Source organism: Haliotis rufescens, unplaced genomic scaffold (genome assembly GCF_023055435.1).
Source record: "Haliotis rufescens isolate VD_foot unplaced genomic scaffold, xgHalRufe1.0.p SCAF_3, whole genome shotgun sequence".
Lineage (NCBI taxonomy): Eukaryota > Metazoa > Mollusca > Gastropoda > Lepetellida > Haliotidae > Haliotis > Haliotis rufescens.
In genome coordinates, this window is record NW_025964001.1 from 44,602,245 (window position 1) to 44,743,193 (window position 140,949).

General features: G+C 38.8%; 5 protein-coding genes and 3 long non-coding RNA genes across 9 annotated transcripts; 2 read left to right on the top strand and 6 right to left on the bottom strand.

Moving 5' to 3' along the window:
* The first annotated feature begins 5,506 nt into the window (after nt 1–5,506).
* On the top strand, nt 5,507–15,021 carry LOC124124252 (gamma-butyrobetaine dioxygenase-like). 2 transcript variants are annotated; one of them, XM_046487388.2, is made up of 15 exons: nt 5,507–5,720; nt 8,812–8,876; nt 9,202–9,296; nt 9,781–9,905; nt 10,317–10,459; nt 10,957–11,015; nt 11,129–11,204; nt 11,408–11,452; nt 11,930–12,054; nt 12,636–12,776; nt 13,537–13,597; nt 13,695–13,748; nt 14,115–14,183; nt 14,299–14,403; nt 14,635–15,021. In XM_046487388.2, the coding sequence occupies exons 1-15, from the start codon at nt 5,558–5,560 to the stop codon at nt 14,740–14,742; spliced, it is 1,434 nt and encodes a 477-aa protein (XP_046343344.2). In that variant the 5' UTR covers nt 5,507–5,557; the 3' UTR covers nt 14,743–15,021. The 2 variants fall into 2 exon arrangements, with proteins under 2 accessions (XP_046343344.2, XP_048258957.1); XM_048403000.1 differs by lacking the exon at nt 5,507–5,720 and adding an exon at nt 8,544–8,611.
* A 6,304-nt stretch (nt 15,022–21,325) lies between these two features.
* Nucleotides 21,326–34,532, top strand: LOC124124259 (gamma-butyrobetaine dioxygenase-like). The gene is made up of 15 exons (XM_046487403.2): nt 21,326–21,483; nt 23,127–23,215; nt 23,598–23,692; nt 27,178–27,302; nt 27,767–27,909; nt 28,335–28,393; nt 28,507–28,582; nt 29,539–29,583; nt 30,330–30,454; nt 30,581–30,721; nt 31,296–31,356; nt 32,572–32,625; nt 33,134–33,202; nt 33,385–33,489; nt 34,120–34,532. Exons 1-15 carry the CDS (start codon nt 21,354–21,356, stop codon nt 34,225–34,227), a joined length of 1,425 nt encoding a protein of 474 aa, XP_046343359.2. The 5' UTR covers nt 21,326–21,353; the 3' UTR covers nt 34,228–34,532.
* On the bottom strand, nt 31,886–86,303 carry LOC124124245 (kynurenine 3-monooxygenase-like). Its single transcript, XM_046487376.2, has 16 exons — nt 86,125–86,303; nt 80,550–80,619; nt 79,698–79,885; nt 68,350–68,398; nt 60,099–60,186; nt 58,982–59,153; nt 57,538–57,731; nt 54,639–54,696; nt 51,769–51,858; nt 50,378–50,435; nt 49,388–49,470; nt 48,767–48,868; nt 43,289–43,348; nt 42,451–42,579; nt 42,229–42,253; nt 31,886–32,116 (listed from the first exon to the last, which is right to left on the bottom strand). The coding sequence occupies exons 1-16, from the start codon at nt 86,167–86,169 to the stop codon at nt 32,076–32,078; spliced, it is 1,452 nt and encodes a 483-aa protein (XP_046343332.2). The 5' UTR covers nt 86,170–86,303; the 3' UTR covers nt 31,886–32,075.
* Nucleotides 86,304–94,678: 8,375 nt separating this feature from the next.
* On the bottom strand, nt 94,679–95,945 carry LOC124125027 (gamma-butyrobetaine dioxygenase-like). Its single transcript, XM_046488347.2, has 3 exons — nt 95,820–95,945; nt 95,560–95,664; nt 94,679–94,809 (listed from the first exon to the last, which is right to left on the bottom strand). The coding sequence occupies exons 1-3, from the start codon at nt 95,943–95,945 to the stop codon at nt 94,702–94,704; spliced, it is 339 nt and encodes a 112-aa protein (XP_046344303.2). The 3' UTR covers nt 94,679–94,701.
* Nucleotides 95,946–96,123: 178 nt separating this feature from the next.
* On the bottom strand, nt 96,124–97,359 carry LOC125384458. Its single transcript, XR_007223273.1, has 3 exons — nt 97,234–97,359; nt 96,815–96,955; nt 96,124–96,238 (listed from the first exon to the last, which is right to left on the bottom strand). It is a non-coding gene; the product is annotated as an uncharacterized LOC125384458 (long non-coding RNA).
* Nucleotides 97,360–97,835: 476 nt separating this feature from the next.
* LOC125384352 lies at nt 97,836–98,741 on the bottom strand. The gene is made up of 3 exons (XR_007223239.1): nt 98,630–98,741; nt 98,350–98,408; nt 97,836–97,913 (listed from the first exon to the last, which is right to left on the bottom strand). It is a non-coding gene; the product is annotated as an uncharacterized LOC125384352 (long non-coding RNA).
* Nucleotides 98,742–103,714: 4,973 nt separating this feature from the next.
* Nucleotides 103,715–105,092, bottom strand: LOC125384424. Its single transcript, XR_007223242.1, has 3 exons — nt 104,968–105,092; nt 104,478–104,542; nt 103,715–103,808 (listed from the first exon to the last, which is right to left on the bottom strand). It is a non-coding gene; the product is annotated as an uncharacterized LOC125384424 (long non-coding RNA).
* A 23,034-nt stretch (nt 105,093–128,126) lies between these two features.
* Nucleotides 128,127–132,388, bottom strand: LOC124125399 (trichohyalin-like). Its single transcript, XM_046488713.2, has 3 exons — nt 132,253–132,388; nt 130,418–130,571; nt 128,127–128,706 (listed from the first exon to the last, which is right to left on the bottom strand). The coding sequence occupies exons 2-3, from the start codon at nt 130,566–130,568 to the stop codon at nt 128,258–128,260; spliced, it is 600 nt and encodes a 199-aa protein (XP_046344669.1). The 5' UTR covers nt 130,569–130,571; nt 132,253–132,388; the 3' UTR covers nt 128,127–128,257.
* Nucleotides 132,389–140,949: the final 8,561 nt, after the last annotated feature.

Sequence of the window (140,949 nt, forward strand, 5' to 3'; positions counted from 1 at the left end):
TAACATGTCATGAGAGTGAGAGAGAAATAGTCCCGCTGGGTACGAAAATACAATACCATTGAGACACTGCGCCATGCATTTATATAGAACATACATCAGAACTAAACTAATATTACTGCAGAGTGAACATGTGCGTTCATATTTATTTTTATTTGGATAATTTACTTACTATAGTAATCAGGTACAATCCCTTTGTTATTTTCCACCTGTTGTTATCTTATTAATTTTGCTGTCCTTACATGTACACATATATGCTCTCTGCCTCATGACATTCATTCACTTGATGAAGGAGTAAGCATATACTCCGAATCGTTGTGTTCCTCATAATAAAAAGTTGACATCCATATATTCTCTTCCTTATAAGATAATATGACAGAGCCATGTGATATTTGTTTAATACAGATAAAAAACTCTCAAAATACTCAAGCAATGTCGCTTACCTCAATATTGTGAAATTTTTCGGCCAGCCCTCCTTGTCATTATTCAACAAGCGAACGTCATCTTCAAACAAGACAACGCCAGACCTCACACGGCAAGACTGACAACGACCTTTTTCAGGAATCACAACATCAAGGTCCTATCTTGACCCCCTAGGTCTCCAGATTTAAACCTAATCAAACATTCAGTTGATACACTTGATGAAAGACTGCGAGGATGTCAGCATCAACCTAAGAAAATCCGACAGTTGGGACAAGTAGTGTCGGCAAGTGGGTAAGTGACTTAACATTCCCCAGGACACAATTCGGGCATGATTGCTTCCATGGGACGAAGATGCCAATCAGTGTTTGGCGCTAATGTTGTCGAAACAAGATATTGAGAACAGATAACCTTCAACTTAACAATCCTCTGTTCCATGTGTGCTATATGGAACCTGGGACAATGGAAATCATGTGTGCCAATTTTAACAATCGATTACCATCTGTTGATTATTTATATGATATGTAAAATATACATCTAAAATTACTTTTGATTTTCTTTTTTTTGCGGAGTATATATTTGACATATTTGACTAGGTATAAATACACTCAGTCTGTCTTTTCAATGTCGAAGTAGGATACCTGCCAAATTAACAGCGCCCAATGTCATATTTGAAACCTTACACTGCACGTTCGACTCCAAATCCACTCACACAAACACGCACACAGACATTCGCGATCGTTACTGTTGCCATATGTAAGGTCACTGTATATCAATCCTCGGTTCAATTTTTCATGACTCTAACCATAAAACGTTTGTTTGTTGTTACTGAGGGAGCGACAAAACCAGCATGTTAAATGGCTTGTCTCAGCCGACGTACATGCACGCCTATGTAAGTACTGGAATAAACAAGTGGTAGTTTTATTAACATTCATATGCCGATCCTGTACGCCGGATGACATAACGCTTTTGGTTCAATAAATGTGTCTCTCACTAGAATAACATGTCATGAGAGTGAGAGAGAAATAGTCCCGCTGGGTACGAAAATACAATACCATTGAGACACTGCGCCATGCATTTATATAGAACATACATCAGAACTAAACTAATATTACTGCAGAGTGAACATGTGCGTTCATATTTATTTTTATTTGGATAATTTACTTACTATAGTAATCAGGTACAATCCCTTTGTTATTTTCCACCTGTTGTTATCTTATTAATTTTGCTGTCCTTACATGTACACATATATGCTCTCTGCCTCATGACATTCATTCACTTGATGAAGGAGTAAGCATATACTCCGAATCGTTGTGTTCCTCATAATAAAAAGTTGACATCCATATATTCTCTTCCTTATAAGATAATATGACAGAGCCATGTGATATTTGTTTAATACAGATAAAAAACTCTCAAAATACTCAAGCAATGTCGCTTACCTCAATATTGTGAAATTTTTCGGCCAGCCCTCCTTGTCATTATTCAACAAGCGAACGTCATCTTCAAACAAGACAACGCCAGACCTCACACGGCAAGACTGACAACGACCTTTTTCAGGAATCACAACATCAAGGTCCTATCTTGACCCCCTAGGTCTCCAGATTTAAACCTAATCAAACATTCAGTTGATACACTTGATGAAAGACTGCGAGGATGTCAGCATCAACCTAAGAAAATCCGACAGTTGGGACAAGTAGTGTCGGCAAGTGGGTGAGTGACTTAACATTCCCCAGGACACAATTCGGGCATGATTGCTTCCATGGGACGAAGATGCCAATCAGTGTTTGGCGCTAATGTTGTCGAAACAAGATATTGAGAACAGATAACCTTCAACTTAACAATCCTCTGTTCCATGTGTGCTATATGGAACCTGGGACAATGAAAATCATGTGTGCCAATTTTAACAATCGATTACCATCTGTTGATTATTTATATGATATGTAAAATATACATCTAAAATTACTTTTGATTTTCTTTTTTTTGCGGAGTATATATTTGACATATTTGACTAGGTATAAATACACTCAGTCTGTCTTTTCAATGTCGAAGTAGGATACCTGCCAAATTAACAGCGCCCAATGTCATATTTGAAACCTTACACTGCACGTTCGACTCCAAATCCACTCACACAAACACGCACACAGACATCCGCGATCGTTACTGTTGCCATATGTAAGGTCACTGTATACCAATCCTCGGTTCAATTTTTCATGACTCTAACCATAAAACGTTTGTTTGTTGTTACTGAGGGAGCGACAAAACCAGCATGTTAAATGGCTTGTCTCAGCCGACGTACATGCACGCCTATGTAAGTACTGGAATAAACAAGTGGTAGTTTTATTAACATTCATATGCCGATCCTGTACGCCGGAGGACATAACGCTTTTGGTTCAATAAATGTGTCTCTCACTAGAATAACATGTCATGAGAGTGAGAGAGAAATAGTCCCGCTGGGTGCGAAAATACAATACCATTGAGACACTGCGCCATGCATTTATATAGAACATACATCAGAACTAAACTAATATTACTGCAGAGTGAACATGTGCGTTCATATTTATTTTTATTTGGATAATTTACTTACTATAGTAATCAGGTACAATCCCTTTGTTATTTTCCACCTGTTGTTATCTTATTAATTTTGCTGTCCTTACATGTACACATATATGTTCTCTGCCTCATGACATTCATTCACTTGATGAAGGAGTAAGCATATACTCCGAAACGTTGTGTTCCTCATAATAAAAAGTTGACATCCATATATTCTCTTCCTTATAAGATAATATGACAGAGCCATGTGATATTTGTTTAATACAAATAAAAAACTCTCAAAATACTCAAGCAATGTCGCTTACCTCAATATTGTGAAATTTTTCGGCCAGCCCTCCTTGTCATTATTCAACAAGCGAACGTCATCTTCAATCAAGACAACGCCAGACCTCACACGGCAAGACTGACAACGACCTTTTTCAGGAATCACAACATCAAGGTCCTATCTTGACCCCCTAGGTCTCTAGATTTAAACCTAATCAAACATTCAGTTGATACACTTGATGAAAGACTGCGAGGATGTCAGCATCAACCTAAGAAAATCCGACAGTTGGGACAAGTAGTGTCGGCAAGTGGGTGAGTGACTTAACATTCCCCAGGACACAATTCGGGCATGATTGCTTCCATGGGACGAAGATGCCAATCAGTGTTTGGCGCTAATGTTGTCGAAACAAGATATTGAGAACAGATAACCTTCAACTTAGCAATCCTCTGTTCCATGTGTGCTATATGGAACCTGGGACAATGAAAATCATGTGTGCCAATTTTAACAATCGATTACCATCTGTTGATTATTTATATGATATGTAAAATATACATCTAAAATTACTTTTGATTTTCTTTTTTTTTGCGGTGTATATATTTGACATATTTGACTAGGTATAAATACACTCAGTCTGTCTTTTCAATGTCAAAGTAGGATACCTGCCAAATTAACAGCGCCCAATGTCATATTTGAAACCTTACACTGCACGTTCGACTCCAAATCCACTCACACAAACACGCACACAGACATCCGCGATCGTTACTGTTGCCATATGTAAGGTCGCTGTATACCAATCCTCGGTTCAATTTTTCATGACTCTAACCATAAAACGTTTGTTTGTTGTTACTGAGGGAGCGACAAAACCAGCATGTTAAATGGTTTAACTCAGCCGACGTACATGCACGCCTATGTAAGTACTGGAATAAACAAGTGGTAGTTTTATTAACATTCATATGCCGATCCTGTACGCCGGATGACATAACGCTTTTGGTTCAATAAATGTGTCTCTCACAAGAATAACATGTCATGAGAGTGAGAGAGAAATAGTCCCGCTGGGTGCGAAAATACAATACCATTGAGACACTGCGCCATGCATTTATATAGAACATACATCAGAACTAAACTAATATTACTGCAGAGTGAACATGTGCGTTCATATTTATTTTTATTTGGATAATTTACTTACTATAGTAATCAGGTACAATCCCTTTGTTATTTTCCACCTGTTGTTATCTTATTAATTTTGCTGTCCTTACATGTACACATATATGCTCTGCCGCATGGCATTCATTCACTTGATGAAGGAGTAAGCATATACTCCGGAACGTTGTGTTCCTCATAATAAAAAAGTTGACATCCATATATTCTCTTCCTTACGTATCACTTCTAAATGCCGTTCAAAGACCAGGTATACTCCCGATATAAAGATGTAGAGTTGTCTACATCCATTGCGGTTGTTTCAATGGATCCGCAAGTGGTCACTAAAAGTGGATCTGCAAGTGATCACTAGAAGTGGATCTGCAAGTGGTCACAAGGAGTGGATCTGCAAGTGGTCACTAGGGGGACGTATGAGGGCTGCAGTACCCATGGAATAGCAAAAGCAGACCGGCCTGGATGTTTTATTTGTGGGTTTTTGCCATGAGGACAAATGACAGCTGATCAGAAGACAACAACCTTTGCATATATATTTTGGAAATAAGGTCAGTTTGTATAAGTGAAACAGTAAGGATATGTGCATACATCCACTCCCGAAGCCTCTGTTGTACAATGCTCAAGGACAAGGTTCGGAGAGAATCTAGCATTCAACGTCATAATACTGCCAAATGCCATGAAAGACAATATTCACTTACATTTGAGGATAGATTTTATTTCTTGTTTCTGGTTTCCCCCATCTCTGTGTGCGTGCGTGCGTGCGTGCGTGCGTGCGTTCGTGCGTGCGTGCGTGTATTACAATATCATTTTGCTATTTTCATGCAATGACCTGTCTGGTATAAATCTGATTGTCATGTTCGTATCCACTATATAACATATAATGCGACAGTTTCCAGATAAAAGCAATGGACGTCAGAGACTTATGTCCTTTTTCATCTCAGCCCATGGTGAAATAAATCTTCTGTTACCCTGTTTTACACCGTTCCCTCATTTACGATCGAATGTAATTTAGTGCTGACCAGACAAATACGCGACCCATTTTTGAAAAAAGCATCTGTTCAGTATAGCGGTTTACTCATGACCTCTATGTCAGAAAAAAGCCCGCCACTGGATTGAGGTCAGTGTACGGAGGGAATCAGCCATACTCGGTGTACACACGTCCTTCGTGCATATATGTCTTACTGTAGAACTCAGCACTGCAGTACCATGTATCGCGCTGTGCTCCGGCTCTGTAGGAAGCAGGTATTGCCAAATTCAATTCAAAGGTGGAATCAGGAATGTCGTCTTCTTGGATTGTCCGTCGATTCCAGTTCAAAAAGACTTGCGAGCAACACAGGTATTGTAAATTTATTTGAAATTCTGTTACTGTCACTCAGCATGGTGTACATCAGCTGGTCGTGATCATGGCTATTGATGACCCAGTAGCAGGTTCTGTCTGAGTCATGAACAAGTGAAGTTTACTGAGCAAATCACACATATGATTCCTTTTTGTAATATCAATATGAAACTATGTCCCCAATATAGGCATGTGTCATTTAATGTGCAATCTATCATGTCAGGCTTTTGTAACAAACCAGACTATAAGGTTATAAACTTTAAAACATGTCATATCTTGTTCTGGTACTAATATATATATCATCATTCACACATAACCGATTCTCACCCCTCATATACCCACCCCACATTTACCCCGACCCTTGGTATATATTCACAATTTATGAATACTAAAGAACCCATTTCATTTATCAAAATAAACCATTCTTTGTTATGGCAATATTTAACCCCCAAAAGTCAATTTAACACAATGTGACACTAAACCAGAAATGCACAGAAGTGTTGCAGTGAATGTATAATAATAGATCTACATACATATCGTCATTGGAACTATATGGGCCATTTAATTACTGTAACTCGTATAACAACAGCTGTCGTGTTCGTGTATTTGTAACTGCCGTGTGTGGGTGTAAGCAAGGATAAGGGCCACGCATATAACTTCAGCTCATTTGAAATATAACCCCGCAACATGAGCAGCACCTTCACATTGTATTCCTTTTTATTTAATCCGGGGTGAGAAGTAGACGGTATATGTGTTGTACTCAACTCACCAAGACGAGAGAACAGAAGCCCACTTTCAGTGACACAATTAAGTAGATTATCTATAGATGACACCATAAGTCCTTTGATGGAAACAAACACCTGTGGACAGTTCCATTACACAGTTATCTTGCATGACTACACATTCATTGGTTCACCGCTCTAGCCAGGTGATGTTCCTTTGTGCGCATCATTAATTCATTACAAATACCTTCACATGAAACATCACGACCTTAATAATCATTATCAGCAGCATTTTCTATTAAAGCATACCTGGTAGAGTTCATAAAATGTGTGACTGAATTATGCAAAACATCTTCTTGCTCTGCTATGTTGGTATCATGAACAGAAAATGTAGAATGATTATAAGTGAATCGAGACCAAAATAATGTATTGTCCTTGCACGAAATATTTGAAATGCATATGTTCATTTCTGTTTATATTTCATTCCTCTTAATACTTCCCAGCACCAATGTATTTACGCATGTTGATGTCATTATTGAATGCCCCAAGAAAATAGCTTTGTCACAGCACGTGTCGAGACATTCCTTGCAATACCAAGTATTCCCCTTGCTAAGACCACTCTTACCTTGTGTTCAAGACATTTTATAAATATCAGAACACCATTTAAGAATCCTATGAAACATGTTAATGCACCTTTAGCATTTCCATCAGAAGTTTGAAAGTCTGGTTTCACAGAAGCGGCTGAGGCATCCCGTCTACACTGATACTGCTCGTACTATTCCAGACATACACAGGTCTTGGAGGTATAGCACCGTTCCTTAAGTCAACTTAACCTCCATTCAGAAAGTAGGTCTAAGGCATATGCGCACTTCTCAGCTTATCGAGATTTAAACACGTCAACCACTTAGTGTGCAGACACACATTTATACATTGAACATGCAGAACAGGCGGAGGATAAATAATACAAACGAATCCTGTGTAGTAGCGTGATATAGATTCATCGCCAAGGTCCAATGTGTTACTTTCAGATAGATGACATACCAAAAGATACAATTGCTGTTTTGGAGTACTAATGTACATTTTTCCTGTACGAATTCAAAATATATTTGACAGCACACTTAATATACAGTCGAACCCCGTTGTCTCGCGCTCGGATGTATTGAATCTCCAGTTGTGTCGAACCCCTAGTTTTATCGCTGCACAGTCTTACTATGTTCAGCTTTATTTACCATCGACTTTGGTGTTAAAAGTCTTTAATTATTGAATGGGAAATACATGTAACTCACTCTCCCTCTCTCTCATTTGTCATTGCATGTCATCGAATCACTTAATTAAGTTTCTGGGCCATTTGTGATGTATCAACCTGTGTTCCTCAATATTGCAAAGCGTGTCATTGTACATATGCTTACATAGTGAGTGAGTTTGGTTATCGGGGCTGTGAACATTATTGAAGTGTTATGTAATAACAAATATGCACTTTGATGCAAAAGATCCAATGCGGAAACATAAGTTATAAAAGCTGTTTTCAGCACAAAATCGATTTCAGAACTTGCAAACAAACCGCTTTACACCAGTCGCAAATAATCAGTTGTCTTATTGTGATGTGCATGAGTTTAGACGTCATATCCCACACCGCACATGCCTTCACGCACGTGTCATCATAGGAAGAGCATGTGTAGTGTAAATTCATTCAGTGTTCTTTCATTGGTATTTCCGACTGCTTGCCCGATTTAAGGACTACCTTCACCGAAGGTTCACATCTGTACTTAGTCATGCCTGTGATGTTATCAACCTTAAATGTCCACATATTAAACTAGAGATTACCATTTCTTGGGGTTTAGAGACATTTCCATCACATTAGTACCCATTGGCCGTCATGGAATAATATGATCTTTACTTTTCGCAAGTGTCTGTCAATATTTTCTACTTCGCCCATATACTCACAGTTAGATTCCCAAAGTCATAAGTATATAAATATACTCGTAAGTAAGCAGGTGACGCAAAATTGCTATCTGTGTTAGATAACAGTTAAAAAGAAGTAATAACACAAGGCTATAAATAATACAAAAAAAGCCCGGATGAACACATGTTATGTCAGGCCAGTTGGAATCGGATCAACCCAGCAAACTCTGGTGTGTGTGTGTTTTAAAATGTCTGCCTCGAGTGACGGTATGTTCCCCTCGTTCAAAGAGTTGAACTTATGTTAAATCATTTTTTATTTTAAATTATGAAGTGCATTAACTTTAAGATAACCTACTCATCTATATATGTGTGTGTGCATGTGTGTGCGTGCGTGTGCGTGCGTGTGTGTATGTACATATTGCTGTTTTATAATGAGGTCTTTTCAGGCAATACCTTTCAATTTCCAGCAACATCGCCATCAAAGTCCAGTTATGAGAGTCTGGTAGAAAGGAAACTATTTCTGAAGACAGCGGTACGTCCATTAAATCGAGAAACAACCAAAGCAGCATTCGACGTTTGCTAAGCGCGTACATTCGTTTACATAACTATTACAGAAATAATTGAATATATAACCAAATCAAATAACCTATTGCATTGATATATATTGTCTTTTTTCAATAGTCTTTTGAATAAAAAATACACGTTTTATAGTCTTTCGAATATAAAATACAATTGCATTACCATTGCAATAGATAGGGATTATATTCTGAAAGGGTAATTGTGATTTTCATTTTACGAACCAAACGAAAATCAGCACTGCGAGAACATGTCGTATATACCATCGTATCACATGACAGTTTGCAAGGTCAGCAACTGCCAAGGTTGCTGCTGTGACGACAGTTGACGGCGGCAAAAATGTTGAAATCAAATGGGACGACGGTAGCATATCAAAGTAAGTGATTAAGATCTAAGCCATGTTAAGATAACGTAACTTATTAAAAATGTCTGTGTTTTACATATATTAGCAAATAACGAGATGATTGTAACAAACATTTTTTTTTTAAAGTATTATCCGATACCCATACAATAGTATGTATTTGGATCGGTGTAAGAAACATGCTCCTGTGGTATTGAGAAGCAATCCTGTAATAGGTATCTCGGGCATATAACGGAGATGTATCACACCGTCCCAAGCACTTATCACATATTAGGTCCCCGATATACCTATGCCGCATCTGTATTCATCTCTAATAGCTCTCAGGTACAGGCGGAATTTTTACTTCGAAAAGGTTGTGAATAACATATGCTAATACAGATGTACATAAATCCAGCTTTTACTCTCTTACCATTTGTCATCTCTTTGTTTTGATATTTCATATAGTTCATTATTTCTTTTAGACCCAGCTGCAATGATATGTACAGAGCTTTCTTTGCAGATATCACAGTATGTGGCTGCGTCAATCTTGTCACTGTCCATCCTGCCGCCTATCCACCAACCAACCCATAGTGAACTTTATGGACGTTAACATAGACGCCACTGTGTCAGATGCCCGGCTTGACGGTATGCACAAACATGTTCTCGTTGACCATAGCCATTTAGTTCATTCATCCCTTAATCTCTTATAAAGCAGCACTATTGGTATCAGTTATTTTCCTCTTACTTTCCTTTACGTATATTGCATGCCGAATCAATTAGTTTTCCATAATCAAATATACTTAACGTTATTATTACTATATAAACACGTTGTCCCTCGGATATCCAAGTTATGTGCTAGAAAGATGCTGCCTCAATTAAGTATCATCGATAAATCATGGATTTAACGGCTAAGGGAGCAGTACGATTAAGGTGACCAGAAGAACCAACAGGTGGTTATGGATAATTTGTCAACATTTAACAATTTCATTTCTAAACATTGTTGGTTGTATTTTGTATTTGTAAGTGTTCGTTGACAGGCAAAGGTTAACTTCACAGGTGACAAGGTTCTCAAGGTAATCTGGAGTGATGACAAGAACCACATGGGGTTATTTCCCGTACCATTTCTGAAGCATTACAGCTACTCAGACAAATCACTGACTGAAATAAAAAATCAGCGCAAGATGGTCTTTAGCTCAGAGGTAAGTCATCAGTTTCGACTTGTCGTCGCTTAGAGACGTTGCGGGTGTGTTACCAATACATTAATTAGGAGAGGCTTCCGCAAGAATTCATTCGACCACGATGTTCACTGAAGCAACAGGATCGATCATGCTGGTCAGCGAAAACATCGTCACTTGTTTCAAAATTGTGAATTTTTTCAATGTCTTGAACATATTCATTTCAGGGTACAAATCGTCTGGGACAGACATACATATATGCCACGTGTTGTAGATAATTAATTTTGTGGTAGTTCTACTTCGAATATATTCACTTAGAAGGTTGTCGACTGTTTACATGACCTTACCCTACAATATGGATGTTACTGGTCGGGGAGGACATGAGCATCCATTCTCTGAACACCTGGTGTCATCTGAGTCATTCGTAACTATAGGAGTTTAAATTAATTGCTGCTATTTTGTTTGTCCCGATTGCTGATTACTTGATTACTTTAGCGAACTAATTTATTCTTCATCGCAAGGCTCAGATTCCTGAGGTAGCGTACAGTGACGTTATGGGCAGTGACACCGGCCTATTCCAGTAAGTTGAATTTTGATATTTAACTCGCAAATATTGTAATCAGTTCCACAGAAGGGATCGGTTGATTACAATACATCTACACATATTTGATTATGCATCATTTGTATTACCAGATGGCTAAACCATCTCAATAAGTATGGAATATGTCTGGTGAAAAACGTACCAACGCAGGAGATGACAATTAAAAAGGTGAGCAAATGTGTTTACATGAGGAAACCAAAAAATGTCACTGAATCTCAAATCAATGATTAATGATATTATCCCGAGCTTTAAGCATAATGTCGTAATGCTATGTGATGATAATTTAAGCTGAACATATGTTTGTGTAATGAGACAGACTTTTGGAGTTTGGATATTTCATTCTCATTAGGATATGTCTTCCTCTTTACCAGGTGGTAGAGAGAATAGCGCCCATCCAGTCATCTGTATACGGGGAGGTAGGGATATACTGTATATTGTGTCATGTTACAACCATTCATATACAAAAATCAAATGACTAGATGGTGCTAATAAGACGAAATAATTTAGAATCATCCATTGTCCATAAATTGTTGTTAAAAGCACACGACAAACGTGCTCATAATACGTGTCTGATGATAGCCCATTTTAATGTATTTGTTTTGATTGCAGTCTCAGCTCCCTGAGGCGTATATTTGCTCTGTGATTTGCTTATTCCCCGTCATCGTTTCACTATAATGCAATTCAGTAATTGATTTGCCTGATCCAAACACTAATAATTTCAGGTCAACCTGTTTTAGCTGAAACGTTGCGGCTAGTAACGTTAGATAACATTTAATTACTCACTCACACCAACAGACATCCAGAAGCATATAAAACATATTTCATATATTGGCCATTATTACCCTTTTCCTTCAGTACTACGTTACGAAATTTACCTTTTCAATTGTTCCAAGATATTCGACGTTAAGGATACGCCACAGCCTATCAATTTCGCCTACACGCCTGTGAGACTGGAGTTACACATGGACCAGCCAATGTACGAGTCTCCCCCAGGGCTGCAGTTCCTGCACTGCCTAAGGTGACCACACCTTATTCATTTCAAAGTTATTGCCATTTATTTAACAGTAGAAGACTTACTGACTGATTCACACATTTAGAAGACAATACTCACTAACACTAACATTTGGAAGACATTACTGACTGACTCACACATTTCGAAGACAGCACTGGCTGACTCACACATTTAAAAGACAATACTGAATGACTCACACATTTAAAAGACATTACTGAATGACTCACACATTTCGGGGACAGCACTGAATGACTCACACATATAGAAGACATTACTGGCTGACTCACACATTTAGAAGACATCACTGAATGACTCGCACATTTCGAAGAGAGCACTGGCTGACTCACACATTTTGAAGGGAGCACTGGCTAACTCACATTTCGAAGACACTTCTGACTGACTCACACATTTCGAGGACACTACTGACTGACTCACAACTTTAAAAGATAGTACTAACTGACTCAAACATTTAGAAGAGAGCACTGACTGACTCAAAGATTTTGAAGACAGCATTGTCAAAATCACACATTTAAGTTAAGTTGTATTTTAAACAACTTTCACATACAAGGTTGTCACGTTTTTTCCAGATTTGACAAACAAGTGACTGGAGGTAAGAACTTCTTCGTGGACTTGTTCCATGTGGCTCACAGGCTTAGAGAGGAGTACCCAAAAGAGTTCCAGGACCTTGTACGGATACCTGTCAACTGGGAAACTGTCCACTATGACAGGTAAACATGTTTCCAAAGTGGCACGTATATTGGTGCAACTATTTTCAGTAATTCCTAATGCGCATATGGTTCTTGATAAATGATGATTGGCTAATGTCTTCCATTGTTTTCATTGTTTGTGTGGATGCACGTAGACACCCGACGTCATGAGAACTCACTGTCGTCATCCATCGTTCATGACGTCAAAAACCTTCATATTTTAAAATCTAGCCTAAAGTCTCCATATGAGATCAGGAAGCCCACTTTTAAATATAGATAGTGCGATGAATAACTAATCGCAACTCGGATCATGATGGAAGTTGCTCGCAAAGTAGATATCTGCCTGGTGAGCGGGAGGCCCGGGCTTCTATCCCCAGCTGCGTCAAAACAAAAGATGTAAAAAGATGGTAATTGTTGTTACTCTCTCTGGCGCTCGGCATTAAGGGGGTAAAACAAGCAGTCGTCGGCTTGGAGTCAGAGTACTGTGTCTGAGTGGGGTATTCATGTTAAAGTGCGGCATAGTATCGCAGTGGACTTGCACTTCCAACTCGGCACTTGTACAAGCAGCCACACACACACACACACACACACACACACACACACACACACACACACACACACACACACACACACACACACACACACACACACACACACACACGTCGCTTTTTAAATGGAATAATCCTGGACGCGACGATAAACTCCATTTCAGCTCACTTAACCTAAACTCAGATCAGACTCAATCGACTTTGTGTTTATTATACTTGGCTTGATGTTTCAGAGATTTTCCTGTTCACATGTCTTACCAAAGGCCGCATATATCCCTCAACAGTGACGGAGAGGTAATGTTCACCTACATTTCTGTGTTTTCGATGCATGTGTTCATGGTGTGTCGTGTTGCTGAATAATATTCCAGCCTGTATTGGTTTTCTGTTTCAGATTGTTGGCGTTACATGGCACCCAGGTCTTGGTGGTCCTCTGCTTGTTAAAGAGGTACTAAATAATACAAACTATCAATGTTATTTTACAACATACACAGATCGAACATAGTGGCCGAGCAGACAAAAGCAATTGCGTTCAATAACGCAAGTAACTCCACTTAATCATGCCTTAAACCGAATCTCGTCAATGCGTTAAATGTAATATGCAACGACATCACAATTCAATGCATGATTGTTGTTGATTCATGATTGAAGGTTCTTCATTTTTTGCTGCCTTAAGCTTTTTGTTACTTTGTTTCTTTCCTTTCAACTATTTTTGACAGCAATACGAAAAGAATACTCTTTAGAATAATATTCACAATGATGAGAGTGGTCTGTGAACCGTTTTGCTACTTTCTCTCTGTTTCTATTGCTTTAGGAGGACGTGGAACCATACTTCAGAGCTTACAAAGTCATGGCAACTTTGTTAAACAACTTCCCATCACAGGTAAACATAATTCACAGTCACATCAGTATCCAGTTATTTGCAGCTAATATAATTATAAGATAATTATCACATGTCGTTATTTCAATAATGTTTATATTGTTAATTCGTCCCTCAGTACCGACACCGTATGCAGGAAGGGGACATGATCTCATTCAACAACAGACGTGTCCTCCACGGCCGGGAGAGTTACAATCCTCATGATGGCATCAGGCATTACCAGGTAACTGTAGCAACAATCTACTAAGGATTGGCATTTATATATCTTTACTTTCTTAATTAAGTTCGTTCATTTCGCGAATACTTAAGAATTGACTTTCACTTTGGGTGAGTTTCTTTGGAGTATGAACCTTCTTTAAATGAGGGCCAAACTGTATGAACGTCGGGAGCTGGGCTACCCGTGTCCTCTGTCAATCACATTTTGTTAGTACCAAATGATATTTCGTTGTTACAGGGATGTTATGTGCAGATTGACGAGTTCAAGAGTCAGGTACAGGTGTTCTCTAACAAGATTGGTGATGGCAAACTGGCAACGAGAGTGGGCAACTTGGACTTGCAATAGCACATGTCAAGCTACAAAACCCTGTAGAAGGGGCTTGAAACGTGATTACCCACTCATGTGTATCTAAGATTGTGTTACATATCGTGATCATACATAATACGCCGCGCGCATCTGGCATTTATATTAATTCAATTTCCAGTTCATTTACTGTACCTATACTGAACAATGGACATCATCGGTTGCATCCATGTATAACGTTTCTGATCGTTGCTGTATCTGAACCAATGTTGATACATCACCAGAATTATGAACACCTGACCGAATAAAGCTAAAAACTCCCGTTGTTTTGTTTGCAATGACTCTGTCCTGCTGTTGCCAATCTTAAACAGTCGTATACATTATTTTAGTTTTAATTGTACGTTCTACTAAAAGACGTTAGAATTTTTCATTCTGATTGGTCCGCCAGAGTGTATGGAATCCGTGTTTGACCATGATTTTACTCTTTACCCCGCTTTCCTCATTACCCCGAAAGGAAATATTTCTATAAAAGCATTGAAAACACGCCCGTTTGGCAATTTCAAATACTGACTTCACTACATTAACCTTGTTTTGTTGACACGAGCTATTTGGAGAGTTTGTTGCCACGGGGCATCATTTGTATAACACAATCAGGGTAACGTGAGGCGATTGCCATGTGTCGTGTCAAATCTAGTAGTGAAGCAAAGAAAAACAATATATGCAGTTTCCAAAGCTGTGTTTAGATTAACAATGAGGTTGCTACCGAAAACGTGAGTGAGTGAATTTGATTTAATGCCACTTTCAGCACTATTTCAGTTATATCCTGGCTTGTCAACTTGATGTGGGAGAAATCTCGAAGAGATTACTTCGGAAAAATCCACGAGCGCGGGTATGGTGCTGTCAAACCTAGAAACATAATCTGGGATTTGAACCCCCAATCATAATTTGTTTGGACCTCTAAATTCCGAACTATAGATAGTGTACATAATGCACAGTATACAGTGTACACGTGTCACTGACAGCCAAGACGCCATAGAGCGCTGTTCTCAGTTGTGTCTCTGCTGTAATATCAGATTCAGCATCAGTTTGAAACATAATACTGACATGCTGCTATGTAACTCACTCACTCACTCACTCAATCAATGACATTTTTTTACGTTTTATTCATATGAAAAAAAGGCTGTTTCAAACGTTAAGGTTCTGCAACACCCGCTATCAGTTGTCATCCTAAATGTGTACCATGCCCATGCAAATATTAAACCGATAACAGGCATGTGTATATGAATATCCCTCGCTCCATCGTGTCAGGGCAATGCATCTTTTTCTTGTCCTTCTTTAATATACACATAAACATAAACGGGTATCAATATTAAAATGTATCGCATCGGATCAATTTCAAAAGCTGACCGCCAAATGATGTTCAAAATGTTTCAGTGTCACTGTGTAACAACGAACTTGCAGTCAGATCACATGATAAGGTCCATGTAGGTCAACCCTGAGTTCAATTGATTTTCATTGGCCCTAAAACGCTTGTTTGTTTTTCACAGTGAAACGGTCATGTGATGTTTCGGGGGAAAAAACATTGAAAAAATCATTTTGACTCGAGTTTTACAAAACCAGATAATTCACTTTTCACTGGACATGCTGAGAGCCTCGGGAAAACATCTGTCGGGAAATAAACACATTGGTCGGAGCATGTGAAAGCCCCCACCCCCATACACAAATGATACCTTCAGTCAATCAGTTTAACCGGACAGCGGGAACGTTGCCGTTCGACTTAACAGGATTGGGCTGGATCTGCGTGGGATATTGCGTCACACGTGTCGTCACTGTTTTAAGCACACGTTGAAACTAGACACATGCTTAACAATATTTGGTCTACCAGGGTTTGACCACAGCAGTCTGATCACCCTTAATCATCAACATTTTGCCTCACCTTGAATTCGTCCTCAAAGACGACATACATTTTTATTCGCTCCGTTTTCCAAGATTAAAAAGAGGTCAAGGAATACGCGAATCATGCATCGACATTAATGCCCAGTCATCATTAACTACCGGGCACGAAGACACTCTTCGGTATAATTGCACAGTCAAGTTTACGGTACCGTTTATCATCTGTTTTAAGTCCTTCTCTTTTGTATGACACAGAACGGTGTTTATCGTCTTGGTTGGCACCAACAGATGCATCCATCTTCAGATACGATATCATCCACTTTACATATATTCTTAAAATCGCAATGTATCCTTAAACTAGAGCTCGATTAGCTATATATTGATTACAATGTTAGAACACGTTCATTATGTAATCTAGAAAGATTATATTTACATCTCAAACTGAAGTGAGCAGAACGTGTATCTTCCTCTAATCACACACCAGGACGAGCATTCATCGCGTCATATCGCCATATTTAAGAAATAAACGAGTGGTTTAATCACCCTGCAGTGTTGTATTGTACGATACACGTCGACCATGAGTAGTTCATTTCTTATATGAGATATAAACGTTTTGCACAGCCTCTTTAATGGTGCTAATAAAATGTGGAAGCTTTATCAATATTTACCCTATTTTCATAATGATGACTCCCTGAATAGAATCCCACCTCTGCATTGTCGGACAAGTCCATTTTATGAACAGGGGGGTTACGTTTGGAATTTACAAGATATTCTCACAATTATCACGACGATTACCTGTACCTTTTCTCCCAATACCAAATGTCACTTGTGGATACAATCGTTCGGCCAGGACGTTTATCGGAGTAGCCAAGCTACATCGGAGTTGAACAACTCACTACCCTCCAAAAATATACGTCCATCGAATACAGCCTAAATAATTGTTGATTGTATCGTAAAGCGTAATTCACTCGTCCGGTCCTGAAATAAAACTTTGCCCAAAGTTTTCAATCAGTTGTGTATCACCCCGCGTGTTGCTGTAGGTGAGGTGTCTACCCGGACTCAACCGGTGTGTGCAATCAGGAGTTGACCGTCCTCAAGATGAGCCAGTATCGTAGGTTCACCCACTTCAGGACGGAGGAGAAAGATAACAAGGAATTACGTCGTGCAGACTTGTACCCCAGATATGTGTCAGATTACGGTATCTGTTAATAATACATATGTTTTGAATAACAATTTACCAGTCTATATCTTCCTCGGGCAAAGCAACCGTACATAGCGAGATAGCCAATACCTCCAGGCGGATTTGAGGTTTCGACGTTTTGCTCTGTTTCAAAATAACGTCGTTTAATAATGTCACACGATCACAAGACCTTATTAGAATCTGCCGATCTTATTGATACCATCCATCACAGTTAGTGAGTGAGTGAGTATTGTTTTTTACCGCTTGTAGCAATATTCCAGCAATATCACGGCGGATGAATCACAGACAGAATGCCCATGTAGACGGGATGGTGACAATAGGTACTGGCCGGTCCCAAAATGGCATCATGGCATCGGGAAGATACCAAACTCATATATGGACGTAAGATCCGAACATGTGCTCAAACACATTTGTGGTTCTCAATGCGGACAGCGGGCTACAACAATGATAACTGTTTTACTGAAGACGCCAAATTACACGTCTTAGACGTTTGCCACTTTTTGTACAACCATGGTGCTGACACGGTGAAGTGAGGTGAAATGGGGTTTAACGTTTATTAAAGATTATTGCACTTATATAGCGACGTGCATGCACGTGTGTGGCTGCTTGTACTAGTCCGGACTGATGCCGATTCATAGTGCCAGCTCACTGAGATACCACGCCGCAGTTTAACATGAATACCACACTCAGACACAGTATACTGACTCCGAGCCGACCAGTCCTTGTTTTAGCCCCTTAATGCCGAGCGCCAGACAGGGTAACAACAAGTACCATCTTTTAACGTCTTTTGGTATGACGCGGCCGGGGATCGAACCCCAGACCTTCCGCTCTCCGGGCGGACGCTCTACCTCTTGACCACGGAGATGGTACTGGTGCTGACAAACCGAGAAACATAATAAGGGCAAATCTACGAAGCCACAATCGTAGGTTCTAGCATGCCTGAGGGTCTGCACAGATACTTGGGATCGTCGTAAACGGCTAGATAACCCGTGGTCCAGCATTACGAGGGCACAAGTGTAAATGATGTATAGGTGATTTAGGATGACCTTTGGTTTGCACTCAAGTTTTGACGTTTCTCCTTCTATAACGATACAGGGTTCTTGGTGCTGCTCGAATGTTTTTCGTGAATTTGACTCAGTGCTGTTTTGTACAATGTCTTTTTGATTATTAACCGTCGAGACAATAAAGCATATTGATATTGAGTCCTTAAGATCAATCGTGACAACTTTGGTGTTTTAGTACCATATATAAGATAGATACAGGATAAATTCGCAAAAAGCAATGATGAACGAAGCGTGGTTTCACGATTAAACATTGTACTCTCATGACGTAATTTCTGAAGATTCGAACATGTACTCGCAAGTTGATAACGTCGTATATTGGACGACGTTTGTGAGAGGGTAGTGAGTTGTTCACCTTAGATGTAGCTAGGCAACGCAGATAAACGTCCACAAGCGGGAGAGACATGACAATTGGTGTTGGGAGAAAAGATACATATTATCAACATGAGGATTGTGAGAATATCCGGGAAATAACCAAACGTAACCCGCCTGTTCATAAAATATACTTGTCCGACATTGCCGATGTCGGTCAGGCAGTCATCATTACTAATATACGGGTAAATATTTTGGAATAGCTTGTACATTTTATTAGTATCCTTACGTCTGTACAAAATGTTGATATCTCATCTAAGAAATAAACGACGTGTGGTCTTTGTTTATCGTAAAACAAAACAACGCAGGGAGAATGGTATATTCTCCCTGCAGTGTTTTATTTTACGATAAACAAACTCCCACTCGTCGTGTATTTCTTTGATAATATTTTGCTTATTGACGAGCAAATGGACAAACTCATCGCATATACGCGTGTCCTTCAACTGTAAAGTGTAGTGACGCTTCAGTGATGGTCTCATATACTGATATGACGTCACGCAATGAGATGGCAAAGCAGTTTTGCAAGAGAAAGTCACTTGCCTGAGAAGTACCTTATTATAATATACTACCGACAAAACATGAAAGGGAACTGATGAAATGATAGTGAATGTGTAATGGTGATACATGTCTTTTAAGTTATTTTGCGGGTGTAGATCAATATGTGGCATGTCCACTATGTTGGGCAATCCATGCACATCTTGATGGCACACTGTTGGTTCAATTGCATATGGTACCCCTTCGGTATTGTCCTCCATTCCGCCCAATGCTGGGCCATGTTGGCGGGTGCTGGATCCCTGGCCTACTTTCTCCGCCCGGGAACATCCCATAGATGCTCTTTTGGGTACATGTAAGGGAACTTTGTGTGCAAGTCCAATGTCCTTTTCTCTCGTCGGAGATAATCAAGACGACCTAGGCACGAATATTCTAGCGAACACTTGTCGACATATCGCACTAAAATGTCCATTCACAATAACCAAATATCATCCCACACCATGACACTACCGCGCCCATGCCGACCATGCACGATTGGTTGCCCTGGCATACTGCACGCCGCTACGTCGCCAAGAACGTTTTCTGCCATCTGTGAACCGGAGGGAAAACCATGATTCGCCTGTAGGGATGACGTAACACCATTGGCGCACAGCCCGTTCTTTGTCGCCTTTGGTGGGCAGATAGGGGCACACCCACGGGACGACTTGCTTTCGGGCTGCAAAGGGCAAGTTTTTAACGGCAGGGGTTGAAATTGGCCTTCCTGTTATTGTACGGAATTCTCTCTATTGATAATAGGAGCAGATTTGAATCTATTGCGTGGTGTAATTAAAGTCATGAGGCGATCGGTTTGTCGTTTGTTTATCATTGTCATTGCAACACCGCCAGTTTGATGGCACTTGTCCCCCAGTCGAGAATAAATCATTTTGATTTGCGAAGCATTCGGGTAAAGGAATCTGGGGATGTTGACGCTTTATTCATAACGTGAAATTTCATTGTGATTAAATACTGCGTTCCGATGCAACGCCATGGTTTTGTAAATGGACACCTCAACGATAGGTATAGCAAAGGGCCCACATAAATCCGATCCCTGGAATGACAGCCATATTGAAGTTGTCTACTTCGTCCATCTTTGGGCGATTTTATCATGTGTCAATATGCAACTGTTATATTCGGTAAATATAGAAAGTGTGGAATAAACAGTTTTCGCGTATTCTGATTGTTACCCTGGTATGGCCTATCAATATGAAACATCCGTGTTGTGTTGTTATTCTTAACATGAACTAAATAACCTGTAGTATTTCCAGTGTAACATAATGCTGCAAACATTTCAGAAAAACAAGCAGATGAGCTACTGATCCTTTTTTATCTCATCTCACGGACTGATTACACCTCTAGCTGCCCCTTTGTTACACATGTCATGTACGATTGAATTTAAGTCAGTGCCTATAACCTGCGAAATGGGATCGGTGAAAAAGACATCTGTCTAATAAAGACGTTTACCCATAACCTACATGTATGTCGGACAAAATAGTTTTCGCTGGAGGAAACTAGCTATATCCAGTGCACACACGTCCTTCGTGTGTGTATATATACATATATACATATGTTGAAGTAACAATCAACATTGCAGAACCATGTATCGTGCTGTGCTCCGACTCTGTAGGAAACAACTATTGGAAAAGTCCATCCAAGGCTGGCATAAAGAATGTCGTGTACTTGGGTTGTCCGTTGATTCTAATTTGAAAAGATGTACAAGCAGCACAGGTATTGTAAATTGATTTGAAACATCATTTCTGCCACTCGGTGTACAGTACATTAAATGTCTGAATCCTATCATTTTGCCCAGCCGCAAAAGTTGCAATATTGCTGCGACTGGAAGCAAAGTTTACTTTATTACCAAAATCTACGGGACGGAATAGGTCTCAACACCCCATATTTGCCGCAAAAAAACTAATTTGATGTCAATAAGTTACAATGTTTGACCGGCTTGATAACGTACCCCAATGGCGTTGATCTTCAGTCTTTGCTATCTGATCTTATCTTGGTTCGACTAGTCCACACGACATGCGACAGTTGAACAGATGGGATATTGTTGACTCACTCATTCGCAGTATTCACTCACTGCATGTATTTGTACATATCACAGCACTTTTGCCTAGAGCGACCGATATGTATTATAATGGAGGTTAGCTGTTGTACATTAAGTAAAAAGGTATTTGTAAAAATATACTAACGATAAATACATAGAGGTGGTGTTGCATTGAATGTAAGTTAATAAATCTATGCATACAGGTTTCTTTTTAATCGTTAATAAATTTTCAACGTGTTATTATTGTAGCTGTCATGTTGTTATGTTTGTAACTGTCAACACATGTGTTGCCGATGTAGGCAAGAGTTGGATGCTCTCACGCATGTAGCTACAGTTAGATTGTGTGTTAGATTGGGGTAATAAGCCAACCAGTACATTGTGGACCAGTGTGAACCTTCATAGAGTGTGGTACAAACGGTATTAACATCAGAGCTTACGACGACGCCCATGCAATGAATATTCATACTTCAATGAACTCACAAAAAGTGATTGTTAATTTTGATTACTTTTGTATCCCTATTTTATGCTAGAAGAGCGTAGACACAATTTCATGTTGTAGGGGTGACTTCCTGTGTGCAGTAAGAAAACACAAACATACAGTTGTATCGTTGACAAAAATGTATTTTCCAAACTAGAGATGATGTGAACGTAGGTATGCTCATATTACGCTACAGTAAACATAAGTTGTGTACAAACAGATTAATCATCATTTAAAGATACATGTACGTACATATACATGTACTTCAAGTACAGTGCGTCAAAATAGCCGATATGTCGCAGCTGCAATACAATTACAATTACTTTTACAAATCGTCATCACGGAGATGAACGTTTCTGGAATAAATGACTTTAGTTAATGAATGAAAGAAGATATTATTCCCTATTGAATTGATTATTTCACTAATACCGAATACTGGCGATACGCATTTAAGTACAACATAATGCATACTAGCCTTTGACACTAAGGTTAATAACTAAGGTTAAGTAAGAGTCAATCATTTATATCTTATCTATTCAGATACACCTTGCGTCTCTGTACTGATGCTTAAGATTGGAATAGACAATTACCATAATCTGAACAAAGAATGACTTCTTCACCGAACCGTGACCTATTGTGCCAGAAAACTGTCCCGATCTAAATTCCGACTTATTTGCCGATAGAAAAAGAGCAACACCATATTTGTTTGAGAGCACTGAAAGTAGTGCAAACTGACCTTTTACAATGCTGTTTTAAATCTTTCTTTTTTTAATCAATCCTATCCATATATATTTCTGTTTTGTGTGAAGGTTTCCTGAGTCCCAACTTTTACATTTCCAGCAACAGCAACAGCAACAGCACCATCACCGTCACCATCAATGTCCAGTTATGAGAGTCTGGTTGAAAGACGACTATTTCTGAAGGCAGCGGTAAGTCCATAAAATCTTGCAAAAACATATTTAAAGCAGAATTCCATACGGTGCAACTCAATATCCCACTCCCAAGGTTTGGTGGGAGTGAACATCCTCCTTCGTATTTATTAACAAAAGATGCAAAATAAATCTGTCAAATAACCGTTGACGTAACGGGTATTGGCAGACTTTTTAAAAGCAAAACATTGCATAAATTGCATTGATACAAAATGAGTGTTTTCAAATGATGTAGAGTATAATATTGTACTTCTTAAATGAGACATATCAAGATAGGCAGTGGTTGTATGTTAAAAGGTAACAGTGATTTCATTTTACAAATCAAAATGAAAATATGAAATGCGAGAACATATCATATGTATGTCATCGTATAACCTGACAGTACGCAAGATCGGCAGATGCCAAGGTCGCCGCTGTGACGACAGTTGACGGCGGCAGAAATGTTGAAATCAAATGGGACGACGGTAGCGTATCAAGGTGAGCCATCAATATCAATACCATGTAAAAATAACATTGCTATTTAATCATGTCTTTGTGTTTCGTATATCAACAGAAAACTCTGATGGTTGTAACAATGTATTGACGTTTTGAAGTATTACACAATGCACTCGCAAGAGTATAATACCTTACTACTGCGTTTTTATTCTTTACTCTATCAAAATGAGACCACATATATTCAATTTGCCTAATGACGCATCGATATTCTTAAAAAGGTCTGGTGGAATTCCTACTTCAAACAGGTAGTAAGTGGCATGTGTTTATCTGGATGTACGGCGATCCAGGTGTTACTGTCTTAATCTGTCATCTGTTTGTTCTCTTATCTCACCCTGGTAAGTCTTACCGACTACATGTAACTCAACCCAGAGACACGGTGTCAAGACAATTCTATCAATCAAATGTTAGGAGGAATAAGCCACACACGTGGATATATTAACACTGGTATATGTATTAGAGGTTGGCCGATTCACATACAATGCGCGATTTTACATGTCCGATTCAATTCGAATCGATCGATTCATGATTTAACTACTCAAGTTGGTATCACTTGTTTTACACTACGTTTTTTTCAAACATTTGAGTATTTATAAATTTAAGCTTAAAGAATGGTGCATCTTTTGTATTTCAGAATCATGTTGAATGTAAATAATAAAAAAATACACCCTTTGTTTTCTGTTTTATTTGGTGTTCAGTTTCAGCATAATGCAAGTGAATATTAACGACAACTAATGCCTAAAACACTCATTCAAAACTAGCTAATTCGTGCGACCAACCAGCAAGCTAAAAGTCCTCTTTTACACTCATAACACTTCAGGTATTACTAGGCGGACCAGCGCTCATGACATGACTTCAGGTACTACGTAAGTCTTTCAACACCAGTCAACCAGAAGCGTTTACTGCTGTGACGCCGACTTCCCAGAGACTCTTGTGTGATAGATGAAGCCAATATTTATCAAAGAATACATATGCTTGTGAAACATCTTTGCTCCCATAGATCTGTATGTTATACACTAGTTGAAAGGTTTGGTCATATTGTTTATAAATATAAAAGTTATGTTGATCACATTGTTTAAATAATGCATTTACAACTTAATTAAGTTCGTTGTAAATATAAACATATAAGCTAACACATTCATAACGTTCACATTAAGGGCCAAGGAAGTGAAAATCCCCTTACCTATTTCTTTTTTATTTTCTATGTTTACGTAATTGGAAAAGCATTGTAAAAAGAATTTTAAAAGTATCTGTCGTCAACAATTTCCCGATAACAACGGTTGTCCGCTCAGTAACATGAAGAAATACCCCCGTTTCCGAGGCTTCGTATGAAGAACATGTTCGTCGAAGACTGGCATATGACACATCGCTAGAAATCTAATTCTTTCATCTACACGCTCGTAACATCGCCTGGAGTCTTTTCGTAGTTATAAAAAAAATGATTTCATTGGATAAAAATTGGTTTCTAATGACGCTTTCTTGCCGAAATCTGCTACAAGGTTCGTGATTGGTCAAATATGTGCATGTGACCTAAGGCAGCCAATCCGTCCTCGTGTATGATGAATTTGACGAAAGATTTCTGTTAAATCGTGCTATTCTGAACGTTTTAAGCAGGAAATCGCGATCTATATTAAAGATATGGAGCTTCGTAGATGTATCGAGCTAGGTTACGAGCTGTGACAAAAAATGTTCATGCATATATTTTGGCATTAAACATCGTTCCCGAGCCGAGAATTCGAGGCGACCAAAGCCGAGATGTCATTTGATTTACATTACACGCGATCGCACGTAAAGATGGAAATAATAACTTAGCTGTAAGTTTGACAACTTTTAGATATATTTTTGTTGATATGATTTATTACTTTGTATACCATATTTAAAGTTTTGCTTGAAACGTCCTCATTTTGCTCTTTGACATGTTCGATGTTGACCCGCTGTCGAAGTGTGTATCCGAGAATTATATTTTCAATAACATTGCGGGGAACACCTTGAGAATACAGTACCACAACTTCTCGTGGGGACGGTGTGTGCCGTAGGTCACATGTCTCAAAGACATGCAACCAGGTTTTGTGATATCCGTTCGGGCGCGAACTCGCAACCGTCGTAATTGTTAGCCTGACAACTAACCGACTGAGCTACGTCCACAGTATAGGTGACGGACAGTTACGAAGGTTACGGGTAGGCATGGTGTCTCGTCCCATTCCGTAATACAAGATACCATGTGGCGAGGAATGTTCCGATATGGCGTAAAGGGACGATTGAAGGGATCCAAGGGCTAAGGATAGAGTTCGGGGTAACCTACCCTAACACTAGCGATATGTGGATGTGTTCAGCGCCAATATATTATCCCTAATAAACTGCATTCTTGTGCATAATTATGAAAATTAATGAACCGAAAAAATAATCTATGTATATTAGTTCCCATTTATAACCATTTTAGCCACTTGAATTACGAGAAAAAACGAAATATATATATATATATATAAAATAAAAGTGCTTTCGTAAACTAGCGCTTGCTATAAAATGCGCCGCCGTAGGCTATATTTAGTAAACAAATTTTCAAAACTCTCCACACCGTTTGGCGTATTCAATGACATTTCGTGTAGAGATGATAGATCACTGGGAGGAGCCTATGCACTGGTCGATCCCAATTGCGTGGCTCGATGCTCATGATATTTATCACTGGATTGTCTGGTCCAGACTCGATTATTTACAAACCGCCGTCAAATAGCTGGAATATTGCTGAGTGTGGCGTTAAACAACAAACCAACCAACCAACTATATAACTGAACAGGTTTGCTTGATATTGTGCATGCTCACAATGTCCAGTGAATTCCTGGTTCAGAATGAACCGTAACAACAAAAGTGGGTTTGGCTGGGGGGCTGGGTTGGGTTAAGAGAACTGGTGCTCTAATCGTCTAAGGCTCCGCGATTCGCTGTGTGGAGTTGCGTCCCTTAGGCACACCAGAAACCTGTGATTGGTGGTTCGAATCCCGGTTCACCCAGATTGTGTTCCTAGGTTTGTCAGCACCATACAAGTGCTCGTAGGTATCACCAAAGTGGTAAACATCTGAGACCTGCATCACTTCTTACTTCCCTCCCACATAAACTTAACGCGCAGTGATAAAACTGAAACACTAATAAAGCGTTAGAAATTGGCACTGGTCCTGTAGTCCTTGCCGAACTGCCCAATAGTTAAGGTATCATAAGGACTAGTAGAAATTTGCCATTTTTAAGGGCTTTGCTAAATGTTATCATTATAAGGACTAGTGGACTAAAACTGTTAGATTCTACCGCTGTGATAAAAGTGCCGTTAAATCACCTCACTCACTTAACCCTACATTGCATAACTTGTTTATTCATTAGTACTCCGTCACAAAATGTACCACTGGTATAAGAGAACGGGTCGTTAATAATTTCTTTTTGCATTGGCTACAATTACATGCAGAGATCGTTTTTGCATTTTGCAGATATCACAGTATGTGGCTGCGTCAATCTTGTCACTGTCCATCCTGCCGCCTATCCACCAACCAGCCCATAGTGAACTTCAAGGACGTTGATGTCGACGCCACTGTGTCAGATGCCCGGCTTGACGGTATGCACAAACATGTTCTCGTTGGTCACAGCCATTTGGTTTATTAATCCCTTAATCTCTAAAATACAGCACTATTACTATCACTAATTTTAAATTACTTTCTTTTTAAAGTATCGTACATTATAAATTAAGATTATGAACATGTATAATGGTCACGAGCTTCATAACAAGAAATGCTTAGCATTAAAATGACTATAGACGTGCCTTATCTCGGTGAGATCACGTAGAAAAGCAAAACATTTTCCTAAATATATTATCAGTGATATTTCATGGTTTGCCTGGCATGCGAAAACTACAACCATCAGGAACAGAACAACCTGCAATAGGCATCCATGGATAGTGCGTTTACATTTGATTTGTTTGGTACACGTATATGTACTTCTGTACGATTCTTAGCTGTGCATCCTACTGGTACCATTTTGTATGTGTAAGTGTACGTTGACAGCCAAAGGTTAACTTCACAGGTGACAAGGTTCTCAAGGTAATCTGGAGTGATGACAAGAACCACACGGGGTTATTTCCCGTTCCTTTTCTGAAGCACTACAGCTACAGTGACAAATCACTGGCAGAAATAAAACATCAGCGCAAGATGGTCTTCAATTCTGAGGTAGGCATCAGCTTCGCCTTGTCATTGCTCATCTACTTGATCGAGCGCAGTTATGTCAGTCACGGAAAACATTCCTACTGTCAAACGTTTTCAGCATATTCATTTTGATTTTCGAACCACGTAAGAAAGATATACATATATGTCATATGGTGTGGATTAATTCATTGTTGTTGCGTTACTTTAAATAATATTTAGAAGGTTGCAGACTGTTCCTAATGTAAACTGTATCGTGACCTTGACCTTCAATATGGATGTTACAAGTCGGGGAGGGCGTGGTCATCCTTTCGGTGAACACCTGGTGTCATCTATGTCCACATTACAGTTATTCAATGGATTTACAATGTATCGGCGTCATTCGTATGTTAATTTTCCCCATTGCTAATTATTTCGTTACTGTAGCAAACTAATTTATTCTTCATCGCAAGGCTCGGATTCCTGAGGTAGCGTACAGTGACGTTATGGGCAGTGACACCGGCCTATTCCAGTAAGTTTGTTTTGATATTTAACTAACAAATATTTTTTGTCAGTTCTACAGAAGGGATCGGTTGATTACAATACATGTACACAATTTTGATGATATCACGTTTCTGTCACCAGATGGCTAGACAAGCTCGATAAGTATGGAATAGTTCTGATGAAAGGTGTACCAACGCAATCCATGACAATTAGAAAGGTGAGCGGTTGTATTCTAATTTGAAAAACATAAACATGTCATTGAATCTCAAATCAATACGTAATCATACAAGCCATTTGTGATTATCCAATGTATCTTCATTCTATTAAGGTAAATACCCTGGACATATTCATTACAATAGCTTCATGTCAAGCCCGAGTCCAATGAAATGGCACGGAAAACAGCCATCCAATCAAATTACACCCATGAGCGACAGGCATTCAATGCTTAGGTTAAAATGACGACGCCAATTCCGTGTCTTCCCGAGGCAAGGGAGTTGAACTGAGTGTTAAATTTCCAGTTTCCACCCTTGCCGAATTAAAGACTGGAATTTCTGGGCTTGGTCAAAGCGCCACCAGTGGCTAGTTCGAGTAATATCCTTTCTATGTCCCTCCTTATGATCAGTCAGATTCCTCTCATATCATTTGCACTTGCGTCAAGGGGATCTGATCGATAATCAAAATCTAATGTGTAATAAAAAGAGTCTTCCTTCGCGTAGTGCATCCAAACATGAAAAGATTTGGAAAATATCTTTTGACGATGAGTTGGCAGTATACATGCTTTGCAAATCCTGCCACAGACTGAAATCTGCACGGCAGTGAGTTCACTAACCAGATGTCTATTACGTTACGCGAGTTTGATTGGACTATGAATAGACTACTCCAGCGAAAATACAATCCCATAAATCCAACCAAGTTCGGCAAGGGTAGAAACTGGGCTTTTATAGTCAATTAACTCCTTTGCCTCGGGAAGATGCCACTTCCAAAACGAAGCTTGGTGGCGAATGCGTGCCGGGTATTTATCGTACTAAGATTGAGATATCGTAACCTGGATAATAGAGTGTTAGTACAGGTCTGTCTTTAAGCATCCCCGTTGCATGTCATTATGCTGTATACCACAAGACAAGTTTCTCAGATTAAATTTTGTCATTTTGTTATTGTATTGTGTTACACCAGGTGGTAGAGAAAATTGCGCCTATCCAATCAACTGTGTACGGGGAGGTAGGTGATGTTTTCAGTTGTTTGTGAATTGTGTTTAGTTATAACGATTATAACAATTAGAATATGATTGTCCCCTTATATAACGCCTGATAAGCGTGCTCAAATACATTGCTTTAACCCTTTCAATGGAATGGTTTGTATTCTGATTGCATTCCCCTGCTCCCCAGGCAGTATATGATATGAGTGAGTGAGTATGGTTAAAGTCACTTTTAGCAATAGTCCAGCAATATCACGGCGGGGTCACCAGAAATGGGCTTCACACATTGTACCCATGTCGGGAATCGAAGCCGGGACTTCGGCGTGACGAGCAAACGCTTTAACCACTAGACTACCCCACCGCACCTATATGATATCAGACTTCATGTATTGATCAACTTCCAAAGACCTGCCTCAGAATAACTCCCTGGTATATCATGCTGGCGGTGAGAGCTTGGTGGTTGGCAGTGTGACCTGGCTGATTGCGTGTGATCGTTCCTCTGTAACGTAGGTTGTTACTGACGTGTCAGTCATGGTTTGTCTGATCCAGACTTATTATGCATATTATTTACAGGCCGTCGTGATGTACATGTAACTGAAATATAGCTCGCAGCGATGTGACAGCATTAATTACTTACTCACTCAAAAAGACTTTCTGTAACATGATCAAAAAACATATTGATTCTCATAAATCATATGGTTATTATTATCATTTGTTCGTCTGCATTATGTTTTGAATATTTTAACTTCACATTTGCCTTTTTCCAAAGTTATTTGAAGTGAAGGACACACCACAGCCTATCAATTTCGCCTACTCAACCGTGAGACTGGAGTTACACATGGACCAGCCAATGTACGAGTCTCCCCCAGGGCTGCAGTTCCTGCACTGCCTAAGGTGACCACACCTCATTCATTATAACGTTATTGCCATTTATTTAACATTTATAAGACTTACTGACTGACTCGCACATTTAAGGTTAGGTTGAATCTTACATATGTACATTGTTATAACTTTTTTCAGATTTGACAAAGAAGTGAAGGGAGGGGGTAACTTCTTCGTGGACGTGTTCCATGTGGCTCACATTCTTAGAGAGCAGTACCCAAAAGAGTTCCAGGACCTTGTACGGATACCTGTCAACTGGGAAACGGTCCACTATGACAGGTCAATGTTTATCCATGTGAAAAGTGTAAGGGAAGGGTCAGGTTATATGTGTTACTCCAACAGCTCTTCAAGCCATGCAAAAGTTTTACAACATCCAGCATGTCCTTTGAAAGCATTGTGTTAAAAGCACTAGGGGAACAGATCATATCAAACCCAGAATATCAGATGGTTATCCCCTGGTAAATAACATAGATGCGCACTCCCTCTTTCTATGTGGTTATATGATTGTGCGTGCAGGGCAACTCTCTGACCTCCTTGTAGCATGATACTGCTTGGATGTCAATACAATGTCAATACAGTATTTAGGATATTAACATATATGAGCATATTTTGGTCTCATGTCTACTTCACACATACACAAACGCACAAAAACATACTATATATATATTGGATACATGCATAGTAAAAGATGCTTAAGAAAATGTGAATGCATTAATCATGAGGTTAATTTAGGCATGGAAATTTCAGAAAATTACGGAAAGCCAGGTATGATCTGTGATTCTGTTTGGATTCCATGTCTTCGAGAGATAAGACGCCATTTCACTGTGTGTACATACTAGATTTGTGGTTTCAGGGACGTCCCTGTTCACATGTCTTACCAAAGACCGCACATAACCCTCAACAGTGACGGAGAGGTAATACAAACATACATATACGTGTTGGGGGCAAATGTATGCACGTGGGAAGTATTGTTGACGGGTTAGTTATATACCAACTGTAGCTTGTATATCGAATATGTTGTTGACAAGTTAGTTATATACCAACTGTGGCTTGTATATGGAATGTGTTGTTGACAAGTTTTAGTTATAAACCAACTGTGGCGTGTGTATCGGTTGTGTTGTTGACAAGTTAGTTATATACCAACTGTGGCTTGTATATGGAATGTGTTGTTGATAAGTTTTAGTTATAAACCAACTGTGGCGTGTGTATCGGTTGTGTTGTTGACAAGTTAGTTATATACCAACTGTGGCTTGTGTATTGGTTGTGCTGTTGACAAGTAAGTTATACACCAACTGTGGCTTTATATCGGTTGTGTTGTTGACAAGTTAGTTATACACCAACTGTGGCTTTTATATCGGGTGTGTTGTTGACAAGTTAGTTATATACAAACTGTTGTTCTCTTCCAAAACCTCGTCAAGCCAGATATAAACAACAAACACACAATGTGGCTTCCCCTGTGGCACACGCCGAGGCATTTACTCTGCAATGAAATTTCCTTTTACAAACACCAGTAGCGTCACTGGCCTTGATCCATATGATCTCAGAACCCACGCCACGACACTGTAACATCTTACTGTAAGATAGATGCATGTACCAGGTACCATCCATGCTTTGTGGTTCAGAACCATACTCGTCACTGTGACGACATTTGTCTTGCAGCAAGACTGCCAACACCTGACAACGGAAAATGTTCATGACCATAACGCACAGGACAACCATAAAATAAACAGACCGCACTGTAACGGCGACACCACAGGAGAGATTGAACTACCCGGGCTTTACAATTCCTATATATACCCCACACGGTTGCGCCCTCTACCGTGAATAACCTCCCTTTATATCTGGCTTTACCTTCAAGAGAAATCAATTTCAGTCTAATTCACTCTGTTCAACCGAATGAAATTTCATCTTGTGTAACAGTTGTGTTGTTGACAGGTAAGTTATATACAAACTGTGGCTTGTGTATTGGTTGTGTTGTTGACAGATTAGTTATATACCAACTGTTGCTTATGTATCGGTTGTGTTGTAGAGGGGTTAGTTATATACTAACTGTGGGTTGTGCATTGGTTCTATGGCTGACAGGTCAGTTAGATACCAACTGCGGCTTGTATATTGACTTTTTATTTCAGATTGTTGGCGTATCATGGCATCCAGGTCTTGTTGGACCTCTGCTAACAAAAGAGGTACTTAATATAAACAAGAACACCCTTTGAACAAACTATCAGTACATTGGTTGACCGCTGTGGTCGAGAACAGCATTTGTCATCATAATTGAAAAGAACTTAAAGTAACTCATTTAATCAGACATTTACGTGTACTCGCCGAAAGGGAATCCCATCAGTACGCCAAATGTATGACACATTTATGCAAGGATATCTCAAGTGTTTAAGTAAATGCATTGTAGCTGGCATTGGAAAACACTGCTTCCAGATGAGAATGGTATGCTGGCTCGTTCTGCGAACACCTGGTGTCGTCAACGTTATGTTTACAGATGTTCTTGATTGAAGGTTCTTGAACGTGGGCTTTTGGTTAGTTCCTTCGTTTGTTATTTTGTGTTCTTGTGAGAAGGCTACGAATATGAAACCTCCGAAAGAAAGTACTCAACATAATGATAGTAACCTAAAAGAGTGAAATCAAAACGATGAGTAATCTCGGGCTGTTTTTTTACTTCCCCTGTTTCTGTTGTTTTAGGAGGACGTGGAACCATACTACAGAGCTTACAAAGTCATGGCCACCATGGTAAACACCTTCCCATTGCAGGTAAACATAGTTCAAAATCACATGTTGACTGCTCAATTACTAGTTTGTTTGTTAAAACGATTTTAAGCATATAAGTCAAGGTTTTTACTATATAAATAAGACTCAAATAAGTTTTATTTTCGGAATATGTTTATTGCATGCAGGCCTTTCACCATTGTATTTATTGTTAATTCGTCCCTCAGTACCGACTCCGTATGCAGGAAGGGGACATGATCTCATTTAACAACAGACGTGTCCTCCACGGGCGGGAGAGTTTCAACCCAACTGAAGGCATCAGACATTATCAGGTACTTGTAGGCGCCTTAACAATATAGTAAGGATTGGATTTACCGCTTGATCATTACTTCACTTTGTTCATCAGAATTTAGATATACCAAAGGTCTTGAGGTTGTAAAGTTAGCTCCATGGATAAACCGTTTCCGTTGACGGGTTTCATATGAAAGGTATTTACAAATATTTTGTGTGACCCGACTTATATATACAGATTTTTATTCCCTTGGTCGTGGAAGGATCAGCTGATTGTCATCGTTTGACTAAGGAAGTACTCAGAGCGGCGTTTTGTGTCGCACGAGAACGCGGCAAAAAGGGTTTAGCGCCGCTTTGAACTGTTTCTGGATTAAATTAACACGCGTCAGCGGTGAAAACACCGGAAGCTTGGTTCGAATGGCACGTTCGCCCTGATTGTGTTTCTTGGTTTATAAGGAATATGTCTGTGCTCGTTCTTTCACCATAGCGGTAGAACCTACGACCCGGGTCACTGTTAGTCTGTGTAAAAGTCCCTGAATCATATTATCTTCCCTTTATCCCTGCCCTCTCTGTAATGCAAACGCCCTAAAATGAAGTAGGTTTAGATTTTCCTTTGTTGACGCATGATATATATGCGGTGTTTCTTACCAATAATCAATTGTTTGTTACAGGGATGTAATCTTCAGATTGACGAGTTCAAGAGTCAGGTACAGGTGTTTTCTAACAAGATTGGTGATGGCAAATTGGCAACGAGAGCGGGAAACTTGGACTTGCAATAGCACATGTCAAGTTACAAAACCCTGTAGAAGGTGCTTGAAACGTGATGACCCACGCATGACTGTGTAGCCAGGGTTGTGTTACATATAGTGATCATACATAATCCGTCGCACACATCTGGCATATATATTAATTCAATTTCCAGTACATTTACGGTACACCAATCCAATAAAGGAAAAGCATTATTGACTTTAAATACAAATATGTGCCAGATATGGGAGCCAAAGTGTGTTTATCAAGTAACATGTTCTACCATTGATACACCAGCATAATAATGAAATCCTGATGGAATAAAGCTAAAAGATCTCGTCGTTGTTTTGTCATCAATAATCACTTCCTCGTGTTAACAATCTCAAACATTAGTTGACGAATGTGCGCTGTACAATGTCAGCAGCAGCAACCATTATGATTGATGCTAACGTTAAACATTCTAGCGACAAAAAGAACTTGTGCACATAGGAAATCCAAATATATATTGGCACTACATACGTACACAAATACAGATGTAAACACGGTAATTAGTGAATTGAACTGAACACCTCCCTGTGTGCTACGTTTCATGACGTCTGTGGTTTCGGCATGGACAAGTTAAACACATTTGTGCAAGTGCATCTCGATAAAGTGTATGAAGCACATGCATGTCAAAACCGTGGTCGATTTGGGATGCCTTGTGACGTTTGATCGTTCAAAAAGTTAAACGGCTGATGAACTGGACATCATGCCACGACTCGTACTGTTGAGACGTTATCAGAACAATAATGAAGTTGCCGATCGCCTACGTGCAGGGCGGACGTCAATGTGTCTACACACGTCTTAGCGAGCGTGATGCTCAAGCCCGAGTCCTTGAGAGGAATCGCTTTGGGGGTGGTTCCGAGATGATTTGGGGTTGGATAAGTACACGTCAGAGAACCCCTTTATTTGTTGTTCAGGGCAATATGACAGGTGTAGGCTACAGAGTGCAGATTCACGGACCAGTGGCAATGACGTTTCTTCAACGTCATGGCCCAGGATTGACATTCCAACAGAATAATGCCCGTCCTCACACGGCTAGGGTTGCTATGGCTTTTCTTCAAATGAACAATGTTCAAGTACTGTCTTGGCCTGCAAATTCACCATATCTCTCCCCTATAGAGCATGTGTGGGATGTTATGGAGCGACGTCTACGCCGTGTACTGTATCCTCCAGATAACGTTCAGAAAATATGACGAGCCATATTCGGCGGCGATTCAGTTATCACTGCTCATGGTGGGCATACCCGTTACTGAGTTTGTGACATTTTGGACATTAACCATGCTGTTCTGACGTCTCCTGATGTCAATATCAAGCGATTGATGTTTACATGAAAACTTTTCATTGTTATATTTTTAAATTTAGAATAATTTTAACAATGCACAGTTTCTTTTTGTTGCTAGTATTGTTTCAAAATGGTCTGTCACCGGAAGTATGCTTTTAATGTTATGGTAGGGAAACGGAGCGAAACTGGATAGTCTCGTCACACGGATATCATTTGTAAACTGTCGACAAGAGATAGTATGTTGATGCGGGGTATCATTTGGATAGTCTGCTGACATGGATTATCATTTGGGGTTGTCTGTTGACATGGATCATCATTTCGATAGTCTGTTGACAAGGACCATCATTTGGATAGTCTGTTGACATGGATCATCATTTGGATAGTCTGTTGACACCGAGTCTCTTTTGTTTATAATGTATTGACGCGCAGAAGCATTTGAATAGAATGTTGAAACGGGGTAATACTGCTGTGTGTTTACACGGGGTAATACTGCTGTGTGTTTACAGGGGGTAATACTGCTGTGTGTTTACACGGGGTATCATAGATGGGGGGTTGGGGTAGGGAGCAGCATTCATTTTTGTAGCTCAGTGGGTTGGGGATGGCTTGAGGGGTGTGAGAGCATGTGCGTGAGTGTGTGTCCGGAGACAGGGGCGGTCTCTGGGCCCTGTTCCACAAAGCGATGTTAGCGCAACAACTAGCATAAGTCAATGGTAAAGTATGGGAGGTCATCTTAGTACAAATCTTTGTGGATCAGGGCTCAGGTTTACTGATCATCCCTTATTACCAGCCAGAGTGGTCAATGTGAAGTAGGTCACAGGTAGCATGACACTGGTGATGACTTGAGCAAATGTCAATGGATTATGATTAGGTGGTAAGTTAAACCACATGAGGCACGTTTGACCCACCGGCTAAAGATATCCTTGATAGCAAGGTCAGGGGTTACACAACAATGACAACTATGTCGATTGTGTTCCTTGTTCCTTGTACAGGGAGTATCCGAATTTCAGAACTGCAACATCCCCATGTCCACGGATGATGCCCAAAATGATACCCTTGTCAACAGACTATCCAGATGATATCCCGTGTCAACAGACTATCCAGATGATATCCCGTGTCAACAGACCATCCAGATGATCTCCCGTGTCAACAGACAATCCAGATGATATCCCGTGTCAACAGACAATCCAGATGATATCCGGGGTCAACAGACCATCCAGATGATCTCCCGTGTCAACAGACAATCCAGATGATATCCGGGGTCAACAAACAATCCAGATGATATCCGGGGTCAACAGACAATCCAGATGATATCCTGTGTCAACAGACAATCCAGATGATGATATCCCATGTCAACAGACCATCAAGACCCCCCCCCCCCCCCCCCCCCCCCCCCTCCAACACACACACACAGCTTTATCAGTCCATTAATCTTGGATGCAACATTAAACCCCTTTTCCCTTGACAGGGTCCAGATTTTGTCAAATTTCAGTCATATTTGTCCCATCATTGAGGAAGCATGATGTGATAAGCAAGCTGTCAACAGGTAATAATAGTTTTATTTCACAAGAAATCATCACATACAATTTGTGACTGTCTTGAGTAATGCTCAACATTTATTTTTATTATGACATGAAGAACCATCAGCTTTAGACACCTAAAGCTATATATTTTAAAAGTTGTATATATCGTTACACAAAATGGCCATTCATATTTGCAAAAAACAAAACAAATGAAAATGTCTGGTGGCAAGAGATTGTTCTCCTAGTGATGTATGATATAATCACCTTCCCGAGGCAAAGGACCAGTTTCCACCCTTGCCGAACAAGACTGAAATTTATGTTTTGGCTGGACTAAAGAATCCATGCCTAGTCGAATCAAAATCTCATAATGTTATTGACATCCGGTCCGTGAACTGCTGTGCAGAGTTAGGTCAATTGCAGGATTGGCCAAGCATTTGTATCGTCAACTTAACGTCTACAGATATTTTCCAAACAGCCTCATGTTTAATATCAAGGTACTCAAGTAATTTGATGCATTTCGCGAAAACCCGTTTTATAACAATACATAAGATAGCTATGCGAGAAATCACAAAGAATAATGAAGAACGTTTATTTCACGATAAAACATTGTTCTATCTTGACGTTATTTCTGGAGATGCCAACACGCGCTTGCAACTTGATGACGTATATTGCACAACGTTATTCTTGAGAGAGGGGTGTCTAGTGAGTTCTCCAAAGATGTAGCTGGGCAGGGGTATGTGAATCGGTATTGGGAGAAAAGGTATAGGTAATCGAAGCGAGGATTGTGAGAATATGTGGGAAATACCCACCTGTGCAAAAAATGGACTTGTCCGACAGTGCCGAGGTCATATTCTATTGAGGGAGTCATCATTATTAAGATACGGATACATATATGTGAAGCTTGTACATTTCATCATCCTTAAAGTGGCTGCACATAATGTTGATATCATATACAATAAACAAAAACTTATGGTCATTGTTTAACGTACAATAAACCATTGCAAGAAGAACATACCACTGGGGGATGCACCCCTCATGGTTTATTCTCCCTGCGGTGTTTTATTGTACGATAAACAACTCTGACTTTATTTTCAACCAGATGGCCTTGACAGTTGCCATTTTGTTTAAAGCAAATACTAGTAATATGATAGGTGAAATCTGAGAAGGAACATAATTAGTAATTGCCACTGGTGGCGCTACAATCAAGCCACGGAATTCCAGCCTTGTCTGGCAATGGTGGAAACTGGACTTTTAAAGTCAGTTAACTCCCTTGCCTTGGGAATATGGATATTATCAAGGGAATGTCAGGGAAATAAGTAAATATGCACAGTTTTTTATCAACTGGCAAACCAATATCACACAATCATATTAATGTGAAAACATTTTCTTAAAGATAAACAGTTTATCCATATGTGCTTAAAATATTAAAATAGATAAATACTATTGATTATAAAACTGTTAACAGAGCAATATTACTTGAATATTAAACAGGTATAAAACCATAATCACTCAACCATTTGATTTTAAGAATTCTTTACTCAGAAAATTTGAATATTTTGAATAGACAACCTGAAATCCGTAAAAAAAAAATGTTTAAATATCGTCAAACCTGATATCACCTTTCCACTACATGACCACTGATATGTCCTCGAAATATTAACATAATGAATATGTAAATATAACATCAAATATTTGCCATGTTCATACAAGAAACAAGTGAAGTACATTGTGACTAGTTACTCAGCTGGTGCTAATACTTGACAAGCAACCCTGTGTCCTTTTTATACAGTGGACTCCTCAATCCAGACACATGGTGGCTCAGATGATTACAACTAGATTTGTTTGTTTACAGCCACGCAGCTGTCTCACCTGTATGGCAGTGGCCTCTAAATAATACAAATCTGGACCAGACAAACCAGAGAGTGATAATATGAGCAGCTATCTACATCACCAAGCTTTACCACCAGATCCATTAGGTCAACTCTTATTACCAGCATAGGTAACTTGGGACATATAATTCAATCCTGGAACCCCCTTGGAGGTGAATACTTTTACCAAACCTTACATAACTGTGTACAAAGTGAGTACATTGAGATGAAAAACATCCCAGTCATAGAGCATCATGGCTGCCAAGGACCTGGCTCAAGCAGATATCTCACTCACCAAACTTCTAACCTCAAACTACCCATACTTTGCTACTCTGGAAATTTCTTAATCCGGACAATTTTAATTAGAGTGCCACCATCCATATTAATGGGGTTTCACTGCATGTAATATATTGCTAGTGATTTAATGAAATGTTTCATCAGTAAATAATGAATAGCAATTATTCAGCCACGTTGAGGTGTCCTGTAAATAATCACAGATCCATATGTCATCACAGATCCGGAGCACCTACTCCCCCATTTTAGTTGTTTTGTCTTATTCAAAATCCCCATATACAAATATTTCAAATTTACTGATGAACAGAATGTAGCTTCTTCAGGTTATTTTGGAAACTACCTGTCATGCTTTCTCCCACATTCAGGTATTATGACTGAAGTACTGTTCAAAGCTGCCTAAAGCCCAGTTCACTCACTATGTCCTTACATCAGCATACTTTTCAAGCATCTATATTTATCCATCAAGACAAATTATACAATATTGAAATAGCAATGCAAAGTGAGTGAGTATAGTTTTACGCTGCTTTTAGCCATATTCCAGCAATATCACAGAGGGGGACACCAGAAATGGGCTTCACACATTGTACCCATGTGGGGAATCGAGCCCGGGTTTTCGGCGTGACGAGCGAACGCTTCAACCACTAGGCTACCCCACCGCCCCTAACAATACAAAGACCAGCATAATTGAATATGGGTTATATGTGTGTGGCATGCGTAAGTGTGTTTATGGTCAGATGCAAGGATCCTTGAAGATTCCAGGTTAGAATTCGAAGCCACTGGATTGTCTGGTCCTGACTTATTTACAAACCCCCATCACTGCTGGAATATTGCTGAGTGCAGCATTAAACAACAAACAAACAGATGCAAGGATAACTAAATACTCTGATGATTCAAATTGTTTGTTTGTATATACCGACATAAACTGTTTAAACATACATTCAATGTGTATAAATGTCATGCATCAAACTAGCATCAGGATATTACACTCCATTTCACCTCAGACTAACGGAGAAAATAGGGAGTATGGAACAAGACAATAGATGCACAAATTAGAAGCAAACACAAGCAGGACCTCTCAAAGGAAACAGATCAGAGAAAACTGTTTACTAGCAGTAAACAGTATAAAAGCCTAATCGAACCTGAAAAGTACCTCACCCTTTTAATTGATAGAAAGCAATGTAATATTTTGATAAGACTGAGAACGGGGTTGTTAAGGTTGAAAGTTAACAAAGGGAGATGGTCGTGGAGTGACTTAAGTTATGTATATGTCCTTTGAAATCTATGGATTGAAGATGAATATCATTTTACCTTCTTATGTAATTCCTGTAAGAGTATAAAACACCTTTATCTGCTTAAAATGTATTGCCATAATCCGATATATGTATAAATTAAGACGTCTTCTGACTTCGAAATATGAAATGTTACTGAGAAACTTACATAAATATCTATGTCAAAGCCAAGAAATAGGACAGTGTTTTGCAAATACTGGAATACTATGATGTAAGTTACGTATCAATTGGTGTACCACTGCTGTACCTATTAATGCACTTTCTCTGCATAATGGCTAGTGGGCTTAATACAAATATAAGACTTGACTTGTAGTTGAATGTTGATCAGGCCACAATAAATTAATTATCACATTTCACTAATTAGACATTTCATTTTTATATTGAACCAACTGCTTAAGGCACATTAACTGAGAATGGATGTGACCTGCACAAGGCATGAATGTTTGCTAGGGCTACATCTACGGTATATTTCAAACAGTGAGGAAAGAAAGAAAGAAGGGGCCACACATAGCAACTTTCATTATCTGTAGGTACTTGGGGGAAAAGAATATTATGGGAAGTGGGTAATTTGTAGTGTATTTTTCTGTTTAGCACTGCACACAGCAATATTCCAGCTGTATGACAGTGGCCTGTATATAATCAAATCTGGACCAGACAATCCAGTGATTGACATCAGCATCGATCTACGCAATTGGGATATGATGACATGCATCAACCAAGTCAGTGAGCCTGTCCACCCGATACCATGAGACACCGCATACGAAAAGCTAAGTCGACTTTTACAGCTTGAAGACCTAGTCCAACCCAGATCTTCATGGGTCGGAATTTGTAGTGAGTTGGGCAGGGAGGTCAATCTAATAATTGATTTATTATGGCCTTAGTGGACTAGGAACATCGACAGAAAGTGACTGTATGATTAAGGATGTTATAAAGAGAGAAGAATATTGTGCTGCCATTCACACCCACAGAACAAGTATCTATTTAATAAAAGGTAATGCAAATGAAAAAGAAAGCATGAGTACAAAACAGATTATTGGAGGGACTATTCGTTTGAACTCTGACACTGGCTTTTCTACAGTAGTTTTTTCAATACACAAAGTATATAGTGTTGCTTTTACATATAAACATGTTGGAATATTGCCTCAACATTAACCACAATGACAAGCATGATTGCAGTCTAGCTTAGATTGACTATCATCAATCTATGTGACTATATTCCTCCATTTACAAAAAAAACATACTCACTTTACCATATTCATATATCAGATAATTTTGTGTCTACATAACTATCACTGATTCAAGAGGCCACCTGCAGTTATAAACACATGGCAGAATGACATTCATATAAATAAATAAATGACTGACATTTATTTTTATTTTGACCGACCTTGTGTGGAAAAGATTGAATAAATTCTTGAAAATATAATTTTAAAAAGTGTGGCCCAACAAAGATGTATAGGCAGAGTACATTTTATGATAAACTTTCAGTTTAATAATGACTCACAACATCGACATCTAGATTTTCAAAAAAAAAAGATACCCTGTAGGCACAAAGGAACTATGTTGGACATGTTATCAATACATATATTGGCCACTGGTACAAGCAATGTGTAAATAATACTGCCTGTAAGTAATGCTCTGAGGACCATATTAACGTTCACATATTTCTACCATCTACTTTGTAAAATGTTAGTAGAGGTGATAGACTAGTCAGTAATATAAAGATAGCATTTGATACCTTTCATTGTTGTCCATAAAGATGCCTGAAATAACAACACATTCATAGGTCAACACCTTACATGATGAAATAGAAATAGAAAAAATAAAACAACACAAATAATAGAACTTTAATAACAAAACTGGGATATTATTTTCAGACTATTCTTCCAAACTATGGTTAGTAGCGGCCTTTACTTTCATATTCAGTTCATGTTAGTGTTCAATCATCAAAGCTAAGCACCCTCTGAAACATGGTTGTGATCCGTTCACCGAGTGTCAGATTCTCATCCCCATCCAACAGACAGTAGGCTGTGAAGCACACTGATGCCACGCCCACTGCTGCCATTCCAATACAGAGCTTTCCTATCACCTGAAATGAACAATGTCATCTGAAATTAATTTTGCTTCTATTTATGGCACTATGTAATTGTACTGCTTGTACTGTCAGTTTGATAGAGATCTTAAAAGTAATTTGGCTTTGACATTATAGCTCTGTCAAGGCTGGACAAATGTCGTACTAGCAACAAATGATATTTTCTTTAACAAAGCAGACAATACTTTTTTTAACTTTGACAAGAGGCAGGAGGTCAAATTAAATAAATGTTGTAAAGGTTGATTTGAGGTGCAAGCCACAAAAAATGGAACAAAATAGAATAAGAATACAGAGAAAAGGATATTCACAATAAACACATTTTTTCTAGCAAACCCAGCATTGTTTTTAGTTTTTTTTTGTTTTTTATAATGTTTACAAATTTTGGAATAAACTGGCAAGAATGTCTGGCAAGAATGGTGAAGTCATGGTGCCTCATGGAAAGAAAATTAATTTTTTGTCATGAAGCAGACAAAAAATACTTTCAGTTTGGACGACATAGTGACATGAGCATCTGAGAACCAGATCTCATTTACCCTGATGTCAAGATTACTGCAGTCCAACATATTCATCTACTGTGTGATTGCCCAGTTTGTTTGGTATGAGAAGAGCATAACTGAAACAAGTGACTTTGAATTTAGCAAAGATAGCTGCAATAGTGCTGATGCATCATTTATCAGTATTCACCCACGCTTTGCTGGAAACTTACTTGATCTTGCCACTTGCGTCTGTTGATACATTCGTGATACCTTGTCCGTGTGAAGGACACCTGAAAATGGCATTACTGGCATATATACTCTACTGTATTCTCACATCATCAACCATTTTACAATACTGACACTCAAAGATGACAGGCTGTATCTGAGGACATTTGACTTGATGAACTGCACTCTCTAAAGTCATCTGAAATATCTAACGTCAGCTAGGACCATGTATAGTGTATTCATATATGTATATAAGTTACATGCTTCAATTGTTCCTTTAGAAGTAGCATTTAATAATGAATGCTATTTCTAGTTTAAGATATCTGTTGATTATGAAGAGTATATCATAAAGACCCCAAAGTATTCATCCAACAAGTGAGGGGAAATGGGGTTTAATGTCGCATTCAAGATGATTGCACTTATATAGCGACGTGCATGCATGTGTGTGTGTTTATAGTGCTAGCACTCTAAGATACCATGCCACAGAAGACATGAGCGTAACAACAACTACTATCTTTTAACATCTTTTGGTATGATGTGGCCGGGGATCCGAACCGCCGACCTTCCGCTCTCCGGGCACACAGGCGCTCTACCACTAGACCACTAGACCACAGAGGTGGCCTATTCATCCATCAGAGCTCCTGGAGGTTCTACTACACCAAATCAGTACCAGTTTGGAGAGTGCGGTTTTCGTAGGGAGCCTTCAGTGCAGATCGAGAGATATCTGCAGGCTGTGATTGGAGGATATTCTGTAAGATTTTTATGTCTTTCAAATGTACATCCATCCAGTTATTAAAACTGACCATGTTTTTCTATATTTAGTACTGTCTTTTTCAACATGATGACTTATGCTGAATGTGACCACAGCTATTTTCAAGTAGGTGACATTTGGTGCGAAACTGGGGGTGGTGTGTTTAGCTTCCGGTACTCGGAAAAGGAGCTGGCTAAGCTAGTCATTTTTATTTTTTTTATTGCTGCTCTAAGGCCAAACTGTGCACACACATACAGGTAATAGCTGTTGAATGCTTAGTTATTTAAAAAAAAATCATAACGTTACTATAGAAGTCTATGGGAAAACATTTGGTTGTGTGTAACCTGGAGCTCTATAAGAATAACCAAATTGTGAAAATGTTTCCATGAATCTGGGCAAGTGTATATTTGCTTTTCACAAGAATAATTTCTTATTCTGACATCAACAGTGATTCAAAATGACCAGTCTTATGCAGACCAAATTAGTACTTATCTATTATCAAACCCAACAAATTGACACATTTTCTAAAACCTTGGTATCAAGTGAATGACCATAGGATGTTTGCTTCAAGTGATATCAAGCAAAATTTAAAAAACAATGCAAATCTGTAAATAATTGAGTCTGTTTCAGTGTGTAAAGGCAATGATCCACACAAACAATGTCAGACAATGTAACCAAGCCACGAATCAGTCAGCTCCCCAGAGAAGCATGGAGTACTCACAGTGGATCGACCTGTCCTGGATCCCTCCAGGTTCCCAACAAGGGAATTTGTACAGTAATGATAAGTACAGTAAACTATGGTTATAACCAACTCAAAGGGATCACTAATTTTAGTTCATTATAACAATAGTTCGTAAAAACATATATGTAGCATATACTGTAAATCTTGAAATTAATGTGTCTCCAAATTAATACGACTGCTGACCCGTAACCAAAAATGTGATTCCCCCCACCCCATTCCCAGTGGAACGTTGGTTGGTTGGTTGGTTGGTTGGTTGGTTGGTTGGTTTGTTGTTTAACGCCTTACTCAGCAATATTACAGCTATATGACGGTGGTCTGTAAATAATCGAGTCTGGACCAGACAATCCAGTGATTAATATCATGAACATCGATCCACGCAATTGGGATCGATGACATGTTTCAACCAAGTCAGCGAGCCTGACCACCCGATCCCGTTAATCGCCTTTTGCGACAAGCATAGTCGCCTTTTACGTCAAGTATGGGTTGCTGAAGACCTATTCTACCCCGGAATCTTCACGGGTCCCCAGTGGAACGATGCATATCCTTACCATAATCCAATCAAACAGCTAATAGCACCGCTTATCAGCACTGAGTTGAGCACTTCCGTAATAACAATAAACAGTGTATTCCTAAAAAACAACACACAGTTTATATGTTTATTCTGTTGACTAGCATTAAGTTGAACCAACAACAGTTCACTGATTGGAGTGGTCAATGATTACCCGGTACTAGTTTGATACGAGTGGGTAGAACTCCAGCAGTGATAGCTCACCGGATGCCTATTGTGTAATTCCTATTCTTCAAATGACATTGTTATGGACTTGTGACAACTGTGAAGCTTCCTTGATGTGAACAAAGACCACTCGCATTTTTCGCATTTAATTCACGCTAGCATTGATTTAAAGATTTACAGTATACAGCAAATGGTTGGGACCAAAAAAACAATTTCTCACATGCGCCAGTTCGTTATATCCGCTAGTTCATTCTAAGCTGTTCATTATAAACATAGTTTACTGTACACTGTGCACATTCTGTTGACACCCAACACCTGACAATATACATCGTTGACAGGGCACATGGTGCCAGACAGCAGTGCAGTTAATGCCTCATTACCATGAGACCATTACACATACATTCACCATTTCCCATTCAACAGAGACAATTCAGTTATAACAAGGTCAGTGGAGATATCAGAATGTCAACAAGTGTTTGTAACATGGCTTCTCCCAAAAGACTTGTAACTTGGTAAATAGTCTATTTTCAGCTATGTTAAATTTTGTTATAGTGCAGAAGTCCCATTGGGGCCAACCATGTTTATACTTTAGTAAGCCCTTCAGGACACACTTCCAGGGGCGCCAAACAGCTTTTGGAGTTCTACAAGATTTTTTTTCATTTATATTCAGTAGTTTACTGTGTGATTTGAGTGTTAAGTAAAATGGGTACAATAGGTAACATATCTAGGCACTCACTACACATGGTAGTTTACAGGATGATCTTGGTGTAGGATAAAGTGGGTACAACATGTTTATGTATCTAGGATCTCACTATGCATGGTAGTTTACAGGATGATCTTGGTGTAGGGTAAAGTGGGTACAATTGGTAACATATCTAGGCTCTTACTATGCATGGTAGTTTACAGGATGATCTTGGTGTAGGGTAAAGTGGGTACAATTGGTAACATATCTAGGCTCTCACTATGCATGGTAGTTTACAGGATGATCTTGGTGTAGGGTAAAGTGGGTACAATTGGTAACATATCTAGGCTCTCACTATGCATGGTAGTTTACAGGATGATCTTGGTGTAGGGTAAAGTGGGTACAATTGGTAACATATCTAGGATCTCACTATGCATGGTAGTTTACAGGATGATCTTGGTGTAGGGTAAAGTGGGTACAATTGGTAACATATCTAGGCTCTCACTATGCATGGTAGTTTACAGGATGATCTTGGTGTAGGGTAAAGTGGGTACAATTGGTAACATATCTAGGCTCTCACTACACATGGTAGTTTACAGGATGATCTTGGTGTAGGATAAAGTGGGTACAACATGTTTATGTATCTAGGATCTCACTATGCATGGTAGTTTACAGGATGATCTTGGTGTAGGGTAAAGTGGGTACAATTGGTAACATATCTAGGCTCTCACTATGCATGGTAGTTTACAGGATGATCTTGGTGTAGGGTAAAGTGGGTACAACATGTTTATGTATCTAGGCTCTCACTACACATGGTAGTTTACAGGATTATCTTGGTGTAGGGTAAAGTGGGTACAACATGTTTATGTATCTAGGCTCTCACTATGCATGGTAGTTTACAGGATGATCTTAGTGTAGGGTAAAGTGGGTACAATAGGTAACATATCTAGGCTCTCACTATGCATGGTAGTTTACAGGATGATCTTAGTGTAGGGTAAAGTGGGTACAATTGGAAACATATCTAGGCTCTCACTATGCATGGTAGTTTACAGGATGATCTTAGTGTAGGATAAAGTGGGTACAATTGGAAACATATCTAGGCTCTCACTATACATGGTAGTTTACAGGATGATCTTAGTGTAGGATAAAGTGGGTACAATTGGTAACATATCTAGGCTCTCACTACACGTGGTAGTTTACAGGATGATCTTAGTGTAGGGTAAAGTGGGTACAATTGGTAACATATCTAGGCTCTCACTATGCATGGTAGTTTACAGGATGATCTTAGTGTAGGATAAAGTGGGTACAATTGGAAACATATCTAGGCTCTCACTATACATGGTTACTTAGTTTACAGGATGATCTTAGTGTAGGGTAAAGTGGGTACAATTAGAAACATATCTAGGCTCTCACTATGCATGGTAGTTTACAGGATGATCTTAGTGTAGGGTTAAGTGGGTACAATTGGAAACATATCTAGGCTCTCACTATACATGGTTACTTAGTTTACAGGATGATCTTAGTGTAGGATAAAGTGGGTACAATTGGTAACATATCTAGGCTCTCACTATGCATGGTAGTTTACAGGATGATCTTAGTGTAGGGTAAAGTGGGTACAATTGGTAACATATCTAGGCTCTCACTACACATGGTAGTTTACAGGATGATCTTGGTGTAGGGTAAAGTGGGTACAATTGGTAACATATCTAGGCTCTCACTATGCATGGTAGTTTACAGGATGATCTTAGTGTAGGGTAAAGTGGGTACAATTGGTAACATATCTAGGCTCTCACTATGCATGGTAGTTTACAGGATGATCTTGGTGTAGGGTAAAGTGGGTACAATTGGTAACATATCTAGGCTCTCACTATGCATGGTAGTTTACAGGATGATCTTAGTGTAGGATAAAGTGGGTACAATTGGTAACATATCTAGGCTCTCACTACACGTGGTAGTTTACAGGATGATCTTAGTGTAGGGTAAAGTGGGTACAATTGGTAACATATCTAGGCTCTCACTACACATGGTAGTTTACAGGATGATCTTGGTGTAGGGTAAAGTGGGTACAATTGGTAACATATCTAGGCTCTCACTATGCATGGTAGTTTACAGGATGATCTTAGTGTAGGATAAAGTGGGTACAATTGGTAACATATCTAGGCTCTCACTACACGTGGTAGTTTACAGGATGATCTTGGTGTAGGGTAAAGTGGGTACAATTGGTAACATATCTAGGCTCTCACTATGCATGGTAGTTTACAGGATGATCTTGGTGTCGGGTAAAGCGGGTACAACATGTTTATGTATATAGGCTCTCATTATGCTTAGTTTATATGTTGTGAAACGCGGCACTCAGCAATATTTCAGCTAATTGATGGGGTGTCTGCAAATTGTCTGGACCAGCCACTCAAGTGATCGACATCATGAGCATCGATCTACCGTTGCTGTAGTTTAGTAGGTATTTACATGAATAGTAGTCAGTAGCCATGAGAGTGTCTATCATAAATATAACATATGATCTCACCATGGTAACCAGAGTATGTAGAGAGTGTGAGTATGACACATATGGTCTTACCATGGTATACAGGGGGATCCAGGCTTTGGGGAAGAGTGTGTACAACAAATTATCAATCCGCTTCCTCAACAAGAATATTGGTGAGTTCACAGACTTCCTCATCTGAAACATTTACAATATATCTTCAGAAACTTCAGCCTAACGCAACGTCTACATGTCGGATGTCTTTGTCTAATTCAGTACCTCTCTCAAACGTTTCAACAAAGTCTCCATAGGATGTCACAACAGGCTAATGGCTCAATACTGTTTCGCTCAGGTTTTAAGGGATCTCGATGGAGAGAGATTTAGAGTAAAGGATCTGATTTTAATGAGTTCTGAATTAGTCCAAAGCTCAACCCAGGCTTTAGAGAAGGAGTGATAGCCTGTATGTAGACCACCCATTGATCAAAGAGGCTTCATGTTGTTTTTTCCCCCATGCAGTAACAGTAAGAGCTGACATGTAACAGGAAGCATACATGATGATATGATTGCATCGTAAGACAAATATTGCTTCAATTAGCACTGTTGACTGCAGCTTTGTAGTCATTGTAACATGTCTACTTTAAATATACATTTCACATACACAAAATAATTGGAGAATTGAGTTCCAGTGTACAAGGACCTGAACACAGCATTACTCACCTCTATGTAATTGTACATCGCCAGATCACAGATAGCTTGAGCATCTTTGTTTCTGAAGCTTGTGAACTGTTCAAGAGATGCAGCTGCAATACAGAATGTAAATACCCATGACACATTAACACATATACCACTGAGGTAACCACATTGTCAGTGACTCACAACATGGTGGTAGTGCTGACTCACGACATGGTGGTAGTACTGACTCACGACATGGTGGTAGTGCTGACTCAAGACATGGTGGTAGTGCTGACTCACAACATGGTGGTTGTGCTGACTCACAACATGGTGGTAGTGCTGACTCACAACATGGTGGTAGTACTGACTCACAACATGGTGGTAGTGCTGACTCACAACATGGAGGTTGTGCTGACTCATGACGTGGTGGTAGTGCTGACTCACAACATGGTGGTAGTACTGACTCACAACATGGTGGTAGTACTGACTCACAACATGGTGGTAGTACTGACTCACAACATGGTGGTAGTGCTGACTCACAACATGGTGGTTGTGCTGACTCACGACATGGTGGTAGTGCTGACTCACGACGTGGTGGTAGTGCTGACTCACTTGGTAGTAGTGCTGACTCACAACATGGTGGTAGTACTGACTCACAACATGGTGGTAGTGCTGACTCACAACATGGTGGTTGTGCTGACTCACAACGTGGTGGTAGTGCTGACTCACAACATGGTGGAAGTGCTGACTCACAACATGGTGGTTGTGCTGACTCACGACGTGGTGGTAGTGCTGACTCACGACATGGTGGTAGTGCTGACTCACAACATGGTGGAAGTGCTGACTCACAACATGGTGGTTGTGCTGACTCACGACGTGGTGGTAGTGCTGACTCACAACATGGTGGTAGTACTGACTCACAACATGGTGGTTGTACGAACTCACAACTTTGCCGCTGCTGTTCATGCATTGAATCATTGACTGGATTCACATCTGACAGCTTCTACTCCATCTCAGTGGTCACGCCATACTTACACAGGTCATTGTGACACTGGTCCAGTATTTCATCAAACACAAGGCAGTCTTCAAACCCCTGAAACAAGCAGATTGTAGTTTACAGTTTCTACTGTCATTAAGTATACTCCTAAAAGAAAAAACAAAAAACGCATAACCAGATGTTATGAGACAGTGTGGAAGTATCAACACCTCTGATAGGCCATTGGGATCAGAGATGGTTTATGAAGGTGATTCTGAAATGTCGGGTCAGATTATGTTCACAATCCGGGAATTGCTGTTGTTACAGAGGATGGTGGCGGGTACACCTTTGCAGCAAATGAACTTAGGGATTATGAAATGGTCCTGGGTTGTGTTGTAACAAGGGGGATGTCCTGACCAGCATCGGTCACGTGGTGACATAATGTTGTTGGTGCTCAGGGATACACTGAACATCCTGGGTAAAGCCATCTGCGATTCTCGTGTTTTCCAGTCATCTGAAGATATTGTTCCACTGTGTTCCAGTTAGTGGTCACCTGGCTTTGCAGTTGAACAGATGCTCCCAGACAAAGTTTTGGTAACTGAGAACCCACCATATGTATCGGCCTGTTGATCATTTTTATATGTGAGGTGCGGTTTATCGTCGCATCCAACATTATTGCACTTATATATACAGCGATTAGCATGCACTTGTGTGTGGTATGTGGTTTTCCTAGTCTGGACCAATGCCAAGTTTATAGTGCTAGCCCACTGAGACATGAATACCCCACTCAGACACAGTATACTGACTCCGAGCCGACCAGTCCTTGTTTTAGTCCCTTAATTCTGATCATCAGGCAGGGTAACAACAAGTACCATTTTTTAACATCTTTTGGTATGATGCAGCCAGGGATCGAACCCCTGACCTTCCAGGCAATGTCTACCACTAGACCATGGAGCCGGACCATTTAAACGTGAAGATGCATGTGCATTAACCTTAACCTTGTTGTTTTCATATAGTGTTTTCTTTCTGCTTTATTTCTTTTACCTAGTTAGGCCTATATGACACACATTACATCTATGTTCTCCTGTATAGAGAAGCTTGGTATAACATGTTCCTGACAAAGATTGCCTCTGCACACCTAGATGTTTTCTGTAAACTCAAACCTTTAGGGTCGGAATGTGATTATAAGGACTAGACTAGGGAGATACACTAGATTACAATAGAAACCTTACTATCCACTCAGTCAACACAGCAATACAACAACAATATTAGCAGTCAATGAAAATATTTGTCTGCCAAATGTTGACATGAACATATGTCACTTCAAAGAGTTCATGTAGCTTGGAGTAGTTTTGACATCATCACTACAAAATGTTCCCTAATGTTTTATTGTAAATTGTTGGATGGGCATCAAGTATTTGAGACATGATGTCCCAGAGCAAGATCTTACAGCATTCATTCCTTGTCCATAGAACGGTACCATGGCATGGGCTGCATCTCCCATCAGTACTGCCTTGTCTCCGACATGATAAGGTGAGCACTGGAAAAGTATACTTTCATTTATGTAAGAAATATATGACAAGGGGGCATTGTTTACAGTACAATAAAACACTTCAAGGAAAACAAACAACAGGCCTTGAGTGGTTTATTCTCAATGTAGTGTTTTATTGTACAATAAACAATGACCAAATTATCACAAAGTGAGTGAGTGAGTGAGTTGGGTTTAACGCCGCTTTTAACAGTATTCCAGTTATATCGCGGCGTGTCAGCTTAATGTAGGAGGAAAGCCCGAAGTGATGCAGGTCTCAGACGTTTACCACTTCGGTGAAACCCACGAGCACGGGTATGGTGCTGACAAACCTAGAAACATAATTGGGGCGAACCGGGGTTCGAACCCACAATCATAGGTTTCTGGCGTGCCCAAGGGACGCAACTCTGCACAGCGAATCGCGGCGCCTTAGACGACTGGGCCAACCGTGCCCCCAAATTATCACAAAGATATCTTATATATGAAAATAATATTTTTACACATTTATCTACATTTTCTCACACTCGATAAAAACCATGAGTAATATCAAATAACCCACTGACATGTACTGTACTACCCACAAATACTAACATTGAATGTACTACCCACAAATACTAACACTGAATGTACTTCCCACAAATACTAACATTGAATGTACTACCCACAAATACTAACATTGAATGTACTACCCACAAATACTAACATTGAATGTACTACCCACAAATACCAACACTGAATGTACTTCCCACAAATACTAACATTGAATGTACTACCCACAAATACTAACACTGAATGTACTACCCACAAATACTAACATTGAATGTACTTCCCACAAATACTAACATTGAATGTACTACCCACAAATACTAACACTGAATGTACTACCCACAAATACTAACATTGAATGTACTTCCCACAAATACTAACATTGAATGTACTTCCCACAAATACTAACACTGAATGTACTTCCCACAAATACTAACACTGAATGTACTTCCCACAAATACTAACATTGAATGTACTTCCCACAAATACTAACATTGAATGTACTTCCCACAATACTAACATTGAATGTACTTCCCACAAATACTAACACTAGTACTGAATGTACTTCCCACAAATACTAACATCGAATGTACTTCCCACAAATACTAACACTGAATGTACTTCCCACAAATACTAACATTGAATGTACTTCCCACAAATACTAACACTGAATGTACTTCCCACAAATACTAACACTGAATGTACTTCCCACAAATACTAACACTGAATGTACTTCCAACAAATACTAACACTGAATGTACTACCCACAATTACTAACACTAGTACTGAATGTACTTCCCACAAATACTAACACTGAATGTACTTCCCACAAATACTAACATTGAATGTACTACCCACAAATACTAACATTGAATGTACTTCCCACAAATACTAACACTAGTACTGCATGTACTTCCCACAAATACTAACACTGAATGTACTTCCAACAAATACTAACACTGCATGTACTTCCCACAAATACTAACACTGAATGTACTTCCAACAAATACTAACACTGAATGTACTTCCCACAAATACTAACACTGAATGTACTACCCACAAATACTAACACTGAATGTACTACCCACAAATACTAACACTGAATGTACTTCCCACAAATACTAACACTGAATGTACTTCCCACAAATACTAACACTGAATGTACTTCCAACAAATACTAACACTGAATGTACTTCCCACAAATACTAACACTGAATGTACTACCCACAAATACTAACACTGAATGTACTACCCACAAATACTAACATTGAATGTACTTCCCACAAATACTAACATCGAATGTACTTCCCACAAATACTAACATTGAATGTACTTCCCACAATACTAACATTGAATGTACTTCCCACAAATACTAACACTGAATGTACTTCCAACAAATACTAACACTGAATGTACTTCCCACAAATACTAACACTGAATGTACTACCCACAAATACTAACACTGAATGTACTACCCACAAATACTAACATTGAATGTACTTCCCACAAATACTAACATCGAATGTACTTCCCACAAATACCAACAATTACATCAAAGAGACTGTTCCAAGGTCCAGTGACAGTTTCCATCACTGAGGGTCAACACGTAACTGGTGTCATGTGTGAGTCACTGAGCCAGTGTTATTAGGTAATCAGGCTTAGTGTTATGAGTTAGATGGTTAGACATCATGAAATTTGATCAAATATATGTACTTCAAGTTGTAGCAGGATCACGAGGGGTACATGGGGTTCTATGCGTCCCGCGTAAGGTTTTATACCACGAGCCGGAGGTATAAAAGCCAATGTGTCCCTCGTTATCCCGCTACAACAAATTTATCTTACCGACATGTTTTAATGTGACATTGTAAAAGAATTAACACAAATTCAAAATTGATAGAAAACAGCCGTTCGATTGAGCTGAGGTTAACTTGTGGTATGTCTCATGACTTCCATTGCCTCGGAAAAAGCATGCGGCTGTTTGCTCTGAAGCGGGGTATAAGGGTATTCTGCCCCTAAGAAATCCACAAGCAGTTTATATAGCTTGTGGCAGGGTATAAGAGATTTGTTCCCTGGTGAAAAATTTATTACCCTCCAAGGCAGGTTACACAGTATTTTATCAAGATCATGCGGACCAATCAGATCTCATCATTCTGACATGGAGGTATGATAAATGTATTTGTAGATCCTCTTGAATGGACAGATGTGAGTGGATGTCAGGAATGTTACATAGGTAATGATAAACTTACCTTGATAGACACCATCGGCAAACCTTTACTACTCAAGTAGGTTTTCTTCAATGCAGCTCTGAAATACAGACAGACCGTGCTGTAACATCCCTATAGATTTGTGCTCAACTGACTATTTAAGGTTCAGACATCATAAAGTGATCTTTGATCTAATGTTTTTACCTATGTGAATCTCTACAAACTGAAATTTGTAAATGGTAATTATTTAAAAAGTAAAAGTTAATATACAGCGGTTTAAGGCTTAATCACATCAGTGTCCTTTGACTTTCTTAATAAGTCCCTGCCCAAAACATCTTTTACAGACGACCCTCTAGAAGTATCTATCTTTTTTTCATGAACCTCAACTTAGTTATGAAATATTTCTACATTTAATATTTATTACTACCCTCATCCAAATTTGGAATTCTTATCACAGCCTCGCCCTTGAACTTGTCAAGTTTCTCAATGCTACTCTGCTACTCTGATATTCTCCTCACAGCACATGCTCTTGACCTCTCTAACTGTCCATTCTAAAATGTTTCATAAAAACAAAAATGTTTTCTTGAATAAAGGTAACACGTAAACATTCCTCAGAACATCCAGTCTCTGTTTTTTATCTCATTTATATCAGGTAATTTACCATATAAGGAATTTCACAAGTTGTGAAAAAATTGAGAACAAATATTTTATTCTTGCTAAGAAGCAAAACAAAGTAGGTCAATAGGGAACTGATTCTTTTTACTTTTCATTAATAAACAAACAATATTTGTTTTCATATTTCACCTCACTGACATTTGTTTTAGGATTACACATAAAATAAGACATGATATTAAATTATATTTTTATCTCATTTCAACCCCTGACAAACAAAAAGGTGGCCAACTACAAAGGACAATTAAAATATGTTTGACTATTCAAAACATTACAGGAAGAATCATTTCACCAAAATAACTATCACACTTTATTTCATTTCATCAATAAATTATTTCTTTCCCAAAGAAAATAAGTCCCATAAGAAACACATATTTTAGCAAAGTATCCTTGAACATTGCATACTTTTCCAAGTTGTGATTAATCTGGAATCACAAATACAAACAAAATATAAAACTGTAAAAAGAAATATTAAAGAGAAGGTAAAAAATAATTCAAGACAAAGAGAATTCTGGATCCAGGGCCTTGCAGATCTTAGCATCAATTTTGACAGGACTGCATTAGGCACCAGTAGAGTTATCCTCCATAACTCTTGATCCAAACTCCATGCCAGTGCGTGCTACCATCATATACAGTGATAGAGTTGTGACTGTGAGGAGCTTGCCAAAGTTGCCTTCTGCTAGTAGTGGAAGACACAGTAGCAGCAAGATTTGAGGACATTTGGCAGCAGTATGTCTTATTCATTGGAGGAAACAGATGGATAAAGTTTCAAGAATTTGACTGTCAAGGTAAGTGATGAAATTAATATGCTTTGTGTTTTCTGTGATATGTGGCAAATGCAGGTAAGCCAGACTGTCCCCAAGATCTATTCATTCCATCAGTGTTGTCTCAAGTTTCTATATAGTATAATCAAAGAATTCTGTATGGTCCTTAATTTCCCAGACAATAGATCTCTAAATATTTCTGGGGTCTAAATATGGTTTAGTTTTAAATTATAAATCTATAATCTAGTTGGAACACGTCTTTTCCAGTTTTCATTTTGTCATTCTTCAAACTGTTCATTGTCAACAGGACACCATGGAGTTTTTCTTGCAGTTCATTTTAACATGGTACTGGTCATATGTTGTAGAAGATTTGATGTGAAACAGGAATAGGTCATCCACAAGTGTACTGCAAAAGATGACTCCTCTTATGCTACCCATGATGAAAAACATTACAAGAGAAATGTTTTGGGAGGAATATAATCCACTGATTACAAAGATTTTAACAAGTAAACTATCTGAGAATTCGCCTTTTGTCCCTGTCCCCCACAAATATGCAAAGAGGAGGGGGGTGCAGTGTTGGGGATCAGGAAATTAGAATCTTTAATATTGTACAGACTCCAAAGTTACCTATGCTTTGATATACCCTTGATAACCTGCAAAGTTTTTCGTGGGGCACCCACTATGTACTCTCACAGGTTGAATGTGTTAATCCCCAACTCTGTAGTACAATATTTGTTTACAAACTTTGGTAGGTAAGACCGCCACCAATAGTGTACGATCTTCAAAGAACAGATTCCATCTAGGATTTCTAACATGTTGTGAGACAATAGGTCTATTTCACAAGTTTATACCTCTCGTGTAAAGTTCTAGTTTGGTATAGATGGTGTGTATCCTGACAACAATATTAATTCACATTATTGCCCTGATTGAAAAATAATTAAAATAAGTTTTACAGTATTTCTATTTTGGACAGGATCAGGCTATTTTGCCATTTTGCTTGACACAGGCATCCTATTTTCAAATCCAAATTTCTTGGGCTGTTTTCAAAATCTGTTAAAGAGCATTTCAAGAAATGACAAAGGTTACACAGGATCTAAGAAATGTCCTGAATCATATTCATAACTTTTAAGACCAAGTTACTTTCATATTTTCTCTTTTGGCAGTAAGTTAGCAATAGTTATCTGGAAATTGTATAAGAGTGGATTAAATCAAGAAACCTTACTAAAACAGCTGAGTGAGTGAGTAACAGTATTCCTGTTGTATCACGGCATGTCAGCTTAAAGTTGGAGGAAAACCCGAAGTGATGCAGGTCTCAGAGGTTTACTACTTTGGTGAAACCCATGAGCACAGGTATGGTGCTCACAAACCAAGAAACATAATCTGGGTGAACAAGGATTCGAACCCACAATCATAGGTTTCTGGCGTGCCCAAGGGATGCAACTCTGCACAGTGAATCGCGACAACTGGGCCACCCATGCCCCCAAAACAGCTGAGAGATTACTCACTCTCCAATGATTGGTATGGAGTCAGGAAATTTAGCTGTGAAGAATTCCATCAGTTCCTTTTCCGTTGTGATTTCCTCGAACCTGTCAAACTTCATGAACAGGGTGGCAGTGAATGTCTTGTCTTGGTTGGGCAGACCAATCATCATGAACTCATTTCGTGGCCATATGTGAAGATAGTTGGTGGCCATAGCAAACTAGTAACAGAAACTTATTGCTTGTCATACAAGACATATAGTTATGAACACAATAATATCACAACTGTCATGAACACATTGCCATCAACACATGTATTATTTCACAACAGCCATCAACACATGTATTATTTCACAACAGCCATCAACACATGGTTTATTTAACAACAGCCATCAACACATGGATTATTTCACAACAGCCATCAACACATGTATTATTTCACAACAGCCATCAACACATGGATTATTTCACAACAGCCATCAACACATGGATTATTTCACAACAGCCATCAACACATGGATTATTTCACAACAGCCATCAACACATGGATTATTTCACAAGTCATCAACACATGGATTATTTCACAAGTCATCAACACATTCCTCATACAGTCATGCCCCGCTTATACGGACTTCAGATATCCGGAAACCTCGGTTCCCGGACGATTTTCATTCCAAACGAAATAATTTCTATATAAATTTACCCGTATATACGCAAATTCAGTTTCCAGAACCGGATGGTCATTTTCATACACAAAACACTGAAATGCACACAGAATTGTCTCACTTATACACTTATATTACCCGGACAATACACTTCCGCTGGTGGTAATCCTTTGATTCGTGAGAAGTCAATTAACCAAGTGACACTGAGTTACGTTTGAGACGAGCTTGTTTATTGTACATGTAATCCCATTCCATAAATATGGCGTCTGTGGAGGTCAGAGGTCAAAGTTGTGACTTCAAACTGTGAGTAAGGCCTGTCAACCAGCGAAATGTAAGTAACACGCAGTTACAGCACGCGCAAAAAGGGAAATTTGTCTGTTTAAGGAAAAACACCCGTCAGCAAGTTTGGAATTTGGAATTATTGTTTAAAATTCAAACCTCAAAATGTGGTAAAGTCCAAACTTCCATGACAGATTTTTTGAAACGTGTATGTCTTGAATAAAGATTGAGTGGATGTATCTGTTTGCTCTGTCATCTGTCATGAGTTGCATAATTGAAGGGAAGTAACTCTTCCAGTGAGAAGCTGGTTTCAGTTATACGGAAATTCGTTTATACGGACACGACTGTATCACACAACTGTCATTAACAAATGGATTATTTGATGATAGTCATCAACACAAATGTGAGGATAAGTACTAAGACACGTACACTCAGAGTCACATGAGTCAGGGTATTAAATGTTACACTTTGTACCAGAAAAGAATCCAGCCGTGTTCCAGCCACCTAAAGTGCTTCCTTCCACTCACCTCGCCTGATGGTGTAGGATTAATAACCAGCTCCATGTACCCATGTGGGATGTACTCCTGCGCATAGTTAAACCTACTGCTCTGTCGGATCATTTCTTTTCTCACGGATGAGAAAGCTCCATCATTGCCAAGGATTAGGTCAACGTGCTGTGTCACCTTGGTTTTATCTGGCCTGAAATGACATTGAGAATAAACTCATCTGAAAGCAAAAACATGATATTAAATTTTGGAACCAAAGGAAAGTTGAAATTCACATTTTTCCCCGACAGAAGTTACATAAACATATTCTTATTTTAGTTTAACTGTATGAAGGAAAACCACAACAAAATGATGGAAGTCAAACAAAACTATAGCAATGATCTAGACTCTGGAGATCACCTGTAAGATTTATTCTTTCGAGAAGACCATTTCACATTCAAAGTCAATTCAGCATTTTGGGGGTTTTGAGTTTTTGATAAACATTTTCATCTTTCATTAACCACTGTCAAGTTTCACATGAGCAAGTGACTGAAAATACTTATATTTTGGTCATTCAGCAATGACAAAGTTAAAGATTCTGTTTAATTGTTTAGAAATTCTAACTATTTACATCCAGGGTCATTTTTTCTTATAATATTTGTTCGTGCTGACATCTGAAAAGATCACCTGGAACCATGACTTTCTCTCTATCAGTAGAAGACAACACTCTTGACACATTTTACCTTTACCAATATGTACGTTGTTGTAATAAGGCTGTACAATAAAGTCGAAATCAGATTTTTCACGGCCACAGCTGATAACACAACAAGTTTGTGAAGATTTGCTCACTTCTTAAATTATGCAGATACAGTGATCCCAGAAGGCTTCATGTAATACCATTAAAAAAAAAAGCTACCTCCAGGCATGTGTCAACAGCTTTCAAAACTATCTTATCTTTGATGACTTTTGGGATTTTTAAAACTATTCCCTCTGAAGAAAACCATTCAAATGCGATTACAATTGTCAGCTAAGGGACGTACATAACTTCACACCTTCACACATAGCAGTTTTACTCTAACGAATATAGGACAACAGGATCGATTAAAGTATATAAAGTGTTCTTGACACATTGTATATCACTTCTAAATAATTTACTTACTTTTCAAAGATGATTTCCCCAGTTTGAAAGTCACAGCTGACAAGTTTGTGTTCAAAGTGGAGACTGACATTCTCTCTTTCATCTGCAGCTGGAACATGAAGACTCGTACACTAAACCACCTGGCTGGGATACTATTATATGGATAACATGTACTATTATTTCAAAAAAGTGGAACCACTTTTAACACAGAAGTTTTATCCTAATATTTTGTTTGTTAATTGTTTAATGCCACACTCAGCAATATTCCAACTATATGACCGCGGTCTGTAAATAATCGAGTCTGGACCAGACAATCTTGTGATTGACATCATGAGGATCAATCCACGCAATTGGGATCGATGACATGCATCAACCAAGTCTGCATCAACCAAGTCTGCACCCACCCAGATCTTCACGGGTCTGATCCTAATGTATGGGTATTGAATAAGTGGTGACAGTCGCTTCTAATCCTACTGTATATATGGCATACATGAGATATGTGTTTGTCATTCCACTACAGGTATGGTATAAGCCGAGTTATTTTATTGTCATCCTCCTGCATATATGCATAAAGTGAGATATTTGCTTGTTATCCTACTGCATGTGTAGTTCAAGTGGACATATTTGCTTGTTATCCTACTTTGTGTATGGTACAAGTTGAGATATTTGCTTGTTATCCCACTGCACCTTAGCTTTGGTATAAGTTGATATATTTTATTGTTAACCTACTGCATGTACAGTGTTTATTCTACATGTACATAAGCAGGGTTGGTCCATCAGTGACAAAATGTCAGGTAATTTCCAAAAAGAAGCCATGGACATAACACTTTTTTCTTGAAACAAACAGTCAGTACCAGACACAGCCACTTGCAGTTCAGCTCACTGACCTTCAAAAACATGCATGGAGATTAATGATTTGACTGTGATACTTGACATAATCTTGACACAATCTTGACACATGACAAAAACCTAAGGAAGCTGGTAAAACAAATGCCACCACCTTGCTATTCATGGCAGCCAGAAAGCTTATATCAGTCCCAGGTGAATTATGAGGTAAAATCATCAAAATTCTGTGGTAAAATTCCAAAACTCTGCCATAAACAGAATAAAACATTAAAACAAATACGTAAAAACATTTCCTACTAAAAAATTAATAAAACTCTTCTTTTTTTTCTTTACAAATCTTAATCTCTTGCATTTAGACATTTCAGGTGGGTTTCACATGTCAACTTTATTTAGTTAGAATACCACATGAACGTTACAAAAGGGAGAATTACTATTCAAATTTTGTTTTATTGTAGGATTCATATGTTGTGTGTTCGCAAGGTAAATGTTTGAGCATCAGTCAATTTCGAAATTTCATGGAAACACTTGAAAATAATGAAAATGAATAAAATCTAAATATGCTATACATTGGATACTTATCCTGCAAGCTTTTACTACTGGAATAAACGGAAACATCAAACCATCTAGTCTGGGGTAATTTCTACCCATGCCACATCTCAGAGATAATGACAGGGATAAAACAGCAAAGTCAGTAGCCGAGCACCCAAACCAACCCTCCATTATGGATTCAATGGAACAATTGCTGTGGAGAGCCATGGTCAAGCGACAGCTCGAATCTCATGAGGGTTGTTGGCTCTAGGCAGGTCCATACCAGCGAGGTCGTAAGTCTGCAAGATAATGAAGTACAGCCTCAATGAGTTAGTGTTACGACTAACTTCCATCTGGGATGCAGGCAGAACCAGAATGAACAATTGTTTCCGAGATCCACATAGTGTCTTGGATCGACGATAATGGAAGAACGTGGGAAGGATCTGTACAGCTGTGCTGGGAGTTGATTCTTAGCAATGAAATCTCAGCACAAGCCAAGAATGACAGCACCGTGCGCTCTGCGCTTGTACCATACTTGTGAGACATGAAGGGTGTGCAACTTGCTGACTAGAGCTGCTGTAGCTATAACCAAGAAAAATGCCTTCTTTTTGGCAGATTGAAGGAAGAAGATGAGTGGAGTGGTTCAAAGGAAGTGATACGGAGCGACTACAATACCACGTTCAAATCTCAGGCTGGTGGATGAAACTTGGCACCTTATATTAATCCTCAAAGATGCAACAACCGCAATAATGACTGAAGTTTCGGAATCTTGGTTATTCTGAGATCCATAGGAACAGCCAACACCAATTTAAGGGCAACCAGATAAGTTCATTGTTATGGTACTACCCTTGAAGTGAAAGTGAACTTGTCTGGAGCTGGTTATGGCAACTGATGGTAGGGGATGTACCAGTAGATGTGCCCCCCCGGGCTAATTTTGGTTGGTGGTGAATGGGTTGATGAGTTGCAGGCTGAACTGCTGACACACAAGGGTGAAGGAATCTGGGTTGAGCATCCACTCTATAGGAGCTACTTCGTCCGGTCTGGAGAGTGTGTCTGCCAGGATGTTGTGACAACCAGGGATGTGCTGGATGATGAACCTTGGAAAAGTCTGAGACAGTAGGAATGAAAAGTGGGGAGTCCCCTAGTTGCTAGGACACCAGACAATCGTGATGTTGCCTGTGGATATGGCATGCACTGTGCGCTTAAGATGGATCTGCCAGTGAGACACGTCCAGGATGATTGCTTCAAGTTCCAGATTGTTGATGTGCCACCAGTGCTGATCGTTTTACCAGAGACCAGAGGCAGTCTTGTCCTCCAGATGAGCCCCCTTAACCCTGTCATGAGGTGTCGATGAACAGGTGGAGTGTGGGCTTGAGCGCAGTCAAGGAGACACCGTCGCAGACATTCGATTCCACTGTACTTCAATGAAGATACAGGCTGGGGTCAATCGGGAGCGTTATGGAGGCAAGAGGGTTCTGCCCACGAATAAATGGAGCCAGAAACTGCTGTAGCAGGCGAGGTTGGAGTTGGCCTCTGGACGTCAGACCCATTAATACCTGCCATTGACGAAGTGTACAAACCTGGTAGGGTAGGAAGGAGATTGTGCCACCTGTCATTTGGTACTAGGAGGAGATCCTGGTCCATGTGAAACAGGCCACCTATGAGTAAGTTCTGACTTGAGCTCGTTGATGATCCTCCCCAGTTGAGCAAGTACACTACGAGTGATAACATTGTGAAGGAGGTCCTGATGATTCAGTAGACAATCATTGATGTAAGCCTTGAAATGAATGTTCCTCAAGTGCAGGTATGTGGCATTTGGCTTGGTAATCTGGGTAAATAACCACGGGGCCATGGAAATGCCAAATGGGAGGTTCAGCAACTGGTATTGGATAACCTGGAAAAAAAACCTGAGGAACTGCCGGCAACTGGGGAGGATTGGCACATGAATATCAGTGAGTCGTTGGCATTGATTCTGGTCCTGAGCAGTCTCAACATGGTCAGACGAAAATATGCAGGTTGTACCAGGTAACGCTTGTTGAATACGGCGAGATTGTGGATCATACAGTATTCAGAAGAATCATTCTTGGGCACCAGGAACACTGGGGAGTAGAAGCCTGGATGGCCACTGTATTAGGAACAATCTCAACCACCCACTTGAGCACCAGAAGCTGAATGGTCTTGAGCAAGAGCTGAGCCCGAGAGGGGTGGGTGTCAGGCAAAGGGCACGAGGTTCACGGTGGGTCTGCCATGAGAGAGAACCAGTACCACTGATGAAGGTTTGTTGGTTGTGTTTGTTGTTTAACGCCAAACGCAGCAATATTCCAGCTATATGACTGCGGTCTGTAAATAATGAAGTCTGTACCAGAAAATCCAGTGATTGGCATCATGAGCATTGATCCATGCAATTGGGATACGATGATAAGTATTAACTAAGTCAGCAAGCCTGAACACCCGATCCCATTTGTCGCCTCTTACAACAAGCAGTCACCCCTGATGAAGGATGTTGGTGACAGAATTGTCAGGACGTAAGCACCTGCCTCCACTAGCGAAGGTGATAATTGCCTTTGGCTTAGAACCGTCTTGACCATTGTCACAAAAAGGAAGAAGCGTTGGTGGGAATCTTAAAAGAGGCGCGTCTGGGCTGATAATTGCCTGTTTTAATTTGGATTGATTGGAGACATGCTCCAGGGCGTTTTGCACCGATTCAACAAGGCAAAGCTGGACATACGTGTGTTGGTTTCAGAGACGGCGCCATTGAAGAGCAGAGTGCACTCCAAGGCTGACAAAGGAGTTGCCTCTTGAACTCAGAATCCCAATCCGTTATGGTGAGATAACCATGGTGCCTGGTGGTGGTGATCTCAGCCAAGGCTGCCCGGAGATGATTATGAAGAAGGTCGAATTGATGTTGTTGAAAAGACAACATAGTACGAAAGTGATTGACCCAATTAGGATTGTCCTTGTTGAGATCCTGATCATTGGCTCTGGCAGAAGAGGATACAACGGGTAAGTGAGGAGGGGGCTTTGGTTGTTAGTTCGGCAGGGTCTATTTTCCTGTGAAATTATAGCCTGGTATTATAAATTATAGACACTTTTTGGAGATAAGCGGGTCCCTTGAAGTGCTGTGATGAGAGGTTCATTTTTGTTAAGGGTGATGAGTCCATTGCAGTTCCACTGTATTATCACCATTGTTATGAGATGGATCAAGAAGGTAGGCATAAATGACATGGTGATGGGGCTAATTTTGAGATGATTTTATTTTACATAATGTGATTTGAGTTTATTCTTAGTCTGTGAGTGGCAGTTTTTGTTTACAAGTAATGCTTTTCCGTTTTTTGCTAAAATAGTGTGGGTGGCGGCAAGGTTGTATGAGAGTTGTAGTGGTTGTGCGTGATATTGGGATTGAGGGTTGTGATGGGGGAGGGTTGTGATGGGGGATAGTTGGGTGCCAGTGGTATGGGGAGGGTGAATTTAAAGTGGGTTTGGACCTGTGTGTTGGTTTGAGTAGGGGCTGTAGTTGGGAGGAGGGCTGGTTTAGGGAGGAGGGCAGGCTGTGTTTGTGTATTGGGGTTGGTGGTGGGCCAGGATGTGTATGTCTGCTATGGTTACTGTGTGTGTGAAGGTTGGTTGAGAAGTTGGGGGTAGTTGTTTAGGTTTAGGTTTTTGTCTAAGGTTTTGGGAGGAGGGGTTAAAAGGACTGATGGAGAAGTTAATCTTTGCATATATGGCATTGAATGTACACTTTGTGGATTGGTTTATGTTGGAATAGTCCAGGAGTAGGGATTAGATGGAGAAGAACAAGCTGAGAAGGATGCTCTCATTTAACCAGAAGTGGGTTTGTTCAAAAAAGTATATTCACATAGACATAACAACTAAATATGATATTGTTTAGGGTACCTTTGAAAAAGAATACATGACCATGTATTTAATATATGAGGTTTAATGAGGTAGTAACCAATCAGAAGTAAGTAAAACAAACAAAAAAGATATTAAAGTAGCTATGGCATACATATGCAAGATTCCACTTGCCACTCTTAAAACTAGAAGTTTTGTGTCTTTATTACATAAAGAAGAAGAGTCCAGACCATTATATCATCAATTGGACGAAATCGTAATGGCGAAGGCGGTAAACCTCACTGGAATCGCAGTCCCGTAGTACTACTACAATCCTTTTGTTATACCTAGCTTAATTTTCTAGAATTACTTACATAGCTCAATCTTTCTAAAAAAAACTGTCCTATTTATCGAGTTAATAAATGATAATAAATGTGTATTTTGAATTTAAGGAGATTTCCGGTGATGTGATTTTTTATTTGCTTCTCACATGACCATTCTTGTTTCAACAAACTTCAAAAAGTGACATTTACAAAGTATAAACTTTACCTTTTGACATTTACATGATTTTGGACTGGAACTACTTTTCATGGATATTCCCCAAGTTCTCTCATTTCTCTGCTGTCACAATCCCCTGCATACCACAATCATGAGAATCAGCAATATTGGACACTATGTTAACATTCCTTTTTTACACAATGTTTCATTAAAACACTTATTTACATATTCCAATTAACCCATGGATGCCAGAGAGACATATGCCCTTTCTCTACAAGCCTCACATTGAAGTTGAATAAAATTCAAAACACATCACGCACACAAATACACCGCAAGTTTTCAATTCTCTGGGAAATTCCCTGTTCTGTGATATCATCCCCTGTCATTTTCAGCAAAGCAAAATTACTGAAAATGTCCTCTGAAAATTTGGAACTTCATAAATCTTGCCATTTTTGACACAATACAAAATCACCATTCTGGCATTTACTTAGTGCATGTTTTGAGATCAAAACATCGGATATTTGCTCAAAGAATTGTGTTTCAAACATAGGCCTAGCATATTTGTGATCAGAGTACTGATCACGGGTATCTGGATTTTTTTTATCAAATCACCAATAATTATTTTGAAACATCACTGATAACCCTAGAATCGATAAGAATGTTTTGGGAAAACACGAACGCCGAAGTTGACTTTCCGCCACATTGGACATTGTTTTCAAAATCCTGTTCACGTATGCCGGTAATGAGACACCTTTTACACCACATATATTTCAAACTCACCTGCAATACATATATCACTGAATTCGTCATACATTTGTCACCAATAGGCCTTTTAACTATCTAAATGAACTTGCGAAAAAAAATAGGTGTGAAAAATAAAATTCTGATTTTACACTATATAGCTTTCTTACCTATTTTTGAGAGATTCATTCATATGGTCGTTGCATACAATGGCATAATATTTTAAGAATATGCATGGGAAGAATATCGTAACAAGAATTAGGGAAATAAAAAAAAGATACATATTACCATGATTTGGTAAATTCAATAGAAATAGTCAAAGTTTCCGTCCTGCGTGATGCCATGACTGACGCAATATATATAAATACAATCTCAGATCTCTGATGACCGTTTCACGATTAATGATGATCAAACTGCTGTAAAACGTAATAGGAACATGTGTAAATATCCTTAAAGTACCCACAATCTAATGACCTCAAGCTCACAAAATCCTGACAAGTTGCACATAACATAGTGATTAATGATGTATTAAGTGTTTTCAAAGATTGTCTTTGTGTGAAATAGTAAGAGTTAGTAAGACATACAATTGTGTTTACATGCACTTGGTGCACTTTTCAATAATTTCTTGCACTGGTGCATGTTTTATAGAGCTACATCAGCCCTGATATATCAGATCATTGTTCCAGTTATTGGTATTAATGAAGTACAGATGCTTGCTTATTTCACAATATTTGATGTAGTGTGATTAATCATATGTTTTTATTCATATGACTTTAGCAAATAAATATAGCTTGAGTCTCATTGTCGCTTAGTTTAGATAATATTTATACATAACATTAGTTAATTCCTCACTGTAATGTTATTGCACAATTACTCAACAATTAAAAAACAAACATTCACCCCATTTGAATTCACTTAAGAGTAGACAGGAGATACAAGTCATAATATAAAATGAGGATTGAAATATATTATCTATCTAATCTAAGTGAAATAATCTCATTATAATCAGATCTTAGTTCCCGCTACCACAAACAAAGATCTGAGGACATCCCATTACGGTTCATGTCAGAGCGACCTTTCAGGACTTTTTTGTTTTGCGTAATGAGATGAGATTAAAGTGAAACATGATATAGGTCTGTAAAGACTTGCTGCCAATATTGAAAAACGCTGACTTAGATCCAAACTTTCTGATTCAGGATTCAGATTCTGCTACGAAATTGGTCCGAACGAATCTAATGAAAATCATCTGAGCTGACCCTGTGTCAATATTGCACCACTTTGCTTATATGCCCTGTGGTTCTTTAGAAGAAGATGTTAAAACTTTTAGTACAATATGATGTTTTGAATATTTGAGAAAATAATAAGGTGTCATCATAAGAAGGAATGCCCAAATTCAGCTTCATCAGTCAAGCAGTCTCAACTCAATAGCCTGGCTTTGACCAGACAATCTGATCGGAATTCTGTTAGCAATGTTTAGAGACACCATAGATGGGATCATTCATATACAAAGTTTCAGCTCCGTGAGAGGAGATGGCAAAAATGCAAAAGTTAAAGTCGAAGGACAGCAGACCACACTTCGCAACATAAGCTCGCTTGACTTTTAGTCAGGTTAGCTAAAATCCTAATGGAGACATACACAGTGGTCAAAATGGGCCAAAACTGACAACATTGTGGTAACACATTCACATGACTAACTCAGTTGCACCACATTATGGACACATTTACAAACCAAGCACACCTTAACAGCCTTTATCTCACAGTAACAGAGCAAGCAACTTGTAAATATGTTACAATTACAGTTTGTAGAATAGGATTGTTCATACCTTACCTGATAAGAGTAATTCATTCAGACGCCTCCTGTCAACTGACATGATATACTGCAATAGAAAACCAGTTGACAATTGGGGCATTTATTATTGTGGCACATTTGGAGTGAGATAATGAACTGTAGTGGACCTGACCTACATTTGTCGTCAGTGTTGATATTCAAATATTCAAGCATATGTATTGGATACAATAACAAACTAAACAAATACCAAATTTGACATTTTTACAAAAATGACCGATGAATGGACATAGATTACTGTTTCAATATGGTTATGATCGTATTGCCATATTCACTATTTACCTTAACATTTAAAAAAACCTTTTACACTTAATTTCATGAAAATAAGTTCTGGTTGAGTTATGAATGCCCATGCAAAGGGTCTAATTCAGTATGTAACGCCAAAGTACAGTTCAGTTTTTACAAATACATGAAAATCAACGTGAACTTCACATATATACTCACACGCAAAAGAAACGCAAGTGGTTTTAAGCAAATAGGTAACAAACACGGAACCATAACTTGATACGAGTTTTAGCATGTAGTGAAGCCTGATGGTGTTATCAATATTTTTGGTTGCATTTTGGAAGCCCCGAGTAAAAACGCAACATAAAAAACGAATCGCCAAAACGCACCATTTCAATGAATATGTGGGTATCAAGCACCCATTTCTCGCGAAATCGAAAATGCACAAACTGTCACGAACTGTAGTGGGTGGGTATAAAACTGTGGCCAATTCTTCGACCTACCACACCTTGGTCAACAATGCCAGGCCTAACTCAAATTCAGAGAAACCAGGCTATCGGAGGTTTGGAGTCTGTCCAAGATGTTGCCCGTCATTTCAACGTTAACATAACCACAATTTACCGTCTCCTGCATCGATACAATGCAACACAGACCACACATGACCTTCCTCGGAGCGTTCATCCTAGGGTCACCACACCTTGACAAGATAGGCAGATTACCCGTCAACACCAGCGACATCCACAAGGGAAAATTCCAATATATACAAAATATACAATTTTGTATATTTGGTATTTCCAAAATATAAAATTTTGTATAGTTGGTATATCCAAAACTATACAATTTTGTATATATGGATAGATTTTACCACTGCTTCATTGAATTTTTTTAGCCCGTAAGAGATATTCTTGGGGTTTGAAAATATTACTAATGTTACTGAACAGTATTTTTGCATGTGACAATAATACGTTAATACTATTTTCATTATGGCAACCATATTTGGAGTGTTATGAAATAACTTGTATTTCTTTATGTTGACAGCATTTTACATAAGAAATAGAACATTTGTGCAGATTTTAGTAACAGATAATGTAAATAATACCGCTGTCTTAATTAGATCGCGGTTTGAAAAAGCACTGTTTGTATAACGAAAGGCTGCCGCTGTTTTAACTATGTGGGGGTTAGAAAAGCACTGTTTGTATAACGAAAGGCTGCCGCTATTTTAACTAGGTCGGGGTTAGAAAAGCACTGTTTGTATAACGAAAGGCTGCCGCTGTTTTAACTAGGTCGGGGTTAGAAAAGCACTGTTTGTATAACGAAAGGCTGCCGCTGTATAAACTTAATTGGGGTTAGAAAAGTACTGTTTGTATAACGAAAGGCTGCCGCTGTCTTAACTAGGTCGGGGTTAGAAAAAACACTGTTTGTATAGCGATTGACTGATGCTGTCTTAAATAAATCGGGGTTAGAAAAGCACTGTTTGTATAACGAGAGGCTGGCGCTGTCTAAACTAGAATAACCACTAAACGAAATAGCGAGAGAGTAGCCTTTTAGCGATTGTCACGATCCTTGCAAAATAATAGATAAAAAATCCATGAATTTAAAATTGTACAAGGAAACATATATAGGAAACACTTTGTTGGAATAAATTCCTATTATATTACGTTCACGACATTAGTTCTGGAGTTTTCAAAGTAAAATTTCATATATATGTTTCTGTGATTTCATGTAATGGTGATTCTAAATATAAAATATTGGTTGATATTGTTTGACAAACAGTTGTACACACCGTCCATTGTGATACTTCTACTTAAGGATGTTTGTTTAGTCAATTGGCATGCGTTCCTTGTAAACAAGGATCATTAGAAAGGATTACTAAGTTTGTCATCCAGTATAATGCACTTCCACGATTAGCATAATTAGAACAGAGTTTGTAATTAGGTACATCCAGACTCCAGTTAATCAAGGCAGCTACATCAGTTGAGAGTGTGAGCAACTGGAGAAGAGGCGAGCAACTCAATGTGATTAATGAATTAGTGGAATTTTAATAAATAAACGAACGCCTGTCGCAAAAATGCATTCGAAAATTGAACACGCACAGTCGCAGATTTCTATGGTACATTTGAGGGTGAACGTGAACAAAGCCGTGCAGGATGCCTAACAGCGATTTGTCTTCAGAACACACAGTGAGCTCAGGTGATTTTATTAATGATGATATTTTCATTCATTCATAGATATGGCGATCATGAGCGCTGACACTATATGTGTTCGCAATAGAATATTTGGAAGACTAGACACATATTGATTCACTATATGACAACATCAAATCCAGCATTTGTTTAATGCAACAGGTTTAAAGCATTCAAAATTGTGCATTATTATAAAATACAATGTGTGTCGCTTCGTCTCCCATGTCAAATACATTAATGATTTGTTTTAAATAAGATTTAATATTACTATGACTTTTACATTATAACTAAAATTATGGAGTCTTGCATGTTCCAGTCAACAAACTATTGTACATATTATTTACTTTGGAATTTCTGTTTACTGTGTTTGCGGTGGGGTCCACAATTCCCCAAATGGACAATTCCAAATACTACTGCGTAAAATATTAATGCTGATTTGGAGAAAATTACCAAATGGATGAAAGTAAGTAAAAATTGAATCCAGAGAAAACAGAAACTTTCTATTTCACATTAAATAAAAGTCTTCCCAAGTGCAAAACCTAATCTTAAAATGAAAGGAAGTAATATTTATGACTTTGGGAATAATATTTCAGTCAGATTCTGATATTGACGAGTTAAAAAGGAAATCCCTATGATTAATTGCCTTAGAAGTCTTAGATACCTTTCTGGTGTCCACCGCCGTGAACCATACTCACTCACTCAGTTAAATAACTCCTTTCACATAAATCGTTAGAAGTTATGAACAAGCATATAATGCCCATATTTTGGATAATTGTACCAAGAACAAGAATTAATCCTAGAATGTTTACACTAAGATTCATTCCGGACGCTGAAATAATGCCAATGAGACGTTAAATTTTAACTCACTCACTCAATACGGACTATACGGACTATTTGTGGGGCGATAAGGGGTACAGGCCACGAGAAAATTTATAGAGAAACTAACACAGCCATTACACCTTTTTACAAGATGAAAAACATCTTTGCTGTTAGTAATTACATTTATAGAAATCGAACCAATATACAGGCTATATGTTGTAGAACAGAATGCTTTGCCAAGTTATTCCAACCTGATCCCATTAATAATTGGAATAGTCATCTGATATAGAGGATTATTAAACTTGGACAATGTTACTTATATACAGTTAAGCCATGATACCAGATTTTGTCACATAATCCTTTATCGCCTCGGACTCGGTTGTAGTGATTTAAACTTCCATCGGCTTAAAAGACAATATATTAAGAAACGATTCGCCTTTCTATTCTAAAGGATAAGTGAGTTTATATTCAGTGGTTTATGGGAAACAATTTGTCAATTTAGCTATTTTGAAATCGGTCCATGTACATCCTACGTTCGGGTGAATTTGCACTAATGTTATAACTTAAGAATTAATTCATATTTTAAGACATGTATTAAGTATTAAACAGTTAAATAGCTTTTCTTAGTAATTGAACACCTTTCCATCGACCGCACCAAACTGTTGACCAATCGTTTTTCATGTATTCTACGTCAAATAAGATCAGAACACGTGTATAATTACAACATCCTCAGGATACCAATAACAACGAAATGTACAAATTAACAAACATGACAACATTATTATTTCATGATAATGTAGGTGTCATGCATGTAATTATAGCTATATAAACATATGTTTAATTATTCAGTTTGTGTGAAGTCGGTCATAAATACAAGAAACAGTTGATTCTGAAATTCTTTAATCATGTACTTTTAAGTATATTTTCCCAATATTATATTATCCCCAAAAGGGCAATTATATTCATGTTATATTTTTTCAGTCAATTTTTTAATACGAATTACGTAACATTTATGCTACTTTATGCCAATGTTGTTGTTACAGACCCAGGGACTGACTAGGTTCATTACATGTCATAAAAGTGTCGGGACATAATGTGGTGGCAATACATTCTCTAATTAACACCCGTCACAAAGGGACGGGCCATTTGGGTTTGTCCTCAGGGAATGTGTTATGCAATTTGTGTATTCACAAAATAACATTCAACAAATCGGGTGATTTTGGATTGATGCATTTGTACTTTGTATAAATAAATGAATTACATTATTTTCTTAATCGTGTGCGAAATACGCATAATGTCGGAAAGCGCAAGTTAAATCCCCAAATACTGACTTCGTTCCTAAATAAATCACAACCCTCACTTATAATTGTATCACTTTAAAATTTAATGATGTAAATCACGTATCTGTCACTTTTAATGTAGAATACGTCAGTCACTCAACCAGTTCCACTATTATTTTCCCAAAAGATCAAAGATTAAAAACAGTTATTATTTCCATATCTTTAGATATACTTAATTTTAACATTGAAACTGCCATCTTGATGTATTATTCTGTATTGAATGACATTAGATATATGCTCCTATACCGCCGCTGGTGTCTTAATTTGCGAGAATTAAACATTTGGTTTGCATCCAACCATGCACGTCCCAAATTATACAGCGTCAAGCTTTCAGATCTCTAAATAAGTTTTCCAAAGTAGAAATTAAGCAAAATGAATATTTACCAAGTTTCCTTTTGCTAGAACATATGCATGCTGTTGTGGTTTTTCAAAAAAAATCTTCGTTCTCTCTGTTGTTAACAATATTAAAACAACAAGTACTATAAAATATAATACGGAAATATATTACATATTATTTACGCATCCGGCTGCTCACAAAACAATGCTAGTACACAATATTCGTGTCCCAGGGACTGAATACCAATTAGACAAAGCCAGCTCTACAGACACTGACTCTCTCAAAGACAGCAAGGTACATTTTCAGTTAATTGAAAACTGTAATCTCAAACATATCTAATGCTACTTCAACACTTTATCATATACTTAGCAGTTGAATATTCTGTAAAATTGAAATTAATCCTCGATTAGTTTACAGTGACGATTCTTGCAGGCTATATAATGCAGGCACGGCCCGTTTTGTATCATTCAATCTTTATCTTTCTCACTTTCTTATAAAGGCATAATGATCGATAATCTCTTCTGTTGCAGTGTGAAATGTTAATTAAATGTGAGTAAGGCAAATCCCTTTCTCCAGACATTAATTGATCACTCACCAACAATTAACTGACAAGGGATTACTCCTCGTTAAGGCAATACTAAGTGATACAATATACTGCAGGTTAACTAGATTAATTAACTAATTAAGGGTTAAATGAGATTGTTTACTCAGAGTGTGATGTAATCCGTTTGATGTCGAATTACAAAGAGTGAATCTTCAAAAAGGGTAAGCATTACCCAACACTACCGGTAGCACCTGGCATTCACAAATAGTGTTGTTCTAATACATCAAGCTATAATACTGACACGTTGCTTAAGGGTTATCGGAACAATTTGAATTTGATTTTCACATATTTTCCTCCATTGCTCATGAGCATATACATGGATATACATGCATATGCATTATAAATTTGAAATGCAATTGTAAATAAAGTTGTTGTTTTTCTTCAGAAGAGTCGTAACCGAGTCCTCGGGATACGCCATCGCAACCTTCCCGTCCAGAAGAAACAGAGGTACGAGGACGCATTAAAGATAGCTAAGTTGATGCCCTCCGAGGAAAGTAACTATGACGAAGACGGCATAAAGATTTTTTACAGTACGACCAAAGAACTGCGAGTCGACGGAACTGCAGATGGCAAAGAGGCTCGCAGACATGAAGAAGCTGGACAGTACAGCAGCTTTCCCTAAGGCAACACGTGTCCGTTGACCACAATCCAAAAACCCATTCCCTGACATGAAGAAGGATATGTCATGGGTCAATACCGAGTATGGAATCCCGTGGTGTGGTGTGGTGTGGTGTGGTGTGGTGTGGTGTGTGTAACGTAATATATGTGGGTGGGTTAGTGACTGAATTTGCGGATGTGTGTATTCATGGTACTTCTATGGGGGTGTGATGCGTATTTTGTCTCGAAAGCCAAAATGGCTGGTTGTTTAAATAGTGACACTTTAATAAACTATTCTTCTTCTTCTTTTTGTTCATTGTCAAGATGCTGTGTATTACTTCCCAGACTGCTGTGTTATCATTTTTTATCTTCAAATATCACGATGTGCCCACTGATACCGTCATTATGTTGATTGCCTAATTGTTTAGAACTATCAGTTGCGATATGTTATATGATTGCTTTGTATAACATCGGCATGCTGTTCACTTTCATTGGGACTGGATGCTTTGCACAATAGCCAGAGTATCTCACTGTTAATTATTTTTTTATCATTTGTTTACATAAGTAAAGAACATATCAATTTAATCTGATATTCATATTCGACTTCTTATCATTTGTATTTGTAGGAATTTTTTAAAACTTTCTTGCGCCTGTTGTACATTACATTTATGGTCGTAGTTTGTTGACTTTGCTAACGATATTAGGCTGAGCCCCAAGAAATGTTTTGAACATTTGATTGCATTTTAAGCAATTTTGTGCCGTTTGGACAATATTCATACCAACAAATGTAACAGTGGCAAAAGTAAAAAATGCAAAGATGGCGGATGTAAAATTTCGGTGTTAAATCAGTACTTTAAAAAAATCGGGAATAGTTTCTGCGCACCCGGTCACCCGGGTTCCAGCCACTAATGCCTACGTCCACTTTTGCCTACAGTTACTATTGCCTACAAAAAAATAAAGCAGTATGGAATAATGCCTACATAATGAAAACAACATACCCATGCTAGGAATGAACTCTTTGAAATTTCTTTGAAATCATCAAATATCTGCTGGTGTATACTATAAGAACTAATGCAATGATGCAGAAATGATGCACTGATAGCAGGTGTCACTGAAAATCACTGGTGCATGACTTTGTTTATTGTAGACCGTAGTCATTAGTGGATGTAGGCAGTAGTGGACGACGCTGCCACCTGGGAGCAATACTGCCACAAACGTGCAATGTCCCTTTTCCCATGTTGAAGCATATTGAGAAAAGCATACCTTTGTACTTATTATCTTTTGTAAAACATAAGACATTAATACAACATATATCCCCGTGTTATGGGTTTTCGGACGCTGAATAAACATTCATAGTTGTGTGATGAATAATGATAAAGGCATGTTTGATGCTGAAAACTCTGATAGGAAACAGGACAATCTGCCAGGGTTGTCCGGCAACACAATATTTTCGGAGTATTTTAAAAAAATATCTTTGATTATATTTTGAAGAGGATTTTTCCAAAGACTGTCGTTTTAAAAAATGCGCTTTTCTGCGTTCCGCCTAGATTTGACATTATAACAATGTATACCCTACAATTAAACCAACACCTAAGAACAAACCAAATTCAACACTTTAAATTAATAATAAAATAGTTTTCATCCTCTGTGCAATCCGCTCTGTTGGCTAATCTGCCATGTGCACAAGAGCATGTTACAAATCACATCGCGGCCTCCCCGTACAAACGAATCCAAGCTCAGCACAAATTGATTTCAACACTTTCAAAACAGAAGTCACCGCCAATGCAATCACCCCCGACAGCTTATCCTCTCTGTGCATTTGACCATAAAGTCTACTCACATACCAAGCACCGCGCAAGGAAAAGTACCAGACGCCTCAATCGCTTACCCGTCAATATCATTGCAAGGAGAGTATGTACTCCCGCTAACAGTGTGGAGTGCTAATTAAACATTCCAGTAATGTTACACGCCACGATATCAGTTTTTTGTAACTTGCTGATACTATTTTGCACATACAAAACAATTATAGAACAATACATAGCAATTATCCTCCTTTACCAACATATACAAAGAAACACAGTGCTCAACTTAAAACACTTCAATTTGCATATATATAATAATTATACACAAATACATAACAATAATCTCCCTTTACCAATATATACAAAGAAAACAAATTTGGATATACCATATATACAAATTTGTATATTTTTGTATATGTCGTATATACAAACTTGTATATTTTTGTATATATCATCATTCCAATCTTGTATATGCTTTGGAAATATAATCATTCCAAAGCATATACAAGCTTGTATAGATGGATTTTTTTTTTAAGTGATCCGTTCCTAACTGCAAGTGAAACTGCTTGACAGACCATAGGAACACATAATCGACACATTAGCCGGGACACTGTGATCCGACGACTCTGTTCCAACAACCTCAGATGTCGCCCACCAGCACATCGTCCTGTTCTCCAACCACGGCATTGACAAGCACGACATCAATGGGCACAGGGTCATCACAATTGGCGACATCGTGAGTGGAGGCGTGTCATCTTCTCTGATGAATGTCGCTTTTCTGTCTCCCATGCATTCAGAAGAGTCAGAATTTGGCGGCGTCGAGGTGATCGTTTCGCTGACAGAAACGTTGTGGAAAGGGATCCATTGGGTGGACCTAGCGTCATGATATGAGCAGGGATTGGACTTAATGCGAGACTTGGACCCATGTGCTTTCTGAATGTTGGTCAAAGTCGGGGACACGGCGTCACTGCTCAGCGGTATTTTTTGCACAACATCAACAACACATTTTCCAGCAGGACAACGCTCGTCCCCATGTTGCCAGAGCTACCATGGTCTTTCTGCAACAACACAACATCCGTGATCTACCGTGGCCAGCCCTCAGCACTGATCTGAACCCCATCGAACACTTGTGGGATGAGGTTCAAAGGCGTCTGCACAATGTGCGCCCAGTCCCTACAACTGCCAATGAACTTCGCACAGCTGCTCTGGATGTGTGCAGGAGGATCCCTAGGGCCTTCACAAATCATCTGATCCACTCAATGTACAGGAGATGTGTGGCAGTGATCAATGCTAATGATGGTCACACCAGGTATTGACTGTTCTTTTGGGTATTGACCCGAAACTGTGTAAGCCCTTAACATGTGAAAAAAACAATTATATCATCTGCCTTTTAATCCATTAAACTGTCTTCAGTTAATTTTTGTCAATCTTGCCCTATTAGTATTTCTTGTTTTTACTGTTGAAAATAAATAACATGTATACTGCATACTCGACTTGCGTTTCTTTTGCTTGTGAGTATATATTCACCTCAGTCTAAGTAGATGTTTTAAATACATTCCTAAAGATTTGATAACATTTTCACTGTTGGAATTCAACAAATTGATCATGAATTGATTGTCTTTGTGTGTAATATCTAAATTAGATAGAAAATTCTACACAGTAACACACTGTATACTCTCTACTCTAGCTTTTAATGCAGTATTTGTCTGAGTGGGAATGTGTCGTCTACGATGTGATGAATGCCAAAGGGCTATGGGCATGCTTCAGACTGGTAGAACTGATGATGTAAACCAATCGCGTTGAGGCGAGAGAGTAATTTTGACATAACGGTTATGAAGTTCAAGACCTACAAATAGATTAAGTTTAAAGACAAATCTTAATCAATTATAGAAATTAACACAAATACATCACACATATTCAATGCAGGTAATAAGTCACGCTCTGCTACATACTCCCCCGTCAACAGAAGGCACATCCCGGGCCGCATAGTAGGGTACTGAGGCTTATTTTGCTCAAATTTAATATGAACGTGCTCAGACCACCTAGTTGGCAAATGTAGAGGCAATAAAATTTCCGAGTCCCGTGGTGGGATTCGAACCACAGACCTTCTGATCCGAGGTCGGACGCCTTGTCCACATGACCAAAGAGGTTAACCCCGTCAGCAAGCTGACAAGGTAAGGATGTCATTTGTGGGACGACTCCACACCCTGCTACACCATACAGATTACTGTTGACTTGCAGACTGTGGAACTTGTTTCTGTTGACACAAAATGTTAATGATCAGCCAAGCACAGTGTGCCCGAGGCCAAGTGCAGGATGAATTAATCAGAAACCAGGCTTTAAGAAATCAAGACCAAACAGTCAATCACATACTGTTGACTTGCGCCAGGCCACCAGAGTTCAAGTTACAGACCAGACAATTAGAAATCATCTCCATGCTCGTCAACCCCCATCTTCCCGAGGCATGGAAGGAAAGTTTCTACCCTCGCCGAACTACCTGGAATTTCAAGGCTCAATCATAGCGCCACAAGGGGTTATTACGAGTTATGTCCCAGATTCCACCTCTAATATCTCTGCAATTGCTTCAAACAAAATGGCGGTGCCCAGTCAAGACCATCTCATCGATAATCAAGATCTATATTGTAATGTAGGCCTTACCCTGAGATTTGCATGAGATCACTTGAGCACATTGATTAAAACATGAAAAGATTTGCAAAATATCTGTCAACACGCAGTTGGTGGAACATATCCCTTGCAAATCCTTCAGTTGACCGAAATCTGCATGTTGAAATCAATGTTGTTTAAGAACCAAGATTTTGATTGGACTATGTATAGACTCATTAGCACTGCGAAAATGTGACTCCAGAATTTCAGCCTAGTTCGGCAAGGGTGGAAACTGGACTTTTATAGTCAGTTAACTCCCTTGCCTCGGGAAGATGGTCAACCCTGTGTTGTGCCACCGTTAACAAAGCAAAACATTCTAGGCAGATGCCAATTGAGTTGAGAGTGTAGAAACTGGATGAACTGAGTCTAGATTCACTCTGGAGTTTCCGTATAGGTGTGGATGTGTCTGGAGGCATCCTAACGAATGCCATGTGAACATCCATGTAAGGCAACATGACAGATGGGAAGGATCACTATGACTGCCAGAATGCATTGAACTTGAAGGATCACTGGACAGTACCATCGAGACAACATATTGGCACCAATAGTTGTGCTGTTTGCATGCCATGCTGGTCCATATTTTGTCTTTGAAGACAAAAACTCTCATGCCCACTTGCTCATATCATACCTCACTACCTCCAGCAGTTAATCATCACAGAATGCAATGGCCAGCCATGAGTCCTGGCCTTTCAACCTCCCATCAATAGGGCACACATAGGACATGATTGGAATACAGGTCCAGTTGCAGTAACCACATACCTGATCACTCCTGCCATAGGGAATGGGTCTTGTGCTTCCATCCATGTCATGTATCATCCGGGCATACATAGGAATACCATTCTTCACGACTTCATCTTCAAGCCCTACATGCTTCAATGCCTGTCGACCACGGTGGGACAGGGCAAGGTTGATGCTTCTCCCCCTCACTATTTCCTGTGTGCGGATATCTAAGGAAAACGTGTATCAGCACTCAGGGAAAATCTCCATGATGTACACAAAAATCTGCAGCTCATAGCTGGGATTTCATAATAATGCCTCAGACAGTTGGAAAAAAAGAAATTGTATGGCACATAAGATTCTTTTTATTTTTTTATTTTTTAAAAATTAAATTTCGACTCATAGTTCTGATTACAAAAATATCGGGTCAGGCAGCTGCTTCTGACAGAGAAATTTCATGCTGCTGCGATGTTTTGATAATTAATTTCATGATTTTCAGATGTTAAACTTGATGCAGTGTATATTATTTTTGACCGCCCAGCACAGGCAGAATTATCTGGCAGGTTATGCCGCAACGGTAAACATTACAAACTATGTAGTATTAACATGAACAAACACTCTTTGGTCAGTAAATAATGATCCAGAAGCAGCTGCAGAAGAACGCTAAACCTTTTCACTTTCAGAGTTTTTTACAACCACCTGTGATCAAGAATAATAAGCATAAAATGTAAAAGAACAAATACATAATTTGATGCTTTGTTTTCAACAAAATGACAAGACTACTCTTCAAGAATAGCCAAATTACGAAAGGTTTCCAAAAGAGCTGCATCTGTGCTTGCACTATACATGTACAACACCAACATATAATTCACAGAACAATGGAAGCAAACCTACCTGGCCTCTTTTCATATAAGTCAACATGAAAACCTCTCTTGGCCATGAAGCATGCATTGAGGGAACCAACCTGTAACGTTAAGAAAATATTTATGAAATATTAATCATAACTGCAAGTTTGCAGCGATATCATGGTGACAAGTAAGTAATTGCATTCATATCACCCAGACAAACCAGTGGTTGGTAGCATGAACACAATTGGGGACAGACTCATCTAGGTCATGTACAATGTGAAATACTGATCCTGGCCCTGTTTAACTCAGCTACGACAAAGTAGTAGTATTGGACACAAAGATCCTGGCATATCTGACATAAGACGCACATCACCATGATCACAAGCCGCCCATGTATATAAAAAAAGGGACTAAAGATAAATGTCAAGTTTTTTAAGGACTTTTATCTATTAATATATTCTAAATGTGTTTATTATTATTGTATATCACTATAAGGATACAATATTGCTGATACGATGTAAAACTTTGGAATTCTTTTGGTTACTAAGTTCTGTCAGAGTTTTATCATATGCCTCACACTGACATCTTCCTGAGGCAAGGGAGTCAACTGACTGTAAAAGCCCAGTTTCCACCCTTGGCCACTAGGCTGGAATTCCTTGGCTCCCTCGTAGCACCACCAGTGGCTAATATGAGTTATGACCAATCAGATTCCAACTCTGATATCACTTGCATTTGTTTCAAATAAAATGGTGGCACCCATTGAAGATGATCTGATAGATAATCAAGATCTATAGTGTAATAAGACGGGTCTTACTTTACAAAGTGCATCAAATCACGTGAGTACCTTGCCTCGGGAAGATGCACAGTGAGTACGTCAGAAAACATATTTTGGACTTTAGTCTAACTGAAGCAGATCTTGAAGAACATAATGTCTGTCTGTTTGCTTGTTTGATGTTACGACAAAAAATGTTTCCGACAGGTTCCTTGGGCATGCTGGAAAGAGAGCATCGATCATAACATGGTTATCAGGCATTTGGTGTCCTGCACTGATAGATTTTACTATCATGCCATGTTTGAGTATCATTTCCAGTTTACATTCTACTTTGTACACTACGATCCCACATGACAAACTAAAGGAAAAACTTCATTCCTTGATCCATGGGGCTTTAGTTACAAAACATGGTGAACACAGACAGTTACGTATCTATATTCAGAGGTTCAGGACAATTTGTGAAGAATAAAAGCAAATGCCATCTGAAGTTTACAGAGAAAACAATATGTGAAATGCTGGACTTCCTCATTGATTACATCTACGAAAAGTTTGGGGGTAAGACATTTAGGCAAGAAGTAGGCATTCCCCTGGGCACCATTTGTGCTCCCCTTCTTGCTGATCTGTTTCGTTAAGCACATGAAGTTAAAACAAGGTAATTTGGCCAAGAAGTTTAATGTAAGCTTCAGGTATATTCGATGATCTAATATTGTTCGATAACAATCAAATAGCCAATTCCCTTCCACTGATTTACCCATCAGAACTAGAAATAAAGGAGACCAATGACACCACCTCATCTGTTTCATATTTAGATCTAGGAATAATGATTCAGAGTGACAAAAGAGATGACTTCAACTTTCCAATAGTCAACTTTCCCTTTATGTCGAGCAATATTCCAGCAGCTCCAACCTTTGGTGTTTACATTTCACAACTTTTGAGATGCCGTCAAGCATGTTCTTTCTACCAAGATTTCAAAGAGCATCATACGACTCTTGCTCAGAAGTTATTTGATCAAGTAACAACATTCAAGGCCTCAGTAAAGCTTTCAAAAAGTTTTATGGTAGACATGTGGAGGACATTTCCAAATTTGATTGACGCATCAGTGACAAAAATGATGTCAGATGCCATTCCCTATTTTGACTTGTACCATATGCTCCCATGTTTTTTTCTGGTTAACAATTGACTTGCCTTTGCATGTGTGTGTGACGTGTGCCACAGGTAGGACAGGATACGCCCCTTTTCATGAACACCTTGTATCCTTACTAACACATGCTTATGATATAGCTGGAATCGTACAATCAACTCAGCTTTATGCAGAGATTTCTATTGGATATGGAAAGGGTTTTGTCGCTATATTTATGTCATTTACCAGTTGAGACTGTGGCAAGATCTGTTCACTGGTTCTGTAACATGATTAGTTCAGTTTAGCACCATGATATGATACCTCGATCTCTTGATGAGGTGAGGTGAAATTTGGTTTAACGTCGCGTCCAAGATATATATAGCGACGTGCATGTACGTGTATGTGTTTGTGTGGCTGCTTGTACTAGTCCGGACTGATGCTGATTGATAGTGCTAGCTCACTGAGATACCATGCCATAGTTTAACATGAATATCCCACTCAGACACAGTATACTGACTGAGCCAACCAGTCCTTGTTTTAGCCCCTTAATGAGCGCCAGACAGGGTAACAACAAGTACCATCTTTTAACGTCTTTTGGTATGACGCGGCCAGGGATCGAACCCCGGACCTTCCGCTCTCCTGGCGGCCGCTCTACCACTAGACCACGGAGGCAGTCCTCGATCTCTGGATGAAGGTCTGCAGACTACCCAGAGGAGGTTGCATCAGGTACATTATCTTCCAAGCAATCTGCATTACGAATTGTTTGTACGAGTCAGAAATGCATTCAGACAAGTGTATCTAAATTCGTATCTCACAAACAAAGAAAATCGAGGAGTTATGAATTTAAAACATTTTGTTGTTTCTGAGCGCAGTGGCATCTACACCCCAAAAGGTTTACTGTCGAGGAGGGCATATATGTGTCATCTGGACCTGTGAAGATCTAGGGTAGAATAGGTCTTCAGCAACCCATGCTTGCCATAAAAGGCGACTATGCTTGTCGCAACCCATGCTTGTCCTAAGAGGCAACTAACAGGATTGGGTGGTCAGGCTTGCTAACTTGGTCGATGCATGTCATTGTATCGATGGATCGATGCTCATGTCAATCACTGGATAGTCTGGTCCAGACTCAATTATTTACAGACCGCCATCATATGGCTGGAATATTGCTGAGTGCGGCTTTAAACATTAAACACACAAAAACAAACACATTCGCCTTCTGTGGAGATCTTTTACAAAGATCAAAATTTCCAAATCAATAATGGTAGAGGAATGAAGCAGATTTGTTTTAGAAAGCTAACATCCAAATTGTGTTACTTCACCTCTTTTTATGTACATAAATGCCTGACATCTCATTATTTTATAATTAATATCATTCTTTGACCATCATTGATTCAAGTCTGCTCTTGAGATGAAATATTGAATGAACTGAAAGGCTGACAGCGACGTCATACAGGAATTAAGATCATGTTAATAATGAACTGGGAATTTTTACTTGATCAAATATGTCGCATTCTTTGAGTTAATATTTGCTGTGATATATGACAATTCCGAAATATAAGAATTTTCTCATGTATGTATGTATGAATATGTGCATACATAAAAATATTTACTTAACCAGAGACTAAACAATGAAATACAAGCAATTAATTGACATGAACAGACACAAGTTTGTAAACATAAAGGATACTTTCACAACACTGACATCCCTGATCCATGAATTTCTCTAACCAGGTCAACAAACAAGTGCAATCTGGCATATCTCTCGTCCCTGGTGTGTTCCCAATGATTAAAAATAGTGCCACAGTCTAAAATGTCAAGAGAGACAGCCACTTAAAAAATGTTGCTGTCAGCATTGCTACTCAAATATATTCACTAAAATAATAAAATACTGAAAACAAACATATTAACAAATATGAAACAAGTAATTAACTATCCACAATGTTTCTAAATCTGCACAAATGAATGTACTATTGTACAACCTCGTTGCAAAACACGACAGTTAAATTTACTAAACACAAAGTTTCAACTATGAGCCTTAAAAACCTTCTAAGGAGAAGAATTTTTCTAATGCCATCCAAAAATCACAGTAAAATTCAAATATTTATGACGTCGTCACATAGAACACCATACATGCCAAGTTCTGCTTCCTCAGTCTGGCACATCTCAGTCAGACCAAGACTCTAAAATACATATAAGCTAAAATATTCAGATCAGATCTTTATTCTAGTCTCTAGAGCTTATGACAAGCATGGGGTGCTGGGGATTCTTAAGTCTCAATGACAAATAATACTCAAATGTACTTGAAGGCAAAAGCTACAATGTTATTATTTATTGTTCTGAGATTGTGCACTGGAAAATTGCGGTGACCAGTTATTTTATGTAACAAAAGTTTTCCTGCTCAAGTAAATAGAAGCAAAGGAAAGATATAAAAAAAGGTGTAGTGACCCAACATTTTAAAGTATGCATGAATATATTTTTAGTTCTAGAAATGTTATTTTTCAATTGCAACAGCAGCAATACATTTCTTCAGTTTGTAGTGAAAGAATAGTCCTGCACCATGACTGTGGAATATATTTATTTTATGAAAAAGAAAACAATGTAGAAACGCATACAAAAGCAAGTCTAGCCAGCTATGAAATCAGCAAAGGGAAATCTTATTTTTGTCTAGAGTCAAGAAGGATATTGTGTTGTATAAGATTTCTTAGACTAAAGCATAGAGAATTCTTTTTTTAAAGAGTCCAGAAGGATATTGTGTTACATAAGATTTCATAGTCTAAATGTGGGTCTAGTGAAGGAACTGCTCCCTCAATATAGCAGTATGCGGCTTGATAAAAAACACCTGCCCAGAGATTCCTTTATCACAACACACATGACCTCTGACCTTTGGGTCATGCCGTGAAATATGAACGCCTTAATTTATGCGTAGACTAACACCTATTTCTGAAAAGAAAATATTTTACAGAAAATAAACATTAAATAACCTAGATTGCCAACTAATCTAGGCATGCATCGGCTGTATTTGATACATTATTTTGTTTCAGGGTCAATGAAAAGACTATATTTTCTGCATGCATGATAGCGCTGATCTTTGCAGCAACAATTTCTTGTCATTTTAAGAGTAGGTGGGTATGGTTTTACGCTGCTTTTAGCACTATTCCAGCAATATCACAGCAAGGGGTACCAGGATGGACTTCACACGTTGTAACCATGTGGGGAATCGAACCTGGGTCTTCGGCGTGACGAGCGAACGCTTTAACCACAAGGCTACCCCACTGCCGTTATTTCAAGAAGCTCTTATAACTCCAAAATTCCCATTTCTTAGCTGATATAAATGTACTAATGTTTGATGGGCTGAAGATGGACCAAACATATTTTTGCTAAATATGTTGAATTATTTAAGATTGAAAAATTAAACAAATTCAGAATTTTTAATTCACAGAAAACACACACACACACACACACAAACAGAGTGTCAGTTCCATTTATAAACAGCAGGTTTAGTGGATCTCAGTTGTGATTCGGTACGAGGATGAACGAGACTTGCATTATTATTGTAGTATTATTATATTTTGTTACATATCTCAGCTGCTAGGCTCTTGACTAACAGGTTAGAAAGAGCATATTATATCAGTACCCCCAGTTAAGAGGTCGCTTTCAGTTTCATAAGCAAAGAGTACATGTAGGTTAGGAGGGTTCGCCTGAGATAGCATGTAAACGTGTCATACTCACCAACCCACCACCAACAACAGCAACACGTTTCTCGCTATCGGACATATTTGTAGATGTTGTCAATGTGTTGCAATTGTGCTGCGCTTCGAGTCCGAACTTTTCGTGATCATGTGCTGTGTGCTGACTGATGGCTTGTTATACGTATGGCATTTTTCCAGGCTCACGGTCACATTGTTCACGACAGCTGATTGGTCGGTTCTGTCAAAAATACTATTTATTGCCCCTACCATTGGTTATGTGGTGTACGCCCCTCATCCAGCACATGGCTGACTTCTCAGGAAAACAGACGTACGCTTGTGTGTCACAGGTGACAATGTCGACTATGGTATGTGTCTAATATGTTACACAGTGCTTTGTTTCGTGTCACTCTCGTTATTTATTCTCACTTCAGAAGCCACTTATAGAAGGGGACATGCACGGCCGGGTTGCCCGGGACATGCACGACCGGGTTGCCCAGGCATTTCGCTGTACAGAGTTCCGTCCCTTAGGCCAGCCATAGAATCCAGTGATAGTTTGTTCGAATCTCAGAACCAAATCAGCTTGAAATCGTCGTTGCTAGCACATAATCGTGCTCATCGGTTTGACCACTGGACCATGTAACTAATAATAATAACTAACAAACTCACAGGCGAGCCCGAAGGCAAGGCAGACACTTATGCTCGATTCGTGGGTTCGAATCCCGGGTTGGCCCTATTGTGTTTCTAGATTTGTCCCGACCATACCCGTGCTCGTGGGTTTCACCTAAGTGATAAACGTCTGAGACCTGCGTCATGTCGGGATTTCCTCCCACATATTAAGCTGTCAAGCCGTGATGTAACTTGAAAACTGTTCAAAGTGGCGTTAAACCCAAATCACTCACTCAAATACTCACTCCAAGATGCATTACTTAAACGCATCTACTATAATTACGGAATGTCGAACGTCGGCAGTTACCTTCCGAATTATTTAAAATTTAGGAGAATGTCTAGCAATCCACTGGCTCTCAGATTTGTTCATGACGTTGTAATTGATATTCAAGTTAATTTTCTTATTAATTAAAATCGGCATATTGTGAAAAATATTTAAGAATCTTTTCGGAAACCACAAGGTCCTGGATCTGAAACGTCGACGTCATTGAAGTTACGTCATGCTGTCAACGTTGCGTAACTTCATTTATTACCTACCAGGGCAAACATATCGGAGTTCATAAAAATCAAATGTGCCCTAGGGTGTTATTACGTCACGAGACAACAGTGTATTGTTTCGGTCATCCGGGCGGCATTGTTGACGTCATTCGAATCTTATTGCGACGTGTAGACGGAATGACCTCACAATGGAAACGACGTCTTAGCTGAAGCTTGTTGACGTCATTCGACAAATTGTCATTCCGCTGTATAGGGTGTAGAAAATACTGGATTGAAATGCTGATTTTAATCTGAATGGTAAATGAAATAAATAATAAAATACACTTTTTACGTTACATCATAATTGGATGATACCTGGCTTTACATACCGCTTAGTTCACCACTATGATGACGTGGCGGTTTCAAAAACGTAAACAATGTTTTGGAAGTGTTACAACGTTCTTATATCTTCACACAGTGTAACGGTATTTTCCAATAATTCATAGCATTGGAAAGTACATATCCTTTCTCATGTACTTTCATTGAGAATTTTCCTTGAGTTAAAGTTACTGAGAAAAAATCCCAATGAAATTGTCAGGATTTTTGACGTCAGAACAAAAGACGGAAGTTGTCGTGCTTAGTTAATGTTTCAAAGATTATGTTACAAAAGGATTGCCAGTTTGGATTATAACAGACAGACAGACAGAATTTTATTCAGTAAAGAAGGCCACATGACCCATAGTTACAATATATTTTGGATGCGCTCTATTAGCTAATAAACCTCAATATAAATATAGAAACAGATAGCATACTGACAGTGATGGGATTATATAAAGTGTTATATAAATCTGACAAACTAAGATTTTCCAGACGCTTCAGTTGGTTGTTTTCTTTCCTTAGTTCCGTGAACCCTGAAACATTTGGATTATATATCTTGATGAAAAGCCAATTACGTCCATTCACATTTCAGTGTCAGTGTTCTTTCATTAGTGATAAAAACAACTTCGGAGTATATTGACATCGGACAGTTTCAAAAGAAAAAATGGCGAAACAGCCCAAACAATCATCATGATTTAATGGAGATCGCTCAGTATCGGACATCATTATATATTTCTAAATAATCAACAAGACTATACCAACATACTACCATCCATAAATATTTGGTCAATATCAATATCACCCAGACTGCATATACTTCGGATGTTATGATGGATTGTAAATGGTTTAAATCTGAGTGATTAAAAAGCTTGAAACTTTAAATAATAAGACACATGTAATACTTGAATTTGAAAGCTTAAGACGTGTAGAGTAGGCTATATTTAATACAAGGTAACAATAACTTGCGCAGGTGAAAGAAGGAAATATTATTGTTTTTACAGTACAATAATAAATAATATCAAGATTAAATAAAAGAGAACAATACGAAAGTATGAATTACTTCGATTAATGTGTTGTTTAATGTATACTGTCCATGTGCTTAAACATCTGAACAAATTTATTTCACTATGACCATGAGAAAACATACATCCTCGTCTCACCTTGTATTTTCACCTTGTACTCTCAACATTGGCTGCTTTACTAAGACATATGCTCAAATGTGTTTGTATGGCTAGTCCATGAAATAAAACTCTATCTTTCAAAGTTAGTTCCATAAATACGACTTCAAAGTGGTGTTTACACCTTGGCATATAGCCTGCAACCTCGGGGTATCGCGGTACTTGTCATGTACGCTAAACGGAACAAAATGCACTCACTAACCTTTATGTTTATTCGTGTATATGCATATTTTACTGATAAAAGTTCATTATTTACAGCAGTAGCTCCGAGTAAAAGCCGGGCCTCCCGCTCAATTTGACAAGGGAGAGAACTCCATCGTATCGCGGTACAGAGAAAAGTTGTGTATGGAGGTCCGAATTGGACAAAAAGAAGACATAATTCTACCAACCACTTGGTATGATCATGCCAGACATCAGTGATTTGTCCAGACAAGTGCAAAGACAGCACAAGTAAAATTCTAAATGTGTTATCAGCAATAGGTATTCAATGCATATTTACCGAAAAGTAAGAGAAAAATATTTTTATAAGTCAACATCAAAATATCAGAAATGATATTTTAAGATTGTTTAAAAAAAATTGGATGACAATAATTTGTCACAAAATGGAAAAATGTTAAAAGTCAACAATAAATATATAAAAAGTATGCCAAAATTATGTATTTATCTCTTGGTTAATAGTGAAGAACGTATTTCTAAGTTTGGCATTATGGCCCTTATGATCTCCCAATAGATTCTGGGCACAGAGCGGGAAAAAATGTGCGGACTACGTAACTTCCGTTACCTCATTAGTCGCCATGAATATGCAGATGGTCTAGTTCAGGTCGATAGAGAAAGTTTACTTGGGGAACTGCGGGTTATATCGTTGGCCATTGATAGATGGGGGTAAGGCAATATTACAACAGATGCCAGAAATATGTATCAACTGATTAATAACTCCTTACTTACAGCAGACGGAACATTCCGAGGAAATTGAAATTGTTTACGAAGTGAGCACTTCCTGGTTACTGATTTGCATCAATAGACAGCCGCTAAGAGGCGTGTCCCGCGTGAACTATCGGAAATCACAAATGCCGCGGTACCATGGGGTCCGAGTATACACGTGCGTATAAATCACACGTTATGGTACATTTCAAGTCATTATTCCCAATTCATCCCATTCTACCAATGAAACGTTTTAAATAGTTAATGATCATAGATAAATGAAACTATTGTAAGTATTTGTCATAAAAGGAAAAGCAGAATATTATACAGTTTTTTTTCAAAATAGAACTACGAAAGTAAAACTAGCCAAATCGATAATAAAATGTTTTCAGTAATTATGCCTCGCTCTTTCTTATTTTTAATTTATATACTTTTGGCCTAGGTAAATAAACTAAAGCATAGAGGGAACATAAATGATTTCAGATTGTGAAAAATACATCTAAATAAACACAAATATGCATTCACCTTGATCTTAGACAAGATTTTTTTTAAATTCTGTTTTGGAAAAGATGACACCCCAAAAAATCAGATATGCCTAAATATGTATGTGAATCACATGCCATTAGTCGAACTATTTGATCATTTATATAATGCAGGGTACTAAAACAAATAACGAATACTATTCAAAACATCAAAACGAAATCACTTTTACAATGAACACATTTTGTCATTCAGATATCAGGTATCCATATTGTGTGTCGTTACTATTAACTGATGCATTCGAGAGAAATATGTATGGCTAAAATATCAAAACGGCTGTTTAAATCTTGGACCCATTTTGACAACTTTTTCACTGCATTCCATTTCTTTACTCAACTCTATGTTGATGCGCCAATTTCTAACGGTGTTTGTCGATCGAGCAATAAAACGGTCTCATTTACTCGCTACTTCCTAAGCGTGATGTAATAGATCTACGTTCTAGTTCACATCAGTTCAGTCAAACAGAATATTATCATGTAGAAACTGAAACTGCGTGTGTCCATTATACGAACACAATATGAGATCAGCTCTTCGGCGTGACGCCATCCACGCCACAACACGCGAATTAAATCCACGCGCACCTATCCGGACGACAAAAACACAGCGGCGGGAAATCACCGACCGTCTGTAAGCCTACATAAATAAAATTGCAGATTGTAACGAGACGTTTGGACGGAAAAAACACAAATCGTTTAGTCATTGCTGACAATACATGTAACATATCAAATAAAAGTTAAAGTTTGTTTGTTTGTTATTTAACGATGCACTCAGTAATATGAGTGCCGTCTGTAAATAATCGAGCATGGACCAGACAATCCAGTAATTGACATGCATCAACCAAGTCAGCGAGCCTGACCACCCGATCCCCTAAGTCGCCTCTTACGACAATCATAGTCGTCTTTTACGGCAAGCATTGGTTGCTGAAGACCTGTTCTACCCCGGATCTTCACGGGTCCTTAGAAAAGTAATTTTCCTCGAGCTTTAACTATAATAGCTCAGGGCCAAACTATACTTTATTACACAACACGTGGGGTTAGAGTACACTTTATTTCTTAACAACATGGCTTTTCATGCCCAACAAATTGGGTAATGTTTCAAACATTGACTTGCTGTTTAATGGCATTACGTACTTAGTTCGATACATGTACTTAGTTTGATATATTTATGTATACCTAATAGTAATGAACGCATGTCCAGATACACATGGTTAATGATATATACTCAACAACAAAAGTTTCTTTGACAAGTTTTACGACCATATACGAACAGCTGCATGTTGTAAGGCACAGAATCAGCTCGTTTTTGGGACAAACGGTAGACAAGACAACTTTGATCCAGAGGATCAACACGGCGCAAAGAAACTTTGTAGCACACACATACCCTTTGATGCAAGTACCTGTACTGTTGTAAAGCGCACATGTGTAACCCGAAGATTAAAAAAAAAGTAATTTGCATGTGGTACCTTCAGAATCAGGAATGAGAATATGGCACATTTCAGTTTAAATATTTATTTAATAAAAAAGTAATAGCTACACTGTTGTAATATTATAATATTTTGTTTAACGCCACACTCGGCAATATTCCAGCTATTTGACGGCGGTCTGTAAATAATCGAGCCTGGACCAGAAAATCCAGTGATTGACATCATGAGCATCGATCCATGCAATTGGGATACGATAACATGCGTCAGTCAAGTCAGCAAACCTGACCACCCGACCCCATTAATCACCTCTTACGACAAGCATACGCGCCTTATTATTTTATAATGAAGTAGATCTGCACATGGAGACATGCAGATAATTAAAATTTAACCATGAACCATACTTCTCAATGAGCGTTACCTCCCTAATGGTAATATGTTTACTCCTGTAGCACAACAAGTGAATTATTCCCACTGTCCAAAAGTTCTAATATCTCGTCACACAGAAGGGGGTCTTCGATTCCGGCATAGCGATATGTTGTATGCTTGTCGCCGTCCCTCCCGACAGACAGACCTGGTTCACGGAACTGGGTCGGCGTTTCATTGCAGCGAATTGCTTATGGGGAAATGGGTCGGATAGAGCTAGACTGGTACCCTGCCTTTTAGCGGCTGCAGGCGAGGAGCGCAAGCTGTATAGGGCAGGTAAACCAGTCCAGGGCAGGACATGGCTCCCTGTTTTGATTGTTGCCAAATAACATGAATATGTTCAGTCTAATAATTTACAGTTAGGACTGTTTTAAACACTATTTTCATAATTATTTATATACTTCGTATGAGAAAAGAGAATCACAAATAATCCTCAATCTTGGTAAAGAATTTGGGACAATTCTTTACCAACAGTTATCCAGAAACAATTTCCAAGATCTGTTATCATATCTTCAATTGTAAACTAATTCCTCGTATGGACAACATTACCACAGTTTTGCTCAATTCCCATATTGTAATATGCCAGCAGCTCCAGCCTTTGGTGTCACAACTTGTACAGTGCAATGATGCTCTACAGTACAGATGCTCCTTCTACGAAGATTTTAAAGACCGTAGTTTTGACGCTTTTAAGCATACAATTCCTGATGGGGAACCCAAACACATTAGTAAGGCCTGCATAGAAATTCACACATACAATGTATAAAGCATTTGATACGCTGTAATATATATATATATACACACAATATATATATATATATATATATATATATATATATATATATATATATATATATATATATATATATATATATATATCTTTGTTATATGTTAGCATTATGTATATTAACCAAAGAGTCACCATGTATTGTAACAAAAGAGGTTAATAGTTGGTGGCCCCGGTCTGGAGTGTGAGTGAGTGAGTTGGGTTTAACGCCTCTTTTAACAGTATTCCAGGTATATCGAGGTGTGTCAGCTTAATGTGGGAGGAAAGCCCGAAGTGATGCAGGTCTCAGACGTTTACCACTTCGGTGAAACCCACGAGCACGGGTATGGTACTGACAAACCTAGAAACATAATCGGGGCGAACCGGGATTCGAACCCACAATCATAGGTTTCTGGCGTGTCCAGGGACGCAACCCTGCACAGCGAATCGCGGCGCCTTAGACGACTGCCCCCCCCCCCCCCCCCCCCCCCCTCACCCGGTCTGGAACCGCTCCTGGCTTCCCATGACCCCCAGATCATCGCTGTTACATGACACCCCTCCGTGAAGCCCACAAGGAAGAGGAGGGGGAGGAAGAGGTAGAATGCTACAACCAAAACCGACGAGACAACGTCAAATACGACTTCTATGATTTTGAATGCATGCAAGACATGGGGGAGCACATCCCAAATTTGTGCGTGGTGCAGTTAGGATGTGGACGATGCATCGGTGAAGCGACCAAGGAGTTGTGCAAACACTGTCAATGGAGACAAGAAGGTTATGGTCCCAGCCGCGAGATCGTGTTTTGAGGCCCCACCACGCAACGCGATGTGTAAGTTTGGTTGACAACTCTGGCTGAAAAAACCCAAGAAGAAGAACCAAGAGGAGGAGGAGGGCAGCACACGCAAAAGAAAACAGGACGGAACCCTCTCAACTCATTCACCAACAAAACGTCAGCGACGTTCATCACCCCAGGAGGAGGAGGGGGGCAAGGGGGAGGATGCCATGGAGGTGGACGCGCCCATCCCGTTGGAGGAAAAGGGGAAGTAGTCACGCATGACCCACAATGCCCTGCGCAGGTCACGTGACCTCTGATAATGTCATCAAACCGACCAATCAGAAGCCAGGAGCGGTTCCAGACCGGGGCCACCAACTACTGAGGTTATTTACGTTATAGATTAGGTAATGGATTAGCTTTGCCACTGTGATGGGTCGGTATGCTACCCCAAGCGTGTAGAATTGTGACAGAGTTTTGATTTAGAGAGCTGAGGCGGGTCCGGGCGGACGTCTCACACTTACTAGGTCCCTGTATTGACCACGTTGGTCTGTGACATTCGTACTAGTGGAATCGTGTGATGTATTCGGCCATGTTGGTCATTTGTGAGAGACAGAAAAGTGGAACTGTGATTTGAGTTAGACCGAGTCTGTGCACAATGTTTCGTTGGATAATCGAAGTGATCGGAATATGTTTGTGACCAGAATACAGATTGTTTGCCGATTGGTGGAGTTTCTGCATCACGTTGACTATTCACCTATTTTGCTTTGCCACATAAATGTTAGTTGCCAGATTGTATTCGCCATTGTGTACACAGTGACTAATTGTGTGTTTGGGTTATAATGAAGTATTCTTAATAGTGAAACTGACTACACAGCCCATCTTTGAACTTTTGTATTTTATGTCTCTCTCATCATTAACTTAAGCAATGCCATTGTAAAATTCAGCTTACTCCGATTTTTTGTAAAAAGGTACTGCCGAAATTATCAATATGATTATATGCGGTATTTGTACCACTTCACAGAAAGCTACATCATTAGCGTGAGTGTAGTTATTGCGGATGAGGCAAATGCCGTCTATTCCCAGTCAAGATTGCCAACTCTTGTTGCCAGTTTGCCATCTCCCATTGTGTTGGAGTAATCCTGCACTTGATTCTTGAATTCGTCTACTTGAACATAACATCCCTGAAACAAAATATAATTCAATCAAAATAGTGGAAAGGATTGTGAACTTACATGAAGTACATGCCAAATTCCATGCTATTCAAATAAAAATATTGTGCAATACCCAAAGAAAAGTCAGCAAGATTTCCTGTATTTACATTTACATTTAGAAACGGTTTTTTCCACAAACATACCAGTTTCTTTTACAGTGTCGATCAAAGGTGATATTTTTCTTAACGTGGAACACGTGCAGAATTCCAATTCAACAGACCCGTGAAGATCCGGGTTGGAATAGGTCTTCAGAAACCCAGGCTTGCCGTAAAAGACGACTATGATTGTCGTGAAAGGCGACTAACGGGATCGTGTGGTGAGGTGCGCTGACTTGGTTGATACATGTCATCGATCCCAATTGCACGGATTGGTGCTCATGATGTCAATCACTGGATTTTCTGGTCCAGACTCGATAATTTACAGACCGCCGTCATATAGCTGGAATATTGCTGAGTGCGGCGTTAAACGACAAACAAACAAACAAACAATCCCATTATACAAACAACATCAGTATTCATTAATTCAGCAGTGTTCTGGAGTAATCAGTTCTTTTATTTTAGGTGTTAAATTCTTCCTATAACTAATTATTTTGATTTAAAAAATGAAACACTTGTAAAAGTGTATCTTTACAAATGCAAAGGTTAATGGGTACAGTATAAGGTTTAAGGTGCCCAGAAATTTAGAGCCACTCTTTTGTGGCGCTGCCAAATCCTCAAATACCTGCAAATGTCTGTGGCCCGATTTTGTATCATAATGATCTCGTCCGTGAAGAACACGTCTGTTGTTGAAGGAGATAAGGTCTCCCTCCTCCAAACGGCATTTATACTGAAAGAGACGAACACCTAATTGAACAAGACAACTTTACGTCCACCTATATTTCTATAAAACATGTATTATAAGAGAGAGTGAGAGAGAGAGAGTCTTTCCTGCATCATCTTGTGGGGACCATCTAAGAAATGTAAAAATGGTGTTGCTATTACCTGGTATGGGAATGTGTTCAACATTGTTGCCATGCACTTGTAGGCTTTATAATAGTCCTCCACGTCCTCCTGAAATAATGCATACAGGGCGGTCTTAAGAATAACTTTTGAAAGACGTTCATACATGTCAAAACATTGCTACCAAAAGGCAACTCTTAGGTACGAATAGTACTCCCTCAGTGTTTACCTCCTTCGTCATCAAAGGCCCAGTCACACCAGGATGCCAGGCCACACCAACAATCTGTAAAAGACAAAACGTGTAGACATGAAATCTCGAACATATCAACTGCAGGCTGGTCATTTACTGAGGTTCTTTTCTTTTCTGGTGGATCATTTAAAAGATATAATACTTCGATACCATTCCATCATGGTTGAGTGTAATGTGCGGTCGTTGGTACACCATATGGAATTGGGCCTCTCTGCAAGAGAAAGTAGTCATAATTCAAGGACATGTAGTGATTTGAAAACTATGACATGAATCCGCATCTGATCCCATGAACTCGTGCTTATGCTCCTATATCTGCAACATCTCCTAAATCAGTGATGTGTATAATATCAATTTATGATGAAATGATTTCATTTCACGAATATCAGAAACATTCGTAGTGTGGTTTTCAACTTTATCTACATAAGGCTATGGATGTGTCTTGCATAGCAATCGCCGTGTTAAATACTGCTTCTTCTATTCATGATACTGCCAATACTAACTATGATGTCAAGTGGACAGGCTCGCCGACTTGGTTGATGCATCGAAAGTCATCGAATCTCATTTGCGTAGATCGAGGCTCATGAGGTCAGTCACTGGATTGTCTGGTCCAAATTGACTATTTACAGAACGCCGTCTTATAGCTGGAATATTGCTGAGTGTGACGTGAAACAACTAACAAACAAACAAAAAACCTAATGCTAGGAAGGAACGGTTTGTATTTCTTTTGGCAGTTTTAAAGGGGACATTTAAATGTGAAGAAAGGGATTAAACTTGTGTGTATACTCACCTGGCATAGAAGATGTTATTGAACGTTGCTGGTATGCGCAAAAGGTTTTGAAATTCCTCAGGGTATGTTGTCCTCAAAGTCTCAGCAACGTGAAAGATGTCGACAAAGAAGGAATGACCACCCTTAACCTCCTTGTCAAATCTGATTATAAAAAACACCCATTCATTTTCAAATAACATTTAACTTTATTTGAAGAGTTATCACTTGTTTGATAGGCATTTTTTGGACGTTGTCGGGATGACAAAGTAGACACAATTTATGGATAACAAATTGTTTGTTTAACTGTAATGGCGACGTTTCGGTACAGAGCAAGGATAACGAAATAAGGATCTATACCGAAACGTCGTCATTACAGTGAAATAAGGAAGTTGTTATCCATAAATTGTGTCCACTTTGTTGACGAGATATCTTATAAGCACCTTAGACAATGAAGACACTGGATTCCTGGTGGTGATTCATAAGCAATTTGATCCATGTGTAACTGTAACCTTTCTTCGGAAAAGGCCACATTCGTAGGGTTAGTTTTGTATGTTACATCAAATACCTATTTAAGCAAAACAAAACAAAAGTGATAACGTGGTTTTCAAAACATCTGTAAATACAATGACACATGATTACATTGAAAAGTATTAGACGTGTAATAATATAAACATCTGTGGCTGGACAACAGTCACGTTATACTATAAAATTGCGTTTATACGGTCAATAAGTTTTCCATTGTTCAAATCGGTTTTATCCTGCATGTATCGATATTGAGTTTCCTATGTAATCTCACACGTACTTACCTCTCCATGCAAAGTCGACATGATAGAACCGATTCTCTCTGCTACCTAATGCAAAGTATCATATTGAATTGTATAAGTTACTATCTCGCATAGAATATCATAACATGAATGGTTGAAATTGGACACACCGAATCCATATCATTGCCCGTATTGAATCAAATGGTACCCTTGATCGTGAAACTCGGGTCCCCACTGTTACACATTTTAGTTACGATGAAAAAAATATGAGCCACCTCACCTTCTTTACCTCGAGGGCTCGAGTAGGAACGTCTTTCACCAGACAAATGCCAAGTTCGTTGAGGATTTTCAACCACCTCGAAACGATAGACAGTCCATAGAGACAATGCAATTGTACCGTTAGAAAACATTGTGAAAAACAAATTAACGAAAAGGGGCTTCGTCAATATCAGAACTGTTATGTTCCGATACAAGGTATGCTATACAAAACAGCATTGATGCAACTGTTATAATGTGAACATCAACATCCATCTTAAGCTGATTTATGTACAACTGAGGTTCCCTTGTCCGTGTTATTGTTGATAACAGTGACTGTGTACTGATTATTGTTTTCAACACAGTCTTGACCATTAAACCAGTAATAAACAGCATTAGCAACATTACAGTGACAAACAATCAGCCAGATGAATCATTGTAACAACCACCCGATACCCATTTCGGAGTGTCTTACGAGGGTATAAAAACAATAACACATTTATTCTCATATTATAAAACACATAACTAACAACTTACTCGTAGAGTCCTGATTCCCTTTTCATGACGTCTTTGTAGGAAACTTCGGGAATCGAGGGCTGTAACATTGTTTCAAACTTATTCAGTTAAGTAAGTGAATATAGTTTACATGTATGTGTTTTCGACCGTTAAAGACAAATGGTTCCTCGTTTTTTTAAAGAATTGCATGTTTGCAATGGCATCTAATTAACACAGCAACACCTGGGAACAAAGTGCTAATTGTGTGAAAATTTGAATTGAATTTATTTTAATGGTGCCCACTGGAGAGTGTAGTAATTACCTGAGGACTGGTGTTGAAAATCATTTTCATCTCTGCCTCCCGTTCTTCACGATCTCTGTCATTGTAAGAGTATCGCTTCAGGAAAGGCGGAGGAAACACGCCAGTGTGATTCGAGTCCTCACTCCAGGTCACTTTGAGCACTTTGTCACCTATTAGGAAAGATTTTGTGATGTTTGAATTGCCAAACAGGATCGAAAAAGACCCCCGTGTATTCAAGTGATCTTGTTCAACTGAATGAAAATTATGAAAGCCACATTATCAAAAATAACTCAACAGTCAGGGAATTAAGCCATTTTCGTTATATATATATTTGGGAACATGTTAACTTCTACATAAAAGAAGAATATCTAGTAGAAGAAATATACATCAGCGATTCAGTTGACAAACTAATGATTCCACGAGACCATCATAAAATATTTACATGACTAAAACACGGATATCACAATTTGGGGGTATATCCACTATTCACTAATACTTGTAGTCATTAGCTAAACTGATGTAATCTGTTTTATAAAGATGAAAAAGAACTCGGATACATCTGTATTGTGTACTGTACTTGCAGTATTCATCAATTAACACAGAAAGTTAAATAATGCCCGAATATATAGCAAGTCAAAGTGTATATGTATTAATAAATGAATCACATTTTTGTTTTGTCTTTGGGTGTGTTATGAACCTGTATCATGATGATAATTGTAACAGAATAACATTTGACTTTGAATGCTGTTAACGTGGTTTTTCCCATCTTCTCTAATAGAGAGAAGCTTGTCCACTCTTCCTCAGTGTGAGGCTCATACCTTCTGTCTCTGCATGTACAATTGTGGCGTCAACATCAACATGCTGAAAGTTGACTGTAGACCGATTTGTGGGATGGCGACAAGATGGACAATGACATGCCTGTCTTAGCCACATGCTGTGATACCTACAATCAACCCAAACCCTTTTAGATATATAATTCAGAAACTTCCTTGGTAGAATCCTCAGAAGATTAGAGAATAAACCAAACACAGATACAGTCGTTAATATGAACATTAAGTAAATTTAAGTACCTCTTTGAATACTTTTATTTGTACAAACAAGAGCGTTTTTAGGGTTAAGTCACTACCTATCAGGAGTGAGTGAGTGAGTATGGTTTTATGCCACTTTTAGAAATATTCCAGCAACATCACGGCGGGGGCTTCACACATTGTACCCATGTCTGGAATCGAACCCAGGTCTTCGGCGTGACGAGCGAACGCTTTAACCACTAGGCTACCCGACCACCCCCTACCTATCAGGAGAGTGTGTGAGTAAATAAGTGAGAGATCGAGATATTACACCATGTTTCACAAAATGCAAGGAATGAGACAGTATGGCACATGGAAAATGCCCTTCACAGATATTGGCATCTGAACCTATTCGTCCACCTGATAATTAAATTTATTAAAGCACTAGACTACAGCAACCATTACAAAATCACAATAGATAAACTATCTATAATAACTACTATCTATTGATATATTCCACACATCAGTGTTTCTGTTGACATGAGCTCGTTAGCATAAATCTCCTTTAGTTTCAAAAACTAATCACATTTAATACTCTTTCCAAAGCAGAATATGCATAAATGCATTTTTAGTAATCCAGAAAACCACTATGGGTAGCAATACTTGATGTAATATTTACTGAAATTAATAGCAATAATTATGTTTGAATGACTAGCATGTATTAACGTTTCGTTAAGGCTACCAAAGCAACAGAAAGGTAGATACACCTAAGACGTTACCAAAACGAGGAGACAAACTGAGTATACCGAACCTATTTACAAAAGACTTAGTACTAAAGAAGCACACCTTGAGGATAGATATAGCAGCGATATATAGACATGGTAGTGGTACGTTAGTGCAAGTAGACCTCCTCTGTCTCGTGTGTTCATAGGCAAAACGCAATCTATTATTCAAATTCTTCACTTACTGTATCTCATTTAAGTAAACTTTGGGGGAAAGACATGTAGGCAAGAAGTACGCATCCCCTTGGGTATCAATTATGGTCCCCTTCTTGTTGATCTGTTTCTTTGTGCATATTAGTCAAAGCCATCGAATGGCAAATCCCCTTCCACTCATTTACCAACTCGAACTAGAAATGAAGGAGTCGCCTCGTCTTTTTCATATTTCGATCTTTGCATAAATATTCAAAGTGACAAAGACTGTATGACTTTCAAACAGTCAAGTTTCCCTTTGTTATAAATATATTTTATTCAGATTGAAATGGACAGGAAACAAGTTATCCAACTTAGGATCCCCTCTCCATGGTATTTACAAAAGCTTGTACAGTAAAATATACACAGGGAGAACAGAAAAGAAGATAAGTGTTAAAGATGTAAAAGGAATGTACAAAAGTAAGAATAGTATTTACATTTATGAGTTACCCATATATCTTTAAATCACCTATAAACATTTGCACTGCCTTAAAGATTTTCATTGAATTTAATGTTTTTGATGTCAGTTTGATTATGTCATCTACGTGACAGGACAATTGTCCTTTTGATGCAAAACTTATACCCAAATGTTTATGATTTTGAACATTCTTAACTTAACATTCATCAAAGTACAATGTAAACCGGTCTGATTCATCTTTTAAAGACATTGTCAGTGCTTCTGTTTTATCAGGGTTGTATTCAATTAACCAGCATTTTGCTCAGTTACATAACGATGTAGAGTTGATTCAACTATTTGTTTATCTGCTGAAGAAGAGCACAGTGTTGTATCGTCAGCAAAGAATCTTGTTATGCAATATATTTCATCAGCAAGTGCAATGAATAAAAAAGGACCTAACATGGACCCCTGTGGAATTCCAGTCTTCACTTAACCTGGATAGGCACTGCTCATGTAACTAGACAGCCATTCAAGTAAATTCCCTTTTATAACATATATTTCTAATTTGAACATAAGCGCTCTGTGTCAGACGCGATCAAATACTTTTGACACATCACAAAAGAAACATAAAATATATTTACCTTCTATCTAAAGATATACAAATTTGTTTATACAATTCATTTAATTGATTGACAATGGAATAGCGTTTTTGATAACCTGGCTAGTATTTGTGTAACAATATATTGTCATGAAAATAATTATATAAATGCCTCTCTAAAATACAACTCTCTCAAACACTTCAACAGTACAACCAATGAGTAATATTGATCTGTAATTTGACACAACTGAATGATCTCCTTTCATATTCAAAGGCATATCATGCGCTCTTTTCCATTATAATGGATATACAGGTAAAGTCAATTAACGATTGAACAACAAATGTAAAATGATACTAATGCTGTTTGCTGTTTTTTTTAAAAGGTTATGACTTATTCTGTCTGGACCAGATGACGTAATAAATTGACGGCATTTTATTACGCCAGATATTTCATTTTCCGTGAATACTCTGAGTGCGTGGCTTGAAATATGTTAATTCTTCGCGTTCTTCAATTCGGGTAGATATAGATTGTAAATATCTCGGATTATTCTAATCTGAAAATATAGTGGGACTGTCATCCGAATGTTGTTTTCCTGACGGTGAAATGCTCGAAGATGTTCGAGACTTTTTGATAACTTATCTTAATAATTTCCAATACGGTTGTTTATCCACTGCGTGTAATTCCGAAAGAAATTCTTCAATGTTTGAATAAATATTTTCCTAAACATAACTTTTCATGTTGTCTTTCTTGTGTTGTTTTTTTATCTGCTGTAATATCTGTTTATTTATTACTCCTTGATTTCTTTCGTAATACATTACGTATCCTTCATACCTTTCCTAAATACGAATCAAACCAGGACAATTTTCGATCATCATGGAAAACACAATCTTTCAATACAACACGTTACACATGTCATCAATATTTGAACATTCATTAAATAATACAGACCAATTTATAATGTCTAAACAGTTAGATCCCTTGGTATCCAGTCTGTTGGTGATCCTGATGGTTTTCGTGTTTCGATCATACGTATGTATTGTTTGCGTTTGCGTATCGTTTCACCTCTCTCGCCCCTCTCGAGTCGACATCATAGCTCAGCTCTATGATTGGATCGGGCAATTGGGACACCTAGAATATCCGAAGTATACTCTGACAGTATTTATACCACTAAAGACACGCGAAGATCCGGGTTAGACTAGGTTTTCAGCAACCCATGCTTTCCGTAAAAGGCGACTAAGGGGATCGGGTGGTCAGGCTCGTCCAGAGTGGATTATTTACAGACCGCCGTCATATGGCTGCGATATTGCTGAGTGCGGCGTTAAACAATAATCAACATTTTACAACTAAAACGTGTTATTTACTTCGGATCGTCTTTGCGTCTTCATAAATTGCAACACAACAAGGAGCGATATCACATACGACCTCCGCCTGCCGCCATCTTGGAACTTTCCTTTTATGTCGAGCAATATTACTCCATCAGCTCCAGCAAGCTCTTTCTACCAAGATTTCAAAGAGCGTCACACAAAGTGTTTTGTTCAAGTATACAACATTCAACACCAGAAACATTCAGAAACGCTTTCAAAAAGTTTTATTGGAGGTAGTTTAAGGACATTTCCAAATTTAACGCATCAGTGACAAAAATAATGTCCGATGTAATTCCCTATTTTGACTTGTACCATAGATTCCTTTGTTTAAAACAGTTGCGTTGGCTTCGTTTTGTTTTAACCACCGCGTGGGGCAGGATACGTTCACCTTATCGCGAACACCTGGTATCATGACTAGTGGACAGTGATTCATAAACACATGCTCGTGACATGGTGGTAATCGTTCGATCGACTCTGCTTTCAGCAAAGATTTGTTGTTAATATGGAAAGGGTTTTCTCGCTTTTATATGCAGTTGTTGGCTAATCCAAAACCATCCACTACCAACATGGCTTCAACAGACAACAGCGAATGTACGACAAGTGCTTGTCCCATTACGGTGCGCATTCATGGTCATAATATCTGTCGAAAAACCCATGCCATACTGCATCAATGAAGGGAACTTTTTGAAGCAGTTCGCACAAGTCTTCAAAAGTACTTTACGCTTATGTACATGCAGTTAATGTTAAGCCATGCAGCTGACACCTACCTTGAGTAGGTGCCATTACTCCACTGTATTTCTACATTCTTGCCACCATCCAGCACAGAGACACCAAATATCCGGGCCTTTGCGGACCTGCGATACTAACAGGTAAACATATATAAGAAGAGTACATTTTGCCAAGTTGTCTGAGGCATGCAGAGGAGCACATGTCGTGCAAGAATTGTAAGATCGTGGGTTTGCAATCTCTGATGCATTCTGATCACGTTTCAACGTTTCAACACCTTACCCATGTTACCCATTTCATTTTCCTTCACAAACCAATATGAACTTTGCCATGAAAAATAAAATTAATTAACTGTTAATGTTTGTTAATATGATGCAAGTATTATTAATGTTTTCCATTAATTAACACAGGTAAACTGAGAACATAATATCACATAATTTAGCAACAGAATTGACGGACATACCTCAATCCACTATTACCTGAAAATGTTACTTGCAGGGTTGTTTTTAACTCGGAAAACATTAATTGTACAATATTTAATGTGGCAGATTTGACATTGAAAATCATTTTTGTCAATAAAATATATTCACCTGCTTTGGCGTTTGTGGTTTAGCGATAGGGGCCCTGGGGTAGCCGAGTGGTTCGCTTGTCACGCCAAAAACCCGGGTTCGATTTCCCCCATGGTAAAATGCGTGGAGTCCAAGCTTACGTTGTAAATATTAAATTTCAAAAGCGAGATGGTCTTAAAACATTGCATGTAACACGCATTACAAATACCGTAAAATATATGGCAAAAAACACATACCTCTCTTTCCAGGTATAAACCCCTATCTACCAGTGACTCATAATGTGGCATTGACGTTGGTGAATCTAATAGAAATATAATAGAAATAGAAATTTCCTGTGAACTGATCTTGCAGCAAGATAACAGTAAAAGCCTCTTTAGTTATACCAAGATAACCTCAGTTGGTACAGACATGTGTGCTAGATTTGCAATCGTCTTTCGCTTTTTAATGACCACTTGGCAGAAAACTATTAAATGCCCAAGAGGGCAATCGTTCAGTACATAAATTTCACTGTCAAGAACAAGGTGCCCGAGGCATGTATAGCCAGAATGCTAGATCACAGCTATACATATACAGTAACTAACGATATAGTGAATCCTAGCACAGAGAACCGATCCCTGGGCTATGCTGTGTGAATTAGTGATCATTGCATTCAAAACGAAAATCATAACGTATATACTTATCCTTTTGTGATGGAAAAACGTGTGAATATATAACTATATAAGTCACCTTCAAATGTAGCTGATCTCCTCGAGAAAGCAGTAAATTTTGCAAGGTACAAGGCCTTCCTCGTGGCACAGGCAGCATGGACACGAAACATAGTGCAATGCAAATGCTGTGGGGACGAATATGTGACGAACTGTAGGTGTCTGCAAAGTGAAATAACTATACATCAGTTTACCATGATCTAGGTAGGATCAAACAATATCTTAAAATATCCTCTATTGCAAGATGCTTGATTAGAATGCAAGAATCTTTGAGTATGCTAAAAGACAAGCATAATTACTCAAATCAATGAACGAATGCGAATACGTTGTTCTCGGCTCATTAACGATGGTGGATATTGCAGTGAATGCTACACTACATGAGATCATACATTTTCGTTATTCATGTCGAATAGAGCCCGAACAATGTGAAGATGAGGGGATCTGATCCCCACAGATCATGAAGTTCTCTAATTCCAGTGTGAACTATATTTTATGTCTCGAAATGCGCTCATATTAGAATCTGATGGCAAGACACATACTAGGCTATAACAATGTCACACGAAAGCAATTCATATCCAAGCAAACATGGTCCTACACATCCACATGTTTACATTTCCTTATCGAAAGGGAAACGTTATCGAAACGTTTTTTTACATGCATGTCGTTGTATATTATGATATAATTTTATCACAATCAGAAGACATGTTAATATTTGAAATTAGTTTTGGACCTGTGTGGGACTGCTTTCTAAAACTGTTACACACCAAAGTATTATATTGTATGATTTTATTAGTGAGTGAGTGATTTGGGTTTAACGCCGCTTTTAACAGTATTCCAGTTATATCACGGCGTGGTATGATTTTATTAAGTGGTTTTATAATAGAAACAATGCCACGTGTTGTTCCTTCACACGTGTCTCTCACACACATTGCCATAAGTTTTATGTGATTTAGCACGTGCTCATGTCAAAAATACTTTCATAAAAAAAATGTTCTCTAATTCATACACAAAAGTGAGAATGAAAGTTGAATATATTTATATTGTTTAATATATAGAAACAGAAAAAAAAACAGAAACTCAAAAGAAGTAACATTGTAATATCTGACAGAGTGTTGACTATATCCATACAAAATGAACACCAAAAATGAATAATTATTGATCATTCCCCTTACACGCATTGGCAATGCGTGACGCAACCCATGTGCAACCCGTGACTCGCGCATTTCGGAGGGAACAAACTTTTGACCAAAGGAGGACCCCATATTAAACTTGTAAAAATTAAAGCAATTTTTGATGTCCTGACGAAAATGTTAAAACACATTATGATATGTACTTGTTGATGTCACCTTTTTAGCTGTGGTTTGTCGGGAAATATGAGTACTGTTGTGATCAATGAATCAGAACCATCTTATTATACGACCATTGGCTTCCACGTGATGTTTTGTGATGGTGTGAGAGCATACATGATCCAGGAAAATGTTTTTGTCATTGAAAAGTTTGTGTGATTTGACAATAAACGACTGCAGTGCGACTTCCAGTGACTATCTTTATGAGGTTTGGCGGGGCATTGTTTTTATTGCATACTAATTATTTTATGATGGTTTGGATATCCTTGTCTCAGCTCCATAGTCGTGACGCTGGAAAAGAGCAGCATTTAAAAAATAAGTGAGTGACTGAGTTTTGTTTAACGGCGCTTTTAACAATATTCCAGTTATATCGCGGCGTGTCAGCTTAATGTGGGAGGAAAGCCCGAAGTAAAGCAGGTCTCAGACGTTAACCACTTCAGTGAAACCCACGAGCATGGGTATTGTGCTGACAAACCTAGAACCATAATCGGCGCGAACCGGGATTCGAACACATAATCATAGGTTTCCGGCGTGCCCAAGGGACGCAACTCTGCACAGCGAATCGCGGCGCCTTAGAAGACTGGGCCACCCGTGCCCCCTTAAGAAATGAAAGAAGGTGTTCTACTAATTGCCGCACCACAGGAAACGTCCAAGTAGACGTGAGCGTAGGGTTGTGTATAAGATGGCCGTTGCACTATGGCTTCCAGGAGAGGTAAAACTTGCGCTTTGACTGCGTTATTTAAAATGGATAAAATAGTGTTGTGTCACGGATCTGGTGAATAAACTAGAGTGCTACTGCCAATATATCTTCTCCTCGATCCTTCATACATCATTTTGGCATTTACAAAATGTATTTGTTTTAACGTACATTAATAGTTTACAATCATGTGTTTTAGAATATTTGTCAATTGTGTTGGGTTTAAAAGCAATAATTAGGAGATAACATATTGTGTTTTCAATGTAGAGCTAGGTTACCTGTAGATTTAACCCCGCTAAATTGAATTTGGAACCGAACGCGCAGCGTGAGGTTTCAAATGTTAAATTTAGCGCGGTTATATCTACAGGTAACCTAGCTCTACATTGAAAACACAGTATGTTTATCTCCATTCTACCATGACTAAATAAAACGCAAACTCTTTGGTGTTAGCAAATATACTGAGTGAAGCGGCATGGGTTGAGTTTTGAGTGGGTTATCGATCTGAATTACGGAATCACCGAACAAAATATGTTGCTGTATATACTCAAGCAGTTTGTTTACACCGTAATACTTCACTCGAACATATGACAGGCATTGAAAGCATATAAGCACGGCAACTCGGTAAGCTAACATGAGGTGGGCATCCCTAAAGAAAACAAAGCAAGCTTTGCAAGGCTTTCGCTCTACATCGCACGTCATCATTATGACGTCATATCGCTCATTGTGACGCAAAAGATATGACGTCACAGTCTTATATAGAAAATCGCCAAAATTTCAAGCCCTCTGTTGTCTCCAAAACGTAAATACATTCCCTTTGTTGATTTCTGTCGTGTTTTTCTGCACAAAATGTATTGCCACACATCCTTTGAATATTGTAGTAACCGCATAAGTGCATTTTGTAAACTGTAATTGTAGATATAGTTATTTAAATATGCCTACCGACAATAGTACTATTCTATGAATGTTAGCTTCCGCGGTGATGCGGCCGTCAAACCAGCTGTTTCAATCAGAGGGGGTTTATTGTGATTGAATATCCTCTGATTGACCAATCAGAATCGAGTAAATTCCAAATTCATGGTAGAATTGTAATTTATGGTGGCATTTAAACATAAAACGTCCAATGTAAAATATGTAGTAAGGAAGATGGTAAATACAAATATTGAAATCGCATTAAAATACAATGATAACAAGATACATCTGTAATCCTAAAGTCCGGAAGAGCCAGGGGGAAAACTGATTAGATTTAGAGCAGGAGCTTACTTACAAGTAGAGACATCATCTGAATATGGCCATACATGTAAATGTTACGATACTCTACCTATCCACATGAAATATTCAAAAATTGGCCCACGGTCATGGAGACAAAGGCTATACATATCATACCATCAGTAACACTTTACGTGGTCATTATTGCTTCATTTTATCGAAAAAAATCACTAAACGTTGAGTAACAACCATTCACCCAGTAGAGTAGGAGATGTGAAAGAAAAAATATGTCTACCGATATGCTGCAACCCATTTCTCACAATGTGATATAAAAAAATACTTTTGATACATTAAAATATAACAAATTTGATTTGTTATGTGATTAAATACATAAGCTGAAATATTAAATGCATTAATTGATATGTCAAAATTTTCGATATCAATAAATAATTCATGATATGCTAAAATCAAATTTGTGAGATAAATTCATTCTTTGGTATCAAGGAATAACTAGTAAAACGGCGCCTATTTATTGATCTTTTTGGGTTGTATTGAGTAACGCGATTGCATCATGGTTATAGTGTTAATTGTCTTTTTCTGCACCAACGTTTTTATTCACCTGTTTAAAAATGGAATCTTATAACTAACTATTAACTGTAAAAAGGAAATGATACTAAACTGACCTGCGTTTATATATATCTGTATCGTTGTCATCGTTAATCCCTGTATACTTGAACATCGTCCTGATTACGGAAGGACACATACTCTTAACATATTTGCATTTATGTGCTGAATATACAAGGTCCTTTGCTTCTTTAACACAGAAAATGGTTACCCCGATTATTACCGTATAACGGTTCATTTTGCAGACGTGCCATTAAAACAAATAAGTCAGATGTAACATGGAATGAATAAAAGGCCGTGGCTTGAATAAAATATAAAACGTCAACGCCAGAAAATACTCAATCTAAAACTGATTACATTTGGGGGAAATATATTATATAATATTATTCAAATATTTGTTGTGTGTTATGTATTCAGTCTTCTGTTGTGATACAGTTGTTTAAACAAATTCATAACGCTTTTCACCTACGAGGCCGTAACAATGATATCCTATAGTAGGGGCTTCATGTAAAGTTCTGTTGACTCAAAAGCAAAAACAGAAGTTTTAAAAAATGTTAATATCCAGTTACCTGATCTTAAGTACGAAACAAATACGTCTTCATGTGCTCAAACCAGTTATCCCTTCTTTTTTCAAGGAACCTAATTACACATTATACAACAAGTATATGTATATAGCAATCTCATTTGGCATTTTCTCTTCTTTGGGGTAATTATTTAATCAACGATTGGGTTATTAATTCATATGTGATCATTGATGTGTAGAATGTCTCACTGCAGTCGTGTCAGATTGAAAAGACAAGATCCGCAGTGCAACATATACCAAATGATATATAGACAACAAACCTACTGATTACGGATTGAACATCATAAATGTGTCAGGTGCATAATGCTTTATTATTTTTTTCTGGATAATTTGTTTCTTCTACAAGCGCTGTACAACCTTAAAATATATGAATATTAACACACGTGTGAAGATACATTTGTATACGTTTGACTAGGTAAAAAATTTAACACCATTTTAAGCGGTGACATTTGGACTCATTCAGACGATAGTAGCATATCACACGTGGAATTGAAAGCATTACAAAAACGTAAACAGAATGGTATTTTGAAAAAAATATTTGTCGATTTCTGATGATATTCAATTCTATTTCCATTCAGTAGCTTCACCACTATATATACCGACATAAATGATTTTTAAAATGTCACTCTGTTATTTCCGACGAACAGATTTAACCAAACACATGTGGCTGAAACCTTATATCAACATGACGTAATTGCCGGAACGATACCACGCTGAGACATTATTATTTCATTACACGTATGTTGCTGCCTATTTGTTACTCCGTGAAATGAACTAACTATATTTTTTTAATTCAATGCCTTTGTTATTCATAATGTATCATGGAGTCGGACACCTCCACACACATTGCATTGCCCCACAATCCCCTATCAATAGAAGGATAGAAGGACAATTACCAATACCCTTCAATATTATAATGATTGAACATTAATTTATTATATGGATTCCATACAGATCTCACTAAGTATATGTTTTACATTTTGCATGTATGGAGGGTGGAATCAAAGTAGAATGCAAATGTTTTTTCAGTTTCTAATAATTAATGGAGGATATTGGAAAAGACTGAACACTGAGAAATCAAATTAGAGATAGATGTGACAAATCTCACAAGGTAACCCTTTACCTTGTGATCATGTTTACGGTTTCCTAACAGTTTCGAAGAACTGAAAAAAATGGAAATGAATTAAATTGGAAAATGAGAGCAGAAATTAGTAGTCAATATTTTTAATAAAAAATACTCTTTAATAAACAACAGTTGTTTTTTTAGTACTTGTCCAGAGGAATCCCATTTTCAAAACCTTCTATTACTCTGTTGCCGTATTTAATATAAAAATGAAAACAAAACAATGAACGAGCAACAAAGCATTATTCATGGACTTATAAATTATCTTATTGTTGATATGAATGTGTTGAAATTATTTGAAACATTGTGTATAAATTATTTGTCACGTGGGCACTTCTTCTTTGGTTATGTACACTACAATGCGAAAAACCTCCGCAGAAACTACACAGGAACTGCGCGGAAAGTTTGTAAAGTTTCAAGTTTCATTCCTAACTAAATCTACTATAATTTGCTTCTGTATTGGAGTTCTCAGTACTCAGTTCTCAGCTTCATAATGCATATGATGAAGAACACTTGATATTCGTCGATAACAACTCAAATTAGTCATACAACTTTGAAGTGTCTATGCAATATCTTGGAAACCGCATGTGCACAGGAAAGTGCAATCAGTCCCGATTAAAAGCTAATTCAATATACATAAGATTCTATCATTTATATTACAGTTTTATTTACAATTTGACAAACTATAATATTATGAATACTAAAATTCATCATTACTTGTCAAGTTCACTAAACTGTCAACAGCTGGAAGTCAAAGATACAAAAGGATTCTAACCAAGCTGGACCTTTTGTAACACAGAAGTTCACCCTCGCTTTGTTACCACACTGCATGGGATTAACAGTTACGGTGTTAATAGAAGCACAGTGGTCATGCCAAAAGCGTTCATCGTAGTTAGTGAGTGAACTGGGAACGCCAAACAACTTCATTGTACAGGTTGGGGGACACAGGAAGGGAAGGACCCAGCTGAGTGAAATTCCCCCATCTGAGTAAATAAACATACATACTAACCCCTATAAGAAGATAAAAAATTCCACATTGAGGCGTCTATACAAAACGTCGCAAGATGGTAAGTCACTTTTGATAAGGACTGTACAATCATTCACCAATATGCAACACATCCCGACGTGAACACGCGCCTCGACACTTGCGTTGATAAACATTTAGCAACAGACATTTACCCGTGTGACGACAAATTATACCTGACGTATTGCTATTATGCCACTATAAAACTCAAATTTCACACCAAAACAGCATTAATATCCCCTCCCAACATACACCAACCTTCCGGAAATGATAGCCGTTATTGTACTCGCCAACTGCGATAACGCACTCGTCGTCAGAGATTTTGCCAGGTACTATGGTGAACCGAAAGGGACACAATTCGAATAAAGTGACAAGGGAGTAAACTCTGCTCGTATGTCAGAATGTATGGATGAAAAATCACTCAGCAATATTCCAGCTATATGACGGCGGACTGTAAATAATCGAATCTGGACCAGACAATCCAGTGATTGACATATGAGCATCGATCCATAAAATTGGGATACGATGACATGCATCAACCAAGTCAGCGAGTCTGACCACCTGATCCCGTTAGTCGGGACAAGCATAGTCGCCTTTTACGGCAAGCGTGGTTGCTGAAGACCTATTCTACCCTGGATATTCACAGGTACATTGGCAGATTAAACGTGAACACATACGTACAGATAATATACATTTTCAAGCTGCATCAAGTTTCTGTTATTTACACATGTGGATGTAAATCGTCAAAAAGAAATATGCCCAAACGAAAAATACACAGGTGCAGCTGTAAAGTTCATGGTGCCTATTCTGCTGACACCTCTTCTGTAACAGAAATATCCTCTGGACGTCACCCCCCAAAATACATTGATTTACTGCTAAAACATGGTAAACTGACACATGTGTAGAATGTGCAAAAAAGGAATTGTCAGACAGTGAACATTCACTCAATGATGTTGTATATATAACCAAATGTTTACGTGTAGGTAAACTAAGCACTGAAAACATCATATCATATTGCCAGTGTTGGAGACTATCTGAACCCAGTTCTCAAAACAGAAAATGACACTATCAAATAACAATACCGTGAACCAGATTTTTACAGTCACATTTACATCACACAATGGTTAAGTGAACGGAATCCACTCATACTTACGCTCATCCAACTCATGATTGGGCTTGGCTAGATTAAATTAACTACGTTAAAAAACTTCATAATGTCCAGAATAATCGAAAACATGTTACATGGTGACAAGCACCATCATTGCCCTGTTAGCTTTTGGCATCAACCTCCTCACTTATTGTATGACCGGATGTAAAGTGGCATCAGTATTTAACAGTCACACTTCTCCATCTGGCTCATACATCACAATTTACAGTGGCTTGATAGCGGGACACAAAAGAAACACAAGTGTCCACCTGCTGGGTCAATCATGGCCTTTTTCATAATAACCAAAAGACTGAACGAAATTGGCGTGTCACCTTAAAATACGGAACAAAATGCAGCATAACAACATACATAATATACATCAACGACCCAGCCTCAATAATACAATCAGTGCCACAGCTGTCACCATAACTATGCTTGGTTGTTCTCACTCAATTTAAAAAATGTCATTTCTCCAGATGAAATAGACATTGAAAGTTAACAGATTATCACAAGTCTTGTACATGTCTTTCTTGAGCAGATGCTATATTAAATTGCTTAGGGGCAATCCCCCTCACAGGATGGCACTTTATCAGACAATGCTGATAAGGATCATCCACTCATTGACACCTGTTCATTCAAACAATCCGATGACCCTTATGAATTCACACAAAGTCTACATGCACCCCAATCACCTACTGTGACCTTTGGCGATCCTGTGATGACAAACCCACACAGCTATGACAATGGTTACAGGGTACCTCGTGAGCTAGTGCAACAGGTGATGTGCGCACATGGATGGCTGTTGGATGTGATGGATGTCCATACAACATTGTCAGTACCATAATAAACAAATGGTACATATGTCCTCTGTGACAGCATGAATGTAGGGACAGTTAACCAAACATGTTGAAAGTAAACATGACAGGAATGACATTGATATCGACAAATGTATTAAATATCCAAATGTGTTGTTAGTGCCTGGATTGGGTCATCTTGAAATGAACATGGTACGTTTGATATTCAAGTTACCATGGTACCCCCTTCAGAAACACATAGCAATCATGACAGGGTTTCGTACTAAAAATACTACTTATCAGCAGCTACAATTTCGTGATGAAGTTCTAACATGTTTGCCACCACCGGAAGATACCGAAATTTCTTCATCGCAGTGAAGTGATATCTGAGTCTGGTCACCCGAGCAAAGGGGAAGGAGGTGATTTTGTATTGGAATCCTGGAACAGAAAATTTAAAACGTGGATACCACGAGGCCGGCCAACTGAAAACGGATGGCTCCGTAGTTGTCGCAAGCTTGACAGATTAGAAAAGGTACAAAGCATGATATGATATGATATGATTGCCGTAGTGTTCCATAACAATTACTATGAAAGCAACTGATAGTAAATAGGACTGATTTTATAAGCAGTAGGTAATAAAGTACTTTCTTTGGTATTAATTGGTTTGAAAAACGGACTTGTCCTCTAGGACCCGTGTGGTGCCCTTTTGGTTTGGAGGATGTCATTGACACACTTCTTTGAGAGACATTTAGGAGTTGGAGTACTCAGTAAGGATAAGATATATGGATGAACCACTTCTTTATTTCCATGAGGAGCTGTTGCTGTTTTTTTCCATGATGCCCTCTTACGTTTTGTTTTAATATGTTACTTTCCTGTCCTTTTAAAGTAATAAATAATGATCTTTTATAAATGTGTCAATAATAGAAATTTAATGAAGATGCAGCTCGAAAATGTAATTTATCTGTGCCAATGCAGTACATAGTGCATTGCACTTTGATATATTTCTTCATTAATTTGTAAATATGTTCGTGGACTTACATTGTTTTATGTAAATAAATGATTTCCTATGCAATTGAGTGTTTTTTTCATCCATAAATCATTACAGGCGAGCAGAGTTTTCTCCCTTGTCACTATTCGAATTGTGTCCCTTTCGGTTCACCACAGTTCCTGGCGAAATCTCTGACAAGTGATTTATCGCAGTTGGCGAGTGAAAAAGCGGCCATCATTTCCGGAAGGTTGGTGTGTGTTGAAGGGGGATATTAATGCTGTTTTGGTGTGAATTTTGAGTTGTATTGTGGCATAATAGCAATATGACGTATAAGTTGTTGTCAAACGGGTAAATGTCTGTTGCGAAATGTCTATCAACGCAAGTGCCTAGGCGCGTCTTCATGTCGGGATGTGTTGCATAGTGGCGAATGCAGTACCGTGGAATTTTCACCTTTTTATAGGAGTTTAGTGGGTGCGTTTATTCACTCAGTTTGGGTCCATTTTCTTCATTTCAGTGGTATCCCCAAACCGTTGTAAAATAGCAAATGTAGCTGTGAATGTCGAGCTCTTTCTCATGTCAGAGGGTTAAATGTTACAGTCCCACATACAATTTCCTCTTTTTAATTCTTACAAACAAAGCAAAAAGTGCGTTTGGGGAAATGGTGCATATAAATAACTACGTGAGATGATATCATGTTATTATTACTGGTGACTGCTCTATCATAACTGTGACATCTAAGGCATACATTTGGCGAACGAACATCGTTATATTCGTCTCTTGGAATGTCTCATGTAGACAAAACGAACATTTCCTCTATCCACAAACACAATCACTTGGATAATTGCGAACCCGCGACAATTTACTCTTTGATCTATTTGTCAAATTCAACTGCAACCCGGTCCCGTGTTACACGCATGGTACACGTGAGTCACTCGTCGATCGCGCGTACTCAAAGGTTTTCACACGCGTGTTCAAAGGGGGGTCAACCCGTTGAGCACACGTGTCACATGCGTGTGGCACACGTTTTCAACGCGTGTAAGGGGAATGAAGTTCTAGGCAGTAGTGTACTGCAGACATTTGGTAAAAAGATGGCACAAATCTACAAAACAACCTCCACGTGAGAGCCAAGACATGCACGTGCAACATGTTGGCATATGAAAACGTTGGGTTTTTCATTTGCATGCCACCACAACCTTACACCAAGTGTGCAGCGAAAACAGCCCAAGTATCTCCCGACTGCAAACAGGAGAATCATCTTCGGCCGTAGTGAGATTTTTTATAATACGGGAAGCGTTGATTAGGACGATGCCTCAATCGTAGAAGATGTAGATAGTTTCGCCAATATTTTAGACTTCTTCGAAGGAGTTTTCTTAGTTTTTGTCGATTTTCAGCTGACTTATAGACCCTGTCTTGCCCTCAATGCCGACATTTGTGAAGGGAAATACAGAAGGATTCGTCGTGCAAGTGAACGCACTGAGCACTGCATCCAGATGTGCAACAGCACCCACGACAGTCTGAACAAACATGATGCTGGTCGGATGGGGAGAAGACCCGTAGGCAGGCAAGACACGCGGGACAACGCGTGAACTGTTCGACCAAGAAGGAGAAGAAGACTTTTAAGAAGAAATTTTAAGAGGGAAATATTGGAAAAAGAGAAACCAAATGGAATTCTTGCAATATGCACGTCACTACACGAGGCGATGAGAAAGAGAATGAGTTGGCAGGGGAAATCACGGGTTCAGTGCTTGCAGGTCGACCTGCATGAAAGGCGTGCATGACCCACATTGTTGGGAGGTGACCATAGGTGTGTTCTGATGAACTGTTTTATAGAAGGTTGAAACCTTTGTTGAGGCACGTTTCCACTTTGGATTGAAAGAATGAGAAATGCATAATTAGTAAGTCTAAATATTTACGAATTTTGAACGTATTTTTAGTGGCCAAACAGCAAGTTGAATTTCAGAGTTTGGAATATGCTTCAATAGGGTACATACTGCAGGTGGAAATAGACACCGAGCACCGAGTTTCATACAATATCATTTTCTAATGAAAATATTTATTTTTTTCCAGCAAACTGTAACATCATTTACCACAGTCGCTACTGTATGTATCTTCACTTTGAATATACATGTATTCAATGACAAGCTAAACACACCTTGTCGAAGACCTAGAACTGGTTGGTTGTCACACCTAATCGTGGTAAACAATCTGCTAAACAATCTATAATTGTACCTGTGAATAATTCCTCTTAAAGTCGACAATGAACAGAAATACATAAATATCAATGTAATTAGTATTTCTTATTCAACTGACAATTCTCCTGATCCATCTATATACACATGTGCAGTGGACTAATTAAGTATTCGAAAATAGGGTATGGCGGTCTGTAAATAATCGAATATGGACAAGACAATCCAATGACATCATGAGCATCGATACACGCAATTGGGATCTATGACATACATCAACCAAGTCAGCGAGCCTGACCACCCGTTCCCGTTATTCGCCTCCTACGACAAGCATATTCGCCTTTTAGGGCAAGCATGGGTATCTGAAGACCTAGTCTACCCCGGATCTTCACGGGTCACTTCATGTTGTAATTACATGGCATATTATATACTTGGGGGAGGCCACACGAGTTTATTAAACGTTCCAAATTATATAACCAAGGGTGAATGCTGGAACTTACGTTAGCATCCATTTCAATGAATAAATGTGTTAGACTTTATTTATTGTATTATATGTCTATGCCAAAAGCCTATAATTCTCTTAGCTGCTATGACATCGACGGGGGTTCTGCCTAATTCGTTATATACCATAAAGGAATTTAAAATGAACTTTTTCAACCACATTAAAACATTCCAATCCCCACAGTTCGGTACCATACAGTAAGAATGTAAGAGTATTATCCATTTGTTGTCAACACCTACCTGTGTTATCCCACTCATGTATGCAATTGTTGTTACGGTTAATCCTCCACCTACTATATATATTCTGTACTATGTCCCTCATTCCAGGTCTCTAAACCAAGCGCTGGACCACAAAACTGGTTGGGATTATGGCATTTATATTACCGGCTTTATCCTTTGTTTATGTCACTGACTTCACCGATGATTGTCATCACTACCCTTGTGTGTACATACCCAGCTTCTCTTCACCAGTATAACAATATCTACTCCACTGTATAAACATTGCCTCCTACTTGTATATATACTTGCCAACCACACTCTGTAAATCATTTGTTTAAGAACCTACACCGAAACGTCGCTCTTAATTGTAATAAAGAATTTGTTCATCCATAAATTCTTATCCTTACTTAGTACACCAACTTCTAAATGCCTATCAAAGAAAGTAAATAATTTAAGACGAAACACCAAACCTTCCAAGATTTACACACCAAAACTCCAAACCCCTAAAATAGACACCACACTTGCCTCCACGCTAAACAAACGGATCCAAACATCGCTTAAAACAATTCATTAGCATACATCCACGACAAATAGCCAAATTGGTGCCACATTTACACAGACGGATCCTCTTATCCGTCCTCAAAGCACACCGGCTTTAGCGTCCACATCTCTCAACCTCTAAAACACACAAAATCTTACCGACGCCCCAATAATCTTTACGGTCGAACTCATTGGCATGGCCATAGCCCTTCATAACACACAAATAAAAACCCACGAAAACATCCTCATCCTCACAGACTCCCTCAGTGGACTCCAGGCCCCAGAAAAAAATCAAAAAAACGCCCCAAACTAATTAATCAAATACTAAAAAGCTCTAATGAACTAACTAAAGCAGGCAAACAGATAGAATTCGCTTGGATACCCGCACATGTAGGAATTTATGGTAATGACCAAGCAGCTTTCACTAAAAGTCCCAGAAATAATCTGCCAATTTCCAAATCAGAAATTAAAAGCATAACAAAACAAAAATCTCCAAAGAATGGCAAACAAAATACAAAAACTGAAATTGTCAGCTCAATAAAAGTACTCAAAAAGCCCCTCACTGAAGCCAACATTCTTCACCCATCCAAAAAAATAGACATGCCATAACTAAATTACAAACTGGTCACAACAAACTAAACAGCCACCTTCAAACACTAAAAATACACGCAACAGGCACATGCCCACACTGCACTCAAAAAGAAACCACAGAACATGCACTCATCCACTACCCACACTACAAGACACACAGAACAACACTCCTTAACACACTAAACTTAAACTCCGAGTTGACTCTAGAAAAAAATCTTAAACCCTCTAAATAACACATCCAACTTTAAAGCCCTAGGCAAAAATAACCCCCAAATAATCAAACCTTAGTCTTACAGTATTAGAGAAGTTGTTATCCATAAAAATTGTGTCTACCTTGTCACCCGTCAACTTCTAAGTAATGCCTATCAAACAATTTAACAAACAAAGCATTCACGAATGTCAAAGTTGAATTTCTTGAGTGAGTCAGTTCTTGAATCCTTGAATCAGTGTTGGAAGCTGGCAGAAAAGTCTGTCTTTTCCACTAAATATCCCGTCCGCACAGTGCAAGTAGGTAGACGCGAGTCACGTCGTAGAAGGAAGGTCTCGAATCCCCCTCGTCGCACACTTATGTTGGCACAGGCAGTTTTCCAGAAGATCGTGGTAATACAAGACACTCGGGTTGATTGTCTTTCCAACAGTATCTAAAGTCAACAAATCCCAAAGGTCTATGAACCTCCTAGCCATCTCTAAAAGAGCTAGTATTGTAAGTTTCCTACTTTTCTACATTAATCGTAGTATAGAAGCATCCGAAAGTGGCAGTAAAGTCAAGTAAGGGCCCTTGTTCGAAATCTAAATGTCCAATAATTCTTATCATTGGAGAAGGGCATATCCTCTCGGTGATAGACATATGACATTTATGTTGATGAACACAAACATTGAGAATTTTCCGTGTTTTAGATTTACCGGTAACAAATCCCGATGAAATTGTCAGTGTTTTTGACGTCAAAACAAAATTGACGGGAGTGGTCGTGATTAGTTTATACGCAGTCTGTTTCAAAGATTATGTCACAATACGAATGACAGTTTGGAATGTATATCTTAAAGAAATTCCAGTTACGTCCATGTAGGTTTCAGTGTCCGTGCTCTTTCATTAGTGATAAAAACAACTTCGGGGTAATTGACATCGGACATTTTCAAAGGACAAGAAGTGAAAGATCGCTGAACAACCCTGATAATACTCAAATTGACATCGCTCAATATCAGACATCATTATTATTTCTCAATAATTAACAAGATTATACTAACGTACTACCACTCAAAAGTAAGTACACGTAACGGTTTTATAATAGTGGATCCGTTTTGACAGCTTTCTCACTGACAAACATTCCATTCCTTTACTCAATTATATGGTCATTATTTTTTTTGGAATATCAAACTTTCAAACAGATATGAAAAGCACATGTCAAATTTTTTTTTAAAAATAGAAAACTGCGCCAAATATTCTTACAGTGTTTCTCAGGTGATAAATGGTCTCATTCACTCGTCGGTCGCCGTGGAATTCTTCCCAAACGTGATGTACTAAATCTACTTGTAGTTCAGTTCTGCTGTTGTTGCTGGCGTGCTCGCAGTCGTTGATCCAATGTATCCCATAAATGTTCGATTGGGTTCAACTCCGGAGACCTGGTCATTGTGATTCCTGAGAAAGGCTGTTGTCAGTCTTGCCGTTTGAGATCGTGCGTTGTTGCATAATGGGAAGTTCGTGTGACTGAAGAATCTCATCCATGTAAAGTTGTGCCGTTAACTTCCCCAGAACTTGCACCAAGTCTGTTCTACCAGTGAGGGGCGGTCGGGTAGCCTAGTGGTTAAAGCGTTCGCTCGTCACGCCGAAGACCCGGGTTCGAATCCCGACATGGGTACAATGTGTGAAGCCCATTTCTGGTGTCCCCCGCCGTGATATTGCTGGAATATTGCTAAAAGCGGCGTAAAACCAAACTCACTCACTCACTTACCAGTGAAGGAGGTGACTGCCCACATTATCACACTGCCACCACCAAATCTGTTCACTTCAACGTTCTCCGCGACGCCTGCTAACACGATGGCTACCATCCACACGGCGAAGCATAAAACGTAACTCGTCACAAAACTAAACTTGTCTCCATCGCAGTAGTGGCCATACTCCGTGACACTGACACCATTGACGTCGCTGCCGTTGATGCAGGTCCATCAAAATGACATCTCGAATTGGTCGTCTAGCGCAAATACTTTCTGGACTGATGTCCTACGCAATCATGTTATTGCTGTAGTTGTAGAGTTTGCCGTGGTGGTTCTTTCACGTACGTGACGTAGCCGTATGAATCTGTCCTGTACTCTCGTAGTCATACGTGGTCTACCGAATCTGGGAAGGTCAGGTGTTGTCCCGTGAGTGTGTTTGCAGTCGGCCAGTGGCGTCGTTACGTTGGGCTTCCGTCAGTCCTGACATGTTTTTACTGTTCACTTGCTGTAAGATTGTAATGGCATGCAAATGGAAACCTAACGTTTTTATATCCTAACAAGTGATGTTGCACGTGCATGTCATGTTGGTGTGTTTCGGCGCCAGGCTCTCACGTAGATTTGCGATTTTTCCATCTTTTCACCAATTTCTGCAGTATTTCATTATTTCGAAACACATCAATCCTAATCCATGCAGAACTAACCGATTCATTTTTTTATATCAATTTTGTATGGGTGTCGTCTACAAGGTAGTATTTACCTTATAGAATAAGTCAATCAATGTCATTTCGGCTAGACATCCATGAGCAAATGTGAAACACATTGAGTGATGTTGTGGTAAGACACTCCTAGTTATTGTATATAATCAGAACTGCCAAACACATGTGTGATAATATCATCCTAAAATGTACAACGTACCACCCAAAAGAAAATGGCAAGTTTAAAAGTATCACAACAATATGACCTTTGTGACTGTGATTCAAAAGGCTTTAACTGTCTTCCAGATCCACATGGGGAATTCGTCACAAAACGTGGTGACCATAGATATACTTAAGTCTGTTTTCAAAGGTTCAGGACAGTTTGTCAAAAGTGAAAGCATATACAGTTTATTGAGAAACGCTATGTGAAATGCTGGACGTCATCATGGATAACTTCTATGTAACATTTGGGGACATTTAGGCAAGAAGTAGATATGCGCATCCACACTATTTGTGTTCCAATCTTTGCTGACCTAAATCGGAATTTCTGCTCGGACTGACAAAATCAAAACAGGTGAATATGATCAAGAAGTTCAACTTACGCTTAACGTATATCGATGATCTGATATCGTTCAATAATGGTCAAAAAGTCATTTCCCTTCCACTGATTTACTAACCCTAGAAATAAAGGAGACCAGGGAAACCACCTCATCTGTTTCATGTTTAGATTCGCGTGAAGATCTGGATAACATGTGGTCTCCAGCAACCCGTGCTTGTTACAAGAGGTGACTAACGGGATCCGGTGGTCAGCGCTCATTTAGCCGAGAACCGCGTACGAATCGACAGGCTGAACCTTCCCTTCTCTCATTTCAAACCATTATCGCCAGTTCAAACATTCAGTTATCGTTCATGTTCTATACGTGGTACAATAGCGGTACAACACTGGGGGATATCTTGGAAATTGTGTTTGCTGGGGGGAGAATAAACAAACACCTATATAATGTAATCATGGTAACATGGTCTGGTGCCAAAACCGGTTAGCCTGCTCTCGAAACATACTATACATCTATGTATCGTTAAACAAACCATTTATTAATGATTGCAAAAGTCCAAAACCTTTATATTGGAAACGAGCAGAAGGGGGTAAGGATGACAATATAATGACATAGAGTGGTTAAACCTACATGACCTACAAGTTCATGTACACATGGTTTTTTTCCCGAAGGTAAAAAATGCAACATATTAACAAAATTGAATATATTTGATGACAAAATACATGTATCTAACTGTATAGAGGGTGCGTACAACTTTCGTATTGAGTTAGCTAGTCCTTGCTTTTTTTAACGTTGGAGTTTAGTCCGGAAGCACATTGTTGTGGTTTGTTACTTTTTTCATAATTAGAAAGTTTTCAAAATCAATACATAAACTATTTCCAAATCAATAATGAGAGAAATGTGTGACATTTTAAGATTTGATTACACATACGTAGCTCTAATTTAACATGTTTTTTGTGAAAATAGTGCTCCCACATTAATCGATATGCCTTCATGTACGTACATGCGTCCTGGTTGTAATTTCTAAGATGCCTCGTTTAAAGACGAAAGGGACCGACAGTACTTACGGGCTGATGTCTTAAAATCCACTTAAATTTTCACTCAGTTAGAATATATACTACCGACAAAAATATGGGATATGATGACACGATAGTGAAATTATAATGACGATAAATGTCTGTGAAATTTATTTCGGGCGTGCAGATATAAATATATCCCCCATGTTGGGCGATGCATCCACGACACCTTGGTAGCATACTGTTGATTAACATGTTCTAGGTTGCCCTTGGTATTGCATTCTGTGTGAAAAGCTGCCCCAAGCCGGGCCACGTTGGCTTGGGCTGGGTCTGTGACTACACTCTCCGCCCGTGAACATCCACAGATGCTCTATATGGGATCATGTCAGGGGGTTTAGCGGGCCAGTCCAATGTCCGTATGCCTTCACGTCGGAGATAATCGGTGACGACTTGGGCACGATTGGGTCTGGCAGTGTCATCTTGCAGTTCAAAATCTCTACTCATAATTCTAGCAAATAGTACAACGAAAGGACGCAACATTTCATTAGCATATCACTGGCCAGTTAAATGTCCTTTCACAATAACGTCGGTTCGCCTGCCATGTGTGATACCGCCAAGCACCATAACACAATCACCCCATACCGACAACACCTTGATTCGTCTGTAAAACGGCGTAACGCCAGTGGGGCACAGAACGTCGTCATATATACTGAACAACAAAAGTTCCTGTGAAAATGAATAAGATTTAATGCAAAGTTATGTTTTTTACCAAATCTGAAACAATTTCGGTTTGCAACAGAGAAAGGCTCCTGTAAGTGTTCAAATGGTTTAATTTGCCATACTGACTTCAGAAAATGCGTGATTTCATAAAAAACATAAACATGCCGGAACGTCAATTTACAAATCAAAAGCGTGTGTGTCCACCTCTGGTTGCGATGCAAGTAACACATCTTCGTGTCATAGAATGGACCAGGCGTCGCACAAAGTCCTGTGGAATATCTGTCCATATCTGCTGGAGCATGTTGCGAAGTTCCTGGAGTGTCTGTGGAACACGTGATTGACGTCGAAGGCGCCGCCATCTCATCCCATATGTGCTCGATTGGTGAGAGATCAGGGGGCGAGCCGGCTAGGGGATAACATTCACGTTGTTTTGTTGAAGGGAATCCTGAACAAGTCGAGCAATATGAGGCCGGACGTTGTCATGTTGAAAGGTAATGCCTGGGCCATGACGACGCAAAAACGATAGAACAACAGGGCCGATCATCTCGTCGCGGTAGCGCTGTCCATATAGATTTCCCTCTACCACTATCAAACGGGTCCTGTCTTGCTGTAATCCCACCCCATACCATAGCGCTGCCGCCCCCGAACCGATCTTCTTCCATGACACAATGATTGACGTAACGTTCACCACGACGTCGGTACACTCGAATCAGTCCATCGCTGTGGCTGATGTGAAAACGAGACTCGTCAGTGAATAGAACTTGTCCCTACTGCATGGCCGTCCAGCGTAGACGCTGTCTGCACCACTGTAGACGTGCTTGACGGCGGATTCCTGTCAAAATGGGACGTCTGGCGGGTCTTCTTGCGACAATCCCTGCACATCTGAGGCGACGACGCACGGTTAGTGAAGATATTCGTCGAAGGCCAGGGATGCTGCTTGCAGTCACTGTTGCTGGCTGGAATCGATTTCGTAGGTGTGTTGTTCGAATCCAGTTGTCTTGTCGATTATTGGTTACGCGTTGCCTGCCACCCCGAGGATGGTCTCAGACTGCATTCGTCTGTTGGCAACGTTGCCATAAACACCAAATGGTGTTTCTGTGGACGTTAAATTGTCTTGCAACATCACGTTGACTCGATCCTGATTCAAGCAAACCAATGGCTCGTAGACGCTTATTTTCGGACAGGCGTGGCATTTCGTCATGTTGAATAAATGCGTCATTTTGTTGTTTTTTTCTGAGTGGTTGTTGTCACCACGATGCTTAACAATGCATATGGAATCCCGTAAACGCACATGTTTTTATACCCATTCTTGGGTAGTGAAATGCATGGGGCTTGCATAAAAGTCAACTTTTGCATGGAATGCATGCTTCTCTGTAGCAGTTGTGTTTTTGTGACTTGATTCCATACATGTACTACAATATTGAAAACCAAACCTTACTTGTTTGAAAAATACACTAATATATTGGTGTCATTGTTATCATTTAATGACTTGAATTACAAATCTTAAAAAGTGACATACTTACGTTTAGTACTAAGAAGCGGACATTAAATTGTCAAGTCAAGATGTCAAGCTATGTCGCAATGTTATCCTCTGTTTCCGGGATCTATTTACTAGGGCTGCAACGGTTCACCAATACTTCGATTCGGTTCGATGCTCGATTATTTCCATTCGATTCGATTATTTTCGATTCGATTCATTAGTCTAATAATATACAATGATTCATTTATAATATGCATAAATAAGTAACAAAACGTGTATTGACTTTAACTTTTTTATTGAACAGTGCAACACTGTGCACCAACAGGACAAACTCATCACCTCAGACTGTGAGGTCAAGCAGGTCATCAGGGATGATCATGTTTTTGGATAAAAACACAAGCATGTCCACATTGTCACCACTGAGGGAAGCCCTCTGAGCAGTCGCAACATCCCCGGCTGTTGAAAAGACCCTCTCACTAGCCACACTTGTGGCAGGTGTGCCAAGGCACTGTTTGGCATATTTTGACAAGGGATACTTTCCCTCTCTCATCCTCCACCAACTCAGTGGGTCAGACTCTAGGCTGGGCACCTCAACTTCTTTATACATACTGATCTCACTCTCTGTACGTTCATACAGACTTTTAGCTTCCTCCACATGGGTCACAAAGACATCACCAAACAGATCAGATAATGCACAACTCTCCTTGTCGCCCTTGGCTTATATTTTAGCAGGTGGTTCTGCATCATCATCGTTTTCAAGTGACAGTCGTCAAAAGTTTCAAACAAATGCATTTTTGGACATTTTCACTTCGTCGATATGAACGCAAGTCTTTTAATTTTTTTCGTCAACAAGGTAGGTTTTTTTGGTTAATTTTAAATTTATTACAAAAATTGGAATCAACCGAATCGAAATCTAGACATTGTAGATTGAAGATCGAATCGAGACGACGACAAGTACCGGTTCTCGGTGCACCGAACCGAACCGTTGCAGCCCTACTATTTACCCATGTCATTATTATACAATGTGCACCATACGCGCGCGCGCGCGCGCGCGTGTGTGTGTGTGTGTGTGTGTGTGTTTTGAGTACTGCTCTCTGACACTGAACCTATAAATGTGTATGTCGAAATGACCTGACTTACAAACATGGCTGGTAATACGAGTTGTTATTCTTGTAATTAATGCAGGATGCAACTATTTTTCTGATTCCCATATTAGCCTTCATGATATGCATAGCAGAATATTGGTTGGTTGGTTGGTTGGTTTGTTGATTAACGCCGCACTCAGCAATATTCCAGCTTTATGACGGCGGTCTGTAAATAATCGAGTCTGGACCAGACAATCCAGTGATTAATATCATGAGCATCGATCCACGCAATTGGGATCGATGACATGCATCAACCAAGTCAGCGAGCCTGACCACCCGATCCCGTTAGTCACCTCTTACGACAAGCATGGGTTGCTGAAGACCTATTCTATCCCGAATCTTCACGGGTCAGCAGAATATTAGCAGAATATTAAAAAACCTATTGCCGTTATAACCAAATCATAAAACGAATATGATAACTCTTGTTATTATTAAAACGTGTTGTCATCGAAGTCCTACAAAACGGGTAACCTTACACCACTTTATATTTACCTAATCTTTAAAGGTTTTATTGTGAAGAGAAATCGAGAGTCGCATAAATACGTACTGATCGCCAGCATAATGCCACGTATTGCAAATTGCCCGCAGATGTTACAATGCATGGATTTAACAGAACATAAATTGTTCAATGTATGTCATGTTAACCATGTATTCATAAAGCAAGAAAGCTACTGATACCAGACCGCAGCTGTTACAACTCTTGCTTACTAATTACCGAGTGAGCCTATATTGTCAACGTTAAATCATCATCCCTTGAATACGGGTATGTTTAAAATACAAGCTTGTGTGGGATACAAGATGAGTGCCGTCCTTCACAAAGAGCGATGTCAAAAATCGTTGTTGTTTTTTAATGTAACGTACGAAAATTCAATATTTCGCTTCGAGTGAAATATGAATTATATACTCTCAGGGCTAGACGTTGGTTGGTTGGTTTGTTGTTTAACGCCGCACTCAGCAATATTACAGCTAGATGACGGCGGTCTGTAAATAATCGAGTCTGGACCAGACAATCCAGTGATTAATATCATGAGCATCGATCCACAAAATTGGGATCATTGACATGCATCAACAAAGTCAGCGAGCGCCTGGCCACCCGATCCTGTTAGTCGCCTTATCAGGGCTTAACGTTTTCAATTAGTGCTTACAAACTGAGCATATGTATGTCTTGTCCATATTACCGTAACAATAGCTGGAATATTGCGGCGTTAAACAAACCAACCAACCAACCGTAACACAACGAAAATGCAATACCGATTTTAAAATGTCAGAAATGCATTATCATGGTTTGTTTGTTTGTTTGTTTGTTTGTTGTTTAACGTAGCTATATGACGGCGGTCTGTAAATAATCGAATCTTGACCAGACAATCCAGTGAATGATACCATGAGCATCGATCCACGCAATTGGGATACGATGACGCGCATCAACCAAGTCAACGAGCCTGACCACTCGATCCCGTTATAGTCGCCTATTACGACAAGCATGGACTAATGAAACCTACCTTTTCTCATTACCGTACCGCATCACCATGTATGGCCTTTGGCTGGTTTTTTTAGAAAAAGTTCCCACTCAGTTACACTAGGGTTAAACATATTTTGTACCGTGGGAGATACTTCACATTTTGTAGCTTTTTGTCGTTTAATGCACACTCTACATCAAAGAATGTCAAATATGTTCATAATAAAAGTAATATCTTTATATCGTTTGTTTGTTGTTTAACGCCGCACTCAGCAAAATTACAGCTATATTACGGCGGTCTGTAAATAATCGAGTCTGGACCAGACAATCCAGTGAGTAATGTCATTAGCATCGATCCACGCTGACATGTATCAACCAAGTCAGCGAGCCTGACCACCCGATTAGTCGCCTCATACGACAAGCATATATATAGTCGCCTTTTACGGCAAGTATGGGTTGCTGAAGACCTATTCTTCCCCGGATCTTCACTGGTAAATAACTCTATATCATTTACTTTACAGCAAAAGGGTGATCATTTTTGTGTTTGCTTGAGGGATTCGGGACGACATTAAGAGAACAATTTCTGATAAATTCATCCATTCCGAAGAAAAAAGTCTTGATAAATAGTGTTTATTAAAATATGCCAAATAATAAAGTCATCATCTAAAGTTTATCAAATGATGTATTTCAGTTAATATAGCTCTTCCTGTTCTTCTTAACAGCAACTGTTTCTTCCGTTGACCCATCAGATTTGATCCAACATCTCTTTCATCGTTAGTTCCAGCTCATCTATTTTCTTTTGCCACTCCTCTCTTATCTTCCTTTTGATTTCCTCTAACTTACGTCTTATCTCATCTTCACTCAACCCTGGCAATTCCTCAAGCTTCCTCTCCTGGTCTTCTTCCTCTTTCTTCTCCTCTTCTTCCATCTTTAATAGCTTCTCTTTCAATCTCCGTTCCAATTTTTCCCGTTCTTTGTCTTTCGTTTCTTTCAGCACACCCATCCTTTGCCTGTCCTTAGACATCATGGTCTTCCACAAATCCAAATTATCCTTCCACAATGACGTATGGTTTTGACGCCTTGCTCTTAAACTCTCCCACGCCCCCTTTATCTTTTTGTCCCCCTCTATTTCTAGCAGCTTCTGAACACAGACCTCTGTGTCCAACTCCCAATCACACTCCTCCTCTGATGGCTCTGTAACCAAAAGCAACACTAATAGAGCAACTGTTTGGTTTGGTTTGGTATGTTGTTTTACGCCACACTCAGCAATATTGCAGCTATATGACGGTCTGTAAATAATCCAGTCTGGACCAGACAATCCAGTGATTGACATCATGAACATCGACGCAATTGAGATCGATGACATGCATCAACCAAGTCAGCGAGCCTGAACAGTCGCCTTTTACGACAAGCATAGTCGACTTTTACGGCAATCATGGGTTGCTGAAGATCTATCCCACACCGGATCTTCACGGGTCAATAGAGCAACTGATATTCGCCAAGCAATAATTTACTTGTATTCCGTAATGTCTGTCACATATTATTATAAAGTGACGTCATAATCGGAGCATATTGCCGTGGTATTTATATTCACTTTTGCTGTATATAGTGGGATTTACATACATTGTTTGATTAATAACCCCGCGTTGTTAATGGGATGACTTTTATTCAATCACTCAATGTCCGCGCTGTTTCACATCAACGATAAACTTGAATGTTTAATTTCATGTACTGAACACTTTTCGAGTTGTTAGCTGAACACATAAATACAAGGGACATCCAGACATTTGAATTCACCATTGTACACGCGGGAAAAAGTAACTGCTTCATATAAGGTGTTGTAATTGTCATGCTATTGAAACTAAGTTAAATATTTGGTCATTCGCCAAATGAATACTTTATCATAATAAATTCATTGACAAAGACCACACTTGGTAATTATGATACGAGAAAGATCAACAGGCCCTAAAAGAGGGACGGTGTAATCACCATTTGTGTTGATACAGGCAGCGGCGATGAAGTGAAGACATCAGATTTATGAAAACAACCTGGGGAAAATGTCAATCAAAGATTGGTCCAACTGAGCTAGCGATACCGACTGCCTCTGATTCTGTCGTTGGCGTCGGCAATCTCTTTCCAGACATGTTATTTGGGTGAGAGAAATAGCCGGCCATAGCAGTTCAGCATTGTTGTGCTGTCTCAAAAGATCTGTTACAACACGTGCAACATGTGGGCGGGCATATGCTCATAGGTCTCCCCGATTGACAGTAACAATGATGAGTTGTTCTTCCATTGGTTGTGATGCCGTCCCATACCCTTACTCTTCCACCCCCAAACTGACGAAGTTGAGTAACGCAAGAGTCGATATAAACATTCTCCTGGACGCCTGTTGACCTTGCAATGCGAGGCCATAAGAGCTGTCCAGATGAAACCTGGACTAATCTGAACAGTACACTGTCCAAATAATGTGTGTTGCCCTGCTGTAGATGACGTCTCCAAACACTTGATATTGTGATTCGATGACCATTAAAATGTCTTGCCACTTCGTTGTGCGCCATTCCTGTTTGTAGCATACCCATGGCGCGCAGACGTTGAGTTTCAGCAAGCCGTGCCATTGCGGTTTAACAAAAGTGTTTTATGAGCACCTGACAGCTAAACAATCAGTATGTGCTGTTGACATTGGAAAAGCATGTGTAGGGGTATCATTCAAATTGTGCACCGTGCCAATTATGAAATACGACTCTCAGGTCGTGGAGATGTCTTTATGAATATGTATTGAAAGACACATTGTATAATTTCAGAAAACATATATTTTTTGTTGAAATTTATATGAAGCACAGTTACTTATTTCCGTTTGTATGATAAACAGTGCCCTACATCTGATCAAACAATGAGATAATGTCACCTTCAGTTAAAGGTGTCTTTTCCGTGGCGAAGTTAAAAAACACCAATGGCGCTTCAAAACCGTGTTTCTCAACTTGATACACATCAGCAGTCACGACCACTGCAGCCACCAACACCAACAGTGGCACCAGAAGTATTCTTGGCAACATCATGCACTGAATAAACAAAAACAATTTAAATTATTTTTTATGTACAATCTTGTAGCAATACAGACATTAAAGTATAACAATAACAGTCAAAGTAAATCATTATGGAAGGAACGTTTGTTTGATTGTTAATTGTATAACGCCACACTCAGCAATATTCCAGCTATATGACGGCGGTCTGTAAATAATCGAGTATGGACAAGACAATCCAGTGAATGATATCATGCGTATCGATCCACGCAATTGGGATCAATGACATGCTTCAACCACATCATGCTCTACTGGGAGAGGTCAGGACCATTGCATTCTGATGATGTTTTGCTGTTGGAGGTAGTCATGTTGCCTCAGGTTGACGTTCGCTCGACGATTGTTCGGACGCCTCCAGAAGTCCACACATACCCAGAAAGTCTGGAGTGAATCTGAAATCATCTGATAGCACTACACGAAATAATCGGCGGTTCCGAAAGTTTCTTAAACATCATTTTATTTTTCAAACTTTTTTTTATTCGATTTGAGTAGTATACGGAGAATATATTAAGGACGGTGTGACATAACAGCATGCGATATTAATTTAATTGTTAATGTTGGGAGGCATTATTCTTACACAATGGACTTTTGGGTACAAACACGTGAATAATGTATTCAGAATTGTAATTACATATTTTATGAGTGCTTCAGTCGATCAGTGGTGTCAGGCACTTGATTTGAAGACATAAAAATAGAATCAAATTAGATAAAATTGTTTGCTGTGGTTACAGAATTAGTTATTATAAATACATTGATAAACTATGAGTAATCAAATATAAAGTGATTCTTGATCAAACAGAGTATGTTTACCAAATAGTTCAATTTTTTTGTGATATAAATATTGAGTGTTATTGTAAAAATCAATCTATGTTTCTGTTTTACAAGTGTGTTAAGGGATAACATTTGCTGTTTGATGCTTGAGACAAAAAAATCTTTTACATGCTTCGAGAATATGGTTCACAACAGTGTTATCAGTTTCAAGTCTGACCCGTGAAGATCCGGGGCCTAACGGGTCTTCAGCACCCAATGCTTGCCGTAAATGGCGACTATGCTGGTCGTAAGAGGCGACTAACGGGATCGGGTGGTCAGGCTCGCTGATTTGGTTTCAAGCATGTCATCGATCCCAATTGCGTGGATCGATGCTCATGATATCAATCACTGGATTGTCTTGTTCAGACTCGATTATTTACAAACCGCCGTCATATAGCTGAAATATTGCTGTGTGCGGCGTTGAACAACATATAAAATTTGAATATATAACTGATAACTTCTTTACTGCACATGTAAAAAATGTAACGCCGTTGTCAAGCACCTGCTATACACGATACACGTTGTATGAACAGATACCATACAGTCAGCATGAACTGTGTGAATACAACGAAGTGGGAAATCTTGTTGTTGTACACAGAGGATTAACATGAGGAGATTACAGTGATGGAAGCAAGTTGGGTGAAGCGGGGCTGGAAACCAGTATTGCAGATGAGTTTCAACTTGGTATAATTAGTTCCTGGTAAGCTGTAATCATGAACAGGTCGATGGTCAACATCTTTCTTATAGAATCTACACATCTCTCTACAAATGTAATATAGAAGTTGATATAGAAGTTGTCATCAGTTATCTCTGATATATTGCTTATAAGACGTCATGGGGCACGCGTACCTACCTCACACAGAGCTCCTTGTCGGACTTGCCACTGGACTGTCGAGTTCCACCGAGTAATGATGGCTTACAGCCATTCCATAAATGTACAGGTGGTGCAATGAATCATGAAATCTTAAACGCACATAATTACTGTTAGGAATAGATGCGGTTTCAACTGTCTTATTCATGATATTACACTAGAATGATTGCTATCAATGATGTATAGTTTCAGGCATAACTAGCGACAAGCATTCTCTGCATACCTTTCATTATTGGTTATTTTTTCAGGTAAAACAGATGACACGAATAAAACTGATTAAACTGATACAATTGATACATACCTGCGTTAGCACCTGTAAACAGGATATTAGTTGTATTTTATTCATGAAATCAACATATGTGTTCTACGAATTATTATATATTTGAGGTTTTAATTCTATATAAAATGTACTAAGATTCAAAAGCACCCTACGAGGGCCTAATTATATAATATATTTTATTTTTTTCTAATAACGGACCATGGGCGATATAAGTAGTGATGGTTCAGGTGGATATGTTCTCATATATATGATAATTATCCACGTTAAGAGATGTACATAACGGAGTACTTGACACACATGTACATCGCATTATGGTAGTGAGGTGTTTATAAAATCAGTCACATGTGTAAATCTGAAGCAAGAATATTTCCAGTTAAACCATGACTTACATACGCGTATGAGCATTAGATTCTGCTGAGGCAATCAAAGGTTTCAAATCTCAACAACATACCCTTTATTCAAACAACCCAAATTCCGTAATATTTCTGGATTCTTCTTCAAGCCCAATCTACAAGAACTTTCCAATATTGATACAGAGGACCTTTTTTAATTAACACTTCAATTTTTGCTTAAAGGAATGGGGATGGTAATTGGTCGTCCGTTTATGAGGTAAAAAACATTCAAAGATTTCCTCAGAATAAAAGCAATATTTCTTTCAAACTATTTGAAGTCTAGACACCTAGAAACGTCAACAACACTCTGTTTAATCTAAAGGTTAAAATTGAGGGGGAAACCGGAAGGCGTAAAACCAGTCATAAACTCCAGCTGTGTGCCATCTCATCTCCACCGTTGTATAAACTGTGGCTTTTGGTATTGACTCTACCCTTGAATGTTGAAGCAGGAACGTTCAAGAACACTATTTTGGATTGCTTGACTTTTAATTTGAGATGGCATGAAATAACACAGATTCATCGCATTTTAGTCGTACTCCGAGACTCCAGTAGCAACGTTCAAAAACAATAATGAAATTCACAATTTCCAAAGCTATTGATACCCATATATGAAATTGTAATTGTAGATCAATCTACGATTGACAGGGATGTACTATTAAGTAAGTGTCTGCATGGTATAAAGATATAGTCGGCACAATATCGTGATCGTGATAACGACTTCACATTGCCCGGCCGCCTCGATATGGCAAATATTAACTACTGGGTCACGCACACCTTCAATGAAACATTGTGCTCAGGAACAACACATTCAGTACGATAGCAGTTCTCCTTATGTTATTTTCGCCTGTCACTGACGTACAATGTATGTTTCATTTATACGTGAAAATGTCGACGCCTTCATTGTTGACACAAATTTAAACTAACAGAGACTGGATGAGTCTACTGAATATGGCAGTCCTACGTGCTGTGTGTCTCAACAATCTGTAATGTTCGAAAAACGAAGTGAATAGTTATTGTTGCTTTGATTACACATTCTGTTCAACTCTTTGCTTTCAACATTACAGTGGATGCGATTCAAGAAAGCCACATGTGTTCATGTATAGTATTCAACATGGCTTTCTTATGTTGTGTCAATATAACCGCCTCGGTGGTGTCTTGAGTCAAATGTTCGATCACCTTGGCCTCGACTTGCCAAACTGACATTTAAGATCGTACCTGTCTTACCCTGCCTGACGCTCGGCAGGAAGGTGTTCAGACAAATACTGTCCGGCTCGGAGTCAGTATATAATGCGTCTAGTGGGATTAGACGGTATTAGTACAGGCATACAGGCACGCACACACGTGCATGCACGCTGCTATACCAACAGAAATATATACTTTGCTCACCATCACTCAAACTTACGTTTCCAGGTATGTGCTCTTACACAGACATATTAATGAAATCGAAACAGAAACTGTTCACGGTGACTTGATGTGAATCAGTGTTTTTATTGTGTGATAAGACAAGATTAAAAGGTTTAGAAAATATAAAACGTCAACGCAAGAGAATAACCATTCTCGTTTATCCGCCGAAACAGACTCCAGCGGTGGATTAATGTACATACATGTATGTCAGCACACTTTAGAATGTTTGGTGTATCATAGAAATATGTGTAGATTACTTGTTTTTGGAGAAATTCGAGAACTCAAATATTAATGAAATCGTTCATCGTCTACAATATTGAAACGTTTGACATCCGAGGTGTATATATTCACATCTACGTCGTTGTTTATTTATGCAGTAATTGGAGATACAGTGGCCTGGAGAGAATGACTCTTCATTAGACGAACAACATCTGCGGTCTGTATAACTGCACTACATTCCAATTCCAGAACCAGAATCCTATTTATCAAATTTACGGTACAGGAATTCTCGTAACACGCTTATTCGTTTTAGACTTGGCCTGAATGATCTAAAAATTAACACAGGGAGAATTTCATCTATTGAGAAATCGATACGATTATGCCCATTTTGTGACATTGTTGTCGAAGATGAATACCATTTCATGTTTATTTGCCCTATATACGAAAATCTAAGAGACAAGTACTTACCGCAGTGGTCTCTATCTCATTTTAATGCTAAAAGATTGTCTTCATTACTGTCTTGCAAGGATCTTATAACACAACATCAACTGGCTTTGTACATACATAATGCTTTTTTGTTACGAAGTGAATTGTTACCTTGACTTTGTATTTTATAAAATATGTTATGTAACTCCGTTGTATATGGGCCTGTGGCCTTTCATACAATAAAGAATTGAATTGAATTGAAATTCCACCACAACCGATTGTTAAAACACACCAATACAATACACTTTGTATTGGTGTTTCGGATATTGAATCTAACCTTCATAACTTAAAATGTCAACAGTTAGCTATTTCAGTTTGGAACCCCTCCGTGGTTTAGTGACAGAGCATCTACCTGAAGAGCGGAAAGTCGGGTTATCGATCCCCGGCCGCGTCACACTAAAAGGCGGTAAAATATGGTACTTGTTGTAACCCTACCTGGCGCTTGGCATTAAGGGATTAAAACAAGGACTGGTCGGCTCGGAGTCAGTATACTGTGTCTGAGCTGGGTATTCATGTTAAACTGCGGCATGATATCTCAGTGGGCTAGCACAATAAATCGGCATCAGTCCGGACTAGTTCAGGCAGCCACACACGCACACATGTGCACTCACATTGCTATATAAGTGCAAATATCTTGGAGGCGACGTTTTACCCCATTTCACCTCACCTTCACATCTTTGCAAAACCTATTTACTTTTCAGGCCTGTGGTGAGGCTTCTTTATCACGAATTGACATATAATTTGTATAGCCTTCTTTCAGTAAAGAACTGGTCACATGTGTATGGTTCAATATAGTTCACCAATGTAAATGTTTGGTCTCACTGCGCCATGCAAGTTATGCAAATAATATCTCAGTTAAACATTTCCCGTGCTTTGACTTCAGTACATACAGCTGTAGAAAATGCTCATTGTTTATTTTGGCGTTCTGGTATTAGATCTAGTCTGCTATTGAAAACATGTACCTGGTTTCTACATGAAGGCACACTGTCTACCTTTGAGGAGATGCATGTACGATTAACATTTTCTAAAACAGGTGAAAGGAATGAACATGAATTTCACAGATAACAAAAACGCTTATCACAAATTTATAACATGGTGGCCTCAACATCAGTTTATTGAGTATTTAGGCAGTATTGACCTTCCCCGTCTCTTTCTTCTGTTGCATCTCCAACATCTTTGTTTTGTGTTTCTCCATCTTCTTTTGCCACGCCTGTTGTATCGTCTGTGTGATCTGATTTGATTTGATTCTCATTGCACTTTCATTCAATCCTCCTCCCTTTGCCACTTCCTCCAACCTGTTCCGGCGCTCATCACCCTTCTCCTCTTTCGTGATCACTATTTGCTGATTTTCCATTTCTTTGTTTCCGATTTCTTTCGTCTTTCCCTGAAACATATTCTCCTGTCCTGGATCCTCCTGTGCTGATGACTGCCTCTGTCTGTCTGTTTCTTCTTCCCTTGTTTAATATCCTTTACACGTTTCTCCCACTCCACTCCTTGTTACTTCATGTCTTCGGCCTTTTTGTTTAGCCACAATACCAAACCCTCATGCAGTATATTATTTCTACTCTTCAGCATTGCTTTTAACTTCCTCTTCGCCTCAGTTATCATTTCCAAACCCTCCTTCGCTTCCATCTTCTCTATGCAGGCTTTAATGTTCAGAGGCCACTCGCATTTCACCTTGGACCCTTCTGTAAACACAACACAGATTCAATAACAAGATTTACGATATATACAGCCCACATAGTAAACTTAATTATTCCTTAATTACGGCGCGGTCCCGTGCAGATTTCGGGTACGAATACATGTATAGGTCCCCAGAAACCTTGTGGTAAGAGGCAACCAATTGGATCGGGTAGTCAGGCTCGGTAACTTGGTTAATTCCATGTCATCGTATCCCACACGCACGGATCGAAGTTCATGGCGCCAGTCACTGGGATGCCATCACTGACATAATCGCCAACCCTTGGCGTGAATAGCGCTGAATGCCCCGCTAAACAACAAACAAATAAATGTTATCATGGGTACAACGTTTGCAATTTTTTATCGACAAAACAACTAATACGATATACAATTATAATAAACCATATTTAGACATTTAGTCAGTGATTAATGACGACATTTAAATACTGGTATACATATTTTGTTGTTTGTTGTTTAACGCTGCACTCCGATATTCCACTTCTTTAGGAACATCGGTGCAAATGCATGTTGTTTGCTCGTCATGACATCATGAAGAATATACATTTTGTGAAAAGAAACACATAAACTTATATCATGTAGGATCAAGATAATCCGATTGAATGCCCAGTCTTGTCGTGTCGAAATGTTTTAACAATTTGTCACACATATCGTCGAGTCCTGGAGCCGATCAAAGAGAGAAACTTTAACCTTCGACTGAAGGTATCTGGATAATATGGAAGTCAGAAAACACTTGAGACCACTGTTCGCTAACATCATATTCCGCAGACTTTACCGCCGTCGGAGCCGTTACAGAAATCAACATCAGCAATAGCACCACCATGATACTTGGAACCATCGTGTCTGAAGGCATAAGACTGCGTTTTTACATGCATATGACATTACATCTCAGTTATATCCCTGTGTTACAAACACATATGCAGATATCAATCTGCCGACGATTGCCCCAAATATAAGAATTATAGACAACTGAGAACAATATGTCTCATGAAATATTCGTTTATTTTAGGCGTCGTTTCCAAATTTAGGAGCTATAATACATTTGTGGAGAGCGAATGAGAAAGTAGGGATTTACACTGCTTTTTGTAAATTTCTACCGCCATATCGCCATATTTTGTGTGTGTACCTATGTGGTGAGTCGAACCCGTACCTTCCGCATGACGAACCAACGCTTTAAACACGGCGTTAACCAACCGCCCCTTCCGACATGGAAACCTATCATGTCTTATAACGCTCGCTTTGGACCTTGAAACTGAAATTTATTATGTACATACTACATGTAATTGGTATCATAAAGTATTATATTGAGTACATTCAAAACCTTATCTAAATTTGTGTGTGGCATTTTAAATCCAGTTCCGACTATTCAGAATATGGTACTAATTCACTTCGTTTGTGTCCTGTTGTCAGGGTTTGCGTGTATTCAGAATTGAGGTGTTGGCTGTATAATTTAATGGTAGACAAAATATCGTTAGCAGATTTGGGATTACATCTTTAAAATCATTATGGACAAGTAACTTCGGCAACAAGAAGGTATCTTCATTGACACCAATTGTGGTGCCCTGCTTGCTGGACTGTTTTGAACAAGCTTATGAATCGGAATTTCTCCTCGGATTGGAAAATCAAAACAAGGGCACTTAATCTTAAGTTATATCGACGATCTGTTAAGTTAAGGATAAAACACGACTCCAGGCTTTATGTTGAAAATGTAAAACAGCGATGCGGGAAACGCCTGCGGGCCTAACAGGATGTTGCTGTAGTATTGCTAAAAGCGGCGTAAAACCATATTTATAAACTAAATAATGCAAAGCTATGAACATCAGAAGAGGCAGCAGATTTCGCAGCATCAACACATGCTCTCAGACGTTATTATACACGCATACTTACCACACGGAGATTCCTTTGAGATTTGATATTTGGGTATTTGGATATCTGCCTGCATCCAATCACAAAATACACAGGTGTTATCGATAAAACCCGAAACCTTGAACTCAGGAAATTACCTACATAAAAAGAAAAAGAGGAAAAATCTGAGGTTTCTAGTCTGTTATTCATAACACTATACTTATAATAATTGCAATAGGATTTATCTTGTCTGTACACAATAATTGTCAAACGATACAACGTTAACGAATATGTTTTGGGAAATGTTACTTGCTGTAAGATAACATTAGAACTCCTACATGTAGCCTATATACATTGTAATGTCATTTAGTAATCATGCAAAAGTATGTCTTCAGCAACCCATGCTTGCCGTGAAAAGCGACTGTGCTTGTCGTAAAAGGCGACTAACGGGATCGGGTGGTCAGGCTCGCTGACTTGGTTGATGCATGTCATCGATCCCAATTGCGTGGATCGATGCTCATGATGTCAATCACTGGATTGTCTGGTCCAGACTCGATTATTTACAAACCGCCGTCTTATGGCTGGAAATTGCTGAGTGCGGCGTTAAACAACGAAAAACCCAAACTATTGCAATGTTTTTATACGAAAGTTTATTGTGACCCATTTGAATAAACGTGTACCTACAAATTATGTTCTTTGACGCCCATCTTCAAATGTGATCTCACATGAAGATATACCTGTTCATAAGATAATTATTGCTATTCCAACCGGCGGATGCTTCAGATATGCTGTTACTCATATATATGATAATGTTCAACATTAGGAGAGGAGGCAACTGATATATGTATTTGCATGGTATTATGCTGATAAGGTTGTTTTTGTGGTTCTCTTATCAGCATTTTATGCAAATCTAATCGTGGCGAGACCAGTATTATTGATTATGTGATTGGGGTCGGCTTGGCATGAGAAAATGTTATGTTGCATAAAGCCATCCTGCTCATAGATGTATGCAATGTAATTCCAGAACAGGTGACTTGCTGTCTTGATGCATTGTATTCGGTTGAACAATCTTTCCCTTTTCACTTATTGTTATTGGAAGCAAGACACACAAGGACTGTAACATATCGTGTGAATCATGCTTGACACGAGTAAATCAGTCTGTAAGAGTCAATTAACGTTAAACAAGAAATCTTGAAATGAACTTGTGCTCCATTCAATTCATATGATTCATAGATCTTTTTGATACGTAATGAATACCTGTTTATGATCATTTTTAGCCAAGAAGATATTGAGATGAAATCAGCACCATATGTTGAGCATTAAAGTCATACGTTTTAATATTGCCAAACAAATTTTAAAATGATTAATGTTAAATATTGACAAACACTAATCTTTGTACAGTGTGTCGTTTCATCTTATTCAATTAGTACATAGTTGAACATTGATAAAGGCTATTGGTGTGAAACTCTTACGTTACAATAATGAAATAAATGTGTTATTTTTTTTACTTTTGTTGCATTCAGATTACCCGACACAGTCAAGTTTATAACTGAATTAAAAACACCGCTATACCATTACCGATCCCCACCTAATGGATGGGTCTCTAGCACGTTGTGTGCAGCCATGGCTGTATTTCCCTGCCTCAAGACACGTGTACGGCCGTCTACCATGTGTAACGGAAACCGATTTTTAGCAGGAAAAAATTGAGTCTCCGCCAGGATGCCAGGATGCAATATACCCGTTTAGAGCTTGATTAGACCATGCTAAACGACCCGCGTTATGGGCCCGAGTTAACAAGCGACATATGATTGGTCTTCTGGCTTGATCTATATCCAGCTATTTTCAGACAATTTCTGATGGTTCTGGTTGAAATCGCTCTGCCTGGTAGCCGCTGTGCCTTTAAAACTGCACCAGGTCAAATGGTCGTCGTTTAACGAGCCTTAATAATGATGTATGTTCTCTCCTGGATGTCTTGCGAGGCTGACCGGGGCGTGACCTGTCCTTAACTTCACGTGGTCAGTATTTCTGCGCACGTTGACGTCCAATTTCCCTGCATTGTTCATACCAATAACCTGCCATCTTAATGCAACATACCCTCTACGACGTACCATGACGATGTTTGTAATGAGCATGCAGCCTGTGTTGAGACATGTGTACCTGCAATGTTCGTGACCACTTCACGTGCTGTGTGTGTAACACAAGCGCGTTGGCTTTTGTATGGTGTGGGAAAGGGGCTATAGTATCCAGTATACTATTACAACGTACTCACTTTCCAAAGTTATCATTCTGTTTATCTAAATATGGATATTTGGTATGTGTATGATTTCATAATTTCTTATTACAGGATGTCTTATC

Bases quoted from the DNA above. Each gene is read 5' to 3' on its own strand.
- LOC124124252 (XM_046487388.2), top strand. From the start codon at position 5,558: ATGTCTTACTGTAGAACTCAGCACTGCAGTACCATGTATCGCGCTGTG. The intron at 12,055-12,635 runs GTGACCACACCT...CGTTTTTTCCAG, and splicing joins CAGTTCCTGCACTGCCTAAG to ATTTGACAAACAAGTGACTG. The intron at 14,184-14,298 runs GTAAACATAATT...TTCGTCCCTCAG, and splicing joins TAAACAACTTCCCATCACAG to TACCGACACCGTATGCAGGA.
- LOC124125399 (XM_046488713.2), bottom strand. From the start codon at position 130,568: ATGATGTTGCCAAGAATACTTCTGGTGCCACTGTTGGTGTTGGTGGCT. The intron at 128,707-130,417 runs GTGACATTATCT...TTTTGGTTACAG, and splicing joins AAAGACACCTTTAACTGAAG to AGCCATCAGAGGAGGAGTGT.
- LOC124124245 (XM_046487376.2), bottom strand. From the start codon at position 86,169: ATGTCCGATAGCGAGAAACGTGTTGCTGTTGTTGGTGGTGGGTTG. The intron at 59,154-60,098 runs GTAAGTAAATTA...ATGTCATTTCAG, and splicing joins GGGGAAATCATCTTTGAAAA to GCCAGATAAAACCAAGGTGA. The intron at 51,859-54,638 runs GTAAGTTTATCA...ATACTTTTCCAG, and splicing joins TGCCGATGGTGTCTATCAAG to TGCTCACCTTATCATGTCGG.
- LOC124125027 (XM_046488347.2), bottom strand. From the start codon at position 95,945: ATGTATGAACGTCTTTCAAAAGTTATTCTTAAGACCGCCCTGTATGCA. The intron at 95,665-95,819 runs GTAATAGCAACA...CGTCTCTTTCAG, and splicing joins TGAACACATTCCCATACCAG to TATAAATGCCGTTTGGAGGA. The intron at 94,810-95,559 runs GTATTTGAGGAT...ATTTTGTTTCAG, and splicing joins CGGGCCACAGACATTTGCAG to GGATGTTATGTTCAAGTAGA.
- LOC124124259 (XM_046487403.2), top strand. From the start codon at position 21,354: ATGTATCGTGCTGTGCTCCGACTCTGTAGGAAACAACTATTGGAAAAG. The intron at 21,484-23,126 runs GTATTGTAAATT...TTACATTTCCAG, and splicing joins AAGATGTACAAGCAGCACAG to CAACAGCAACAGCAACAGCA. The intron at 30,722-31,295 runs GTCAATGTTTAT...TTGTGGTTTCAG, and splicing joins GAAACGGTCCACTATGACAG to GGACGTCCCTGTTCACATGT.